The 144,179-nt window shown below is 41.5% G+C and overlaps 3 protein-coding genes and 1 pseudogene across 3 annotated transcripts; 2 read left to right on the top strand and 2 right to left on the bottom strand.

The window, feature by feature from the left end:
* Nucleotides 1–31,339: 31,339 nt before the first annotated feature.
* Nucleotides 31,340–55,527, bottom strand: Tktl1 (transketolase like 1). Its single transcript, XM_052747583.1, is given in 14 exon segments — nt 31,340–31,512; nt 35,036–35,083; nt 35,086–35,154; nt 35,303–35,399; nt 36,394–36,477; nt 38,129–38,259; nt 41,081–41,237; nt 44,172–44,277; nt 44,279–44,334; nt 44,798–44,991; nt 46,493–46,785; nt 48,415–48,512; nt 51,143–51,260; nt 55,394–55,527. Coding segments are annotated over 14 exon segments (1,758 nt in total).
* Nucleotides 55,528–63,171: 7,644 nt separating this feature from the next.
* Tex28 (testis expressed 28) lies at nt 63,172–76,178 on the top strand. The gene is made up of 4 exons (XM_052747571.1): nt 63,172–63,183; nt 64,915–65,597; nt 74,853–74,988; nt 75,822–76,178. The coding sequence occupies exons 1-4, from the start codon at nt 63,172–63,174 to the stop codon at nt 76,176–76,178; spliced, it is 1,188 nt and encodes a 395-aa protein (XP_052603531.1).
* A 440-nt stretch (nt 76,179–76,618) lies between these two features.
* On the bottom strand, nt 76,619–95,663 carry LOC128116380 (medium-wave-sensitive opsin 1). The gene is made up of 6 exons (XM_052747563.1): nt 95,567–95,663; nt 88,236–88,532; nt 85,109–85,277; nt 83,234–83,399; nt 79,433–79,672; nt 76,619–76,729 (listed from the first exon to the last, which is right to left on the bottom strand). Exons 1-6 carry the CDS (start codon nt 95,661–95,663, stop codon nt 76,619–76,621), a joined length of 1,080 nt encoding a protein of 359 aa, XP_052603523.1.
* A 26,770-nt stretch (nt 95,664–122,433) lies between these two features.
* Nucleotides 122,434–123,932, top strand: LOC128117857 (non-POU domain-containing octamer-binding protein-like; annotated as a pseudogene).
* The last annotated feature ends 20,247 nt before the right edge of the window (nt 123,933–144,179 follow it).

The following is a 144,179-nucleotide window of genomic DNA, read 5'->3' as shown; positions in this document are numbered from 1 at the left end:
ATAATTCTCCCTTTTGCTGCTGTACAATACATCACATTTGGATGAACCACAGTTTGTTTGAGCAGTGACCAGTTAAAAGACCAGAGTGTTGGGGGGTATTTGATCATACTGTGCACTCCAAGTTTGCATTTGCATTAATTAAATAAAATTAACCTTGGGTCAGGAGGCTGAGTTAGCAACTAGCTGAAAGGAAAGTAATCTTGGAGCCTCAGAGGGCATCTAGAAGAGATAAAGAGATGTAGTGGAAGTAGTAGGGAGGGGTTTTGAGTGGCACAGGTTTTTCTGTTTTGGAGAAGCAGAAGCTTGGGTCTTAGGAGACACTGGCAAGAATAGGTTAGCTAGTTGTGACCCAACCTCTCCAAGCTAGCAGGTTTTCATTCCAGCCTTTAAATCTCAAGACTTATTTATAAATAGAACGATAGAGATTTAGTTAAAGCTACCTTTATCAACAGTCACAGAGCTTGTGCCTGCGGGAACAGAATTCCTGCCAGTCTGCAGCCTGAGGAAACAGGCCTCTGCCAGAGAACGTAACTTTGGAGTTGCAATTGCTGGCTGAAATAGCAGTATATTAAGGCAGCGCAACTGTGCTAAAGCTAAAACATCACCAGAGTTTTGTTTTTCAAATTTTTGAGACAAGATATCAAGTATCCAAGTCTGTCCTAGAACTCACTATAGAACTGAAGATGGTCTTGAACAACTAATCCTTCTTCATCCATCTCTGGAGTGCTGGGATTTCACGTACTTGCCTAGTCACCATACCCTATTTATGCAGGGCAGAGGTTTGAACTCAGGGCTTCATGCATGCTAGACAAGCACTCTACTAAGCTACATCTGTAACCCTTCATTCCCATCTTTTAAACTATTACACAAAAATCTTTATTTGAACATTTACCTATAGGTTTTTGCAGAATCATATCTCTGCAAATTAAATCTCTTTAAATTAAAGCCTAAGACAGTGGTTGCTATTTCATGTGGGAGTGGATGTGTAAGTCTAATAGAAATTGTCAAGTTGCCTACATAGCAGCATGCATATTTTTAGACCAAATTATTGAAAAGTTTGCCAGACATGGATATTTTAAGCAAGATTGTGTTTTCTCTATCTTCTGTTTTTGCTTGGGATCACCAACATAGTATTCACACAGCTTTAAAGCAACACAGATGCCATTTCATTTTGTTGTGATCCTCCTGTGCAGCAATAAATCACTGGCCTCTTCCATGTCTACAGAAACCACCTAATTTGTTTTCCTCTGGTCTTAAGGTGTTTGGTAGGATACCTGAATTATAATTTACAATCCTCAGTTGATATCCTTTTCACTATTATTTATTATTACAACTTATTTATTACAACTAACAGCCTTGACAGCCTTGAAGGTGTATCTACCTCTCTGGGATAATTAGCTCTAAGCAGAATTAACGGGGGAAATCTGCACATTTAAAATGGGTGTGGTGTTGCATGCCTGTAATTCCAACCCTCAGAATGTAAAGTTGGAGGATCAAAAGTTCAAGGCCAGCCTCGGATACACAGTGAGTTTTAGGCCAGTCTGAGCTCTGAGAGCCTATCTCAAAAACTAAATAATAGGGGCTAGAATGATGGCTTAGGTGGTATATACTGATCTTTCAGGGTACCAGGTCTGGTTCCCAGCACCCATATAGCAGCTCATAACTGCCTGTAACTTGAGTTTCCAGGGAACTGGACTGTTAAGTGTTATATTTCTGAAGGGAAAGGTATACTGGCAGTTGAGAGCCAAGGAATACAACAAAGTCACACTGCACAACAAATCTAACACAAGAAATTTATTGGGAAAGACATAGGAGGGAAGGTGGCTGCCTCTGCTCAGGGGAGAAACAGCAAAGAACTGGCTTTTATGGGGTGTCCTGGGGGGGGGGGGCGTGGGAGCTTTCCAGGGTGGCCTGGGATTGGAGGGATTTTGAGACCTGATTTTGAGGCAAGCTGAAGGATCTTTAGGATTTTGTAGACTGATCTTGTTTTTTTTTTTTTTTTTTTTTTTCTGTAGGGCAGGGCCTGGCGCCTCGAGGGGCTGGAAACAGCTATTAAGGCTGTTAGAGAAGTCTGGGGATGGGGTCCAGCCATTCATGCTTTGAAGGGCTTACATGGACACCCTCTTTTGGTCTCCTGGGCCACCGGAAATGCACATGGTGGTGTAATTACATATATTCGGCCAAAAACACTCATACACATAAAATAAAAATAAATCAAGAAAATTTTAGCTTTATTTATTTTATATGTAATATACAAGCTTGCATGCTTGTATGTGCCCAAGAAGGCCAGAAGAGGTTGGTGGGTCCTCTGGAACTGAAGTTACAATTGGTTGTGAGCCACCATTTGGGTGATGAGATCCAAAGCCTGGTTGCCTGAAAGAGCAATACATGCTCTTAACCACTGGGCTATCTCTCCAGCCACTCCCCCGCCCCAGATAAATAAATCTAAAACATAACAACCCCCCAAACGTAAAAACATTAAGCCAGGTGTGGTAACATATGCCTTTAATCCCAGCACTCATGATGAGGCAATGACAAGCAGATCTGTTTGATTTCCAGGACAGTTTGGTTTACATAGTGAGTTCCAGGCTAACCAGAGTTACATAGTGACACCGTATCTCAAAACAAAAACAATTATACAACAAATAAAAATATACAAGTAAAACAAAACTACATTTGAAATTTTACACAATGTAGAATTACCTCTGGGAGAAAACCCCTACTATTTGACACCATCCCACTCCAAATTTTACCACATTTATCTACAGCCTCACTAACATGGAGGATTGGAGAACAGCTTTATGTGTTTGCCTTCTTCCTGCCTTCCCGCTCCCACTCTCTTTCTTTCCAAAGGTTCTGTGCTTATTCCCTCTGTCCTTAGGTATGTGTATTCTTTTTGGAATTTGGAGATTGACTTTTTTTCTTCCTTGTGTTCATGGTTTTTCTCTGTCCCCAAATGTTAGTGTGCTGTATTCACAACCTGCTCAAGGCTTTTCTCAATCAACAGTTTCTGAATTCTTTCCCCTGGCCTTAATGGCATAATTACTTGAATTTTTGTTGCTGCAGTTGTTTGTAACATGGACCTGGCACATTTGATTGTTCCTATTCTGTGTTATACACTCTTACTGCTTCAGCTCCTGGACTGCCACAAACCACATGACAGTAATTGCTGCCTCAGCAACAGGGGAGAATTTCTCTTGCTGTTGTCCAGTTTTCGAGTTTTACTGTTTTGGAGAATGTAAGATACTACTACAGTTCGTTTGGTTTTGCATTCCTCTTCTCCACACTGAGCATGACCTCCTCCTAAATTTATCTGACCATTTGGGCTTCTGGATCTGAGACCTGCTGCACCCTGAGGAAGTTTGCTGTACACTATGGCTATTCATCCTGGTGTGTAACATTGCTAGTATCTTCTCTTGCTTTGTTTTTCTAGATGAATCTGTAGCATGAATTGTTAGAAGGTCTTATTAATAAAATCAAACCCAGAGCCAGGTATTGGGATGAACGCTGGAAGATCAGAGAAGCAGAACAAGCCACAGCCTCCTCACCTTGCCGGTTCCTCAGCTGATCCTGTTTCCTCAGACTGGAAGTCTCTGAGTCCTCATCCAGAATGAATCTCAGCTGAACTGTGCTGCTCAAAAGCCTAAAAGCTTAACCAACCTCTAGTTCCTGGTCCTCACGCCTCATATACCTTTCTGCTTTCTGCCATCACTTCCTGGGATTAAAGGCGTGAGTCACCATGCCTGGCTGTTTCCAGTGTGGCTTTAAACTCACAGAGATCCAGATGGCTCTCTGCCTCCCAAGTGATAGGATTAAAGGTGTGAGTGCCACCATTTTCTGGCCTCTATGTCTATCTAGTGGCTGTTCTGTTCTCTGACCCCAGGTAAATTTATTAGGGTGCTCGGTATATTGGGGAACACAATATCACCACATGACTCTGCTATTTTTGGCTCCTGAGAAGTTATACAGTCTTATATAGACATTTGCTAAATCATTGTTGTGTGATTTCTGAGTCATGTATCTTATCATAGTGCTACCCACACATTATGACACTGTTCTGTAGCTCGAATTCCAATTGGTCTTAATAATAAACACCCAGAGTCAGATATTGGGGTAAATGCTGAAAGATCAGAGAGACAAAGGAGCAAGCCACAGCCACTTCCTATTTCACCAACTCCTCAGCCTGAAAAGGGGACTGAGCTCCTGTCTCCCTCTGCCTTATGTTTCTTTCTCTGCCCAGCCATGCCACTTCCTGTTTCCTCCTCCCTAGTGTTAGGATTAAAGGCATGTGCCTCCCAAGTACTGGGATCAAAGCATGAGATCCCAAGTGCTGGGATTAAAGGTGTGTACTGCCACTGCCTGACCTCTATGATTAACTAGTGGCTAGCTCTGCCCTCTGATCTCCAGGCAAGCTTCATTTGTTAGAGCACAAACAAAATATCACCACATTATTCTATATTGTTTTTACTTTTTAACATTTATTTTGTATATGAGTGTGGACATGTGTGCCACAGTGTGCATGTGGAGGTCAGAGGACAACCCATGAGAGTTGTTTCTCTCCTTTCACCATCTGGATCCTGAGGATCAAACTCAGCTTTTTGGGATTGGAAGTAAGAGTCTCTACATTTTCTTTTATTATTTTCTGAGTTTTGATTCTGCTTTTCACAATTTTACCTTTTGTTTTTTCATTTATTTATTTTTGAGACAGATCTCACAATGTAGTAAAAGCTATGCTCAAGCTCTCAATCTCTGTGCTTCCACAGTGCGGGGATTACATATGTACACCATCCTATCAGGTTCCGTTTTGGGTTTTTTGTTTATTTTTTGTTTTTTGAGGCAAAGTTTCATGTAACTCAGGCTGGCTTAAAAATAGCTTTGTAGCTGATGCTGACCTTGAATTTCTGATTCTCCTCCCTCCACTTTTCAGGTGATGGGATTATACTCAGCTGTTTCACCATTTTTTTTAATTCAAAAAAGTTTTAAAAGACTTATTTTTAATTATGTATGTGAGTTTGTGTTTCTGCATGTGGGTCTGCATGTGGGCATGCACATATAAGTACAAGTGCTTGTAAGAGGCCAGAAGAGGGCATCAGATTTCCTGGAGCTGGAGTTACAGGAAGTGGTGAGCTACCTGATGTAGATACTGGAAAGTAAATTGGAATCCTCTGGTATGTGCTCTTGACTGCTGAACCATCTCTCCAGGTATCACTATTTTGATTTTATTTCATGTAAAGGAGTTTCCTAGAAGTTACTTGGTACTTTCCAAACACATTGCAGATCACCCATCTCTTTCTTTCCTAGCCTCAGGAAAGCCCTTGGTTATAGGTAGCTGAGCCACAAAGTGGTCTGAATCTTGAATCGTCTCATGAAATAATGGCTTAGAAGAAAACCACTGGTGAATTCTGCCTGTGACTAGATCAATGAAATCACATGGTCCATGGATTTCAGCAGCTGGCCTTAATGAAAATGGCTAATATAGGCTCTCACTTATTTTCCACGAGTCAGTTCCCTTCATTACATTTATTATATACTTCATTCCTACTAAAGAGCTAAAGAGTTGGGGATGAAATCCAGGGCCTCACATGTAGGAGGTAGAAGCTCTGTCATGGACCTACATGCTCAAACTTCTGATTCTTTGTTTTATAAGCCAGGCCCTTCTGTACCAGGCTTTTTCTTTTGGGCCACCAACCAGCTCTCAAATCGTGAAACGGAGACTTCTTAGTTATGAATGCTCCTAGCTTAGGCACCTTTCTGGCTAGCTCTTTTAACCCAAGTTAACCTGTTTCTCTTTATCTACCTTTTGCCTCAGGGATTTTTACCTTTCTTACTTTCTTTCTGTATATCTTACTCTCACTGCTTCTCTATGTCTGGCTGATGGTGGCTGCCTGGTTTCTGGCCCAAGGCATCTTCCTCATTCTCTCCTCTTCCTTCTCTTGTTTCTCTCTTTTTGAGCCCAGATTTCTCCTCCTATTTATTCTCTCTGCCTGGCAGCCTCACCTATCCCTCTCCTGCCTAGCTATTGACCATTCAGCTCTTTATTAGACAAATCAGGTGCCTTAGGCAGGCAAGGAGAAACAGATGCAACAGATCTTTACATAATTAAACACACATCCTTACATCATTAAACAAATGCAGCATAAACAAAAGTAACACACCTTTACACAGTTAAAGTGATATTCTGCAGTATAAACAAATGTAACGATAGTTTAAAATATTCCACAACATCCTTTCCTTCTACTATTGTAGCAGCCATATTCACCCTAACTTTCCACTTATTCATGGGGAAGCTTCCCCACCCACCTTCAGAGAACACTTGCACTGGGATGCACTAGGTATCTTCTCACACCCAGCAGACATGCTGTTCCCTTACCAGATGACCTTACAGATGGTTTCAGTCATCCTTGGGAATTTTCTTTTTTAAGTGATCTTCCCCATCAGCTTGACTAAGGCCATGAGACACCTTTATCTCTTGCCTCTTTGACTGTGACAATGTGAGAAGAGGTGTACTCACAGCATTGCTTTGTTCCTGAAGACCTTGGATGTCGTTCAGGTGGGAAGAGTGTCCTCTTCTACTTCCCCTACTCATGGATTATGCAGAGCACCAGTAGTTAAAGCTTCTTGCCTCTAGGAGGTTGTTTCTGAGGTTGAGATATCATCGAGCTCCTCATTCTAGTATAGTGACTGTGGGTGGGGCTGTCGACCAGGTCTCAGTTGATATTCATGGATTTCAGATGAGGAGAGTAGCAGTAGAAAACTCCACTTACAACTTGTGGTGGTTTGAATGAAAATGGCCCCCATGGGGGTCATATGGAGTGGCACTATTAGAAGTTGTAGCCTTGTTAGAGTAGGTGTAGTCTTGTGTGGGAGTCTTCTGGAGTCCAGCTCCAACCTGTTAAAGGGTTCTTGGGGGGAGGAGAGAGGAATGAGGAAATGATACAAAGATAGAAAGAGACAATAAGAAAGACAGAGACACAGGATAGCTTTGGGAGGGCCCTGGGTCAATACCCAGTCACCTCAAGGGTTATTGTAAAGGGCTTTTTATACAATGCCAAGGGGCAAGGCAAAAGACCTCCCCATTTCAAGATCAAAGCACAACATACAGCCAAGTGTAGACCCTTCAAAACACCTGGTAACCATGCCCATGGTCAAATCACCCCATTATGCAGACCTGCTGGGTAAAGCAAGCCCAGATTCTCTGACCCTGAATAAGGTCTTACTAGGGAGCCCCTGTGGGCCTCCACCGTCTTGTTGAAGGAAGTATGTCACTGGGGTGAGCTTTAAGGTTTCAAATTCTCAAACCAGGCCCAGTGTCTCTTCCTGCTGCCTGCAAATCCAGATGTAGAACTCTGTTACCTCTTCAGCACCATGTCTGCTTGCATGCTGACGTGCTTCCCACCATAACAATAATGGTCTAAACCTCTGAACTGTAAGCCAGCCCCAATTAAATGCTTTCCTTTATAAGAGTTTCTGTGGTCACAATGTCTCTTCACAGCAATAGAAATCCTAACTAAGACTTAACTTTTGTCTAAAGGGACATTTATTGGAAAGATTCAAGGGTGACTCTTAGCTAGGCATGGGAAGGAGAGGAGCCAGTCTTCCTTAGGAGCAGAGCCAGCAGATGTGGGAATAGGATAGAAGCAGAGGCAGATGGATCTCTGAGTTTGAGGCCAGCCTGGTCTACAGAGTGAATTCCAGGACAGCCAGGGTTACACAGAGAAACCCTGTCTCAAACGTGCTTCACCTGAAAAAAAAAAAAGATAGTCCCCTTTCTTCACTGTCTGGGACTGCAAGATTGCTGGGACATGTGCAGGATTCAGGGTTCCCCATGAGTCCCTGTAAGCCTACATACAAATTAACTAAAGACATTCTGCCCTCTGAGCAAAGGAGTCCAGGTGGAGGCATGATTTAGGGTAGAGTTAGAGAGATGGCTCAGTTGTTAAGAGCACTGGCTGCTCTTGTAGAGTACTGAGGTCCAATTCCCAGCACCCACATAGTGGCTCACATTGTAATTTTAGTCCTAGGGGATACAACCTCTCTTCTGGCCTCCACTGGCATCAGGTATGTGTGTGGTGTTTAGATATACACAGGCAAAACACCCACACACATAAAATAAAATGATTTAAAAAAATATTTGGGTTCCCACATTCCCAAGGAAGGTATCCTTGTACAGTGCACAGTGGGATCTGGCCTACAGTGCATTCTCTTTCATCCACAGCAGTGGAAAGAGAAACCTGATCCTGCAAGACTCTAGCCCTACACATGCTTTCATGTGAACTAGGTATGCTTGGAAATGATACACCTCAGAGTCTTATAACTGTGTTAGAGGTCTCACAAAGTACAGATGCTGGGTATCTGAGAATGACTACCCTCAATCCTTGTGTAGTCAGTGTTGGCTCATATGACTAAGAACTCTAGGCTTGGCTGGCTTGGCCTAGCCTGAGCCAAACAGAGTTTGCAACAAGCAGTCAAAAAATTCTATTTGAAGCCTTCACTTTCATATTCATATTCACATTCTTCTCCCTCCCTCTGTATATTGACTTGAAATTCTAATCCCCACTGATAAGAGAGGATGCACTTTAGGCCAGGTTCTTTTGCTTATCAAGGCACAGGAGAGTTTTTTTGTTATTTTTTTTAAATTTATTTTTAATTATGTATATATGTGTGGGTCTGTGAAGGTGTGAGTTTAGGTGCCTGCCAAGGCCATAAAAGTGCATTGGATCCCCTGGAGCTGGAGTTACAAGTTGTTGTGAACTGTCTGATGTGGGTGCTGTGTGGTGATACATTGTTTGTAATCTAGGAAATAAAGCTTGCCTGAAGATCAGAAGACAGAGCCAGCCACAGAGTTAGCCACAGAAACCAGGCAGTGGTGGTACACACCTTTATTCCAGCACTTGGGATCACACATCTTTAATTCCAGCGCTAAGAAAGTTAAAACAGGAAGTGATATGGCTGAGCAGAGAAAGGAATATAAGACGTGAGGAGACAGGAACTCGGTCTCTTTCAGGCTGAGGAGTTGGTGAGGTAAGAGGTGGTGGCTGTGGCTTGCTCTGCTTTTCTGATCTTTCAGATTTCACTCTGATATTTGGCCAATTAGGATTTGTGCAACAGTACTGGGAACTGAACTCAGATCCTCTGGAAGAGCAGCAAGTGCTCTTAACTGTTGAGCCCAAGATTTATTTTCTTTTTAATTATGTGTTTGTGTGTGATTTTGTACATGTGAATGCAGTGTTCTCAGGGGGCAAAGAGGGCATGTGATGACCTGGAGCTAGAGTTACAGGTGTTCTGAACCACTTGATGCAAGTGATTTGAACCAAACTCAGGTCCTGTAGAAGAGGAGCAAGCATTCTTAACCACTGAGCAATTTTTTCATTCAGTAGAGAGTTGTTTAGTTTCCATGAGTTGGTAAGCTTTCTGTTGTTGTTGATAACCAACTTTAATCCATGGTGGTCTGATAGAATGCAAGGAGTTATTTCAGTTTTCTTGTGTCTGTTGAGACTGGTTTTGTGAACAAGTATGTGGTCATTTTTGGATTAAGTTCCATGAGACGCAGAGAAGAAGGTGAATTCTTTTGTGTTTGGGTAAAATGTTCTATAGATATCTGTTATGTCCATTTGGTTTATAATGTCTGTTAGCTCCAGCATTTCTCAGTTTAGTTTTGTCTGGATGACCTGTCCCTTTGTAAGAATAGGGTATTTTTTTTTTTTCGAGACAGGGTTTCTCTGTGTAACAATGGAACTCCCTTTGTAGAACAGGCTGGCCTCGAACTCACTGACATCCACCTGCCTCTACCTCCCAAGTACTGGGATTAAATAAAGGTGTGGGCCACCACCGCCTGGCAAGAGTTGGGTATTGAAGTCTCCCACTATCAGTGGGTGAGGGTCCATTCATGATTTAAGCTGTAGCATTGTTTCTTTTACACAGTTGGGTGACCTTGTGTTTGGGGCATAGGTGTTAAGAATTGAAATGTCATCTTGGCGGATTTTTCCTTCGATTAGTCCATCTCTTTTGATTAATTTTGGTTTGAAGTCTATTTTGTTAGATATTAAAATGGCTACACCTGCTTGCTTCTTAGGTCCATTTGCTTGGAATATCTTTTTCTAATCCTTTTAAGGTAATGCCTATCCTTGATGTTGAGGTGTGCTTCTTGGATATGGCAGAAGGATGGATCCTGTTTTCACATCCATTCTGTTAGCCTGTGTGTTTTTATTGGGGAATTGAGTCCATTGATATTAAGAGATATCAATGTCCAATGATTGTTAATTCCTGTTATTTTGTTGTTGTTTTGTGTGTGTTAGTGATGTGTGTGTGTGTGTGTGTGTGTGTTTCCCTTCTGGTATGAGATTATTTATTTCCTGTGTTTTTATGGGTGTAGTTAACCTCCTTGGGTTGGAGTTTTTTTTCTAGTATCTTCTGTAGTGCTGGATTTGTAGATAGATATTGTTTAAATTTGACTTTGCATTGAAATATCTTATTTTCTCCATCTATGGTAACTGAAAATTTTGCTGGGTATAGTAAAGTGGGTTATCATCTGTGGTCTCTTAGAGTCTGCAGGACATCTGTCCAGGCCCTTCTGGCTTTTAGAGTCTCCATTGAGAAGTTGGGTGTAATTTTAATAGTTCTACTTTTATATGTTATTTTGTCCTTTCCCCTTGCAGTTTTTAATTTTCTTTGTTCTGTATGTTGAAGTGTTTTGAATATTATGTGGCAAGGGAACTTACTTTTCTGGTTCAATCTATTTGGTGTTCTGTAAGTGTCTTAGGGTTTCTATTGCTGCAACAAAACACCATGGCCAAAAAGCAAATTGGAGAGGAAAGATTTTATTCAGCTTACACTTCCACATTGCTGTTCATCACCAAAGGACAGGAACTCAAGCAGGGCAGGATCCTACAGGCAGGAGCTGATGCAGAGGCCATGGAGGGAGATGCTTACTGGCTTTCTTCCTCTGGCTTCCTCAGCCTGCTTTCTTATAGAACCCAGGACCAGCAGCCCAGGGATGGCACCACCCATCATGGGCTGGGCCCTCCCCCATTGGTCACTAATTGAGAAAATGCCTTACAGTTGGATCGAATGGAGGAATTTTCTCAATTGAGGCTCCCTCCTTTCTCTCTGATGACTTTAGCTTGTGTCAAGTTGAGACACAAAATCAGCCAGTACAGTAATCTTTTTTGTACCTTAAAAGCATCTCATTTAGGTTAGGAAAATTTCCTTCTATGATTTTTGTTGAAAATATTTTCTGGGCCTTTGAGCTGGGAACCTTCTTTTTCCTCTATTCCTATTATCCTTAGGTTTTTTTTTTATAGTGTCCCAGATTTTCACGATGTTTTGTGTCAGAAATTTTTTTAGGTTTAACATTTTCTCTGACCAACGTATCCATTTCTTCTATTGTATCTTCAATGCATGAGATTCTCTCTTTCATCTCTTGTGTTCTGTTGGAGAAGTTTGCCTCTGTAGTTACTGTTTGTATTTATAAATTTTTCATTTCCAGAATTCTCTCAGGTTGTTTATTTTATTTTATTTTATTTATTTATTTATTTATTTATTTATTTATTTATTTATTTATTTTGTGTGTGTGTGTGTGTTTTATTGATTCTATTTCCATTTTCAGGTCTTGAACAGTTTTATTCATTTTCTTCAACTGTTTGTTTTTCTTGAAGGGATTTATTAATTTCCTGGAATTGTTTGTGTTTTCCTGGATTTCCTTAAGGGTTTTATTAATTTCCTATTAATTTCCTGGAATTGTTTGTGTTTTCCTGGATTTCCTTAAGGGTTTTATTAATTTCCTATTTAAGGACCTCTATCATCTTTGTATAGTTGGTTTTAAGGTCTTTTTCTTGTGCTTCAGCTGTGTTGGAATATTCAGGTCTTGCTGTGGTAGGATAGCTGGTCTCTGGTGGAGAGATATTGCCTTGGTTGTTATTCTGTTTTTATGCTGGTGTCTAGGCATCTGGGTTTGGGATGATTATAGGTGTAGGTGTTGATTTCTGGGTTTGTTTTTGTTGGGTGGGTGTTTTGTTCCTTGGTTTCTGTTTCCTCTCTGGATTTTCAGTGTGTTGGCTGTGTGTTGCCTCTTTTACTGGTATGCTCAGCTGATGTGTTCACTGGAATGCTTGCTGGTTTTGAAGGCTGTGGGGAAGGGAAGGCCAAGGTGGGGATGGTCTGTTGCAGAGCTAAGGGAGACCCTGAGGGATAGGGTCTGGGAGACAGGGAGTGGGAAGGTCCAATGGCAGCCTACCTGGTCTTCTGGCAGGTGTGGCCTATGGTTGAGCAGGGGTGGGTGGGTGAGGTCTGCCCAAGTTGGGGGCTGGGACACAGTGATGAGGCCGTGGGTGGGGGGGCGCCGCGGGCGCTGGGGAGTGGTCTGTGGTATCCACAGGAGGAATGAACAGGGGGAGGGGAGGCTGTTGTAAATTTGTCACTTTGTCAGCTTTTCAGTGACTTGGTGGCAGCAGCTTATGTCATCACCCACCACTGCCTGGTGTGGCACATTTCCGCTGATTCTTCAGTTACTGTTTCCCACTAGCTTGCTGTATCCTCCATGTGGCTCTGTTGCAGCCTGCTGACCCATGTGGGCATCCTCCTTCTCTCCTGCTTTCTCCTGACTTTCTCTTGCCTTACACTAGACCCACTACACTATCTCTCAGCTCCAGCCTGCAGTTCCACAGCTTCAGCTTCCAGATTCCCCCCTGGAACTTATAGGAGTGCACCCACCCAGTGTTCAGCTTTGTGACCCTTTCTCTCATCCTCCACAGATTCATTTTATTACAACAACTTGGCCTCAGTACAACTCAATGGCCAAAAAATTGCTGAACTTGATTTCCAAATTCTCAGAAATCAGTAATAATTGCTACTGTCACAAACAAATGATCCCCAAATATCCTATATCTAAACTTGCTAAGCTTTACACTTTATATTTCCTAAATCTCTTACCTCTAAGGTTCTACTTTCCCATTCTTAAAAATCTTTTATTTCTATGATTTCTTTGCACTCTGCTTTCAAAAAAAAATCTTAAGATTATGCTATAAACTCTTATCTCAGGATTTGTAATTGCTCATTAGGCATGGTTTAAAATCTATATAATTTGTAGCAAAATTTAGCTTTAAACTTATAACAAAAGGCTTATAATTAAAAATCTATATACGAATATATATGATTCAAGTCTATATGGTTGTATATGTAACTTGAATTTAACTCTTGGATTTAACTCTGCATGTATGTGTGTATTTAACTTGGATTCAACTCTCATTTAATGTGTGTGTGTGTGTGTGTGTGTGTGTGTGTGTGTGTGTGTGTGTGTGTGTGTGTGTATTAGGAAAACAATTTTTTGTTTTGTTTTTTAAAGACAGGGTTTCTCTGTGTAGTTCTGGCTGTCTTGGAACTCACTCTGTAGACCAGGCCGGCCTTGAACTCAGAGACTCATTGGGATATAAGCAGCCACATGGCTGATGACCATCTTTACTAAGGTTAAAGAGTATATGCCATGTGACTTCACCATCTTAAGATGACCTGTAGTTGGTTTTTTTTTTTACTCTTTTTTGGGGCCTGCCAGCCAGTTCCCAAATAAATCACATTTGGAGTCTTATTATTACTTATGAATGCCCAGTTTTAGCTTGGCTTGTTGCTAGCCAGCTTTTCTTAAATTATCCCATCTACCTTTTGCCTGTGGGATTTTATCTTTCTCTATTCTGTATACCTTTCTTTACTTCTTACTCCATGGCTGATTGTGTAGCTGGGTGACTGGCTGCTGGAGTCCTCTCTCCTCCTCTTGCTCCTTCTTCCCCCCAGATTTCTCCTTCTATTTATTCTCCCTGCCTGCCAGCCCCACCTACCCTTTCTCCTGCCTCTCTATTGGCCATTCATCTCTTTATTAGACCATCAGGTATTTTAGACAGGCACAGTAACACAGCTTCACAGAGTTAAACAAATGCAACATAAAAGAATGTAACACATCTTTGCATTATTAAAACAAATATTCCACAGCATAAACAAATGTAACACATCTTAAAATAATATTCTATAGCAATGATCACGTGGTATAAAGCAACAATTGTAAAACTTCTTAGTCCTGATGAGCTCTCTGTTTATTATTGTATCTCCTATTAGACTAAGGAAATAGCAACAAGTCACAGATATTTTGGATTGGTATGGACTTTTGTATATTGATAGAAATTTAAGGTATATATACTGTATATGTGATTCAACTCTGGTTTAGAATATACTGTAGATGACTGTAAATGGATGTTTCCTGTCCTGACCATTTATTCCCAAATAGCCAGCAGCTGCTTCCCAAATAATTGACTCAGAGGCTTATATTAATTATAACTGCTTGGCCAATAGCTCAGGCTTATTACTGACTAGCTCTTACACTTAAATTAACCTGTATTCCTTATTTACGCTCTGCCATGTGGCAGTATCTTTATTAGCATGGCACATTCATCTCCTGTTCTGCTGCAGGCCACAAGAATATGAAATAGAGATTCAGCTGTATATGATGAAACTATACCTAGGAGGATCAAGGAATCCTTCTGGAGGAGAAGTCATATACCAAGGAATATTTGATGTTATTTGACTTTCAATATATCAGCTTTTTCCTGCTATCAATATTTTTGTGCACTCATACTCCTAGGCCATAATGGCAAACAGTATAAGCTTCTCAGACCTACTGCTGATCTGAACTAGGTAACACCCTACAGAGACAATGCCTAGAAGACAGGCAGATGTGTAGATGCATAGCTTATTTCTTGTGCAAATGAAGCTCAGACCATCCCTTTCTCTCATAGGCCTAGAGGCACTGCAGAGATATTGACGCAGGACAAAAGGGGTTTTTGCATAACCAGGTGGAGTGAAGACTGGGCAGAATTCCTGACTCTGGCTTAGGGTGAGAGTGGCTCAGCCAGAGGAGAAAGCAGCAAGTAAAAGTTTTTGCAGATGGTAGGTGGATTTGAGCCAGGTCAAGAGAGCAGGAGAAGAAGGAAAGATGGAGGAGGGAGGAACAGAGGACAAGGATGAGGTCGAGAGCATAAGAGCTTAGTTATTACTAGGACTAGGAGACGATGGGAAAAGAAGGGACAGAGAGGAGCTGAGTGTGAGGATGGAACTGAAGCTATGTAGTAGAATTTTGTCTTAGAGAAATAAAGTGGATGGATGAAAGAGCATGGTGTACATAGATTCTTTTTCCTAAGATTATCCCACACCGGGCGTAGCATCTTCCCTAGAACTCTGAGAGAAATCTCAGGGCAGGCCCCTGGGAAAATTTCGATACTGTTCTCTCTGAGTCTCACTGGCAACTCCTCTGCCTCTACCCTTATGCTTCCCATCATTCTTAGTTTGGTCACTCTGCCTATACTTCCTGCCTAGCTACTGGCTAATTAGTGTTTTATTAAACCATTCAAGTGACAAATTTTTACAGTGTACAAGAGCATTATCCTACAGCACATGACAATGAAAATTTAAGGTTATAAAGGACTATTCAGATTAACAAAAGCTAATTTAAGATGTATGTCTAACTACTTATGTCTTTGCTAATTGTTCAACACCAAGTGGCTAGAAAATTTAGATAAGTAACAACATATGTTTGCTGCATAAGGTATATTTGATAATCAAGATTTATAAACTCCTAAGATCCACGCAGGTTCACAGTAATATTTGTCCTCGCTTCTTTGCCTCTTAAGTTTTAGCTATTCAGATAAACTAAGCCATACAAAAAATTATAATGGCCTATAATGGTGCACAATAAAAGGATCAATAAAGTTGTCAGTCTCTCTGTGGACTGCATCTATGATTAAAAGTTTGATTTTGATACTAGAAGAGCTTCAATTAAAAAATCATTATTTTTAAGGCTAAACCTAACAGGGATGCAATGTAAAGTCTTAGTCTTATAAAAACTACTAACTTACTGTAAACTGTTAAGGATAATTAAGACATGCAAGTTAATGGTCAATCACCTTATAGATGATCAAATTCTTTAATGTGTTCAGAACTATATTTGTAGTCATGCTCAGTACTAATACAGTTAATTACAGGATTAAGATTTATTTAGCCTCCTATGTATGCTTTCAAAGTTAAGCCTAAAGCAAGTAACCAAATCAGGTATTCTTAATAGATAGATGGTCCTCAAACTCTTCAGAGGTCTTCTGAATACGGCATTTAATGTTTCATAGGGGAAAAAAAAGGCTTTTTGAGATAGAGAGAAGTGCCATCTCCTGGCAGCACCCCTAATCTCCTCCAGAGATGGCCACAGAAGAACCTCCACGTGGAGCTTGCTTTAAATGTGGCAAAGCCAGCCACTGGACAGAAAAACTGCCCTTCACCTCAACTGCTGCCAAGACCCTGTCAAAACTCTCGACAAGCAAGACACTGGGGAGTTGATTGCTCCGCTTTGCTTAGACAAGTTAGGCCAGTTGTCCCAAGCTCCTCCTAACACAGGAAAGTCTGTCAGATCTTCTGGGCCTGGTAGCCAAAGACTTATGCTGCCCTGGGACTTCTGCCCCCAACAACGGTGGAGGAGCCTAGGGTGATTGTCCAGGTACCTGGTAAGTGTTGGTTATTTTTTTTTAAAAAACAGATTCAGAAGCTGTTTGGTTTGTACTTCCTGTTTACTTGGGTGAAATACATCCTTCTCAGATCTCTGGTGGTGTTGATGACTAGGCTAGTGATAGCTTTGTCAGTTTAACAGCAGCAACCAAGGTTTCAGCTGCCTCCTCAGTTCTCTTCATCTGTAAAAACCAGGCCACAGGCCTCACTTTCCTAGAGCTACTACTAGACCTAGACACAGTTTACCTTCCTACCAGACTCCAAAATAGATAAACTCACTGTGGTGGTATTTTACTTGTACTGAAATGTGATTTTAATTGTATGTTAATAAATAAAGTTGCCTGGGGGTCAGAACTATTAGAGCCATAGCAAGTGCATGGCGGCGGTGGCGCACGCCTTTAATTTCAATACCATAGAGGACCTGGAGGGCTGTACATTCAGGCAGTGACGAGGCAGTCACGTGTTTGGGTTTACAACCAATGAGAAGGCAGAACAGCTAGACTATATAAAGACATACACACAGGAAGTAGGTCCCTTTTGGAGAGCTCTCTTGACTGAAGAGGATCGCTGAATCAGGAAGGGTGAGGCTCTTAGCTCTGACCTCTTGGCTTTCTTCTCTGAATCGGCTCTGTGTTTCTTATTTAATAAGACGGTTGGTTACATCTACAACTCACAAAACAGATTTCAATGTAACTTTTTACTATTCTTTATTTAAAGGAACTCACTTTACAATGACTGCTCCTATACAATGACTGCTCACTTTACAATGTCACTCAACCACCTATAGCCGGCTTTCTCATCAGACTTTCTTTGGACCACCAGCCCTCAAATAATGACACAAAGGCTTATTATTATTATTTTTTAATTTTTCTTCCTTTTTTATTTAAAACAAAATTTTTTGTTCATTTTACATACCAACCGTAGATCCCCCTCTCATCTCTCCTCCTCCTCCCTCCCAGCCTCCTCCCCACCCCTTGGAGACTTATTATTAATTATGAAAGTTTGGCCTTTAGCTTCAGCTTATTCCCAACTAGCTCTTATAACTTAACCTGTTTCTATTAATTTACATTCTGCCGTGTGGCTTTTTACATCTCCTCCATTCTGTATGTCCTACTCCCTCAGTGTCTTGCTGGTGTCTCCTGCAAGCCTAGTTTCATTCCCCTGAGTTCCTCTCTCTGCCCAGAAGTCCTACTTATTCTCTCCTGCCTAGCTATTGGCCATTAGTCTCTCTCTTTCTCTTTCTTTCTTTCTTTTTTTTTTTTTTTTTGGTTTTTTGAGACAGGGTTTCTCTGTGTATCTTTGCACCTTTCCTGATCTCACTCTATAGACCAGGCTGGCCTCAAATTCACAGAGATCTGCCTGGCTCTGCCTCCCAAGTGCTGGGATTAAAGGCATGTGCCACCACTGCCTGGCCCGGCCACTAGTCTCTTTACTAAACCAATCAGAGGGTGCTTTAACAGAGATACACCTTCACAGTGTACAAAAGGATTACCCCACAACAACCATCTGTGTCTCATGGTGACTAATTGAATAGAAAAAAGGTGTAAAGTTTATATAAAGTCTGAGGATATGAAAGCTTAAGTTGTGAAGATCTAAGCAAATGTTTTAGGTTTTTAAGGTGTTTTAAGGTGTATAGATACAAGTCATAACAGTTGGAGGATGTGAAAGAAGTTGTGATAAAAAAGTGATTTATGGTATATAAAAAGAATGAAAAATGCTTCAGATTTCTTTCCCTCTTTATACTATTGTTATACTAAGACTTCAAAAGTTCAAAGTTTTGACATTAACCAATAGAGTTCTAATAAGCTATTAATCTAGCCCTGGTAAGCAGTGACTATTACTATCACACTCACAAGCTCAAGATTTTAAATTTCCTTTGGTTGTCTTCTAACTATAGACTTAACAGTGTTTCTCATTGTGCTAAAAACATCTGTCTAGTCTATATACATCTATTCTTCTGGATAGGGAAGAAGCCCCTCTTTCATGTCTGTATTCGTACTGAAAAATCAAGATCAAGGGAGCTTTTGTTCTTCTGCTCCCTGAAAGGTTTCTGTCCTCTCTGAGCTCACCTTAAAGAGTGTTCATGCTTTTAACCCAAAGTCATTTCCCAAGCTTCTACTATGATACAAAAGCATGAGTCTACTGCCTTTTCTATAATGTGGATTTCAGTGCAGATTACAAACAATGGTAATGCTAACATATCTAAAACCTCTCTTTGTAAACTTAAAAATTCTTGTAAGCTTCAGGAAATCAACTTGAATCTACCTCTCATGGGTCAAATGGACTCTAGATTAAGTACCCCTGCCAACAGAGAAACTTAACAGCCTATTCCTGAGGGTGGGATCTCTCCCCCTTTCCCTGGTCTTAGGACTCCCATCCCTCAACTACCAGGACAATGGGCCCAAAAGTTTCAAATGTATACCTGGCTGGGCAGAGAAAGGATTCATGTAACATACACCTAAGAAAAAAATTTCTCCCTAAACCTCTTAACTTTATCTTCAGCATCCTGTCAGGTCCAGGTGCCCCCTCAAAATCTGTATCCCAGACAGCTTGAAAGCACCAGGTGGTCCAGCATCACAGACTGCTTCAACTAGGCCTGCACTTTCCTAGCCCCAGATGGTCCCACAGAGCCTGGACAACTAGTAAAACGGCCAGCTCTCCCAGGACTTGGCCAGCATCCCAACTTTCTTAAGCCCCCAAAGATGTCACCTTGAGATAATAGGAAGCAGTATAAAGAGCATGACATCCTCATTCCTGCCTTACCATCACCCCTTCCTATCCCCCCACCTTTTATAATAAACAAAAGGGAGTAATGTAAATTTGGTGTTCCACTAGCCTGCCTTTCAGTGACTCAGTGGCAGCAGCTTATGTCATTACTTGCTGCTGCCAGGTATGTCACTACATATCCCATTTAAAAGGCCCTGGCAATGCCAGATCACTCACTCTGTCTTGTTCAGCCTGTCTCCTAGTCTCTCTGTCTTTCTGTCTCTATATCTCTCCCATCTCCCCACTCCAAGATGGCCTTTCAATCTCCCTCTCCCTGAATAAACCTCTTGCATTAGATATGTTGGGTGGCATGATCTCTTAGCAGTACACCTTGGCCCCAGACCCACCAGGGGTACATTTTCACTGCTTTGTCCTAACAGAGGTTGCAGTTGGTGTTCTGTTGCAGTGCTAGGGACAACCCTGAGGATTAGGTCTAGGGGACCAGAGAGAGTAGGTAGGTGGAGTTTCTCTGTGTCTTGGCAGCTTTTCCCATATAACCACAAAGAGGCTTAATATTAATTATAGATGCCCAGCCAATAGCTCAGGCTTGTTATTAGATAACTTTTACATTTTAAATTAACCCATATGCTGTGGGATGTCTTTCTGTAAGTTGTGAATATGTGTTGCTCCCATTGGTTAATAAATTAAGCTTCACTGGCCTATGGCAGGGCAAAATGGAGCCAGTCAGGAAATCCAAGAGAGAGAGAGGGGGAAGAAAGGTATGGTCGGGAGAGACTGTGAGCTGCTTCCAGGAGAAGCAAGATGTGAGAGAACAGATAATGCCACAAAGCCACATGGCAAAACACAGCTTAATAGGAATGGGTTGAGTTAAGTTGTAAGAGCTAGCTAGCAAGAAACATGAGCCATAGACCAAATAGTTTGTAATTAATATTAAGCCTCTGAGTGATTATTTTATAAGCTGCTGCAGGCCAGGCAGGACACAGAAAAACTTCCACCTACATCTGGCGCCCAACATGGGGCAAGAATTTCCACCTAAAACCTGAGAAAGCTTTATAAAAGGGTTCTAAAAAGGATCCAAGAGCAGCTTCCTAGTTCATATCTCTCATGCGGGTCATGGGACAGAGACCCTATGGCATTCAAGCTTGAGCACAGCATGGTGGATTCCTGCCACAGTAAACAGAGGCATTTCCAACCTCAAAGCACACTGCGTGGTGGATTTAGCTTTTGCTAGTACACACAAAAATGTTTTTGGGCAACATGCTGCTTGATGGAGGCATAGACTCACTGCTTCCCAGAGTTGGCAGTGAGCATGACTCCCAGAGCTGGCAGTAAATGTACCTCTGACATGTTGGGAAGCCAAATGGGTAGAGTCAACAGCCAAAGCCACCGCACAGCTTAGCAGTTTAAAATCTCTCCTGGTCAAAAAAGGATTATAGATATACACTAAGAACAGATTCAGATGGAAAAAACTCTAAACGGGTTATAGTATGTTTAAAAATATACATAGGCTCCTTGATTTGGGGGATGTGGGGATGTGGGGATGTGGGGTGGCTTGGGAGGGAGGGCTGGGAGATGGGAAGAGGGAGGAGGTGGGATCTGTGGGTGGTATGTAGAGTGAGTAGAAAATTTCTTAATAAAGAAAAATAAAAAAATATATACATAGGCTTGGGAGAAAAAAAGAGAAGGTATAGACAGTCATAAAAAAGAAATATATAGTTTTAAAATAGTAAAATAAAGTCCTTAGGGGAGTAAAGTCATATAAAGAAAATGAGCCACGTGAGGATGGAAAATGCACGGAAATCTGGATTATGTATATTATTGTGTTGTCTTTAATTTTTTTGACTGCTATGAGACATTTGATTATAAAAGCAGCTGGATTAAACCAACCTACATATTTTAAAAATACCTTGACTCTAAAATTTAAGTCAAAAGGTGTGCCACTTTGGGAGAGAGGTTATGTTTTTGTTTCCACAGGAAATGAGACACTATGGATTCATTCAAAATTAAAGATTATCAGATTTGATCGAGGAAGACCTCCTGAAATCCTGACTACAGACATAAAAACATAAACCTGAAGAACTGCAAGACATGTGATGTATATTTTACCTCCTCAAACACATAACAAGGAATTATCTTTGGCTGACTTATATACAATGCATAGTCTGTATTTATATTAATGCAGATATGTATGTTACCTTTAAAAGTTTATGTATTTTCAGGATGAGGGGACCAGACACCAATGAAAACAAATGACCCAGATGATCCAGCATCTCAAAATGCCACTGTTGCAGTTTCCTCTGAGTTCTGCATCCAGAAAGGCTTCAAGGCTGCTGGCTGAGATGGTCCAGCCTCACAAACTACTACAGCCAAGACTTGACTATTATCCTGAATTTTCTTTGTGTCCTCATGAGACTACCAGTTCCCCCAATCAGCAGGAAGTAGCCTAGAAAACTATACCTACATTCCCAAAAAATGGATTAGGGTTGTTTACCTTTGTTTAGGGGATTGGTTACAAATTGTTATTGGTCATAGTCAATCCCTTTCTGAAAAAAGAAAGGGGGATATGATATAGAAATGATGGGAAAAGGGGTAGATTATTAAATCTACTTTAATCCAAAAAACAACTATTAATCTTATATATTTTACATTAATATAGATTTTGGTTTATTATTACAAATTTAAGGTCAATTTTGTTATACTGTATGTCTATTTCTACTCTTGTTTAAGGTATTACATTTATGCAACTCATTTAAAATTGAATGTATCATTAAGAAATACAGATTAATAGTCATCTATAATAATCAAAGTTATAGTAATGTTAGTTAAGTTTTTTAGGCATACAAAGATATATTTCAATTAGATAGACAATCTTCAAACACTTCAAAGACCTACAGAATATGGCATTTAAAATGTTTTAAGAACTTAGACTTTTCTGGACAGTGAGATGCTTCTGCTCCTGACAGCACCAATCTACTTCAGAGAAGATGATGGGCATTGAAGAAATTCATTATGGAGTTTGCTTTCTTTGTGGCAAAAGTTAGTCACTGGGCAAAAAAGTGCTCTTGCCTTGACTGCTTGACAGGATGCTGTATAAACTGGCTATGCAAGGACCCATAGGAAGATGACCACTGAACTTTGCCAAAACAAGGTGAGATGGTATTTTCAGGTTCCTGCTTTGCAGAGGAGACTGCCAGACATTCTGCAACACACAGGGAGAAGTGACTGATGAACTTTGCCAATAGGCGAGACAATGCTTCAAATTTCCTGCTTCACTAAAAAGTCTGCCAGAGACTCTAGGCCTGTAGGCTGAAGATGGATGCCCCAATGTTGCAGAAGAATTTTGAGTGACTGTCCGGGCAACCAGATGTCTCTTGTCATTTCTAGAGTTTTGGAAGTTGCTCATAATGCACTTCCTGTTTACTCAGGTAATATTATATCCTTCTGGGGTCTTTGATGGAGTTGAAGACTGGATAGTTATAATTATGGTTTTCCTTAATCATGATGAAGATTAAATTAGATATGAAACTTTAGACTCACAAAAATAGAATGATGATAGAGTATTTTCTTTAATTTTGCTAAGTACAAATAGACTAGATATTGTAACTATAATTCTTGCTTGATAACTGTTTTGCTACATGTAATTTTACTATATTAAAAAATAAAGTATTCCTTTTTGATTAGACAGAAAAGGGGAAGTGCTGTGGGATGTTTTTCTATATGCTGTGAATATGTGTTGCTCCCATTGGTTAATAAATAAAGCTGCATTGGCCTATGGCAGGGCAGGATGGAGCTAGGCAGGAAATCCAAGACACATAGAGAGGGAAGAAAAGTGGGGTTGGGAGAGATCTGCAAGCAGCCAGGAGAAGCAAGATGTGAGAGAACAGGTAATGCTACAAAGCCACATGGCAAAACATAGCTTAATAGGAATGGACTGAGTTAAATTTTAAGAGTTAGCTAGCAAGAAGCCTGAGCCATAGGCCATACAGTTTGTAATTAATATAAGCCTCTGTGTGTTTACTTGGGACCAAGCAGCTGCAGGACCAGGCGGGACACAGGAAAACTTCTGGCTCCACCCATATTTTATCTATGTTCTACCATGTGGCTTGGTACCTTATCTCAGTATGGCATGTTCATGTCCTGCTTCTTTTATATCTCCTGGCGAGTCTTCAGACTCTGTCTTTCTCCTTCCCAGCATCCTCCTAGTCTGGCTCTCCTGTCCAATCTCTTCCTGCCCAGCTATAGGCCAGTCAGCTCTTTATTAACCAATGAGAGTAATACATATTTACAGTGTACAAAGATTGTTCCAAAGCAAGAGAGAGTAGAGAAGGTCTGACTGAGGGCAGCCTACCTTGAGCAACTCTTCAAAATGACATCCCTCCCCCATTTTGTTTTTATAACAAGGTCTTGCTATGTAGCTCTAACTGGCTTGGCGCTTTCTATGTAGCCCAGACTGGCCTCAAACTCATACCAATACTCCTAATTCAGCTTCTCAAGTGTTGGAATTAGAAGTATACACTACCATGCCCAGTTAGTATTTGGGCCTTTATGGTCTTTGGAATAGAAGCTTTTGAACTTATAGCATATTACTTAGTAGGACCAACATCCTCACCTACACCTGGTGATGTTGATGGTTTACCTGCAGGATGAAAATGCAAGATGGGCATAAACTTGGCCTCAGCACAGGTATCTAGGAGGAAGTGGGTCCATTTCAGCTTTGATGTATATCAGTAGGTGAAGAAGCCTCTCTGAGCCCCCAGGAGCTAAGCCTACCTTCCCACAGCTTAGGGAGAAGGCTGGGAAGCCATGGAAAGACAGGAAGTTATGCTACAGGTAAAGTCATTTACTGCTGGAATCCTGGCAGAGCAGGGTCACACACAGGACTCCCAGGGGTGAAACTGAAGGTAGGTCAACAGTCACATACTGACAGCAGTAGAGATTGTCACTATCCCTGAGAATTAGGAGATACGTCAAAGAGGAAGACCAGGGTTGTCATATTTCTGAGAGCATAATTCTCAGAGACCCAGTAATATGATCAGTAGTAATGACTGAATATTTTATATATGCTGGGCTGTTTCAAGTACTTTCCAAGGACCCAATCTGTTTTATCCCCAGCAGCTCCCCAAGATGTTGGTGCTAATGCTACCCCTATTTTCCAGGGGAGGACATGAGGGAAACAGTATGCAGGAGGGTTAAATAGCTTGTTCTGAATTGTGAGTTGGCACATGGTAGAGGCAGAGTGTGACTCAAAGAATCTGGCCTCTAGGGCTGGATCCTGTGCTCTCCTGCCTCTGATTTTCCCCACCTTCCCTCCCTCCCTTTCTCTCTCTCTCTGAGGTTCCTACATGAGCAGGAACTCCTTTTGGGAAGGAGTCACTGAGGAGTCTGGCCATTGCTGTGGGATGTTCTGTATGGCAAATGTGTTGCTAATTAGTCAATAAATAAAACACTGATTGGCCGTTGGCTAGGCAGGAAGTGTAGGCAGGACAAGGAGGAGAATAAAGCTGGGAAGTGGAAGGCTGAGTCAGAGACACTGCCAGCCACCACAATGACAAACAGCATGTGAAGATGCCGGTAAGCCACGAGCCATGTGGCAAGGTATAGATTAATGGAAATGGATTAATTTAAGCTATAAGAACAGTTAGCAAGAAGCCTGCCACGGCCATACAGTTTGTAACCGATATAAGTCTCTGTGTTTACTTGGTTGGGTCTGACGGCTGTGGGACTGGCAGGTGACAGAGATTTGTCCTGACTGTGGGCCAGGCAGGAAAACTCCAGCTACAAATGGCGTCCAACGTGGTGGCAAGAGTTTCCACCTAAAACCTGAGAAAAGATTCTAAAATGGAGCTAAACACAGCTTCCTAATTGTCTCTCTCAAATGAGCGGCAGCTGCCAGTTTGAGCTACTGGTGGGTTCCTGGAGTGTGCGCTCAACCTGCAGTATGGCGGGAATAAGACCTCTGCGAGTGGCACATTAAGTTGCATGGTGGATTTAGACTTTGCTAGTACAAAAGAAAAAAAAAGAGGTTTCTGGGCTACACGCTGCTTGGCTAAAAGCATAGACCCACAATAGCTCCCAGAGCTGGTGGTAAACCACTGCCATGTTGGGAAGCTGAGGTCGGCGGAGCCAGCAGCCACAGCTGCTGCAGTTTAAGGCAATAGATTCACAATAAGACAGATTCAGATGTAATAGTTTACAATGTGTGTAAAAGATACGTAGGCTTGAAAGAGACAAAAAAGATGATATATAGAGTTATAGAAATAAATACATAGTTTTAAAAAATAAAGTCTTTAAAGAGACAGTAAAGGTAGTATAAAAAATAAGCCACGTAAAAATGGATATTACACAGAGAATCTGCATTGTGTTGTCTTTGGGACTTTTAACTGCAGAAAAACATTTGATTGTAAAAGCTGTTGAGTTATGCCAAAATGTATATTTTAAAGATACCTTGACTTCAAAATTTGAATATAAGGATATATTACTTTGGAAAGGAGACTCTGCTTTTGTTCCCACAGAAAGCCAGAGGCTATGGATTTGTTCCAGATTAAGATACATCAGGTTTGACCAGCCAAGACCCCCTGAAAGGTCTCCGATGACACCATGGCCCAGATGATCCAACATCCAGAATGGTTTGAAGGCAACTGGCTCAGACGATACACCCTCATGGACTATTCCATAATCCTAAAATTTTCTTTGTTTCCCCATAAGATACAGCGCCCCCCTCCAGCAGGAAGTAGTAAGAGAAGCTACGCCCAAATTCCCAAATTATATGTAATTTTACTTTGTTAAGATTAAAACCTTCCTTTTTGAAAAAAAAAGGGGGAAGTGCTGTGGGATGTTCTGTATGGCAAATGTGTTGCTAATTAGTCAATAAATAAAACACTGATTGGCCGTTGGCTAGGCAGGAAGTGTAGGCGGGGCAAGGAGGAGAATAAAGCTGGGAAGTGGAAGGCTGAGTCAGAGAGACGCTGCCAGCCGCCACGATGAGAAACAGAATGTGAAGATACCGGTAAGCCACGAGCCATGTGGCAAGGTATAGATTAATGGAAATGGATTAATTTAAGCTATAAGAACAGTTAGCAAGAAGCCTGCCACGGCCATACAGTTTGTAACCGATATAAGTCTCTGTGTTTACTTGGTTGGGTCTGACGGCTGTGGGACTGGCAGGTGACAGAGATTTGTCCTGACTGTGGGCCAGGCAGGAAAACTCCAGCTACAGGCCATCAGATGAGAAATGGAGGAGAGTAAAAAGAGAAGCACCCTTCTCTTTTTGTTTCATCAGGATGAACTTTACAAATCAAAATTGACATTTCTTTTGAGTTCCATGAGCCCAGAGAGCAGTTCTCATTGGTGTTTACAAATTCTGATGTAAAGCCACCCCAACTCCCCTAAAATCTTCAATGGTTTCTGAGGCGCAGCAAAACAAAGATTTATGGGCTGAGCATCTAACTCAGTGTTAGACTGCTTACCTAGCACATGCAAAGCCCTGGATTCCATCCTAGCACTTAAAAAAAAAATTCCAGGCCTGGTTATACATGTCTGTTATCCCAGTATTTGGCAGGCAGAGGCAGGGAGATTGCTGAAAATTGTAGGCCATCTTTATCTACATAGTGAGTTCCAGGTCAGTCAAAGCTATATAGCAAGACCTGGTCTCAAAAAAAATTTTTTTTATGCAGTCCAAGCTGGCCTGAAACTCCTAATTGTCTGGTCTCAGCCTTCAGATTGCTGAAATTACTACCACCCCAATTCTGTACCTGGGTTCTGGCTTTGAATATTTCTTTGGCTAGTTGCTTGTCTTACTCAACTAGTTTGGGAATCACAATTGTTATCATTTCTGGCTTCCTGAATCCTAAAGCCACAAGTTTTTTCACTGGCAGAAAAAGATGGCTACAGTAGTACCAGTAGAATGAAAGTCCCATGGTTTCCCGTGGTAAGACAGGCCACCCCTAGTTTCTTTTTCTGTGGTGCATGTGCTGTGTAGGGAGGGTTCTGTCCCAAGACCCTAATGGCTTTGAAGGTCTGACTGTTGAAAGAACTCCCTGCACTCCGTGGTAAACACATGCTTACCTACCATCTCAATCACTCCACTGTCAAACCCAGCTGCACTGTTTAGCTGTCCGCACCCGGCTCCTGTGTCCCTATGCTTGGTCCTCCCTCCCCTGTTCGTGGCTGCTCAGTTAGCGGTTAGGAACGGTGCCAGGGTAGCTGGGAGCACACAACTGTGAGGTCATGTTGCTAACCCTCGCTGTTAGCCCAGCGCGTCTTCAGGCTCTTGTGGGATGATTGGCTGTGGCCAAGTGAGTGACGGTACAAAACCCAATGACGAAACGCTAGCCCACCTGTGGATTGGAGGGTACTGCGGGCAGGCGCGGGCAGGCCCAACATACCAACGCCAGGCAGAGTCAAATGGTGGGTAGAGGGCGCCCCAGCAAGGAACTGGAGAAAGAAGGGGCAGGTGAACAGACAGGGCTGCAGAGGAGGGGGGCTAGCAAAGGAGAGGAAAAGCAAAAAAGAATCGCCGCTACCCTAATATAGTCAATTTCGGGAGGGTGGCAAGTGTGAGGATCAGCTGAGGAGGTGGGACAACTGGGATATGGCTGGAGCTGAGGGGAAGTAGGAACCCACCAGATAGATGGACATGGAGGGCCTAAATAGAGATGTTTTAGTTTTGTAAAATTTTGGCCACAGCCCCAAAACATACTCTATTGGCAGTTCTGTTATCCCTTTTAGAGATGAAAAAATAGAGACATAAAGGTTACCTAGGCAATCACCTCCCACTAACAGGTCTAGATTTAAAACCAGATAGCTGGCTCCAAACTCCAACGGGTACTTCTTCATGGTAGGGAATTAGAAGATTCAGGGACTGGTTCCAAGTGCAAAGATCCATGACACCTTTCAGAGGGTGTTCATGAGCCTACAAACTACCAGACTGGTGAATTAAGGAATTTTCATCCTCAAATGCTTAGTGCACCAGCCCCCATCACTTGGATATTATATACCTTGGCTACCCAGTGGCAACAACAATCCCTGGCAATGGAACTCATTTTCTTCTCTATGATCATGGCTCTTGAGTCCTTATTACCATATCTGTCCTTTTCTTTCTTTTTGTTTTTTAATTTTGAGACAAGGTCTCACTTATGTTGCCCTATCTGGCCTGAAATTCACTGTGTAGACCAGGCTTGCTTGCCTCTGCTTTCAGAGTATTGGGATTAAAGGAGTGAGCGACCACTTCTGGGTTTTATCTGTCCTTTTCTGCCCAGCATAATCTAGAAGCCAGAATTGAGCCTTTGGGGCTTTTATTTTGCTTCTTGGAATTATACTTCTATTGAGTACATTTGTTGACTCATTTATACTGCCAGTGTAAATGTGCACTGTGAGTTTCAGGCATACTGAATCTAGCACTTCCAGATGAATGCATAGACATTTATACCGTGGCTTTCCTGTATTAATGGCTTCTATATTTGCTTTACAGATTGCTGATCGTCTTCCTATTTTATTTATTCTTTCATAAACTGTGTTTAAGCACACTCATACTACACACAAAGAAGCAAACAGTATTACCATAGAACCCAGCAATTCCAGGCAGTCATACACACGAAGTGAAAATAGTTACCTACACACAAATCTGTATATATGACTCAGAATGTCACTATTCACAATAGCAAAAACGTAAACAAACCAAATGTCCACTCAAAGATTAAATAAAATAGGGTCTATGTAAACAAGAATATTGTGTGACCATAAAAAAGTAATGACCACTTGGGAGAGAGAGACAGGAAGATCAAGTGTTCAAGGTCACCCTGTTACAGAGCAAGTTCAAGGCCAGCCTTGCTTACAAGAGATGACTCCTTTCCCTCAAAAAAGGAATAATATGAACATAGTCTACATAAATGAACCTCAAAAGCATTACACTCAAGACTGGGGAGATAGTTCAGTAGGTCATGCTTGCCTTATGGGAACAAGGACTTGAGTGTGAGTCACCAGAACGCATGTAAAACAAGTCAGGCAAGGTGATTCACCTTGATAATCCCAGCACTGGGAAGGCAGAGACAGGTGGATCCCAGGGGCTCCCTGGCTAGCCAACCTAGCTTAATTGGTGAGTTCCAGGCCAGAAAGGTACATGGCAGGCACCAGAGGATCACCACCAAAGGTTGTCCTTTGGCCTCCATGTGCATGTACATAAATACAAAGAACATTATGCTTTTTGAAAGCCAGACACAAAAAGTTCATATATTCCAATTCTATTTTCACAAAATAATCCCTAAAAGTATAATCCAGACAAAAGCAAATCAGTGATTGCTAAGAGCTGGGAGGGGAAACAGGGTATGGAATTTGGGGGATATCAATGTTGTAAAATTAACTCTGAATACATTAAAAAAAACCTCTGAACTGTATAATTTAAAGGAGAAAATTGTATAATGAGAAAGTGATTACCCTAAGACAGAGAAATAAGTTAAAAATGTTTCAGGAGACAGGTGTTGCATAGTATAGGCTGGCCTCCAACTCGCTACATTGCTGAGGAGGATGACCTTGAACTTCTAATCCTCTTGCCTCCTCTTTCTAAGTGCTAGGATTATACGTGTCACCAGACCCAGAATAAATTGTTTTCTAAAACTACTGTGATTATCACAAAATAATTGAATTTTTTTTAAAGACAGAATCTTAGTATTTAGCCTTGGCTGGCCTGTTGCCTATGATGTAGACCAGGCTGGCCTCCAATTCAAACACTTCCTGCCTTTGCCTCCTAAGTGCTGGGCTTAAAGGCATGTGTCACCATACCCAGTCATTTAAAGATTTTATTTAAAAAAAAATGTCTATGTATGGTATGTCTGTGAATGTATGCTACGTGTGTGAGTGCCCAGAGGCAAGAAGGGGTCAGATTCCCTGGACCTTGGGTTATAGTCAGTTGTGAACCACCTGATGTGGGTGCTAGGAACCAAATCTGGAAGCAAGTACTCTTGACAACTGAGCCATATCTGCAGCCCAATTTTGCAGTCTTTATGAAGACTTTCCTTTTACAGGCCAGGAAACCCAATCAGTCGACTAGGAGTGGGAGTAGAATGAGCAGGCTCTAATGGCACCAAGTCCAGGTTAAATCTACCACACATTGTTGCATAACTCCAGAAGCAATGTAGTCATGTATCCCAAAATTCTCAATGTCCACTTAATGAAAGTAATAAGAAATATGACATATTTGACAAATGCTTTTGAAACTCAGTCCCATTTTCATTTGGTTGACATCTTTCTTACATTCCAGCTGATGGAAGATTTGACTAGGGTAGATTTTCAAGGCTATACTATTTTACAATGAGTGACTTGTTTGTAGCCCATTACACCTTCTAGTCTGGTTGAGATAGAAGGCTCTCCCTTAGGATTATTGCAAGGGGGAACCAAATTGAACAGAAGGCACAAAATGAATAAAGTAGCTGATTTTGAAATGCTTTATTAATATCAAACAGCATAGTGTGGAGATCAAGACTAGTGTCCTTGTGTCTTCACAGAACAGTCATCACAAACAGCACAAGACATCCTAACTGCTTTCATTCTGTTCACCAGCCTGTGAACTGTGGAAGAGATATGAAGGGAAACAGCAGAGAAAATTCAAGAGCACCTGAAGTTACATATTACTCAGGAAGCTGCAGGTAGGAAGGCAGCATACATGGTAACTCAAGTCGAACTGCACTATGGATTTCAGGGGTCTAGTGTTGTGAAAGCTGGGCTGAGGACTCTAATTCAACACATATTTGCTTTACTTATGAGGGAAATACTTTTTAAACTGTCACTTCTACATTGATCCTTAATTCACTTATATGCAGTCTTATGAGAAAGTTCAGTATCAGGTGGTTGTCTTGTTAGCTATTCTGCCATTTTAAATATAACCCATTTTGATGGTTAAAACAATGAATATTCATATATGTAGTCACATATGAAAGGGAAATTAGAATTACTGAATGAGGAATAAAGGTGTTAGCTGGTTTTGCCTTTAAGGAGAACAAAGCACAATCATTTCTAAGTGATGGTTTTGGTACAAGCATAAATACACAGAAAAGAGGCTAGTCTTCTAAGACAAAAACCAACAGCTAATTTAATTCATTAAGATGCATTTCACAGCTACATTGATGTGTCTGGCACTGATTCCAGAAAAATCTAGTGCTTCACTGGATTTCCCATTCTGAGGCAACCTCGTCACTGCCAGCTGATGAACTATGAAGTTAGGCTCCATGGAGACTGCTGCACAGACAGCTTCCCCAATGCCACCTAGGGAAAAAACGGGATATTAACATCTCTTCTGTAAGCCTTAAAAGTCCTGTGATACACTTTTAAATCTGCTGGTTTTCGAGCAAAGTACTTTCATTAGTCTTTGATTCACCCAAATCATCATGCTCCAACTGGCTTAAAGAGTTCTCATTTCTAATCCCACATCTTATAATCATCTCCCTATTCACACACAGCAGGGGGCTAATCTCAACCTGGTCTCCAGTAATTTGGCAGTGGGGGCGGTGGTTGTGGAAACTAGGACTCTTAAAGCTGCCAGGGGTCTGAAAACCACTAAACACAATGAACCATGTCAAAGAGAAGTAACAGGCTGCTAGCTTGATAGGGTGGCCCTTGGCTGGTACAAGCATTTTTCACTGCTATTACCTCTCCCTCTTCATGGGGTAGCCCTTGTGCCTAGAATACAAGTGCAAGTGATGCAGACTATGACAAATGCCCACTTTTCTGCCAGGAGTCAGGTGAATTTTGGTACAAATGTCTGGCAGAAGATGCCAACATGACCAGCTTTCAATAGAATCATGGGGTGCCCAGTCTCTAATTATGTGTACCCTTGGACAGACATGGTCATTGTGGGAAGTGTTGTGTCCTTCATGGGGGCAGGTATTTCTCCCATCTCTACCAGAGGTTCCCACACTTGCATGCTAGATTTGGGAGCCCTTCCAGAGAAATACCCAGTGAGATGTGGTCTTAGGGTCTTGTGTCATAAAAACAGAATGTTGTCTATTTTACCTATTTTCTAGGCCCAAATATAGCCCAAGCCTTAGCTCCCTGAAATACTCTTACTTTTTGCCATTTCCTCTTTTGTTTGCAAGGATCCAGTTGTTTTTGAGACAGGTCTATGTATCCCTATGTATTGGCTGGTTCTGTGTCAATTTGATACAAGCTAGAGTCATCAGAGAGAAGAGTCTCAGTTGAAGAAATGCCTCCATGAGACACAGCTGTAAGGCATTTTTTCAATTTGTGATCAATGCGGGAGGGTACAGCCCATTGTGGGTGGTGCTATTATTCCCTGGGCTGGTGGTCCTGGGTTCTATAGGAAAGCAGGCTGAGCAAGCCATGGGGAGCAAACCAATAAACAGCACCTCTTCATGGCCTCTGCATCAATCAGCTCCTGCCTCCAGGTTCCTGCCCTGTTTGAGTTCCTGTCCTGACTTCCTCCAATGATGGACTATGATCTGGAAGTGTAAACCAAATAAACCCTTTCCTTCCCAACTTGCTTTTTGGTCATGGTTTTTTTTGTCACAGCAACAGAAATCCTAACTAAGACAAATTGGTACCAGCATAGTGGAATATTTCTGTGACAGACTTGACCATGTTTTTGGGAGGACTGTGTGTGGAAGAACTTTGGAACTTTGTGTAGAAGAGGCATTGAGTGTTGAGACCTCAGTAGGATGTTCTGTGGGAGCTTGGAAGATAAGGATGTTGAGAGCAGTTCAGAAGATGGAGGCCTGGCTTGTGAAATTTCAAAGGGAAGATTAAAGACTATCAGGGCTGTTTGTTATTTTGATTTAAAATTCTGTGTTTCTGATTAGCTGGGGCTAAATAATCAGCTGTGATTAACAAGATACCAGAACTATTGAAGTGAAACCTTTATGCTACTGGGACAATCTATGCTGGCTAGTTGGAGCTAAGAAATTAGTGGTGATTAAGAAGAGACCAGCATCACTGAGGTGAAATCTTCTGGGAAGTGTTTCCTGAGAGCACAGAGAACCTGAGTTCCAGAAGAGGCCAAGGTTGTACCTTGTCCTGGCAGCCAGACTTGGTAATGTGTAAGAGCTACCCAGGTGGTACTGGCTTTGAAAGCAGGAAGGGGTGAGTCATGGAGAACAGCTGAGGTTTGGCACTGTGAGAGGCCAGGAGAGGCCATTGGTGAAAGTGTATCCTCAGTGGCAGTTGAAGGCCCAGAATATGCAAGAGGCTGAGGCTTGGCAGCATGAAGAGAACCTATGAGAGGCTATTGGTGAAAAGTGAAGCCCAGTTGCAACAAAGACCCCAGCATTTTAGAGATGCCAGTACCGTGGGGTGATGACCACCAAGAACAGCAGCAGGAGTGGAGTGGAGCCAGCTGGAACCTTAGAAGACAAGCTGTGTGCTACAGAGGGCAGAGCTGGAGAAGTGACCCAAGTCATTTGGAGGAGTCCAGAAGATTGTGAGTGTACCCCAGACATTGGATGGTTGGAATTTGATTTTGCATTGATTTGATTGACACTGTACCTGATTTTTCCCTCTTGAAGTAAGAAAGTGTTTTACTGGAGTCCGCAGTTGAGAGATTTTGAATTTTAAAAGATAGGATATTTTAAAGGGACTACAATTTTAATGTGTGTAAATCTGTAAAATCTGTGAGACTTTTAAAGTTATTTATGTTTTTAATGTGAAATCTTAGGGATGAATAAGAAAGGAAGGATTGTTGCTTAATAGTGATGTGTTTGGGCATCAAGTTGACAAGGGGTCAGTTGTACTGGCTGGTTTTGACACAAGCTAGAATCATTAGAGAGGAAGGAGCCTCAGTTGAGGAATTGCCTCCATGAGATCCAGCTGTAAGGCATTTTCTCAATTAGTGATCAATGGGGGAGGGCCCAGCCCATGGTGGGTGGGGCCATCCCTGGGCTGCTGGTCCTGGGTTCTATAAAAGTAGGATGACACAAACCAGTAAGCAGCTCCCCTTCATGGCTTCTACATCAATCAGCTCTTGCCTCTAATATCCTGCCCTGCTTGAGTTCCTGTCCTGACTTCCTTTGGTGATGAACAGCAATGTCGAAGTGTAAGCTGAATAAACCCTTTCCTCTCCAACTTGCTTTCTGTTCATGGTGTTTCGTTGCAGTAATAGAAATCCTAACTAAGACACTCTAGGTCATCTGGAACATGCTATGTGGGCCCAGACTGCCTCAAGCTCAGAGATCTACCTGCCTTTGTGTTTGACTCAGTGCCATATTAAAGGTGTGTGTAGCAAGCCTGGTTCAAGGAGCTAAGTTTTTGTTTATCAAGACAGGGTTTCTCTGTGTAGCCCTGGCTGTCCTGGAACTTGCTCTGTAGACCAGAGTGGCCTCAAACTCAGAGATCCACCTGCCTCTGCCCCCCAACGGCTAGGATTAAAGGCATATGCCACCACTCTCTGCCAGGAGCTAGTTTTTTTTAAGGGGCAGGGGAATGAACTATTAATTCAATACTCAAAAGAAGCTGTAGAAGTGTTTGTGAATTTTTCCCTGTCTATTGCTCAATTAGCCACCTTAGTGTTGCTACTGACCCACCCTAGTTGACTGGGCTGTATGATAGGGACTCATAAAGTATATACAGACAATGTTCCATGTTCAAGAAACCACTCTGTGTGGCTGAGAGGCCCCCACATGGATGCACTTGTAGAGAGTATAACAAAGGTATATTGAACTATTGTTGGCTATGTAGAGAACATGGTGTATCTCCAGTCAAGCAAAACAAAAACACTTTCTACCAAAAAAAATTCTACCAAAACAAACTTACAAAACCATATCCAATGTATCCAACACACCTTCTGGGTAATGTTCCTCCACGGTGATAATTCGGCCAGATGTGGAAATGCATTGGAAATGATTGTGGCAATGTCCAGAGGTTTAACAGTAAACAAGTCAATGATACGGATAGAGATATCTGGAGAATAGTAATATCAGCTTAGTGTAAGAAGCAAACTCAAAATAAGGGATGTTCAGAGGTTAAAATGAAAAGATCAGTCTGGGTATATCACATAGCTGACATTCTACTTCTTCCCATAACTTCAATGTTTACACAATCAACTGACGTTCTTTAGAGAGCTCATCAGCAGCCACTAGGGCTTCATGCAAAGTGACTCCTGCTGCAATAACTGTGACCTTGTCATTGTCATTGCGTCGGACAACCTGGTATAGCACCAACAAAACAAAATGTGGTTATTGTGGAAAGACACATCTCAAAGACAAATTGCTCCTGACTATCAAATTTATTAGTTAATTCACCTACAAACCAGGTGCAGTGGTACACATCTGAATTCCCAGTCACTCAGGAACCAGAGGCGGGAAGATTTCAAGCTTAAGGACAGCATGAGCAATTTGGTTGAGAACTTACCTTAAAATAAAACTTTAGCCGGGTGGTGATAGCGCATGCCTTTAATCCCAGCACTCAGGAGGCAGAGGCAGGCGAATCTCTATGATTTGAGGTCAGCCTGGTTTACAGAGCGAGATTCAGGACAGGCACCAAAACTACACAGAGAAATCCTGTCTCAAAAACCAAGAAAAAAAATTTTTTTAAGAAAGGGCTGACAACTGTATAGGCTAGAAAGCTTGGCTGGTAAAGGTGCTGGCCACCAAGCCCGATGACCTGAGTTTAATTCATTGGACCCACATAGTGGAAGGAGGAGAACCAATCACACCTCAAGGTTGTCCTCTGACCTCTACACCTGCATGCAGTGGTGCACCTGCCACACACAAACACAATTGATAAGTACAAATGCAAAAAACAAAAAGGCTGGCAATGTACCCAGAGATAGAGCATTTGCCTAGCATGTATAAAGACCCAGTCTCAATTTCTAGCACCATAAAAATCAGACAAACCCTTCTCCTATAAAAGGAATCAACAAAGTTGGGTGTGCTGCCACATATCTATAGTCCCCTGCACATGAGACAGTAAGGTAGAAGGTTTCCAAGTTTGAGGCCAGCCTGGGGTACATAATGAGATACTGTCTCAAAACAAAACAAAAAACTGAACGAAAGAGATTCCATTTGGAAAGAAGTACAGAATCAGGAAAAGATCAAAACAGATTTATTAATGGAAAAGCAACCAGAACATATGCAAGGGTTAGAATGGATTTCTTTATATAATGGATATTGGACAGCACAGGAAAACTTATGCCCTCACCTTGGCCTGTCCAATCTGAAAGGTTTCTTGAGTGGTGTAAATAACTGCAGTTTCTGTTTGGCTGGTACGAATGAAACACATTTCCTGTGCAAACAAGAACTGCAGTTAAAAAACCAAACTGCAACAGATAGAGATCATTAGAGAAAACTACAACCAATCAAAATGCAGAGCTGTGGAGCCTAGTCTCAATGGATACATCTACAAAACACTCTCAAATGTAAGGTTCAGTGAACATTGAGGAAGAGGGGGTGTAAAGACTGTAAGAGCCAGAGGAACAGGGAGTGTACCATGAGACTGTGTCTCCTAGAAATGTCACAAGCTACACTCATAAAATCTTACCAACATGACTGCCAAAACATCAACTGAACAAGGACAACTATAGACGAGCTAACATGGAAGAGGGTAGGGAAGACCAGGATACCTCAACCCTACACAAAGAACTACAGGTAACTAATGAATGCAAAGAGTAGGAGAAATAGTCCTCAGAGAGGAGCACACCAATTGGTTATTCAATACCAAATGGCCAGCTCTGAAAACATAAATGTCCAAGTAACAATATACAGACTGTACAGGTTATATTTAGGAATATATATGGTATACACACACACACACCAACACCACCACCACCACCAACAACAACAAAACAACCACCACCACCAACAACAACAACAACAATTAATGAAAAAAGAGGTCATGAATTTGAAAAAGAGCAAGGAGGGGTATATGGGAGGGTTTGGAAGGAGGAAAAAGAAGAGAAATGTTATATTATAATCCCCAAAATTAGAAAAAAAACATGAAAATTAAGCCAAACCATAAATTCTAAGTAATAAGTCATTAAACAATAGGAAAGAAGAGTGAACAGTTCTTCATACTAACAACAAAATGCAGACTCTGGAGTGAGGAAGAAGCTCAACTGCCAGTGAACAGATTATACTGAGACAGGAATATCTCAAGCAGGACCCTAGTGATATCCTCAGTGATAAATTTTCCATGTTGTCCGATTTTTTGATTTGGGAAGATTTCTAAAATATGCACTGACGTTTCCTGTCCTCATGGAACAAAAAGTCAGGGCAGGGGCACTGACTCATGATGACAAGAAAGCCCAAAACACATTAAAAATTAATTTCACCACAATATAGTTTGTAATGATTCATTCTTAGAAAGACTTTAAATATGTGAATATGAAGTGAGTCAGCCATTTCTAATGAGAAGGTGTAAATATAACTGTATTGTCAACTTGAATGCACACGTTTTCAAGTCCAAGTGCTAGGATTAAAGGTGTGCATCAACACACCTGGCTCCTGTCCAATTTTTATGATTTCTAGAGATCTGAATTCTGGTACTCACACTTCCATTGAGCCATCTCTTTTGCCCTATATAGTAAGTTTTCCATGTTTTACAATTCCAATGCATTCATGTGCACAGTCACCTGTTGTTAGGGTCTCATGCATCCTAGGCTGGCTTAAAACTATCAATATAGCTGAAGGTGACCTTGCAATTTTGACCTTCCTGGTTCCATCTTCTGAATGCTAAGATTTTAGGTGTGTACCACCATGACCAGTTAATATGGTGCAGGGGATCAAACCCAGGGCCTCATACTAGCAATATGCTAGCACCCTCAGTATCTAGCATCACATTTTATATTTTATGATAGGAAAAGAAACAAAACTCTCATCAGTTCAAAACTTGCAGTAGAGTTCAGAACCATTTCTGATTTGGCATCCTTTAAACATACCTTAGTATTGGCTGCCAAATAAACAGCATGCTCTGTGGAGATGGCATCACTTGGATAGAAAACAGTACAGTTGGGAATTGCTCAGAACATGGCCAGATCTTCCAGGGCCATGTGATAGGGATTGTCATCACCTGAGAAAGCCACAGACCAACAAAAACATGAACACAACCCTACCAGGAACCCACTCTCAACTCCTTCCATCGTTCTTGAGAAGCAGCTACTCTTACTGCTCCAGAACACCCTGTATTACAGCAAAGCCCTGCATGGTTCAACACTTGCTGTAATTGACATTAGCTTTTACATAACCATCTTCCTTGAAAGCTCACTAAAATATTCTAGGTTAGGCTATCAAATGATCTTTCAGATCAGTAATCAGTTGGCTGGTCACACAGTATTAGAAGTACTGTTCAAGTTAACCCAGTATTCTTTCTTACCTAAATGTCACTGGCCAGAGTCAGCCCTACCCAGTCTCTGATCCTGTGTCCTTCTCTTCTTTTTTTTTTTTTTAATTTTTTATTTTCACTTTGCAATACAATTCAGTTCTACATATCAGCCACGGATTCCCTTGTTCTCCCCGCTCCGGCCCCCCTCACCTGCCCCCCAGCCCACCCCCCATTTCCGCCTCCTCCAGGGCAAAGCCTCCCCCGTGGACTGAGATCAACCTGGTAGACTCAGTCCAGGTAGGTCCAGTCCCCTCCTCCCAGACCAAGCCAAGTGATCCTGCATAGGCCCCAGGTTTCAAACAGCCAACTCATGCAATGAGCACAGGACCTGGTCCCACTGCCTGGATGCCTCCCAAACAGATCAAGTCAATCAACTGTCTCACCCATTCAGAGGGCCTGATCCAGTTGGTGACCCCTCAGTCATTGGTTCATAGTTCATGTGTTTCCATTCATTTGGCTATTTGTCCCTGTGCTTTATCCAACTTTGGTCTCAACAATTCTCGCTCATATAAACCCTCCTCATTCTCGATAATTGGACTCCCAGAGATCCACCCAGGGCCTAGCCATGGATCTCTGCATCCAGATCCCTCAGTAGTTAGATGGGGTTTCTAGCACGACAATTAGGGTGTTTGGCCATCCTATCACCAGAGTAGGTCAGTTCGGGCTGTATCTCGATCTTTGCCAGCAGTCTGTTGTGGGGGTATCTTTGTGGATTTCTGTGGGCCTCTCTAGCACTTTGCTTCTTCCTATTCTCATGTGGTCTTCATTTACCATGGTCTCCTATTCCTTGTTCTCCCTCTCTGTTGTTGATTCAGCTGGGATCTCCCGCTCCCCCAAGCTCTCTTTGCCTCGACCCTCGCCCTTCACTACCCCTACTCATGTCCAGGCTGTTCATGTAGACCTCTTCCATTTCTCCGTCATTGGGCGATCCCCGTGTCTTTCTTGGGGTCCTGTTTTCCAGGTAGCCTCCCTGGTGATGTGAGTAGCAGTTCAGTCATCCTTGTTCCACATCTAGTATCCTCCTATGAGTGAGTACATACCATGTAACCCAGACTCAGAAAGACAAACATGGTATGTACTCACTCATAAGTGGATAGTAGATGTGGAACAAGGATGACTGGACTGCTACTCACATCACCAGGGAGGCTACCTGGAAAACAGGACCCCAAGAAAGACACGGGGTGTCCTCCTCTTCTTAAGAGCATCCCAAGGCTTTGTATTTCTGGCTCTATTCTACTTCTCACTCTCAAGAAATCAGATTTTTCTAGATTGAAGTATCTTATTCATTTTGGCAGGCCTTTCAAGTACCGGATAACATACTTTTGGGATACCCTCAGATGCTGCTGTGACTAAGTATGCCCTTGGGTATGTGGGATTAGTGTACAGAAATCACAATGTACATACAGAGAGGGAGCCTACTTCTTCCTGGGAAAAGGAGTGTCCTGTGTACACTGTTGCTTAGGACAATTGTCTAACTTCAGAAGCCCAGATCCTCTCTACATTAGATCCATTTGTCTCTGTAGCTGTCCTGATTTTCAAATTCTTACTGAACCCAGTTTTGGTTAAAGATTTGGGGGCACTTTCTCAGCTGCTATCCCTGTCCATGCTAAAGTGCTGGTATGCTTCACTTGCCTTGTCTCTCAGCTATACTTGCTCCCTGGACTACCATCTGTGCCTCGCTTCATATTCACTTAGCTATCTTCACACCCAGCTCTAGCCAGAGCTGCTTTCTATAGTTTAGTTCTGCCAAGGAGTCACTTTATGGTTCCTGAGTGCACATCTAGCAGCAGATGTAAGTTGTCACAACTATCTAGACGACTTATTCCACAAATTTACTCATCTTTCCCATGCAATTTCTATAATTCATGAGCAGGAGTCCCTGACATTGTCAACTAAGAAACTCCTGGATACTTGCTTTTTTGCTTTTTATATAATTCCAGATCCTTCCATTAGTCAGCAACATTTATTCTTTTCTTTACTCTCTCAGGGCCACCTTTGGTTTTCTACCCTCTTGCTGGTTCCCATCTTACTTCAATCCTATCTTAGATTTTCCTGTTTCCAGCAATCCCTGGCAGGTTACTGATATTAGAATGAAGTTTTCATTACCATAATTTCCTGCATCATATTCCTCAAAGTTTCCCATTGCACAAAGCAAAAATGTGGAACAGCAATCCTTGCTCTACTTCTACCTAAATGTGTGTTCAGCTGTTCACAGCTGCTTATTCCAATTAGCTGTGACCACACAGAGCACAGAAAACAATTCTGGGATGTGTGTGTTGTCCTTATTCCAGATTTAGTATACTGCAAATCTCAGAAAGGCCTGCAGAAAGTATTCCTCAATGACTGAATGGGTACTTTACAGTAATGTGTCTCATCTGGATTGGTATCCAGAGTACCTGAAACATCTAAAACACAATAAAGATTTTCAAAAATAAATCCCTTTTGTGAACAGTAAGAAAATACAAAGTCTAAACAAAGCTATCAACATGACGATATTCAGAATGCATACCAATAGATACCCCACAATGGGAACCAATAAGGTTGATGTTCTTTTGAGAGATGGCTCCCATGTGTATCTGATCAAATGCTTGGGTGAAAAAGGCAGCGAAGGTGCAAACAAAAGCAATGGTCCGGTCACGGGTGGTACAGCCCAGAGCCACATTCACCTAAAACACAAAGAACAGGAAGCAGAACATCCCTGGATTTGGCTTCATCCCCTCCCCCGTTAAACCACAGAGACTACATGATGTAACTCCTACTCTGCACATGGTTAACTATTCTGCAGTCCTAGCATGCCTCTTTTCTATGCTCTTCCTTGGATCTCTTTTACCCACCTCAGGTGGTATACTTAACCTCACACCTCCTAGAGACCAAGTTAAGAAATGGAGCATCTATCCATCTGCCTATCCACTCCCTGCCCTCCACCCTGAGCCATCAGCTTGCTCCTCCCTGTGGATGGTTTGTCCACTGCTCATCCTGGATCCCAACCTTTTTCTTACTAGAATTCTACCACTCCTTCCCTTTCAATCAGTTTCTCACTTTCTCTTAAATCATCTGTTATCATTTAATTATGTGTCAATATCTTCCATCTCTGCTTTCCCATTCCACCTTACCCTTCCTTCCAAAAACTGCCCTCATTGGTTCTACTTCACAGAAAATTTGTTGAAAAAGTCATTTAGTCATTATCTCCACTTTCTCATTTTCTACTTTCTCCTTAGCCTACTTCATCTAGGCCTCCATTCCCATGAAGAACCCTAAAGTTAAAAATTTTCCAAGTGGTCTCTTTACCTTGAGTGGCATAACAATTGACCTCTCACTAGTATTCAGAACAAATTACCTCTCTTTGTTACAAGGACCATCCATCATGCTTCAGATTTCTGTGGTGTGGTAATAGGACCAGTCCTGCTGCCTCATGAAGGTGGCTAGAGTGTGCAAACCTCTTGTTCATGGATGGGCATATAGGGTGAGTTCTCAGAGCTCTGTGTTCATTCTTCCTCTTTGGGCCATTGATTCTAGGAGACTGGTCTAAACCTGCTCTGTTGTGCACAATTTAAAAAAAATCTCTCTCTCTCCCCTCCTCTTACCCTCTATGGTGTCAGTGTGTTTGGGTGCCCATGGAGGCCAGAAGAGACCATAGGATCCCCTGGAGCTGAAGTTACAGGCTGTTGCCCAGCATTGTGTTGGAAAGCAAACTTGGATCTTTTGCCTGAGCCATCTCTCCAGCCCCTGATATGCACATTATTAATGACCTCCACTTTATATTGTTATTCTTTACATCTCCCTTGGCACTTCAGACTCATATACTTTAGGCAGGTTTGAACTAGGACATGACCTCTGGGAGCAAACAAGAACTTCCAAGGGGGTGGTGATGGTTGTGGCTGGTTCCAAAATCAAGATACTTAAATGTTAATTGATTTGGCTTTACATTTATCTGCCAGAGAAAAGGCCCATGGCCTTTTTCCCCACTGTCTTTTTACCAACTATCTTCCAGCTAACAAACTGTTAAAAGACATGCTTACACCTACATTAATTTTATATTGGGTGGCATTCTGGAATATAAAATCTTCAGATCAAATAATAAACAAACTGAAATAATCATGCTGAGCCAGGCAATGTGGCTGGGAGGCAGAGGCATGAAGATCAAAAATGTATGGTTCATTTTCAGCTGAATAGTTGGAGGCCTACCAAAGTGAGGCCCAGAATACATGGCTCTTGACTGAAGTAATCAATGAAGCAATCATACCAGCAAGCTTTTCGATAGGAAGGTCAATTTACAAAAATAAGGATTGCACTTCTTTTTTCTAAATAAAAAGAGCTGCTGTGGATGTAGCTTAGTGGTAGAGCACTTGCCTTGCTTATGCAAGGCCCTGGGTTCAATTCATAACACCACAATAAAACCAAAATGAAAAGACCCAAGAATGAATATTGTGATGACCTATTATGTAACAGGTATGCTTAAATTCCAGTACTGGTGGGTTAGAGAAGTGCTATAAAAGAACAATGGGGCCAGCAGAGTACAGTACCCCTGGAGAGCTGGCTGGGAATGCCCATCTAAACAGGGATAATGCTTGACTCCAGCCAGTAGGCATTGTGAGGGAATGCCAACCCACTTGGCAGTTATTTCTACTTTTCAAGAGAATGTAGAAATTTGGATTCTACATAAAAATCTGATTTTTAAATGCTGGCAATTCATCTTTTTAAAATATCAGACTACTTGTTTCAAAATACATTCACATGAGCTCTGCTAGTCCAGTTCCCTGTCCAGAAAAGTACTCTTCAGGGTTATTTTAGCCTCTGCAATGTAAAGGCAGGAGAGAGTTGTCATCCTCTATGTGGGCAGGTCTTGGTTTTAGAGTTCTAAGGGTTTCCTGACATGAACTCCTTTCTCTTGAGAATGGTGCAGGTACTCTCTGCATATTATCACTCTGGGCAGCAACAGAGGTACAGATTTGCCTTGGGTACTAGCTTTTTTTTCAAGACAGGGTTTCTTTGTGTAGCTTTGGAGCCTGTCCTGGAACTCGCTCTGTAGACCAGGCTGGCCTCGAACTCACAGAGATCCGCCTGCCTCTGCCTCCAGAGTGCTGGGATTAAAGGCGTGCACCACTACCACTGCCCGGCCCAGGTACTAGCTTTAACTATTAGTATTCTTTCTTTTTAATTCTTTGACAATTTTTAACTATTGATATTTTTTTAATTAAAAGAAATTGTTTGTGACAGGGTTTCACTATGTAGCTCTGGCTGGCAAAGAACTCACTATATAGATGAGACTGACCTCAAACTCACAGATATCTGGTAGTTCCTCAATCTGTTTGTCCCTGGGTGGCTGTAAGTTGCCTAGTTACAGGCTAGATGGGACAGAAAGGGCTACTAGGGAGCTTAGGACATTTCAGACCTAGAACTCTCAGCCTGCTTTCAATCTGTATGGGTGGGATGCCCAGAGGGTGTTGGGCAGTTTACACCCTGTCTAGCAGACAGAGAAACCACCTCTCTGACTTTAGGTGACTACTTACCTCTTGTTTCTCTGGAATGCTTCTGTAGAAGGCCTTTCATAGTCTACTGATAGTTAGAGAAGACTTGAGAGACCTGCATGATACACTCACCATGTTTTGTTCAGCACTATAACACTGGATGAATCTCTCTGGGTGTTCTTTCTTGACTATGTCAAAAAAGTTGGAGTTCTTGGTGTCACCATCCAGCACAATAACTGTCATTTTCATGGCCCAATTTAGCCAGAGCCAAACCACATGCTTTTTGAGTAGACACCTAGAACAAAAAGTCAAGTGGTAAGAGTTTCTTGGGAGTACACTTAGAAAGGAGTTACTACTTTATAGGTTTATAAATTGTTATCTTTGATAAATTTTTGATTTACCAACAGAATCACATATATGGTGGTTTACATCTGTAACTCCAGAACTCAAGAAGGATAATGAGTTCAAGTCTAGCCTGGGCTGTAGTGAGATCCTATTTTAAAAAGCAAATAAATAAAACTTTCCTCAAACCAACCAACCCACCCACCCAAAACAAGAAGAAATTTCAGAGTTAATATAGAGGAGACAAAAATGATCTTTACTGCTTAGAATCATCAATAAAATTCCATTATTGCCTACCAACTGGTTCATCCACAGAGTTCAGGATAAATGAAGACTCCTGTGTATTAAGGAATATTTTTTAAAAACCATAATGATGATGTACATGACTTTAGTTAATATTATACATTTTTGCCTACCATGTCATCAGCTATGTAAACAGGGGGTGAGGTCATATTTATATCCATGATGTTGATTTGAGGTAAGTCCTCAATAGGAGCTGGTGGTACAAGAATCCTGTTGGTCTGTATCTGGCTCTCAATTAATTTGATAATTGCATCTGCTCTTTCTTTTGGCATTGGCCTTCCATACCAACTTTCTGCATCCTCAATATCTACAACAAAACAAAGGATATTCACTCCAGGTGCTTAATGAGTACCTTCCAGATCATCTGAAAGTCACTTTGAGAGAAAAGATATCTGAATAGTAATCATTGGAATAAGGACTGGACATAGGGGTCTTGGGATAGAACTGCAGTAAGAGCAGCCTAAGAAAGGTCCTGAGGCTTTTAAGGGAGGCACTGACACATGCTGGTGAAAGGAGGGTTTTATGAAGGAAACAAGGCTGAAAAGACAGACCAAGCAGAGTGACAATTATGTATATGAGTTTTTACCTGAAGTAAGATTGGAAACCATGAAAGGTTTGGAAGGGGAGTGAATGATCAGATGTGCTATAGAAAGATTACTGTTGTAGTACTGTGCTTGCCAAAGAGTGATCAGGAAGCACATAGACTCTTCATGAAGCTGCTGTAGTTCTACAAAGGTAATCAGGAAGCACATAGACTCTTCATGAAGCTGCTGTAGTTCTACAAAGGTAATGGGGACTTAGTGACAGTAAGGTACTAGAGAGAAAGAGGAGGGAATGCATCTGAGATACACTCTAGTGACTGGGTATGTAAGGAAGGTAAGGGAGAGGTGAAAGCAAGGAAAAATTTCAGGTTCTGGCAGCAGCTCATTGGTAAAGTTGTCATTTGCCAAATTGGTAGAATCAGAAATAAGGCTGTATTTTTTTGGGAGGAGTCACAGATCAGTGTTATTCTAAATTGTCTATATTATTTAAAAAAATGAATCATATCTTCTTCAACTACTTAAACTTGAGAAACTAAATTTGAGATAGACAACTCCAGAGGATAATCTTGAAATGTACAAAGAATTACATCTTGTATTAAGTCTCATTTCCCCCCTAGTTTTAACTCTTTATGTGGTGGATTAACTGAATAAAAAATATAATAATGAAAGTAAAAAACCCTTAGTGAAGCTCCACTACTTCAGCATGGCCATACTAACTGTATAGAAGTTCAGTGAGATATATAGAGTTTGGGACTAGGAAAGTGTTTGAGTGGCTTCCTTAAAGTAGCTGATGTTTTTATTTGTGAATTAATTAGAATAAAATTTTATTAAAAAAATAAGTCTATCACTAGCCCCAGTTCCCAAGCTTCTGTTTTCTATGTGTTCTTCCAGATGATCTGGGTCTAGACAAATGTATATGGATATACCACCTTACTCATGGGCTTGCCCCCTACATATAGCATATTTTCTGACTACTAATCACAATAGATCCTTCCCTGTTAGCAAACTATTCCCACTGGTGAACTGTTCCACTAGCCATTCTCTACAAGGGCAAAAAACCTTTGTTTACTTGGTAGAAGTTTGGCCTTCCCCTCCTATCCTAACCAGACATATTAGCTAGTGAGGTCAAGAGAGAGAAACAGCCTCGCATGTTACCAGCATTAACACTGTTCACTAAGGAAAACCATCAGCCCAGTCAGTGCTTCCTTCTGTCTGTTCTGCTCCATGGACAAATGTTTTGAATACTCATAGGAAGTAAACACGTACTTGGCATGCCTCGGGCCCTGAAGATCTTGGCAATCACAGCAGTGAGCTTGCCTCTCACTTGAGCTGCCTGTGAGAACACATGGCATAGGGTCTCAACATTATGGCCATCTACCACGTAAGTATTCCACCTGTCATGGAGGAGGTTAGATTACAACGAAGAAGGATGTCCAATGCGGTTCATATCAAATATTGCCACGAGATTGTCCAGATTGTAATAGGATGCAAAGGCTAATGCCTCCCAGACAGAGCCTTCTGTGGACTCCCCATCACCCAGAAGACAGAACACCCGATAGCTAGAAACAAATCAAGATTCAATTAGGACCCTGCTGGGGCTCACTTGGGCCACCCAAGCAAATCAATTTCAGGGAGATTAAAAAAAGGAGGAGGAGGGGGGAGGAAGAGGAGAAGGAGGAAGAAGAGGAGGAGGAGGAGCAGAAGAAGAGGGGAGAGAGGGAGGGAGGGAGACGGAGAGGGAGGGAGGGAGAGAGAGAGAGAGACAGACAGACAGACAGACAGACACACACACACACACACACACACACACACACACACACACACACACACTGAGACTCTGGGAGCTGCTTCAGACTTCAGAAGGTCCTTAAGGCTATTTTCTTCATCAAATCTTCACAAGCTTAGCAGCTGAGGAAATGAAGTCTGAGCCTCATGAGACAGACTTTACTTTGACTAGTGGTCTCATTATAGCTCTAAGACTATTTTTAGTTGTTTCTGCTCCCTCTCCTGGTTTGTCAGCAAGCAAGAGGGAATGAGAAAGCAGGTCCCTGAAACATGTAAATAAGGTACCCCCCCCACCCCCGCACACGCGCGTGCGCGCGAAAGCTCAATTTTTTTAAAGCATTGGTGCCTTTTATTTCTGACCTTAAAATTTATTTACAAATCATCATAGTAATGGAAATATCCTACCTAGGGAGCTATGCTCCACCATAAACAATACACTCCTCTGCAGCAGAGACATGAACCATTTATACCAATAAAATGCACCCTAGACCTCATGAAAGTACTGTGGGTTTAAGAAAAGTTGTTTTTTTTTAAAATGTTTTATTTATTTTATGTGTATGAGTGTTTTGCCTGTGTGTATGCCTAAGAAAATGTCAGATCCCGTGGAACTGGAGTTACAGACAGTTGTGAACTGCCTGTAGATGCTGGGAATCCAATCTGGGTCTTCTGGAAGAGCAACCAGTGCTCTTAATTGCTGAGTCACCTATCTCCCTAACCCTTAAGAAAAGTTATTAAACTCAAGGTTATCACTAAGAAAGGCAATCATGGGTGAAAACTTACAGCAGTGAGAAATGTGTGAGTAAACTTTGAGAAATGGAACAAGCAAGCTGATGGAGGGGTGGAGGAAACACAACTAAGTACTTCCAAAGGGATTCTCTGAGTTGGAACAAGGCCTCCTAGGAGCTCGGTAGCTATCTCCCGAGATCATATGAAAGATAAGCTCACACTCTGGAGAAACTAAACCAAAAGAGCTCTAGATTCAGGCTCACCACATGCAGCAGAGCTGCAGGAAATCCCAGGTCTAAACCAGGCATTTCATTTGTAGTACTGCTCATTATAAGCAGCAGATAAGCACAGATCCAAGAAAGAGATTGTAAACCAACCCAGTAAAGGACATGTGTTACTAATATTTGCGGGCTCCTAATGCAAAGTACATGTTGTTCATTCCACAGTGAAACTTTGCAGGACAGAAAACATGAAGCTGTCTCAGAAAATATTAGTGTTCTAATACTCTACTCACCACTTAGATCCAACCAGAGATGCTAGAACAGATCTACAAATGGAATTTATTTACTGCTTCAATACTTTGCAACCAGAACTTTCAAAACTATCATTGTCTTCTCAAACTAATGAGGCAAAGTGCAGGGGTGGGGCAGTGAAATAGATTTTGGTAAGTGCTTTACCTGGCTTGGTCAAAGTACTTGCCAGTATATGCCATCCCACAGGCAGCCCCTAGTCCTTGCCCAGGCCATCCTGTTGCCACATTAACAAATGGTAGTCCCTGTAAGAGAAAAGAGACCCAGTGAATATACGAACATCTACAGAACATGGGCTTCAGGCAGATTTCTAGTACTGAGTGCAGGCTACTCCTGTTGACCCATTGGAATTACCCCTCCCACCCCACTGGATGAAATCATCTTTGCCTCATCTACAAAGTCTCAGATCAAGGTCATAAGATGACCATGGGTCAAGCCTGGGGCCCACCCTAAATTGGAAACTGGGTGACAAAGACAAGGAAGATACCCATTGCCACAGAATCCACAGCATAGTGATGGCAACTGGAGCTTGTAGAACACAGAGAAAGGAACCTAAGTGCAAAATAGAAAATGTAAAGCATTTTCATAGTCTTTGGTTCAGCTGTGCACAAGTCAGATGTTAAATCTTTTGGAGAATATGGGTTCTCAAAGAACTATAAATACAAAAGTGTTTGAGTATTCTAGGCAGTGCCAATGCTTGTGATTAACTTTCTGTCACTCTACCTCCCCTTGGCTAATATCCATTAGTCTGTATACAGGTTACTAGTATTCCATGGAGAGAATGTGCTCCCCTACAGGATGAAAAGCCATGGCAAAATGCTGCTGCTTTGGTGGGAGACACCTTGCTCCTGAGCTTTCAGACACACTAAATTTATTCATTGTCACTATCCACCAAAGACAGTAGCAGATGTGAAGTGGTGTGAACCTGAGCCTAGGAGACAAGCTGTGTGAGCTGCAGATGCCAGAATTGGGAAGGTGGAGCTACCCAAGTCCTTTGGAGCCCAGAGGATTATATTATGAGTGACTCTGAGATAATGGACATTGAGCTACAGGATTTGATTTATACTGCTGGATTTTGGGTTTTGCTTTAACTGTTTCTATGCCCTGGTTCTCCCTTTTGGAAGAAGAAAGTATGTAACTTATTTTTTTTTATTTTGTAGGATCTCAGCTAAGATACTTTGCTCTTTTAAAGAGACATTGAACTTGTAAAGCATTGGAATTCTTAAAGAATAGGTGACTTTTAACGTGGTACTGCATTTTATAATATGACATTAACATGAAATCTAGGGGATAGACAAGAAAGGAAAGTTATGGTTTAACAGTGACATGTTTGTGTCAAGTTGACAAGAGATGGAGTATGGTGGTTAGTTTTTATTGTCAACTTGATACAACTTAGAGTCATCGAAGAAGGAACCTCAATTGAAGAATTGCCTCAATAAGATTGACCCATTTCTATGTCTGATACAGACTGTCTTAATTGATGGTTGATTTTGGAAAGCCCAGCTGCACCCCACTATTGGCAGCACCATCCCTAGGCAAGGGGATCTAGATTGTGTATATGAAAGCTAGCTGTGTATGAGTCAGAGAGGAAAGCAAGCCAGTAAAGTATCTTGAGTTTCTGTCTTCTCTAAATGATAGGCTGTGACCTAGAAGTTTAAGTCAAATAAATCCTTTCCCCTCAAGTTGTTTTTGGTCAAAGTGTTTCATTAGCAACAGAAAAAAAAACACCTAGAGTAACAAGCCCTGGCTCCCAGATGTCTTACATGCCCTTGGAGCACAGACCTACATCTCTGCGTTCTCCTAACTGTGAAGCAGAAGGCAAATAAGTCTTAGGACTTCATCTTTTGGTGTGGAGTCAGAGCCTCCACTTAGGAGTAGGAGACTATTGAGATTGTGGGTGGGGTGCCAGCAAGAAGCATGACATGGCACAAGGGTCCAGAAAAGGTTTCTTACCCCACATTTCTTTTAGATAGGCTGTTTTTGTAGCCCAGTCTGGCCTGGAGCTATGTAGCTTAGGCTGGCCTCAAACTTGGTAATTCTCCTGTCTCAGCTGCCTAAGTGTATAGATTACAAGTATGTGTCATCATACCCAGATAGGGTTTTCTTTTTCTTATAAACTATTATGCATTGAGGGATACAACTCAGTGGTGGCAACTAGAATAAAGGTATGTACACTCAGGGGAAGAATTAGCTTCCAGGCAGTACTTATCTTTGTTCCAGCACCAAGTATGTTTCAAGAAATTGCTCATACAAAGATCTTTTGGCTACTTCCCAGGCTTACTTAGCTGGGAAAAACAAAACAAAAAAACAACAATAAAAAAGAAAACTGGTAAAACTAAAAGCCCTTCAGTTTTCAGTTGATGCTTCTTCCAAGTCATCATCAGTTTTCTGCAGGTTCAGCAAGGCAGATTCACTGAAGTCACCTGCCTCTCAAAGCAGCACAGAGGATGGGAAAAGTATGATCTATGGGGACTTCAGTGGAGTGAGGTGGAATGAGGCAAGAGTACCAATGATGGCCAGCTGCCACATTTCATCTTTCCTGCTATACATATCATATGCCTCCAAGTGGACCTCACTAGAACAACTTTGAATAAAAAAAGTACCAAATGGCCCATTTTAAGGGCCCATTTCAAAAGGCACCTATTGACATATGGTGTCTTTAAAGCGCAGTTTAAGAAGTAAGCATCAAGCAAGGTACACACCTATAATTCCAGAATTCAGAAGTTGGAGGTAGGAAGATAAGGAGTTCATGGTCAGCTTGGGCTACATGGTGAGTTGGAGGCTAGCTTGAGCTACACAAACCCGTCTCAAAACAAAACAACAAAAACCATCCCCCTGCAAAACAACAAGCAGCAGTATTCCCCTGTCATTATACCTTTGAAAGGATGAATCTGTCGTTGTCTGGGTTTTCTGGGTCTGCCTGTTTATATCTCATTGTGTAGAAGAACAGCACAGACATGATCTCAGCAGCACTGCTGCATGGTGTGAGATGTCTGAAAGGCAGACACAATACAAGTCGTTTCTCACAGGCAAATGGTTCTCAGTGGGCACCTTGTACTTCTATGTATAGCAGTAGTATATTGTGTCTTTGAACTAGAAGCAGCAGTCATTTCCCCCGGCCTGACTGAATTCAGCCAAGGGTCAGGGTGCTGGGCCATGGCCTCCTATGCTTGAGGCACTAAAGGCCATTTGAGAGGTCAGCAACCTCCCAAGCCCTCTTTCTCTCTGCACAGTGACATGCACTGGGCTTAGTTCAATTTGTTACTGACTTGAGCATTCTTTTACTCATATGCTATCATCTGTAGAACTTCTACATCCTTCATCAACATGCTTCGCTCTATCAGAACCATCACATAGATTCCATTCTACTACCTAAAATGAATTTTTAAAAAAGATTTATTTATTTATGTACTTTATGTATATGGGTGTTTTGTCTGTATGTACATTTCCACACCAGAAGAGGGCATCAGATCTCATGGGATTACAGTTAGATGGTTGTGAGCCACCATTTAGGTGCTAGGGATTGAATTCAGGACCTCTGGAAGAGCAGCCAGTGCTCTTAACCACTGAGCCATCTCTCCAGCCCCTAAAATGAATTTCTTATAGGGGAGAGAGAACAGGACAGGGGACAAAACTTATTTCCTGCAAATATTTCCCAGCTATTCATTTGACAGATCATTAATATTCATCTTGATAAGGAACTCAAAAATTTAATATTAAAGTGCGCAAATAATCTAAATAGATTTTTCAGAGAAAGAAGTGTGAATGGCTAACAAGTATATAAAAAATATTTCCAGAGGCACATGCAGGTGGATCTCTGTGAGTTTGAGGCCAGTCTGGTCTATAGAGTGAGTTCCAGGACAGCCAAGGTTATGCAGAGAAACCCTGTCTCAAAAAAAAAAATAGCATCATTAATTACCAAGAAAATATAAATATAAACTACAATAAGGGCCAGACATGGTGGCTGATGCCTGTAATCCCAGGATTCAAGTGGCTGAGGCTGGAAGCCAGCTTAGTGGTAGAATATTGTCTAGTGCGTGGGTGATCAAGTTCTATCTCCAGCATCACAAAATCAAACAAACAAACAAACAACAAAGATGAAATATCATCTTACCCCAGCCAAAAAAACTACTGTAAGAAACAAATAAAGCAGGGACTTGGGAGCTACTTCCATCAGCAAAGTGTTTGCCAATCACCAGAACACATGCTTAAAAAACAAACAAACAAACAACAACAACAAAATCAAAACCAAACAAACAAAAAACCTGGAGAAACTTCTGCACTATCTAATCATCTATCTACTTTAAGGTAAGATAGGCAAGCTGGGTGGTAGTGGTACATACCTTTATCCCAGCACTTGGGAGGCAGAGGCAGGTGAAAAAGAAAAGAAAAAAAAGGTAAGGTATACTTGTAATAAACATTTTTTTAAATGATTTCCCCAGAACTAACTCTGTAGACCAGGCTGGCCTCCAACTCAGAGATCCACCTGCCTCTGCCCCCCAAGTGATGGGATTAAAGGTGTTTGCTACTATGCCTGGCTAATATTTGTCTTCTTAAATCCTTCTCTGTATTTGATAAAATAAAAGACATAAATAAACATATTTGCTTCATTAAAAAAAGCCTGGTGTAATACCCTATAATTGTAACCTCAGCCGGTGGTGGTGGTGGTGGTGGTGGTGGTGGTGGTGGTGGTGGTGGTGGTGGTGGTAGACTTGGCATAACATTAAGATGACAATGTGACTGTACTTAAGACCCATAAAACAAAAATGTAAAACAAAACAAAATCTTGTGTCTTTTCCCCCTCATGAGGCAGGGTTTCCCTGTGTAGCCCTGGCTGTCCTGGAACTCACTATGTAGACCAGGCTGGCCTCGAACTCAGAAATCCACCTGCATGCCCCCTGAGCGCTAGGATTAGAGGCATGTGTCACCACCACCCAACCAAAATCTAGTGTCTTAAAATGCAACAAAATTGTCCTCTTAATGTCATGGTTTAGGTTTCAGGACAAATTATGTTTGCAGTGCTGGGGATGGAACCTAGGGCCTTGCACATACTAGGCAAATAGTCTACTACTGAGCTGTGCTCCGAACTCCAGGGAAGGATGAAAAAAAAATACATGCAAAGTACTTTGTGTAACAGAGTTACAAGGACATGAAATTATAAACCAGCAGAAAAACAGAAAACATTCAACATAGTTGTGGAAATTAAATAATGAACTCTTATACAAACCAAAGGAAAAATATTACAAGGAAAATTAGAAACAGATGCATGAAAATAAAAACAAAAATCTAAAACTTATGCAGCAAAAGCAGTGTAAAGAAAAAAGTAAAGCTAAAACTCATTTTTTAACAATTTCTAATCAACGACCTTAACTTTCCTACTTAAAGAACTACAAAATAACTAAACCAAAAGCCTTTAAGAGAAGGAAGAATAATAAAGATCATAGCAGATATAAAAAATAGTGCAGCAAAAGAGGTAAAAATCTACAAAACTAAACTTGGTTCTTTTTTGTGCAGTGCTAATGATCAAGCCCAGGGCATGATAGGCAAGTATTTTGCACTGAAGTACAACCCACAGGACCCAAAGTTGGTTCTTGCAAAATATTAATAAAGCTTTAGCTAGATAGGCAAAACTGTGAAAAGACTGAAATAACTCAGAAAATGAAGATGAGGCTATTCTTGTCACCCCTAAAGAAATGAAAAAGAATTTTTTATAATAATGTGGATAATTGTATCCTAAAAAAACTTGTTAATCAAAATAACTGAAAAAAAAATGTAGAAAGAGAAAATCTAACAGGACCTAGTTAGTATTAGGAAGTCTGAATAGACATACAATTAGTAGTTTAGTTAGTAGTTTAGTCATTGAAAAACTGTGGACAAGATGGGTGTAGTGGTGCATAGTTTTAATCCCAGCACTCAGGAGGCAGAGGTAGGTGAATCTTTGTGAGTTCAAGGTCAGCTTGGTCTATACTTCGAATTCCAGGACAGCCAGGGTTATGTAGAGAGACACTTATCCCCAAAAAACCAAAAGACCAAACCTCCAAACAAACAAGCCTCAAAAAGAGAGGGACTGGAGAGATGGCTCAGAGGTTAGGAGCACTGGCTGCTCTTCCAAAGGTCCTGAGTTCAATTCCCAGCAATCACATGGTGGTTCACAACATCTATAATATGACCTGATGCCCTCTTCTGGTGGGCAGGCATACATGCAGGCACAGTACACATAATAAATTAATCTTTAAAAAAAACGGGCAGGCGGGGGTTGCGCACGCCTTTAATCCCAGAACTCGGGAGACAGAGGCAGGCGGATCTCTGTGAGTTTTCTACAGAGTGAGTTCCAGGACAGCCAAGGCTACATAGAAAAACCCTGTCTCGAAAAACTAGGGGGGCGGGAAGAACAGAGAGAATATGAATGAATTGTGGACTAGCAGCATTATAGGTCTTAACTCCAAATACTGGGAAAGCAGGAGAATCCCTTGTATCCACGTCAGGGCCAGCCTGGGCCACACAGACAACAAAAAAACTATAGACCCCTATCCTTCATCGATATCGGTGCAAAATTACCTTCAACAAATAACAAATATCAACAAATTCACTAACCATTTTTTTTTTTTTTACAAGCCGTCAAGTACTTTTTGGGAAACCACACATTTTATGCACTGCCTCTCACATTTCCTCCTCTCTTTCCCACTCCACCTCCTGGAGTACTACCCTTCTGGTGTGCTCTCCACAGAACGTGGTTCGTTTTTCACCCTAAAGTCCTGAGTAAGGGTCCGCTCAATCACGACCCCCCCCCCCATTCCATTGCAACTTACACACAAAACTCCATTCCTCCCTAAAATGCCAAACTAGAACTAGCCTGATAAATACCAGAGAACACTGCTCGCTCACTCGACTAGGTTCTAGATTTCTCCTTACTAAGGGAGGTTTTGTGGGCTTCCAGAACCTTGGTCACAAAGTAGTCAGGGGAGTGCCTCTGCCGCCAGGGCTGAAGACTATACTTCATGGGAATCTAAAGGCGGTGGGTGGTCCCAGAAGGCAGAAAATGGAGGATAACGGCAGGTTCCATTCGCCTCACAACTTCAGTAAGGACTGAAGAACCGCATGGTAAGGCCCTCCCAGGCAGCCTTACCTAGTGGTTGAGGTGCTTGTGGCCCTGATGGAACGGATTCGCAGGCGGTTGGCCATGTCCCGCAACACCTGCAACGTTTTCTCATCTGGTCCAGCGTTGCCGGCCATCCCACCGCTTGCCTCAGCTTCTGACATGTTACCAGAGCGTCATGCTCCGCAGCACTAAATGGCTGCCTCAGCCTGCGACTCAGTTAAAAGGACCGGGGTGCTCCGCCCTGGCATGAACTGATCCCTCCGCACATATTCCACGGGCTTATAACTCAACTCTGCCCACAAGTTATAAGTCTATCCTAGTTATATGTCTATCTCGCCATACACACACACACACACACACACACACACACACACACACACACACACACACACACACACACACACACATATATATATCCCTCCACCACGCATGTATTCTTTTGTTGTTGCACATATAGTCTTCCACTGCATTGCACGTGTAGTCCACCGTTTTTGCACGTGCATCACTTCGCCACATGTATCCTTTCGCTTTCCACAGATGTGTAGGCTTTTCATTATACGTTTACCCCTTCACTACACGACTATGTGCTGCTTCTGTGTGGCCATTTCAAAAGAATTTTGAACATCTGTAACTTGCATTTTCAGTTCTATACAGACTAATTCTATTTCTTTATATTTTTCTTTGTGTTATCAATTCCTCAAAGGGACTACCTCCATGTTCAGGTACAATTTTCCTTTGGGGGCGATGAAAAAAGTTCTGTAATTAGAGGGTAGTCGTGTGTGACTGGAGATGTAAAGAACATAGTGAACGTTGTGAAACTGAAGCTTGCAATTGAAAATAGCTGTAATTGTGAAGTTGATATTCACAATTTATTACCATATTAAAAAGTACACCTCAGAATTCCAACGTTTTTGGATGGTTACCCCTCACATGCAGCAGCCCAACCTCCTGAGGAGAGCTGGCCTTCTTGAGACTTTAAGACACTTTTGAGCTATTTTCCTTTCTAGAACTTTCTGTCCAACAAGCCCGGAGTGACTGTAGTCCAAAGCTGGCCTGTAACTTGACTGCGGAGCCTGACTTGGGTGAGTTTCCGTTATAGTAGAATGTATACACTTTTTCTTTAAACGTTTGGGCTGTATCTTCCCATAAAGATGACACTGTTCATCTCAGAGACTTGGGATAACCTTTCACACCAGCACAGCACCCAGTGCTGTGCCGAGATTCAATAACATGGGATTCCAAATGCAGTATCTTGACACAAAAGTTAGGAGTTCCTGTGTAAATTGTCACCTGAGTGCCACTGGACTTTGCTGTTCTTGCTAGGTTAAAAGGTTCCTGCATTTAAATTTTCAGTAGATGCTGCCTGATTTAGCATAGTAAAAATCTGAACTGATCCTATTTGCAGAGTATCTGAGTATTCCTTTCCTTACATTCTCATAACTAATGGATATTATTAGCACTTTTAATTTTTGGCAATCTGATGGATAAGTGAATGGTATTTAATTAATGCTTTGATTTACAAATTACTAATCACTTTTTAAAGTATTTTTAAAATGTTTACATTTTTATGTGTATGAATGTTTTGCCTGCATGTATATGTGCACCATGTATATGCCTGGTGCCTGAAGAAGTCAGTTTTGGATCCCCTGAAACAGAAATTATGAATGGTTGGGAATCCAACCAAGGTCCTCTGTAAGAGGAGCAAGTGCTCTTAACCACTGAGCAATTTTTCCAGTCCCCTTCCTACCCTTTTTTTTTTGTAAAATATTTGTTGCTCATTGGAAGTTCAGCCTATCTGAAGTATGTGATACTATCTTTTGATATTTTATTTTAGTAAGGTTGTTCTTTGATTACTAATTTGTATGATTTCCTTAAATATGATGCTAATTAGCCCTTTATTACATATATTTAGTCTTTGTCCCTTAATCTATATCTGTTTTTAGTTTTTAATGGTAAGGTAGATATTTTATTTTTTTAAAAAGGTGAAACAAAACCTAAATTGTATGTTCCTTTTTTTTTCTTTCCATACAGTAGGTTATAAAAGTTTTTAAGGTAATAAAATATGTAAATCTTTTTTCATGGCATTTAGGCCTGAGCATTGCTTAGAAAGGTCTTTTCTATTAAAAGATTGTAAAAATATTTATTACATACTTTCATTTTTCTTTAATTATCCATTTAATTAATTTATTTTATGTGTATGAGAGTTTTGCCTGCACGTATGTGTGTGCTCCACATACATGCCTAGTGCCCGATGAGATCAGAATAAGGGATCAGATCCCCTGGAACTGGAGTTACAGATGGCTGTGAGCTACCATGTCGGTGTTGAGAACTGAACCCAGGTCCTCTGTAAGAGCAAGCAACAAATGCTTTTAACTGCTAATTGTCCCTCCAACCCTCCTTTTTAAAGAGATACTTTTAATACTTTTATGGTTGTGTTTCTTATGTTTAGTTCTTTATTCTGTCTAGATTATATTATTGTACATAAAGTAAAGAAGCACTCTATTTTTTGAATAGTCTAAGACCCTAATTCAATATTTTTTTCCTAAATTTTCCTAGCTACTTTGCATTTTCTCTTTTAAACTTTGAAGTCAGTTAATTTAAGACTCACAAGATATTCTCACTTGGCTTTTTTGTTCATTTGGTTGGCTTTCTTCCTTCCTTCCTTTTTTCCTTCCTTCCTTTCCTTTCTTTCTTTCTTTCTTTCTTTCTTTCTTTCTTTCTTTCTTTCTTTTTTTGAGATAGGGTTTCATTGTGTGGCCCAGGCTGACCTTGAATTCTTTCTGCTGCCTCCCAAGTAATGGGATTGCAGGCATGTGCCACCATACGTGATACCATTTGATTTTTAACTGTCATTTCAAGGAATGTAGAAATTAGTATATATATATATATATATATATATATATATATATATATATATATATATGACTGGGATATTTATAATATTAAGTAATCTCCCCAAGATCATGATATATAGCTATTTATAATTACATTTAATTAACATCCTATTTTATATTTTCTTTTTTGTGGTGATGGAGATCAAACATTAGTCCCCATAAATCCCAGTAAGCCCTCTATTACTGAGATAAATTCCCATCTCTTAAAAAAATCGTTTTTAGTGTGTATGCATGTGTGTGTGTGTGTGTGTGTGTGTGTGTGTGTGTGTGTGTGTGTGTGTGTAGGTAGGTAGGAGGACAACTTTGTGGAATTGGCTCTCTTCTGCCTTTTTGCTGGTTTAGGGGATTGAACTCACATCTGTAGGCTTGCATGGAAGGCACCTTTACCCACTGAGCCATTTTTATGGCTCCTCTTGTGGATTTTTTTTTTAAAGACTTGGTATCAGTAGCCTAGGCTGGCTTGGAACTGGAGATTTTCATGTCTCAGTTTCCCAAATGCTAGGGTTACAGGTGCCACTAGGCCATGCTTTCTTGTTTATATTTTTATTTACACAGATTTACTGTTATTATTATTATTATTTTTGTTATTTGGTGTTTTGAGACAGGGTTTTTCTGTGTAGCCCTGGCTGTCCTGGAGCTCCTCTGTAGGCCAGGCTGGCCTTGAACTCAGAGATTCACCTTCCTCTGCCTCCTGAGTGCTGAGATTAAAGGCGTGCACCACTACCACCTGGCTTACACTTTTTTTATTATTATTATTATTACTATTATTATTATTACTTTTTTTGGTTTTTAGAGACAGGGTTTCTCTGTGTAGTTTTGGTGCTTGTCCTGGATTTCACTCTGTAGACCAGGCTGGCCTCAAATTCACAGAGATCTGCCTGTCTCTGCCTCCCAAGTGTTGGGATTAAAGGTGTGTGCCACCACTGCCCGGCTATTATTACTATTATTACTATGTGTATAGAGTGTGTGTGTGTGTGTGTGTGTGTGTGTGTGTGTGTGTGTGTGTGTGTGTGAGTGTGTGCATGTGTGGGTGTGAGAGGACAATTTTCAATAGCTGGTTCTTTCTACTATAAGTTCTGAGGATCCAAGTTAGGTTGTCTGGCTTTGAAGCAAGAACTTTTACCCACCAAGGCATCTCTGCCAACCCTTACACTAATTTTTTTTGTTTTTACTTTCCTTCCTAATGATTTATTTATTTTTATTTCATGTGCATTGGTGTTTTGCCTGAATGTATGAGGGTGTTGGATCCCCTGGAACTGGAGTTTCAGATGGTTGTGAGCTGCCATGTGGGTGCTGGGAATTGAACTCAGGACCTCTGGAAGAACAGCCAGTGCTTTTAACCACTGAGCCATCCCTCCAGCCTCCTTTCTTTGCTTTTTAAATAGCAGAAGCAGGGACAGTTTATTAAGAGTAAGTATACTTCCAAGGGAGAGGAAGCAGGCCAGAGCAAAGAAACTTTCATTCCTTTTCTTTTTTGTTTTATTTTGCTTTGTGTTTTGTTATTTTGTTTGTTTACATTTAGATTGAACTTTTCTTCTGTTGATTTGAGACAGGGTCTAATGTGGCACAGGTGGCCTCAAGCTGGCTGAGGAGGAGGTTGAGCTTGAAGTTTGCTCCTCCAGCTTCCTGTTTTTGGAGATGCTGGGATTAAAGGCCTGTGTACCTCCATCACCTCATTTTAAGCAATGCTGGGATCTAACCCAGGGCCTTTGGTGTGCTAGATGGGCCCTCTGAACAACATCCCCAGCACTTTTTTAGTTACTTATTTGTGTGTGTGTGTGTGTGTGTGTGTGTGTGTGTGTGTGTGTGTGTGTGGTGTAGTATGTGTGGTGTATATACATATGTGTGCGCACACAGCAGTGCACACATGCAAAGACCATAGGAGGATGTCAAGTTTCCTGTTCTATCACTCTCTACCTTATTCTTTGATACCAGGTCTTTCACTGAACCTACACTGGTGGCCAGTAAGCCCAAGCAATCCTCCTGTTTCCACTCTTCCACAGCACTGGGGTTACAGGTACAAGTGTGGCTATTCCCAGTTTTTTACATAGGCACCGTGATCTGAAATCAGGTTCTCATGCTTTTGTAATTATCCACTGAACCATCTCTCCAGTCCCTTTGATTTTTTTTACACCAACAATTTCCCTTTAGTTTTGAGTTTTATATTGTGTCTATAAAATTCCCCCAGAAAAAGTTATAAACAAATTTTTATCCTCCATATATACAACTTGCTCCTTGAGAAATTATTTAGTTCCTTCATTTGTCAAAGGTATACATGAACTATTTTAAGCATAGGTCAACAAAGTTTTCTATAAATGGTCAGATAGCATTTGTAGAAAATTTAGGAGCCTTAGGTGGTAGGGAAGTTCTTAAATGTGGCTCTGGGCAAATAATTTTTTTTATGAATGCCGATGTTTCTTTCTTGATTTTCTTTTCTTTGTATAGTCCTGGCCATCCTGGACCTAGCTCTGTAGACCAGACTGGCCTCAAACTCAGATTTGCCTGCCTCTGCCTCATGAGTGCTGGGATTAAAATCATGTGCTACCACTGCTCAGTTTGAATACTAAGGTTTTAATCTTGTGTAATTTTTATGTTCTGAATGGTCCAACTTTTTTCAAATATTTAAAAGGTATAAATGTATAAGAGCTAGTCAGTAATAAGCCTGAACTAATGGCCAAGCAGTTATAATTTTTAAAAAAGGTATAATATAAGCCTGGAATGGTGGTTCATGCCTTTAATCCCAGCATATGGGAGGCAGAGGCAGGCAGATCTCTGTAAATTCAAGGCCAGCCTGGACTACATAGAGAGTTCTATGACTACATAGAAAGATCCTATCTCAAAAGAAAAAAGATATAAATGTTTGCATGCCATTCAAAATCACGTAGTGGACCTATAGGTTAGATTTTGTCAATTCTTGGTGCTAGAGTTAAATATTTCTACTAAGCTTAGCAACTTTATTTTTTAATTAAAGGAAGATAAAATTTAACAAAAAATTAGCAACACCCAGACTCCAACTACACACTGTCCATTCTCCAGAATCAAACAATTTTTTAACACTTTTGCTGTTTCACCTGGCATTTGCCTTCAGTTACCTAAACAATTTGATTACATAATCCAGTTCAATTGTCTTTTTGTATTTTAGGAACTGTTGTTGACTTCTTATAGGAAAGATGATGATGTAACTCTTTCACTTGCCTCCTCTCTAGACAACACACACTTCATATTTGGCCTTCCTTCCTGCACAGTGCACACTGATGATTTCAGGTGCATCATTTCTTGGGGTTTACATGGTCAAATCCTCAAATCCAAGGGAATATTAGTCACAAATGAATAATTAGTGTCATTTATTTATTTATCTTGTCTAACATTTTCTTTTCCTTAGAGTCAATATTTGTACTCCCTTCTGCTTGTTCTCTATTACCTGTATCGAGTTCAGCACTTCTACCAACTATATATGTAAAAATTGTCTACCCATGTGTTAAAAGATATCTGGCATTCTACTCACTTGATTCCCAGTAGCTCTCTGAAGGAACTTTGTGTGTATGTATGTGTGCAGGCTAGAAGTAGATGTTAGAATGTCTTCCTCTATCTCCACCTTACATTTTTATAACTTTTATTTAATATTTATTTTATGTATATGCATGTTTTGCCTGCCTGTATGTATGTGCACCATATGCATGCCTGGTACCAGAGGAAGGCTGAAGAATGCGTCAGATCCCCTGGAACTAGAGTTATGGATATTTGTAAGCCACCATGTGGGTGCTAGGAACCGAACTCTGGTCCTCTGAAAGAGCAACAAATGCTTTTAAACATTGAACCATCTCTCTAGCCCCACCAACCTTCCCTTCCCTTCCCTTCCCTTCCCTTCCCTTCCCTTCCCTTCCCTTCCCTTCCCTTCCCTTCCCTTCCCTTCCCTTCCCTTCCCTTCCCTTCCCTTCCCTTCCCTTCCCTTCCTTTCCTTTCCTTTCCTTTTTCCTTTCCTTTCCTCTCCTCTCCTCTCCTCTCCTTTCCTTCTTCCTTTCGTCTTGCCTTGCCTTTCTTTTCTTTTCCTTTCTTTTCTTTTCTTTTTTTTTTTTTTTTGAGACAAGGTCTTTCACTGAACTCACCAATTCCAGTGAGCCACTGGTATTCTCCTGTTTCCAACCCCCAGCACTAGGGTTACAGATGTTGGGAGATCCAAACTCAGGCCCTCAATTTACCCACTGAGCCATCTCCCCAACCCCAAACGAGCCTTTATTTTACTTTCCCGGCCTGCTGCCCAGTCATGAGCACAGGCTTTCCTTTTGTCATCTGGGAAACAGAAAATGATGTTTGCTTCTCCACTTCCTCTTTCCCCCTTGCCGTCCCTCCACCCAGTACCCTGTTTCCTAAGTCCCTTGTTCATTGTGGTGGTCCTCTATATGTGTCATAAAAAATCTGAAGAAAGATTATAGAGAAAGTAAACTATTTGAGTTCTTTCATGTCTGAAAATGTTTCACTGTACATTCACAGTTAGGATTGGGAATGTGAGCAGCAAGTTTTACCTCATATGAGGCTCTGAGTTCAATCCCTAGAATGAGAAAGGGTAGGAAGGAAAGCAGAGGTAGGGGGAGACAACAGAAAAGGAGGCAAAGGAAAAGGGAAGGGAGAAAAGGAAGGAAAAGGGAAAAGAAGAGTCCTTAACTTAGACAATGGCTTTGTTATAAAGTAAATTCTAGGTTGGAAATCATTTATCTTTCAAGCTTTGAAGGCATTTCTTCATTTCCTTCTAGTTGTGCTGAGAAGTCTGAAGACATTCTAACTTCCAGTTCTTTGAATCTGACTTGATTTTTTTTCTCCAACAGTATATCTTTTATGGTATTGAAGATACTATTCAGCCATATTCTTGATTTTATTGATGCTATTGAGAAATCAGATTGCAGTCTGAAAGTCATGGTTTTAAAGGTAATATGTTTTTTCCTCTCTAGCTTTAATATCTTGTCTCTTGATACAGATTAACTTCTGAGTTTGTTTGTTTTTTCTTCTTGGAATTTATTAAGCTTCTTAATGTGTGGATTTGTGACCTTCATTAGTTCTAAAAAGTTCTTATGGATTATCTCTTTAAATATTTATCCTATCTTCTCACTCTGGTACAGTGAGAAGATTTTTGTTAGAACTCCTCATCCTGTCTTCTGTTTCTACTTTGAAAAGTTTCTATTTCTTTATACCTCTGTGCTGGATTTCAGATACTTTTTTTCAGCTCTGTTTTACTATTTACTAGCTTTATCTAATCATATAAAATCTGCTACTACATCCATCTATTGAACACTTAAAACATTTTTAAAATTGTAGAATCTGGAATATGCTCATAATGGTGCAGGAACTATAAACATATATCTTAAGAAATAATGATAAGTAACTGCTATTCCAGACCAAGCACCACAGTCTCTACCTCCCTTACAGTCACAACCCCCTTCAGGGAAATCTTCCTCCTGATGCTTATACTACACATGACTAGGCTTTGCCTTTATAGTTTGCCACCCATGTAGACATCCCTATACAATATTACTGCATTTTGCGTGCTCTTAAAATTTATCCAAACAAAAACCAGGTACAATGTGAAGTTTTCTGTTCAACATTATGCTTGTAAGATTCCTTCATATTTCTTAAGGATGTAGTTTATTTCCTTTGTGTAGTGCTCTCATTTGACTCCCTGCCTACTTTGTCTCATTAATGCTCAGGAAATAATGTGTGGGACAAATGATTTCATGAATGGATAAACCTGTTAGCATAGAAATTTCTCTACCTATCATCTCCCCAGAAGTAGCAACACAGTATCCGCTTCCATCAGACACTGGATGAGAGTTCTATCATGACAGCCAGGGTGTTCGGCCATCCGATCACCAGAGTAGGTCAGCTCAGGCACTCTCTTGACCATTGCCAGTAGTCTATAGTGGAGGTATCTTTGTGGATTTCTGGGGGCCTCTCTAGCACTCTGCTTCTTCCTATTCTCCTGGGGTCTTCATTTACCATGGTGTCTCCCTCTCCGTTCTCCCTCTCTGTTCTTGATCCAGTTGGAACCTCCTGCTCCCCTAAGTTCTCTTTCCCTCAACCCTTGCCCTCCATTACCCCTCCACCCCCAGTTTGCTCATGTAGATCTCATCATCCATTTCTCTGTCATTGGGCGATCCCTGTGTCTTTTTTAGGGTCCTCTTTACTAGGTAGCCTCTCTGGAGCTGTGGGTTGCAGTCTGGTTATCCTTTGCTTTATATCTAGTATCCACTTGTGAGTGAGTACATACCATATTTGTCTTTCACAGGAAGCCATATAGATTAATGGGAATAAGTTTACTGCTACTTTGTAAGAATAGCCCCTAATAAGTGAGAGACATAACTGATAATTCTTGGAAGAAATAATAAGTTCAAGGCCAGGTGAAGCAGATGTAGAGGGCAGATTATACCCATCTGAGATTTGTAGTAGGGTACCAGCAAGGAGTTAGGTGTTGAAAAGTAAGGAGTTAGGGGCCTAGAAAATGAACTCCACCTCCCCACAGTCTATGTTGGGCCTATCTTGAATATACAAACCTTGTACACATCACTGTCTATGCACACATGTATTTTTCTGAAGTGAATTCATACATCATCTATTTGAAGCTCACAGAGCACCTGTTGCATGTTTTGTTGTTTCCCAATGCAGGTGGAAAGCACCAAGAGCTCAAGTGCAACCCTCCCCACCAACGTGCCCTCCTACAGGTCCCTGTCCTCTCGTGAGGATTGCCCTAGCAGTCACACTAGCTTCTCAGATGGTGAGCTTGCCCGGAACGTGAGGGAAGGTGTCAAACATCGAATCTTCTACCTCTCAGAGCAGCTGAGAGTGGAGAAGGCCAGTAGGGATGAGAATACCATGAGCTACCTCAAGCTGGTATCCAAAGCTGACCGACACCAGGCCTCACATATCCGACAGGCCTTTGAGAGGGTGAACCAGCGCACCTCTGCCACTATTGCTCACATAGAACGAAAGCTCTATCAGTGTCACCTGCAGCTGAAGGAGCTGGAAGAGGGCTGCAGCCCTACAAGCTCAGTGATGAAAGTGGGCAGTGGCATGGACAGCCATAAGCCAGGTGGGGAAGATAGCCTGCCCATCAACATAGCTAGGCCCTACACTCTGGAAGGTCACTTGTCAGTCTTGCAACAGAGGAAATTCTCAGACAAAAAGTATGTGGCCCAGCAACAAAAGCTGCTGTTGCAGAAGATGAAGGAAGAACTGACAGAAGCCAAGAAGGTTCATGCTGGCCTTCAGGTCTCCCATCAAAGCCTCAAGGAAAGACATGTGACTGATGTGCGGGAGATACTAGAGTCCCTCCAGGAAAAGAAAACCAGGTGAGGAAAGCTCCTTTTTACACCCTGGCTCCCAAGACAAGAAGCAGTCAAGAGATAATTTGAGATCCACCTATGAAGGGTTGAGAAGGAACCAGGAACAGAGTCAGAGTGAGGGCAGGTGAGAAGAGCAGGTCTGTGCTTCTCTTTGGTGGCTGTTACCTCCAGTGGAATGAGTGGTTTTTTTCCTGCTACCTCACACCAACCTTTACCCCTTTGCTGGTTAAATAGGCTGTAGCAATGGAACAATAGAGGCGTCCAGGTGCAATGGGAGCCTGGCAGACTGCTAGCATTAGAAAGGTAATGTCCCCTAGGTCCCATTTGCTAGGAAAGTTTGTCTGGACTCAAGTCCAAACTGGAGTACAATATCAAGCACTGGATGTATTGGATATTCAGTTTGAAAGTGACTACCTTTTGTGAGTGCTTTCTCTTCAGTATGCTGTGGCTTGAATTCATTTTTTCCTCCAAGACAAAACAGGGGTCCAACAACTTAAAAAGAGGCAAGCTAGGCATTCACTGTGTAGTGATTTCAAGGCCAGCCTTCAATACACAGTTAGACCCTATCTCAAAACAACAGCAAACAACAAAACATAAATCTAGTCTCTCAATGGATCCATTCCACTCCTGTTGCACTCCTTCTCTGGTTCCCTACCATGCTTGGGTACCTTGATCACTCTCATGTCACAGTCAGCATAGTCAATGATAAATTAATACAAATACACTCAACAGCCTAGGAAGAGAAGGAGGGGTTGCTTCAGTAATCCAAGAGTCTTATCATATTCATGGAAATAAGGACGCTACAGTCATTTTAGTACCTATATATACAAGGAAGAAAACGCAAATGGGAACCATTGTCTTGGGTTTTCCCAGGGATTCCTAGGATCATTCATGCATTTTAAGAATCTGTAAGGAGACATTAGTGAGCATCATAAAGAAGCCCATCATTAAGTAAGCTAGCCACTGAGAAATACAGGTTTCATTACTATTATTATTTTCATTGTGTATATTCATAGACAATTTTGTTTCTACTTTCATTTCACATATACATGCATGATTTTATGCATTTTTATGTTTTTTTTTATTTTTATTTTCTTTGGCTTTTTGAGACAGGGTTTCTCTGTGTAGCCCTGGCTGTCCTAGAACTTGATCTGTAGACCAGGCTGACCTTGAACTCACAGAGATCCATCTGCCTCTGCCTCCCAAGTGCTGGGATTAAAGTTGTGCACCACCACCACCGCCCGGAGTATATTGCAGATATTAATCATCTGTCAGATGTATAGCTAACAAAGATCTCCCATTCTATAGGCTATCTCTTCATTCAATTACTCTTTCATTTTTTATGTCTTATTTAAATTTATTCTGATTATGAGATTATATTCTGAAAATAATTACCTAACAATTTTTTGTAGTTTTTTTATTAAGAAATTTTCTATTCATTTTACATGTCAACCACAGATTCCCCTGTCCTCCCTCCTCCGGCCCCCCAGCATTGCCCCCCAACCCACCCTCCTTTCCTGCCTCCTCCAAGGCAAGGTCTCCCATGGGGAGTCAGCAGAGCCGTGCACATTCAGTTGAGGCAGGAAGACACAATTACTCTTTCTTTTGCTGTATAGAAGCTTTTTAATTTTAAGAAGTCCCATTTGTCAGTTGTTTACATTGTTTATTATTTACAGAGTTATTATGGTCTTATTCAGAAAAACTTTCACTATGCCTATATCGTAAAGCATTTTCTTTACCCTTTCCTTTTGTAGTTTCAAGTCTTACATTGTGATTTTTGATCCATTTGAGATTGATTTTTTTAACTGGGTGAGAGATAAGAACCTAGTTTCATTATTCTAATTTTCACAACACCATTTGTTGAAGAGGCTCTTTTTCTCTAACATATATATATATATATTTTCATTTTTGTCAAAAATCAGATGTCTATAACTGCATGTGTTTTTATCTGGGTCTTTTATCCTATTCCATTGATCTACATATCTGTTCTGTGTGGGTACCATGCTGTTTTTTTTTTTTTACTATAGCTCTGTAGTGCATGAATTATAATCAAGTGTGGTCCTTCGACATTATTCTTTTTGATCAAGATTGCTTTGGCTATGTGGGGTCTTTCATACTTTCATATAAATGATGACATTGTTTATTTTATGAGCTAGCAAGATGGCTCAGTGGGTAAAGTACTGTTCAAGTATGAAGGCCTAAGTTCAGACCCTCAGCACCCAGATAAAAATCTGGGAATGGTGGTGCACTCCTGTAACCCCAGTATTGGAGGAACAGAGATAGAAAAATCACTAGGGATTGGTGGCCAGGTAGTGTTACAAAATCAATGAGTTCGAGGTTCAGTGACAGATCCTGTGTTCTAATTTATTTTCTGTTGATATATATAAAAAAAACTCCATCAGGAAAAAACAAAACCAAAAACAATAAAACAAAAATCAAAACAAACAAACAAACAAACAAAAAACCCTGAAAAAAATCCACTCTGACCAAAACTACCCTAGAGGAAGAAAGAATTTATTTGGCTTACATTTCCAGGTCACACACAGTCTGTCATTGAGGAAAGTCAGGGCAGGAACTCAAACAGGAGTTTAACGCAGAAACCATGAAAGAAGGTTGCTCACTGGCTTGCTTGAAAAATTATGCTCCACTAGTTTTCTTTTTCTTTAAAAAATTTTTATGTGTATGGATGTTTTGCCTGCATGTATGTCTGTGCACCACATATATACAGTGGGCATGGAGGCTAGAAGAGGGCATCAGATCCCCTGGAACTAGGTTGTTAACCACCATGTGGGTACTGGCAGTCTGGACATGGGTCCTCTGGAAGAGCAGCCAGTGCTCTTAACAATTGAAGCAGCCCCTACTAAGATTTTTTAAGTTGAAAGTCCTGTAACATTTAACAAAGTTAAATCTGTACTCAAAAGGAGCTATTGTAATTTTTTTTTACTGACAGGATTTCATGTATCTAAGACTGGCCCCAAACTTGTTATGTAGCTGAAGATGATCTTGAGTTCCTGATCCTCCACCACTACCTCTTAACTGCTGAGATTACACTACATGCAGCTACAGCTACTGAAATGTTTTTCATTGTAGTTGTTTTACCCCTTCTAATTTTGTTTTAAGGTATCTGTTAAGAGTGGTCCTAAGCCAGGTGTGGTTGAACACATCTGTAATCCTAAAACTCAGGTACAAGCAAGATAATCACTATGACTTTGAGACCAGCTGGGCAACTCAAAATGAAACAAAACAAAAACAAGAGTGGACATAAGCTAAAATAGTCACTCTCTAGGAGATGTTAGAGTTCTTGTGTCAGGGAATTCCTAAGGAGAAGATGAAACTAAAATTTAGCAGGAAGCAGAAGAGATTGATTACTCATAGGTGAGGAGTACTGACTGGAAGTAGCAGGGAGCCAGCCCCTGACCCTTAGACCTCTCTGGCACTGTAAAATGATTGGTACTACACATGGCCTCTACATACCAGATGACAATAGTACCCTGCCTACCTTTGGTTTCCTTTTGTTGCCATCACTCCAACTTGGTGGCTTGAAATAACCTGAATTTATTCTCTCACAGTTTTAGAGGCTAGACGTCTAAAACTAGTTTTACTAGGCAAGGTTGCACCGTCTTCTCTGGCTCCTGATGGCTGCTACATACCTTAATTTGTGGCCACATCTTCAAGACTGGAATCTTCAAATGACTCTTCATTTCTCTATTTTTCCTCTCCACTCCTCTGCCCTCCTCTGCTCTCTTTTCATTTCCTGTTCCCTTGTTTTGACTTTTTGACATGGTCTCACATCTCTCAGACTGGCCTTGAACTTGCTATGTAGCTGAGGATGACCCTGAACTTCTGGTCCTCCTGCCTCCACCTGCTAATTTTGGGGGTAGAGGAGCATACCACTACACATGGCCCTTCAAAGTTCTTGTTTCTTTGTCTTCACAAAGCCTTCTCTATGTGTGTTTAATCTCTATCTGCCTAAGACTGAATAAGGACTAGAGGTATAGCTTTATGGTAAAGCACTTGCCTATCACATATAATCCATGGGCTCCATCGCCAGCACTACACACAAAGAAAAATAATACTTGTGATCACATTAGGGCCCACCAGCATAATTTCCATATTTCAATATCCTTAACTATATCATTTCTAGAAAGACTCTTTTGGGAATTAAGACATGGCTATCTTTTAGGGAACCATTTTTAGCCTACCAGTTCTCCTCAGTTTGTAACAAGTAAAGATGTCTCCAGACATTTCCAAATATTGCATGGGGAACAAATTGCCCCTGAGAATCATTATTCTAAGTACATGAGAACAGTGGGTGTAATTTAACATTTCTATCTCTAGTTATTGGTGATGTTGAGCCCTTTTCATCTGCTTATGGCTATTTGTATACCTTTCTTTATCAAATTCTATTTAAGCCCTTGGCTTGTTTTCAGACTGTATAGTTTTGTCTTTCTTTTGTTGCATTATAAGAGTTCTTCATATCTTTTTTTTAAAATACTAATCCTGTCAGATAGGTGATTTGAGATCCCCAATCACTCAGGAGAGAATCCTGGATTTAGATCAGGTCTAGCATCCTCTCTGCTAGCGCTGAATAGCTTTAGTCAAAGATTAAAATAGCAATACTCATACTCATTTCCAAGCCTGTGAAGTTGAATTAATTCGGTAATTCCACTGTCATTGGGCCTGTTGTGAGAATCAACTTGGTCAATGTTTGGGTTCAGATCCCAAGTGAATGCTCACAAACTGGAATTAATAGTCTCTGCTTTCTCTTTGCAAACTAAGCTCTTGCAAGATTGTAGAAAAATCAGCAGAATATCCCAGTGTGAAGATCTGGCCAGGCTGATGGCCTGACCTTGCCTTCTTATTTCCTTCAGGCAATGTCTCCTGGATTCCTCATGCTGTCTCCTCTCCACCAGCAACACATTGCCCACACTACTCCCATGATTCTGGCTCTCTGTTGTATTTTAGCATATTTTCTGTGTTGAGAACATCATTCTTGCTTTATATTTCTAGCTGCCATCATCTGATGGCACTCATGAACATTTTTCATGGTCCATCTTGCACAAGAGTTCCTACCAGAGTGAAAATGCCCTGAAGTGAATATTCTATGTTTCTGTGCTTTTTCCCCTTCTACATTCCAGGACTTTGGAAGTTTCCAATCTCTAAGTCCTCTGTCCCAGGAATATTCTGGTATGGTTTCCTTTGAGACAAGGTTCAGAAATCAAAAGTTATGTATAACAGAGCCTTTTTTGTCGCTAAGATCACTTTGCCCCAGTGATACAATATAGGGCTGACTTCTCAAGCAATCTGCTTAGGCTTCTATTGTGTTCACAGACTATGTTGGTCAGAGGGCTGAAGAGTTGTCATTTCTTTTTATTTATTTATTTTTATTATAAATTATTTATTTTACATCCCAACTGCAGCTACCCCTCTCTCCTCTCCTTCCACTCCATCCTCCTTCCTCCGTTCCATGTCCCCACCCCTCCTCCGTAATCTCTCAGAAAGGGGCAGGCCTCCCATGGGCTTCAGCAAAGTGTGGCATGTTAGGCTGCCATAAGACCAAGCACCTCCCCTTCTCTGGGAAGGGGAAATAGAGGAGATCCCCTGGTTGGACTGGGGGTGGGTGGGCATGGGAACTTGAGGGATCGGGTTGGGGAGTGGTCAGAGGGGGACAGTGCTGAGAGAGATGACTGGAAAGGGGGGCTTTATGGAGTCGGGTAGAAGAATTGTCATTTCTGTTGTATTTCATTTCATTCAAGTAGGAGCCTCGGGCTTCTGCATCTTGCCAGCCAGAGATAGAATATTTTTTAAAAGATTTACTTAATTTTATTTTATGTGTATGAATGTTTTGCCTGCATGTGTATACGTATACTGAATGTGTGCCTGGTACCTGTGGAGGCCAGAAAAGAGGGTATAGCCCCTGGAACTAGAGTTGTAGACAGTTGTGAGTTGCCATGTGGATGCTGGGAACAGAATCCAGGTCCTCTGCAAAAGCAGCAAGTACTCTTAACCACTGAGCCATTTCTTCAGCTCCTCTATGTGTTTTCTTTGAACGGTTTTTGGGTTTCAGGTCTTATATTAAGGTCTTTGATTTATTTTGAGTTTTTCTTACTTTATTTACTACTGTCATATTGTGTGTAATGGGGGGCACATGTGAGGAGTTCAGAAGACAGCTCTATGGACTCAATTTTCTCCCTTCACCTCTGTGTGGGTCCTCAGATTGATCAAGATCATCCCATCACTTAAACCAATTGTTTGTTAAAAATAACAGTGAAGAGTACAACAGTGTGGGTAAGAGGCACTATTTTCTTTAGCTCTCTATAATCCACAATCATTCTCCATGAATTGTCTGGCTTCCTCATCCTGGAGTGCTGCCAAGGGGTTGATTTACTAGTTACTTATTCTGTTGTGGTGATTAAAAAATTGTAAACACACATTTCCTGTCCTGACCATCCAGTCCCAAATAACCGACTTAGAGGCTGAAAATGAATTATAAATGCTCAGCTGATAGCTCAGGCTTGTTACTAGCTAACTCTTACACTTAAATTAACCTATTTCTATAAATCGATGTATTGCCATGTGGCTCGTGGCTTTACCTGTCCTCTAGCATGTCTTGCTAACTGGGCGGCTGGCTGGCATCTCTCCTGACTCTGCCCTCCTTCTTCCCATTATTCTCAGTTTGGCTTTCCCATCTAACTTCCTGTCCAGCTACTGGCCTGTCAGTTTTTTATTAACCAATGAGAGCAATATATATTCATAGTGTACAGAAGGATTATTCCACAGCAAAAAATCCTGACAAACTCAAGGGAGAAAGAGCTTATTTTAGCTCACAGTTTGAGGGTAAAGTTCATCATTTTGGGAAACTCATGGCAGAAGGAGCTTAAGGTCACCCACAGTCAGGAGGCAAAGAATGATGAATGTGCATGCTCAGTTCTCTTTCTTCCTTTAATAGTTGTTGTTACATTTATTTGTTTCTGCATGTATATAGGCATATGTGGAAGTCATAGGAAAACTTTCAGGAATCACTTCTGTCCTACCATGAGGAATCGAACTTGGGTGGTCAAACTTGGTAGCAATTGTCTTTACCTGCAGAGTAATTTTCTTTCTAAAGGATATCTTTGCTGGGCATAGAATTCTGGATTAGCATTTATTTCTTTGAAATACTATGTATTTGGAAAACAATCAATTCTGGCTTCTCTTATTTGTGTTGAAAAGGCTGTGTTAATACCACTAAATGAGAGTAAAGACCATTGACAAAAATTTTTGGTCAAATTAAACAACCTTTATTTTCTGTTAGACAGGGCTATTTTCCTAAAGCAACGTTTAAGAGAATAGCATTGAACATAGGAGAAAATGGGGCTTATAAGTTCACAAACTTTAAGGCTAGGGAGTTTCCAAAGGTTTTTGGTCACAGGAACTTGTCAGAACATCTCAAAATTATTTGGCAGAACGTCTTACCAGGGAAGAATTCAGAGTATGGTCAGGGTATAGGGTGTGGAACATGTCAAGTTCCAGAAAATGGGTCAAGACAGGGTCAAACTTAAGTTTTACAGAAAACAGGGATGAACTTATTTTGACCTTGTAATAACATGGCTTCTAATCTTAAGATAGAGCCAGGCTGGTCCACCAGCTGCTGCTGTTTTGATGATGATGCTTTAAATATGATTATTTTTATTTTCCTCTGGCTCTTTTTTTTGAGTTTATAGGGTTTTGTTTGGAGATACGGTTTCTCTTTGTAGCCTTGACTATCTTGGAACTTGCTCTGTTTTGGTGTTCAAAGGTTTCGCTGTGATGATGCTGTGTGTAATTTTACTCGCTTTCAGCCCTGCTTTTTAAATGCTGTTCTTTCTGTGAATCCCTTGGTTTTATTCTTGTTCTTTTGCTGATTTCTCCTACTTTATATGACACACTTTACAAGTGGGAATGTGTCACCCAAGTTCTGCAGCTCATTCTTCCTCACACTGCCTCAAGATGTTGCTAGCTTTGCTTCATGAAACTCTGGATTTATCAAAGAAAGCACAGTAGGCACCAGTTGATGATTGGAACATCTAAGACTGTAATGAGGGTGGAGAGAGAATGGAGCAGGTTGAATTGATTAATCTGCTGCCAGTTGACATGGAACCCCTTTATGGGGTAAATAGAGGTAGCACAGTCTGGCAGGGGTATTATTCAGAGCCAGATGGGACTGAAAGGGCAAGAATCCCATTAGACAATTTGGACTCTCAGGCCCCAGTGGCTTTGACCTCTACTCCATTCCAGTCAGCTAGTTGCTCCACTGTCTAATCTCCATTTTTATCGTCCTTGAAAAAATAAAGCCTATTACCAGTCATTCCTTGTCACCCTGATTCTCAGCCCCTGGCATCCACTCATCTGTTCGTGTTTATGGACATTGCATACAAATGGAATTTTACTCAGTGTGGTCTTTTGTAACTTTCCATGCTCTATAATAGAGACACATTTATGGAGTAACTACGGCAACCTTAATACTGCTCCTGGGAATGTTTGGGGGATTTGATAGCATGTACAGATAGCTTAAATTTTCTTTTCGGGGCGGTGGTGGTGCACACCTTTAATCCCAGCACTTGGGAGGCAGAGGCAGGCAGATCTCTGTGAGTTCGAGGCCAGCCTGGTCTACAAAGCAAGTTCCAGGAAAGGCGCAAAGCTACACAGAGAAAACCTGTCTCGAAAAACCAAAAAAAAAAAAAAAAAAAAAAAAGAAAGAAAGAAAAGAAAAAAAATGGGTTGGGGATTTAGCTCAGTGGTAGAGCGCTTGCCTAGCAAGCACAAGGCCCTGTGTTCGGTCCTCAGCTCCAAAAAAACATAAATAAATAAATAAATAAATAAATAAATAAATAAATTTTCTTTTCACCGGGCAGTGGTGGCACATGCCTTTTGATCTCAGCACTCAGGAAGCAGAGGCAGGTGGATCTCTGTGAGTTTGAGGCCAGCCTGGTCTACAGAGTGAGATCCAGGACAGGCACCAAAACAACACAGAGAAACCCTGTCTCGAAAAACCAAAAAAAAAAATTCTTTTCTACACTTTTTAGTCTATGGCACATTTGGTAAGACTTTTACTAGACAGTAATTGTAAATAATGTCTATCAGTGTAAGTATTCCCAAGCAGAGGTAGAGGAGGCAGCCATATTTGACTAAATTCTAGTGGGAGGCGTGGTGGGGGTAGGGGTAGTAAATCTAGCTGCAAGGTGCTAGCATGAGCTCTGAGTAAGCTACAGAGGGAATATTACTTTCCTTCTTGCTTTCTAGACAATCACTGATGGAAGAACAGGTGAATGATCACTTGCAGAGATACCTGGATGAGATTTGCCACCTCAAACAGCATTTGGCATACACTGAAGAGAAAATGGCCTATTTGTCCTATGAAAAAGCCAAGGAAATATGGGTGAGGGCCTCAGGGAGAAAGGGCTGGGCGGGGGGTGATGAGTGAATCTATCTGTATGCTCCCAAGCCAAGGCAAGAGAAGATCTTGTAGCTGTGACTACCTGGTGGTGCTTTAGAACCAACAGTGTTTACCTTGCATGTCTGTGTAAGCTCCACTCCTTACCAAGCTGCTTTGTGAACTTTGGACTGTGCTTCTCATCTTGTCAGGGCAATCACTGAGCCATAGCCTAGAGTCTGTGAGCTACAGATCAGGGAGGGGTAAAGCCTGACAAGCCCAAGGGATGCTGAGGTGTTTGCATTGCTAGTAGAGGGAAAGCTTCTGGGAACCCTTTCTTTGGGTCTACCTTCCTGCCCCTTAGTCCTTGCCACACTCATAGCTCCTACTCCTGTCCCTGATTATCCCTTTCCCACCTAGGTCCTCAGTTTCAGCAGTAGATAAGGACCAGGACCCATTAGCCCAGCACTGCACAACAACTGTCTTGTCTCCACTGTGCATGTCCTAGAAGTTCTCCCTTTCTCTCCTAAGAGATTCAACTCATCAGGTGTGATGGCACAGGCCTTTAATCCCAGGACTTGGGAGGAAGAGGCAAGCAGATCTCTAAGTTTGAGAACAGCCCTGTCTTCTATATAGCAAGTTTCAGGTCAGCTGGAACTATACAGTGAGATCTTGTCTCAAATAAACAAACACATAAATAAATAAATAAATAAATAAATAAAACTTTTTTTTTTATTTCAACAGTATTTCTTGAACACCCCTAAGCAAATAAATTACTAAATTAGATAAACACATTTCTGTTCTGACATCTGGTGAGTATATGTGTTTGTTACCTACAGGATGTAATGGAGACTTTCAAGAGCAGAATAGCCAAGCTAGAAACTCTACAGCAAGCTACCCAACTGGAGATGATGGCCAGCATCAGAACCCGTCCCAAGGACTTTTTGTTCAGATTCATAAGCCTGCTTCTTACACTGACCACTATCCTCTTGGTCTTGGTCTCTACCTTGTGTTCTTGCCCCTTGCCCCTGCTCAACTCACGCCTGCGCACATTCACCATATTTGTGTTGATTGGCCTTGGAATTTTGGCCTGGCAGAAGCGGCATATCATCTCCATCATGGACTGGCAGGCCTGGGTTCCCTTTAAATGGAGACCAGACTTCAAGGATGCTAAGCCTCTATTAGATGGACACTGAAGGGCAAGTCGTCTCAACCATCTGAATTTGTTCATGACTTCCCTCTTTCCAGATGTTGAGGACATCCAGTAAGCCTTCCCTAGAGAGCTACTTTGTTGTCCTCATTTTCTTAATTCTGTAACCACCAGCCCAGTGAGATATATGCAGATGCCAACTTGCCTTCTCCTTCCAATTTTCCATGATCTTTTCATAATATCTATAGACATGGGGATTGGATTAAAAATGAAAGAAACCATATGTTCTGGTCTCTTTGTCTACATTGTACTCTCTCCAGGCCCAGTGCCTGAACACCCAGTAGCTTAGATAACCCCAAATTGTAGTAGTCATCTCTGGAACTTTGATTGGGCAAGGGGAAATTATGTTTATTTCATAATGATGGAGGAGAAAGGAGGTAAGACATGGCTAAAGCTTTAGTGGATGGGACAGGTTGGAGGCAGACCTCATGCAGGTGACACCGAAGAGACAGACAAGACTTCTGTTTTGGAGGTCCTGGAAAGTTCAGAGATATCATCAACTTTGTTTCCAAAGAGCTGTAAGATGCAGTTTCGAAACTAGAAGGACAGAAAACATTATTCAGCAAAGCAGAAACAGCTAGTGCACTGTGCTAAAGGTGAGGCTTGGGGTATTTGGTACTGTCACTTTGTGGATGTACACCTTCCCTTCTCCCATTTGGAATACTATGAGTGGGATGACTTTTACATCATATTCTTTACACATATGGATAGAGGAGGACTGAATCATCTAATTTAGTGGTTAATGGTGATTCTAGTTGAATTGTGACTGCTCCTAAAAAATGCCAAATCCTAATTACTGGAACCTATGACTGTACCTTTTTTGGAACTGGAGTCTTTGCACATGTATGTTACAATGAGGTCATACTGGATTAGCATTGTCACTAGTCCAGTGACCAGTGTTCTTGTGAGAAGAGGAAGATTTAGATAATATTTAGCATCCAGAGAAATGACTATGTGAAGAATAATATTGGGACAGCATGTTTGTGAGTAGTAGGACAAGGGAAGCTAGGAGAGAGAGATAAGACTGATACTGTCTCAGCACCTCCAGAAGGAACAATAATAATGCTGATACCTAGACCTCAGATTTCTGGCCTCTGGAACTGTGAGAAACTTGATTCCTATTTTCTTGTTTTGTTTGCTTGTTTGTTGCTGAGCTAGGAACTTAGCCTAAAGCTTTGTGTATGTTAGGCAAGTACTCTGTCACTGAACTACAGTTGTGTGGTTTTAAGCCACAAAGCTTGTGGAATTTATTGTGGTAGCCTCAGGATACTTAGGCAGTGACCAAAACCAATGCCATCTAAAGGAGCTCAACTACAAAGCTTTGAGAACCCAAAGTAGAAGTGTCACTAATTTCAGCTCTATTTATGACTATCTCCATTCCCTCTCACATTAAAACTCTCAAAATGGGGGCTGGAGAGATGGCTCAGAGGTTAAGAGCACTGACTACATTTCCAGAGGTCCTGAGTTCAATTCCCAGCAACCACATGGTGGCTCACAACCATCTGTAATGAGATCTGGTGCCCTCTTCTGTATACATAATAAATAAATAAATTTAAAAAAAACTCTCAAAATGAAAATACTTAAGTGTTGACATTGATAACATTAGAGATGGGCTAAATAACAACATGAACTTGGCTGAAAAACTGGCAGATAAGGCAAGAAATTCATTCAACATCTACTTACTGAGTTTTCACTTTATGCCTGACTCTGTTCTGGAGGGAGATAGCAGTGAACAAGAATGAAATCCCCTGTTCCAATTTATGGTGATATTTTATTTGTATTGAAATGTGATTTTATTTGTGTGTTAATAAATAAAGTTGCCTGGGGATCAGAGCTAATAGCAAGCCATAGCAGAAGCTGGGCAGTGGTGGTGCACCTTTAATCCCAGCTCTTGGGAGGCAGAGCTAGGCGGATATCTGTGTGTTCAAGGATACAGCCAGCATGGAGACACATGCCTTTAATCTCAATACCAACCATAGAAGACCTGGAGGTCTGTACAGATGGGCAGTGACCAGGAGGTCATGTGGTTGGGTTTACAACCAATGAGAAGGCAGAACAGAAAGTCTATATAAAGACAAACACATAGGAAGTAGCTCTTTTGGCTGAAGAGGATAGCTGCAACAGTGAAGGGTAAGGCTTTTAGCTCTGACCTCTTGGGCTTTCATCTTTGCATTGGCTCTGTGTTTCTTATTTAATAAGACGGTTACTTCTACATCAATTTTCTTGGAATAAAGCAGAAGGAGTGAAAGTAAAATTTGCACACCTGGCCACCTTTGTTTCCTGTCTTTCACAAGGATCTCTTTCTAGAATTGCTTTCAGTTTTTGGCAGAGGAGATCTGGGGTGGGACACTTGCCTGGCATGCACCAGACCTTGTGTTCCATCCCAAGCACCAGAGGAAGGAAGACAATAGAGGAAAGTGGAGTCAATTGGAAGGACTCACAGAGTCTGATGAAATGAGAGGCCCCAGGGAACACTTCTGATTACTAATAACTCACACAGTAGATACCCCTTAATGAAGTGCATGTGATGGATTCAAGGAAGAGGAAAGCAAATGGCACTCAGAAGGTGATGAACCTCTTAAGGTTCACCTATAACCTACCAGGATGGTCTAAGAGTCATGAGCAACTTGTGTCAAAGTCCACATGATATGTGGATATGTGGATATGATAGTTAAGGATAGTTGCCATCAGATAAGACTTTGGACAAAGCCATAGCATGCTCTCTCTGAACTAATTCATGAGCTCATAAAAGCTCTTGATCTCTTATCTAGTATAGCTAAGAAAGGTTAAACTTATAAGGAGGCAAAAATCCCAAAGTCAAGGTTTGAAAATGGGAAAATTTTGAGTTGAATCTGTAAACACAAGAGGAGCAGAACTAGCTAGTGTCATTGCGTGCTCACTGAGTGCTTAGTACATCTGGATTATAACAGCACCCTTTGAAGATTCCTGTCCATAGTTGTGGGGTCATCAGAAGGGAAGAACTTGCAGTGCACTGCACTTTCTTAAGTACCAGACTCAGGTGGAGACGGTGCAAGGATAACAGAGCTCATGGTTGAGAGGAGGTCTGGAGAGGGTGGATCACATGCAAAGCCTTCTCACACTCGTTTTCTTGGAGGCATATCATCAGTCCCCACCCCCAGGTTCTCCATAAAGCTTTCTCATTGATGGCTTGATTCCAGGTAAAAACCTTCACTGAGTTATGGGCCATTTTGAATTTGATCTGCTCATGCTCTTGCTTACCTGCCGGTTCATAAAGACATAGATAATGGGGTTATAGATAGTGGCACTTTTGGCAAAGTAGGATGGTATGGAGGCCACAAGAGGGTGGAAGGCATAGCCAGGGTGGGCAGTAGCAAAGCATGCAAAGAAAGTATAGGGTCCCCAGCAGAGGCAATATGCAAAGACCATCACCACCACCATTCGTGTCACCTCCCTCTCGGCCTTCTGGGTGGACTCAGATTCTTTCTGTTGCTTTGCCACCTAGAGAAGACAAGAACAGTGAGTGGAAAAGTCAGTTAGGTCTCTATATATAGAGGGACTATTGGTGTTGCTCAGGCACTAAGTCAGGATACTAACAAGAAGAGGGATACCTAGGGATCTATGGGGAGTAAGAAATAGTCCACCTAGTATCCCAATCCTGCTTCCCACCCTCAGTCAGAGGATGACTTGACTTGGGAGCCAGAGTGATCCTGGAGCTTTGTAGGAGTTCCTGTAGGCCTTGAGGTAACAAGTGCCTGGCCTGGCCAAGGTCAACCCTCAGACCAGACTTTTGAAGCTGTTGCCTGTAGTTTCATAGAAGTTTGCAAAAGAGAACTAAGGAGACTGAGTTTAGCCTTTATATGATCCCTTCGAAGAAGATCTAGTCTTGTGCTCAGATTTGAGTCTGGAGTCTTGAACTGAGCCCTAGAAGTCAAGTTCGCTTTGACTAAACCAGGCCTGGCAGGGTGCCCAGTGGCAATGCAAGAGCCATATACACACTTCACCCAGGCTTTCTAAAGGATAGAGGTCAGCCATTATCTGCCATGAAAGGTTAGCTGTAAAAGGAACCATGAGGGCTAGAATCTGGTGAGAGCTGAAACAGCAGTGATGGGTTTTACTAGCCAAGAGCTAATACTGCTAAAGCTTGAAGGAAACCCTGTGGGAGCTAGCTAAATTGATTCTGATATGAGACCACCAACCCAGGGACCAAATTGCAGCCTTCATTACAAGACACTAAAGTGAGTGGAGCCTCCTGGTGGAGCTCATGGTCTTTTCCAGAAAGAGCTTATAAATACCCATTCATGCAGGGGTGAGCACAAAGCAGCTTCATATAGGAAAAGTACCACCTGGAGGGACTTTCTGTTACACAAAGTCCCAGCAATGAACAAATGGAACACAAAGTAAATGGTAGGAGAGTTGTTGGACAAAAAGACAATTTATGCTGGAGAGGGAGACCAGTAGAGGAGCACAGAGCTCTTAGCATACAGTACCCAGCTCACACATCCCCTTACTATCATTTTTTTTGCAGGATAATCCCCAGTGGTAGCCTGGCCTGGGTAGGGATGTTGATGGGTTAGGGACTGCTGACAGAATTGGCTTCCTAAGATGGAACACCAGACACAGGACAGTGGAGAGCAGGTCTGAGGGCAAATAGCACCCTTGAGTCTACTTCTTGGTCATCCTCAAGAGCCCCATTGTGGTGGTTTGAATGAGAGTGCCCTCCATAGGCTCATATATTTGAATGTTTGGTCCCTAGTTGGTGGAAATGTTTTGGAAGGATTAGGAGGTTTGGCCTTGTTGAAGGAGATGTATCATTAGGAGTGAGCTTTGAGGTTTCAAAAGACCATGCCAGGGTCAGGCTATCTCTCTCTGCCTCCAACTTACAGATCAGGATGTAAGCTCTCAGATACTGCTCCAGCACCATGCCTGCTTGCCTGCTGCCATGCTCCCCACCACAATGTTCATGGACTCACCCTCTGAAACTATAAGCATCCCCTAATTAAATGCTTTCTTTTATAGGTTGCCTTGGTCATGATGTCTCTTCACAGCAATAGAACAGTAACTAAGACTCCTGTGAAGGGAATACAGGTACTCTGTTGGTTATGCCCTGTAGGAGGATTGTTCTGGGCCAGGGGAAAGGCACAGTTATGCTCCCTTACTGGGTCCTCTAGGAATGGGCAGGCAGTGACTTTCCATCCCATAGGAGTGAGAACAAGGAAGGTTGAGACTGCAAGAACTTCATTCATGTATATCAGTCTTGTTGTGTCTGGATGACACTGTATCCTTGGAGCTGTTTACCACCTCTAGATTTTACAATCTTTCTGACTCCTTTTCTGCACAGATCCTTGAGCCTTGAGGACTGGGGTTTGATAAAGACATCCCATTTAGGGCTGTGACAGTACACACAAGACCTGCACAAATTTAAACCATATAAAATTCTAGCACAGAGGTAGAAGTCCCACCCCTAACCAAGAAGCTATTTGCAATTGATACACGCTAGAAAAGGGAAAATCAGTTTTCTCCAATGGAATGTCACTAGGTATATCTACCACACTCCAGGAAGCTACTCCATACCCAGGAGTAGCTTCTAACATAAAATAGACTCCATGTTTTTGTTGTTATTGCTTGTTTGCTTGCTTGTTGTTGGTTTTTTGTGTGTACATTTTTGTTTTGCTTTGATATTTTTGTCTTAATGATTTTTGTTAATTTGTTTTGACTGTTGGTTTTTTTTTATGAGAGGGATAGAAGGAGAGAGAGAGGGAGGGAGAGAGAGAGAGTTTGCGTGAAGTTGGGTGGGGGAGGATTTGAGAGGATTTAGGAGAGGGAAAGAATATGATCAAAATATATTGTACATGTTTGACTGGCTTTTGTTACCCTATTCCTCATACTGGGTTGCATTGCCCAGCCTTAACACAAGGGGAGGTACTTAGTCTTACAGAAACCTGATATGCCATGTTTTGTTGATATCCATAGAAGGCCTGCCCCTTTCTGAACAGAAACAGAGGGGAAGTAGATTGGGGCTGGTGGTGGGAGGTGGGGAGAGGGAATGGGAGGAGAGGAGGGATATAAAATAAATGAATAAAATTAATTAATTTTAAAAAGAACCTCAAATTTATCTCCCAAAGGAACATCCTGCTTCACACTACTCAATGTTTTATTTCGTTTTTTGAGGTAGGGTCTCATAGAGATCAGGCTAGCCTTGAATTTGCTATGTAGCAGAAGATGGCTTTGAATTTTTAATCCTCCTGCTTTCACTTCCTGAGTGCTGGAATTACAGGAACGTGCCACCACTCCCAGTTTATTTGGTGCTTAGGATGGAACTCAGAACTTCAATACATGACATCTCCTGTCCCATACCATTGGGTCTTAATATTTTCTTATAGGTATAGTGTGGTGGTTTGAACAAGAATGTTCCCCCATAGACTCATGTATTTGAATGCTTAGCCACCAGGAAGTGGCACTATTTGAGAAGGATTAGGAGAGGTGGCCTTGTTGGAGTAGGTATGGCCTTGTTGAAGGAAGTGTGTCGCTGGGGGTGGGCTTTGAGGTTTCAAAAGCCCACACCAGGCCAGCATTTCTCTCTCTGCCTGAAGATCAGGATATAGCTCTTAGCTACTGCTCCAGCACCATGCCTGTCTGATTCCCATCATAATGATAATGGACTAAGCCTTTGAAACTGTAAGAAAGCCCTCAATTAAATGCTTTCTTTTATAAGAAGAGTTGCCTTGGCCATGGTATCTCTTCACAGCAATAGAACAGTGACTAAGACACCTGGGGATTGAAAAACAGTTTAAGGCAGGAGTGATGGTATACACTCGGAAGGCAGAGGCAAGTAGATCTCTGTGAGTTTGAATGTAGTCTGATCTACATAGCAAGTTTCAGGCCAGCCAGGTCTCCATAGTGAGATTTTTTTTCTCCAGAAAAAGTAGTTTAAGAGACTCAGGTGTACTGATAGATTTCTGATCAGAGCAGTGTGGAGGTAGGAGAGTTACCAGGTGTGCCTCTGAGCTTGCCTAGACATCTTGCTAGTTTGGGATGAAGGCAGGAGGGTGAAAGGCTTACTGCTCGGATGGCCAGCCACACTTGGAGGTAGCAGACCACGATGATGCTGAGTGGGAAGATGCAGCATGTGATCATGAGGACCATCATATAAGACTGAACCCCAGGGTACGAGGTGCCACTGAACACATCTGGGCCACAGGATGTCTTCAGGCCATAAGGCCAGTACCTAAAGAGAAGGGCCAGCAGTCCATTCTGATTCAAGCTAGGGCAACCTGGAACCTGCCCAATCAACCAGGGCACACCCCTGACTTGAGTCAGAAGGTTTTTAAATGGAGAAGAAATTAACCAATGAGAAGTTAACAGGTCAATAGCATTTCATATCTACACAGTGTAGTACTTCCAGAATATTCTTATCACCTTAAAATTCTTTAGTAAGATTTTAATAAATACTTTTCCATTATATGCTTCATATCATTTCTCTTCTCTTTGTAGCAAGGTATGCATAATATAAAATTTGCCATTATGACATTGAAGACTTTCCCAAGGTTATGCAATTATCATCATTACCTGGTTCTAGGCTATTTTCATAAGACAGCGAAGAGGCCTCCTCTTCCTCTTACTTTTTAAGAACACCTATGAATATCTGAATTTTTTTCTGAGGCCATTGTGCCAGGGCTGTAATGAATGGACATGCTCCCTGGGTAACCATGGAGATGAAATTAGATCATCCAGTCTGGGCCTTCACCAGGACTAGCACTAGAAAATTCTCAGTTTCTGGCAGTCATTGTGGTTCTAGAGAAAGACAAGCTTTTTACAAGTCTTATTTTATAGAATGATGGAAGCTTCCCAAAGAAAGAACATTCCCTGTCCAAATGTCACAAGAACACATGTGGTGATATTGTGTTTCCCAAAATATTGTGCACCCTAATGAACTTATCTGGGGTCAGAGAACAGGACAGCCACTAGATAGACATAGAGGCCAGAAAATGGTGGCACTCACACCTTTAATCCTATCACTTGGGAGGCAGACATCCATCTGGATCTCTTTGAGTTCAAGGCCACATTGGAAACAGCCAGGCATGGTGACTCATGCCTTTAATCCCAGGAAGTGAGCCTTTAATCCCAGGAAGTGATGGCAGAAAGCAGAAAAGTATATAAGGCGTGAGGACCAGAAACTAGAAGCATTTGGCTGGTTTCGGCTAAGATTCATTCTGGATGAGGACACAGAGGCTTCCAGTCTGAGGAAACAGGATCAGCTGAGGAACTGGCAAAGGTGAGGTAGCTGTGGCTTGTTCTGCTTCTCTGATCTTCCAGCATTCACCCCAATAACTGGCTCCAGGTTTGTTCTTATTAATAAGAACTTTTTAAGATTCCTGCTACAAACACACACTCAAGATTGTTGTTTACTACAGTGCAATCAATTGTCCATGTCTCATTCCTCCCAACCAAACATCTGAGCCATTGCCTCATCAGTTTTGAGTATTTTCCCCAAAGAATGAGCCTGGCCAGGATATAGATGACCTGGTGTACCTTCCAAAAAACCTCTGAAGGTGGTAGGGTAAAATGTATGAGAAAGGCCTGGCACAGAGCTTGGAAGAGGGCCCTGAAGTCTAAAATGTACCCTGTGTTCACTTACACTAGGTTGGGCATTTTGGATTTTCCTAGTGTTCTTGTGAGCTTCTTATACTTAAGAAAAACATTTACATAGTCTAGGGAGTGGGCCATAGGGCCCATTTTGATACCATAGGCAAATATTCATACATTCATGTGCATGCTGCACTGAGAGCCCAGGGAGAGTTTTCTCCCTCCTTCTTATAAGCAGGGAGCCATGCAGGCCCAGGAACCAGAAGTGAATTGATATTCCTGGAGATCACAGTCTGACCTTCCCCACTTGGCCCTACAGAGGCTACTTTCCTAGCATCATTACACCCTTACCTGCTCCAACCAAAGATTGGTGGGGCTGTCCACACACCAGCCCAGACCCAGGAGAAGATGATTCCCACAGTGGCCAGCTTAGCATCAAATCTCATATTGCCAAAGGGTTTGCAGACAACTAGCCACCTCTCCCAGGAAATAATGGCCAGGGACCAGAGGCCTGTGATGCCTATGGGGAAGAAGAGATAGACCGGGGCTTTGAGTCAGAACAAAGGATTATTCACACTACTTCCTCCTACTAGCCAACAGTTTTCAAGACTCCCTCATAGTTATCACACCAAATCCTCTGAAATGTTTTCAGGTTCAGAGTGCAGTGGACTTTTTGGTGAATGGACTTTTTTTCAATCCATTTTTATGACATGTGTGTCTCACCTTTTCTCATCTCCTTCAGGCTCTTCTGCTTTGCTTCCAAGCTAAATCCAATGACATGCCTTCTTCCCCTCTATCTTCCTACTCCCTTTCTTGTCTTCCTTCTAACCACAATTGCTTCTGCTCTGGAGCAGGATGTCCTAGCTCTCAGTTTAGTCGCTGAGTCATAGAATCTTGAGGCTGGTACCTTAGAGCTTTCATAGCTCTCTCTACTCAACCTCAGCCTGCACACCCCATCACCAAAAAGAAGGCAAAAAAAATACTCTGGTAGCTGATGGCTTTGTACTTATGTGTCCACTGGGGCCCTTCAAGGGCTTTTTGTCCTCTTGGCCTCTGGTAATTTCTTCCTCTGATGCCATTGATGGAGTTCCTGGAAGTCCATATCCATATGGGCATGACCACACTGAGGTGTCATTGTTTCAAAGAAACAGAACATATGATCTGTATCCTTTCTGCTTGTTTGCTGTTCTTTTAAGTGTTTGGGGACAGCTCAGAGTCTCTCCAATTGTTTGTAAGGTGACACAAGTTCCCACTCCTTATGCCCAAAGGTATGCACACAGGCCTCAGGCACCCATGAACCAGGATGGGGAAAAGTATTTATTGTTCATTCATCTAACCTCTAAAGGACACTCTATATTCCTTCTAATATGAAACAGGCAATATTAGAACACTCCTAGTTCGGTCAGCTAGAGAAAGGACAGATGTTCTCAGATCACTCTACTGAGGTGGCAGACTATAAAATGTCATTCCTGTTCATTGTCACTTCACTGAATTTTTATTGGTACTCAGATCATATCCTTGTTTGAAATACTTTAGTATAGAACACTGTTGCTAATGTTTTTAGTGCATAATTTTAAAAGATGTATTTATTTTTATTTTGTGTGTATGGGTAAACAAAGAACACTCTGAGTAGGACAAAAGCAAGCCTAGCAGAAGCAGAGCCAGACATGAGGATGCCACTTGGGAAAGGCCATGTAACCACCAAGGTGCACATCTCTAACTGAAAGTGCTTGGGCCTGGGAGATAGACTTTCTTAACTTGATCTTTCCTGATTAATCTACCCTATAGATTTGGATATTGTCCAGTACTCCCTCTGGTCTGAACTTAATCTGCCCAGTGGGTGAGGGGCAAGGAGAGACCAAGAGCTGGGGAAGCTACTGGTAGATATCTGCTGGGTACACAGCTAGGCAAGTGGGGTTCCAACCAGGTCTATTTGTGGGTCTCCCACCCCAAGTCCAGACCTCTCAAAGTCTCTTTTTATACACATGGCATTTAAACCCTCCCTTGTCATATATGCTCATCAGAGCCTGTCTTCCAGACTAGCTACTATTGGGCTCTCCTTAACCATTTAGAGATAAGGTAAGAGAGGGGTAATGGAGATACTGTATTGTCACCATCTAGTTACTGGGCCCTTTCCAGCACAAAGCCTACCACATTGGTACTTCTTAGCCACCACATTTTAGAGTGTGTATGTGTGTGCAGCCATGGGGTGTATATGGAGGTTAGAGGACAACTTTCAGGAGTTTCTCTTTTTCTACCATATGGGTCTTAGGAATTAAACACACCTCATCAGGCTAGGCATCTTTACCCATCAGCCTTTAGCTGCCTAACCTAAGCAAATCATAGCCAAGAGGTCTTAGTGATGGTTGTAAAGAAAGGTGTCTAGATCCAGTCAATATCTCAAAAGCTCTGATGTCTTTCTCTGGGAACAGTTCACACAGTGTCATTAACCAGCCTTAGAAACACACATATCCCTGATTTGGGTAGGAGTACATCCAAGGTGCCCAGAGCCTACCCTTCATATGGTTCTGGAATTCTCTGATTCGTGATCTATCTCTTCCCACATGAGCTCCACAGTCCAAAACTGGGTACATATAGCTAGAGCCTGTCTCAATGTTGGACTCAAGCAAACACTTGAAAATGCATGCTCAGAGAGGATGCCTGAACTGGCCATCTATTGTAATCAGATTGATAACTACCCTAATTGTCATCACAAAGCCTTTATCCAGTAACTGATGGAAGCAGATGCAGAGATCCACAGCCAAGCACTGGGCTGAGCTCTGGGAGTCCTCCTGAAGAAAGGGAGGAGGGATTGTACAAGCCAGGGGGTGTCAAGGTCATGATGGAGGAACCCACAGAGACAGCTGGCCTGAGCTCATAGGAGCACGTGGACTCTGGACCAACAGTTAGGGAGCCTGCATGGGACTGACTTAGGCCCTCTGCATGTGTGTGACAGTTGTGTAGCTTGATCTGTTTGCAAAGCTCCTAGCAGTGAGATTAGGACGTGTCTCTGGTGCTTAGCTGCCTTTTGGGAACATGTTCCCCATGCCCAGTCTTTATATAGGGAGAGGAGCTCGGTCCTTCCTCCTTCCTCAATTTGATGTGCCATGTTTTGTTCAAGTCCATTGGAGGCCTGCCCCTTTCTGAATGGAGACAGAGGAGGAGTAGGTGGATGGGGAAGGGGTAGATGGGAGTTGGGGCGGGGGTGGTCGTAAAGGAATGGGAGGAGAAGAGGGAGGGGAAACTGTGATCAGTATGTAAAATAAAGGAAAAAAGTTAATAAAAAAAAAGAAAATGTGTGCTCAGATGTAAGTCTTCAGAATTTTGTAAGCCTGTCCTTCAACCCCTGTGCTGACTGTGATCCAGCTTTTACCACGAGTATCTCCCTTCATACTCATATATACACACCATGTGTGAACCTCAGGGTTTGCAGTATGGTTTTCTTTAGGCACACCGGGTTGTGTCTCCTTCAGCTTACCACACAGGGAGACAATGTAGCCTTCCACCACACACAGAGGGTGGCCCAGCACGAAGTAGCCATAGATTTGATTCACAACACTGATAGTGCTGGCGATGGCGGTCTCTGCTAGGTCAGCAGCTGCCAAATTCACCAGAATCCAGTTCAGAGGATGGCGCAGCTTCTTGAACCTCATGGTGGCTGCCAGCACAAGTCCATTAGTGAAGACAGATGCAATGACCACAAAGATCATCCAGGTGCTGGTGAGGTGGTACACCCACCTGGGAGCAATGTGATAATTGGGGCCTTCAAAGGGACCTGGAGGCAAGAGGTACAGAATAGAGGAGGAGCTGCACAAAGCTTTACACAGCTGCACTAGCATCTTGATCCCACTTTTCCTTGCTCTAAATGAGCCCTGCACATGAAGCTATTAGGGTGAGCCCTAATTCAGTAGGACTGGTTTCCTTATAAAAAGGGGACATTTACTACTACTGTTTTTGCCAGAATAATTGCACAGGGTCACAAGCCCCAATCTTTCCTACTGTATAATAAGGCTTCACAGCACTAAGAAAGTACACACAATGAGGCCTATGCTTGCAAGAATTCTATAGTCTATGCATTGCAAAAAAAACAACAACAAAAAACAAAAAACAAATAACAAACAAACAAAAACCACAGCCCCCTCCCAAAACCAGCACAAAATAGCTCAAGAAAAACAGGGCTGTCCTGGCTGTGCTAGGAGGGACAGGTAAATTTAATCCCCAGCACAACTGTACTCTGTGATACCTCTGCTTCACTCTGTGTACTGGCCTATTTGTTTCTAATAGGAAACCCTGCACAGATTCCCAGGAACTCCCAATATGAGATGTAGGAACAGGACATTGACAACCCAAGACTCATAGAGTCTGTCTCTATGCAGAAGGGAATAGTGTGAAGCAATAGGGCTCTTTTTCTTCCTTCCTTCCCTCCTTCCTTCCTTCTTTCCTTCCTTCCTTCCTTCCTTCCTTTCTTTTTTTTTTTTGACAGGGTTTCTCTTCGTAACAGCTCTGGCTGTCCTGGAATTTGCTCCGTAGACCAGGCTAGGCTGGCCTCGTACTCACAGAGATCAGCCTGCCTCTGCTTCCCGAGTGCTGGGATTAAAGGTGTGTGCTACCACCACCCAGCACAATGGGGCCTTTTAAAAGACCCCAGAACAGAGAACCCTCAGACTGTCAATGTATCACCCCTGAGAAAGCACAGCAGGTGAACTGGAGCAGAGCAGGGGGAACTGGTGGTATTTGGAACCTCTAGTTTATAGACAAGCAAAGAGGTTAGAGCAATTGAATGTCACAGATTCTAAGCCAGCACCCTTTCCAGATGATAGACTCCAAACCAGGCAGAGCACTGACAAAGGTGGGTAAGGACTAGCCAGGCCCAGGCAGCAGTCAAGGAGGGGGACCAGAGCCTCTAGCAATGACACCAGAGCAGCCTGTCCTTCCTGCCTGAAAGTAGTAGAACAGGATTCATAAAGAGATTAGCAAGAGAAAGGTAGCAAAAGTGAACTCCCAGGCAAAAAGTTTGTAAGGAAAACAGGGAAGGAAACAATTGAGTTGGATGGGGTCAGGAAAGCTGGACTTCTTCAAATCTATCTTGTATTCTAGATTTTCCTTTGGAACATTATTATTATTATTATTATTATTATTATTATTATTATTATATTATTATATTGTTTTGGTTTTTTGAGACAGGATCTATAGAGCCCTGGATGGTGATGGAACTTTCTACATAGACCAGGCTGGCCTCACACTCACAGATCTGCCTACCTCTGTCTCCTGATTGCTGGGATTAAAGGTGTGGGCCACCATGCTTGCCACCTTTGGAACCTTATAACCAACATATTGCATAATTATAAAAATATATTTGAGACAGAGTTTGTCTATGTAGACCTGGCTGGTCTGGAACTTGCTATGTATACCAAGCTGGCCTTGAATTTATCCTGCCTCTGCATCCTGTGTATTGGGATTACAAGCATAGTGGCTTATGTCTGATCTAAAATTTAAACTTAAAATGTAATATCTGATTGCCAGATGTGGTGGTGTATATCTGTCATTAAAAAAAAAAGGTAACCCCTGGTTATCAAAACCAAAACAAATGAGCCTAAATGCACACATCCAGTCAATAGCGTAACTCCAGAGAGAGGGATTGAAAGTACAGTGTCTCAGCTACACAACCCAATGACATACATCCTCAGTGTGAAAGGACATGTACAAATGTTAGGTCTTTAGTAATCTTATTTAAGTTTTTAAAAATTTTTGTCATTTATTTTATGTGTGTAGGTGTTTTGCCTGCATGTATTCTGTGCACCATGCTAATGTAATGCCCACAGAAGCAGGAAGAGGATCCCCTGGAAATGGATTTCACAGATGGTTGTGAGTCATTATGTGGGTCCTGGGAATCAAACCTGGTACCTCTAGAAGAGCAAACAGTTAAGGCATCTATCCAGTCTCCTAAAAACTTATTATCACTTTTTTTTATATGTATGGGTGTTTTGCCTGCATGCATGTCTATGCACTATGTGAGAGGCCAGAAGAGGTTATCAGGTATCAGATCTCCTGGAATTGGAGTTACAGATTTTTTTGTTTGTTTGTTTTTGTTTTTTCAAGACAGAGTTTCTCTGTATAACAGCCCTAGCTGTCCTGGAACTCACTCTGTAGACCAGGCTGGCCTCAAACTCACAGAGATCCACCTGTCTCTGCCTCCCAATTATAGATGGTTTTAAGCTGCCATAGGAATCAAATCCAGATCCTCTGGAGGAGCAGTCAGTGCTTTTAACTGTTGAGTTGTCACTCCAGACCCTAGTCATCTTTTTGGGTGGTGGTGGGGGGAAGCAAGTATCATATAGTTCAGGTTGGCCTCTGACTTGCTTATTTAGCTGAAGATAGCTTTGAACACATGATTATCCTGCCTCTACCTCCCAATTTCTGGGGTTCCAGATAGGTACCACCATACCGAACATTGATATTATTGTTTATAGTAGTGTTTGTATCACTCTTTTGAGATGGGGTGTGTGTGTGTGTGTGTGTGTGTGTGTGTGTGTGTGTGTGTGTGTGTGTGTGTATGTGTGTTCTGACATAGAGAAAATGAATAATTATATGACATTAAGTTCTAATTCCTGGATAACAAGATTCTTATTGGGAGGAAAAGGAAAGAGATGTAATACCTATGGTGTTCACTGGTGAACCAAATCACTATTGGAGAATGGAGACAAAAGAAAAGAGAACTGGGCATGGTGGTGCATTCTCATAATCTCAGCACTCAGGAGGCAGTGGCAGGAGGACTTTCCATGAATTTGAGGCCCATCTGGTCTACATAGTGAATTCTAGGTCTTCAGGCCTACATAGGGAGACTTTGCCTAAAAAATGAAGGGGAAAGAATTGAGTATACATCCTACTTTTCACACATGCTGCACTTTGGAGAGTCCAGTGGTGGAAACTGAGGCATGATTCCCTTTATTAAAGTAATCAAGCTAGGAAGGGAAGTCAGGGAAGAGCAGTTTGGCATTCCAATTGCTTAGCACATCTGGACATTGCACTTCAGCAACTTGTGATTCCCCAAGAAAAGAGATGCTTCTGAAAGCTGTCTTCACTGAGACACAAAACACCAGCTGGATACTGGTCTAGCCACTGAGGGAAAACTAATTAAGAGCTTTAGCTTTGGTGGCTCTTAGTTAACTTCAAGATTGCTAATTCTTCTTTTCTAAGGTTTATTTTTATTATTTTTAATTATGTATAGATGTGTGTGTCTGCATGTAGGTATGTGCATGTGAGTGTAGTTGCCCTCAGAGGACAAAGGTGTCAGATCCCCTGGACCCGGAGTTATAGACTCCAACTGTGAGACATCTGTTGTGGATGCTGGGATTTGAATTTGAGTCCTCTGGAAGAGCAGTAAGTGCTCTCAATCACTGAGCCACCTCTCCAGCCCAAAGATCACTAATTCTGAAGATCATACAGCTGGGCCATACACCATTCATATCCTGCTAGCTTTGATGTAGAGAATAACTTTGAGGTGTGAGTTGTGGTAACAGTAGCTTACATTACTCTTCAGGGACCTGAAGGCTGCTTTTACTGAAAGCACCAAAAGCACTGTGTCTTTACTTGGGCCTGCAGGTGTCTAACAGGGTGACTGGGATGGGATGACAAGGCTTGGTCCATCTGTCTTCCTCCTTGGTGCCTTGATCTTTGAGTTAGATTTTACTTAGCTCTGTGTATAGACTTGCTGATAACTGAAAACAAAACCCAGGACCACCCTGATCCACACTCATCCAGTGTCTTCTCCCTCCTAGAAGCTTCAGACACCAACCAACCATCATGACTAGAGGCACCAGGCCAGGAAAGAAGTATAAAAGAGGCAGCACCTGGATTTCTAGGAGTAGTCAATGTCTTGTATGAAAAATAGAACATCTTTTGAGACCACAGCTATAGCCAGAAGAAAATCCCCAGGCCACTCTAGCAAACAAAGAAAAGTTTGCTTCTCTCCCTTGGTCTGGAAAGCAGCCTTTCTGCTCAAGTTGTGAGTTTTCTGCTTGAACTGATGCCCCAATAAAGTTTTACATGGAAGCTCCTAACCCAGGGCTTGCTCTCACTTCTATTACTTCTGCCAAAGGATTCTGCCTCTGGTACCAGTCAGACCTTCAGATCTGTTTTGTTTATCTACAAACAATAAAAGAATAATGAATACACTCAAAGGAGCATGTTAAATAATCATATTATAGGCTAGTCACCAGCAATATTTGAAGTGAGGAAAAGTTCATGGAAAATGGTTATTTTCTTTAAAAAAAAAGTGCAAGGAAAATGAAAAATGTAGCAATTGGGTAAGGGAAGTAGCTAATGGTAGAGTGCTTGCTTGGCATGCATGAGGGTCTGAGTTTGATCTAGTAATCAACACGAATATGTACACTTTATTTGAGCCTTGATTCAATTCAACTTAAAAAAAAAAGTATAATGCTTTTTTTTCTAGGCATAGTAGTGCATGCCTGTAATCCCAGGACTCTGGAAGCTGAGGCAGGGGATGGTGAGTTCAAAGCCACCCTGGGATATAAAGTTCCAGTGGGTAAAGGCACTTGCCCCAAACCTGACAATCTGAATTTGGTCCTTGGAACATATAAGGTTGAAGAAGAGCACTCACTCTCACAAGTTCTGACCTCTGTGTGTATGTTGTGGTATGTGCCCTCTCAAAAAATAACTAAATTTAAATGTAAAATAAAACAAAAACATGGTCTTTTTGAGACAAGGTCTTGAGAGCTATATAGCATTGGCTGGCCTGGAACTTGCTATGTAGATCAGACTGGCCCAAACTCATAGAGATCCACCTGCCTCCACCTCACAAGGGCTAGGACTAAAGGTGTGCACCATTACTACTACCTGACTTACATTTTTGACACAGGGTTTCATGTGTGGCAGAGTGACCTCAAACTCCATATGTATCAGAGGATGACCTTGAACTTTTGATCCTTCAGCCTCTACATCCTAGGCACTGGATTTACAAGCATCTGCCACCATGACCAGTTGAAAGTAAGATATTGCCAACATCAACTAAGATAGTGTATAATATTCTGGAAACATTGCTAAACTTTTGATATTAGGATGGCATCATAGTTATGTTTTGTAGAGTCCTTTCATCTCAGAGATACATTCAAAGTACATACAAAAGAAAGGATATGATGTGTTAGATTCATGTCTAAGAATCAGGAGGAGCCAGTAGGTAAAGGTGCTTTCTGCCAAGCCCGACAAACTGAGATTGATCCTAGTCCCTGTGGTAATATATTGTGTACCCTAATAAATTTTGACTGAAGATCAAAGAACAGAACAAACCACTAAATTAGACATAGAGGTCAGGCAGTGGTGGCACACAGCTTTAATCCTATCACTTGGGAGGCAAAGATCCATCTGGATCTCTGTGAGTTCAAGGTCACACTGGGATACAATGAGATTGATCCAGTATAGGAGAGAAACAGAGCCAGGCATTGGTGGCACACACACCTTTAATCCCAGGAAGTAATATGGTAGGGCAGAGAAAGGTATATAAGGTGTGAGGAAACAGGAACTCACTCTCTTCAGGCTGAGGATTTCATAGAGGTAAGAACTAGTGGCTGGCTGATCTTTCAGCTTTCACCCTGATATCTGGCTATGGGATTTTTTTTTTATTAAAAGATCATCTAAGATTTGAACAACAAGTCCCCACATGGTGGAAAGACAGAACTGACTGCCCCAACTTATCCCCAGACCTCTACACACATGTCCCCAAGTTGTCCTCTGATCTCCACATGCAACTCCTCTCTTTCCCTCTCTCTCTCTCTCTTTCTTTTCCCCTTCTCAATAAATAAATAAACAAGCAAATAAATAAAAAATACAAAATTAAAATAAAAATAATCAGGAAGAAAGAGATTGGAAGGGTCACAGACAAAATAAGATAAAAACGCATGGAAGCTGAATGACAAGGGCCTGAGTTCATGATACTCTCCCTATTACTTTGATGTATACTTGAAGCTTTGCACAAAACAAAGCCTCTGACATCAGAAAACAGGGGTGTTGTGCCATAATGAAGCCTAGAACCACAACAACCCTGTGGAGGTGAAATACAGAAAGCTAGCTAGTCTGGCCTAAAGTCCCTGTTCCTACAGTGGTGGCCCTGGCAACCCCAGAGCAAGGTGTTGCCAACCCAGGGTTCTAGGGAAGCTTTAAGGAGAGACCTGGTGCTAGACTGGGGCCTGCCTTCAGTCATTTGATAGTCCCACATGCAAAGCTTTTTGCATACATAGCTTCTAAAGGCAGAACTCAGGCTGCCCTGATAAGACCTCAGTTCCTAGGACTGCTCAAGACAGAAAGACCATTTGTTAGCTCTCCTCCTCAGAAGTGAACAGCTTTGGTGATGTGCCTTAGGCCCTGGGTTGGACAATATAACTGTAACAAGGTCTTCTAACCTAGTCATTTGTCTTCTGCTGTAGCTTCCCCAGCTTCCCTCTCTGGGGTCAGGCACACTCAGAGGCCTGCCAAACTTTCCCATTTCCTTCAGTGGATCTATGTTCTTCAGACCATCTCTTCAGCCTCTTTGTGGCTTTAGAGGATAAAAACACAGATCCTGTTCTTCCTCAAGGAGGAAGATCTTATGAACCCTTCCAAGGACACAGATTTCCAGAGGCTAGGAGGAGTGTGTGTGGTTTTAGGATGACTATGCTTTTAGCTGCCCACTATGACATCATCATTAAAGCTAAGGGAGATATGGTTACGTAGAAGAGAGAAATTGAGGGTGGCTGGTAGCTTTTAGCATAGCCACCTTGGTTTGGTAACTGAACCTCCAGGGCACCTGTTGCTCACCTCTGGTGCTGTTGCTGTTGGTGTAGGTGAAGATGCTTGCGTGGGTGCTATCCTCATAGTGGTCCAGTATCTCTCCTCCTGTAAGCCTTTGGGTCATGGCTATGGAAAACACTGTCCTTGGAACCTGCCAGAGTTGGCACATTGCCTGTGGGGTTACAGAACTTTATATCAGCCTGCAGGATCAGCCCAGGCCTCCTTACCTTAAGGGCTCCCAAACACTTCACCATCTGATCTCTTAATTCGGCCCAGGACTTAGATCACCCCCTCCTACCCTCACTTCCCTGTTCCTGAGTTCAACCCACAGGGGTGGCTCAGGGCCATTTGCCCACAGTGGAACCTGCATAATACACACCTCCACCCCTTCCACCTCTGACTTGCAGTAGAGCTTGTGGGAGTCACTGTAGCCCTTGCTTGTGATTACGTGTCTTCCATTTCTTTCTACTGCTGTAGGTCAGACAGGCCCTAGGGTGGGATTTGTAGACCAGAGTGTTGAGTAGCAAAGCAGCTCAAAGTTCCAGTCTACCTCCCTTTTCTGGCTTTGCTGAAAGCCCCTGGAAACCTTTCAGGCAGAGATCTGGAACAGGACTGTGTTGCTGGACAGTTTTTTTTTTTAATTGGGCCTTGTGCCACAGTTTGTGTTAGCAGGACTGCTCCGTGGGAAAGAGAATAGGCACTGACTGTGGATCTCTCTTTCAGTTTCAGCCCTCTTCCTCCACCTCTACCAGCTGCAGCTCTTACAATCACCAGGGGCCTATGTAGGTCTTCCCAAAAGCTTGGCACAGCACTGGAAAGTGCCTACGTGGTACCTTTATCTTGTCTGTTCAAGTGCACAACGTGTCCTTGGATTATACCTGATTGCTACCTGCTTCTTGACAGTGTCTAGACAGGGTGCCTCACTGTCCTCCTTTACTCACAGCAGTGTGGCTGCTGGCTCCACAATTAGCAGGAGCCACTAATTCCTTGAACATGGCCAGTTCCAAGCAAAGACTCCTGATTTCCTGCTATGGCCCCCTCAGGAAACACATCCACTCTTAAGGGTTCTACCAGCTCCTTTCTACTTGGTCCTGAAATCCAGCTGCCTTTGGGTTGGCTTCTTGAGTTCAGTAAAGTCACATGGGCTGATGGAATTAATGTCTCCAACTTCTGTGCTATATCATTCTTCAGTACTCCTGGCTTCAAGCTTAAGGCTAGAGCCAGGTAGAACCTTAATTACCCATCCCAAGAATGGCTCTTGGAATTAATTGATGCACTCTGTGTCAGGACCAAGCTAGGGGCTCTGTGTGGAACTTAATCTTGGTCACAGCCTTGCCCAGCTGCAGTCTAGAAACAGTATGTCTGCACAAAACTCACACATGTATGTTCATAGCAGCACTCTCCAGATGAGATTCAAAGAGAGAAACAACTCAAAAGTCTATGAAAAATGAGTAAATGAGTCAAGTGTGGTCTATTCACATAAAGGAATATCATTCATCCATCACAAGGAATGAAGTGGTTTTTGTGCTACAAAGTGAATGAATCTTGAAATAGTACGCTAAACAAAAGAAGGCAGACACAAAAAGCCACATAGATTCTAGGATGGCAAATAAAATGAGAAGGCAAATCCACTGAAACAGAAAATAGGTAAGTTATTGCCAGGTTATGGGAGGAAGAGAAATGGAAGTAATTCTTTTTTTTAAACACTTAATCTTTATTTCTAAATTCCTTGGGAGGGGGTTAAAATTGATGATATCTTTTCAATTGAAGGGCATTTGTGATACAGGATTTTGAAAAACATTCACTTATATTATTGACAAATTTATTAGGAAGCCCTGAATGTATGTGCCAAGTTATAACCACTTAAGAGGTTCATGGAAAGTTACCTTAACTGCTCTGCATGTTTTGATTTTGGTTAGTCATGATAAATCTTTTATTAAGAATTTAAAAAGTTTTTAGTAGTATGTATTGATTTTCATATTAAAGGAGTTAGCTATACTAGTTCCACATGGGCACTGCTCAAATGCAACCTCCTTTGTCCACCCCTCTCCTTTAAAGATTTATATTTTAATTTTCCCCCAAATACTATTTTTATTAATTGTTTGGGAATTCCATACAATGTGCTCCATCACACCCAATTCCCATTCCTCTCAGGTCCACCCTCCCACCCTTGCACCCCCCACGCACAAAAATACCCCCACCAAGTCCAATTTGTGTTGCCCATATACTCACTGGAGCATAGTCAAACTCTCAGTGGCCAGCCCCTTATAGAAAACTAAGTCCCCTCTGTCTCCCCAACCCCTGCCAGAAGCCATCAGCTGTGAAGAGCTACACATCAGCATCTTTATCACAGTTTTTAATAGTTCGCTTCAATGGCTTCTGTCTGTATTGTTTCTCTTTTTGTTTTTTTAGGAGAGGATAGGTTGTCACAGAAGCCTTCAGTGTCTCTCATTCTCACTTATGAGTCTGTACTCATTAGAACCACTGCAAAAGAAGCTTCCTTGCCCATAGCAGCCAGCAGCAGCACAGATCATGGAAATCAACATGGCCTCCAGCAGCAGCACGGGACCATAGAGGTTAACATGGCCTCCAGCGGCAGCCTGAATTACAGACATCAACATGGTTTCAAGTGAAAGCACGGATCACTGATCACGGACCCAGGTTCCATACCAAGCACCCACATCATGGCACAGAACTGTTTGTAACTCTACTTCCAGGGGATTCAATGCCCTTTTCTGGCCTCTGTGGGCTCTGTATGCATGTGGTGCACAGACGCTTGCAAGCAAAACACTCATACACATGAAATAAAAATAATTTTTAAAAAATGTTAAATTACATTTATTTGTTTATGTGTAGGGAGGGTACATGCCATGGCATGTGTGTGGAGGACAAGAGGACAACTTGTGGGAGTCAGTTCTCTCCTTCTACCATGTGTATCTCAGGGATAGTTAGGCTTTGTGACCTGAGATCCATGTGGATATACACAGTCTGTGCTGCTGCCTGACGCCTTGCTGATGTCCCAAGGATTTGCTGCCTCAGGGCACCATGCTGATGTGAGTGGCATGTGTAACCACCTGAGGCCATGTTGAGGTATGTGGCCAGTGCAGCCGTTGAGGGCCATGATGTGGGTCAGTGATCTTGATAAGGTGTGGTTGTGGGAGAGCTAGTCCCACTCCATTTGAGCAGAGATCTCCTTAGCTGATGGCTTCTGGTGGGGAAGCAGATGAAGAAAGACTCATCCTCCCTTGGGGGGCTGGCCACTAGTATTTTGACCATGCTCCAGTGAATAAATGGACAACACAAAATGGACTTGTTTTTTTGTTTTGTTTTGTTTGGGGGGGAAGGTCACAAGGGAGGGGGAAGACATGGGAAGACTAGAAAGTGAGCGCAATCAGGGAGCATGATGTGAGATTCCCAAATAACCAATAAATTTTTTTTAAAAGGGAGGAAATTCTGATACATGCAGCAACATGAATGGCCCTGAGGACATGAAGCCCTGTGAAATGAAACAGCCACAAAAAGACAAATACACGAATTCTAGGAGGTCCCTAGAGTAGTCAGATTTATAGCAGGTAGGCTGGTGATTGGTAGGAGCTAGGGGACAGGGCAGTTGAGAGTTGGTGTTTCATGAGTGCAGCCTTTTAGTTGTCTGGAGTTGGAGGTACTGACATCTGCCCACCAAGAGTCATGCTTGGTCTCATTGGACTTTCCATTCGAAAATGGCTAGAATGGTAGACTTTTTATGTGTTTTATTACTATTTTAGAGATGTCAAAGGCAAAGGTCGAATAATTCTTTGTATTGTAGCTGGTCTTCTAGATGGAGCTGAGAGCTGAATAAAGATGAGAGACATCCAGTAGAAGCATTGATAAAGTCAGTCTTGTGGAGCCACTTAGGAATGATTAAAAAATAACAATGACAATGGCCATCCAACTCTCCAACTCAGAGAGCATGCTAGATGCTACCACATAGCTCTCTCATCTTATCTTTCAATTGATTGTTCCTTTAGGTTAGGACCCAGCAATATCCCCCTGAAGGTCGACCTTCTGGAAACTTGTGAATTTGTGGTCCCTGATCTGTGGCCTCCTCTCTGGATCACACCAGGCAGTTGTGTGTGGCTGCCCTGAGGTTTCATAAGCTTTGGTTGAGTTTCTCCCAGGACCCCTCAAATTGAATCTCCATTCTGGCTGTGAACATCCAGGGCTGCCATATTGTTGGGAAGTGGCTGGTTCAGGGGGTCTTTGTCCTCTAGCTAAATCAACTGTTGGTTGTTACCTATAAAGTCTCTGACCTGCTGGATGGAATTAAAAACTGAATGAAAATGGCAGGAAGCCCTCCTTGTGAAGATGAAGTGCTATATAAATGTAGAGGAGTTTGGTGTTTGGAAGAGATTCTAACCTTGCTTGAGATCCAGAGCAAGCCCTCTTCTTGCCCTGCCTGCTCTTGTCTGATATTACACAGATGACATCTCACAGTAGTGCCCTCAAATTCTGTGGAAGGAGTTTAGAGGTGGGAGGGGAAGAGGAGGTAGAGTAAGGCAGTGAGTTCTAAGTCTTAGGGTTCTTGCACGATAGGGTGCTAATTGATGATTAGGGCTAAGAGAAGATCAGGTCTCAATTTAGCTTAAAGCTGATTACTGCCTTAGAAAGTCCCCAAACATGTGCAAGAGCATGTGAGCTCCCTAGCTCTAGTGAAAGCTCCCTGGGGCTCCATCAAAAGAGTGTATGGAAGGAGAGGGGCCTTGGAAAGAGAGATCAAGGGCAAAGGTGGGGAGAAAATGGGAGTATAGAGGAACAGAGTAATGGTGGAGACGGAATGAGAAAGCACTTGAGTGTCATCATCCTCTGCTCTGCCCCACCCCAGCATCATCTGCCACCCTTGTGCCAGCTGGTGTCCTGGAAGCCTAGAAGATTAAATGTCACACTTGTCTTTAATCTACTTCTAAATGACTCTACAAATGAGAGCTTATTAGGAGTTCTGGGGACTGCCTGTCACCTCCATTCAGCTCTCAGCTCCATCTAGTAGGTCAGGGACTTTATCAGCAACAGCCAGTGGCTGAATTTGCTAGAGAATAAGGAACCATTTGGTAATTTCCTTTGACATTTTCAAAATTGTGGCAAAATATATACAAAATGTTAGCTGCTGTGCTCATTGTTTTTCCTTTTTTGTGGGAAAAAATAATTGCAATTTTTTGAAAAATTCTTCTTTCATACATTACATCTAACCACAGTTTCCCCTCCCTCTACTCCTCCCAGCCCCCCCCCCCCTTCACCTCTCCTCTGTCCCAGATCCACTCCTCCTCTACTTCCCTTCAGAAAAGAGCAGGGTACTAGTTCCATAACTCTACCATTCTGTGAAATGAGGGTTACCAACAAGGAATCTGACTGGTACACTGGCAACAGTGTAAGAGTGAGAAACATTGAGTGCTAATTAATCTCTCCCAAGGAGATGTCATAGATTTGAGCCCTTATGGCTTTCTTCGAGGAAAATATTCTCACTTGGAGTTAAGATAGAAGAGGTATAGTTTGAATGAAACGTATAGTTTGAATGGAACTGTAGAAATCAGTGCTTCTGTTAATGAACCTATCCAATGGCATGGAGTTGGAATGTCAAATCCTCTCCTGCAATTTGGCAATTCAACCAGACTAACTTGTGGAAATTGGCAAGTGCCTTCTACCCTCTTAAGGCATGGGAAGGAAAATTAAACATTAAGGATGATTAGTACACTCGGTCTTTTAGGCTAAATCAAAGCCATCCTTTTATGGCATGTGTACCATTGCCTTATTTTCTACTAAAGAGGTCTGTACAATGGCACCCTAATGATTACAGCATTGCTTGTGAAGGCTATCACTTCATACCTGTGTTAATTCTAGTATGTCTTTAAACTTAACCTCTTAAAGCTTGTACATTCTTAGAGCAAAGCCAGCAATCTGGATACCGGTGAGGTTACTTAGGCCATGGCAAGACTCTCCTGTGATGATCCTGGTACAGAAGCTCACTGAAAGAATATTAAAAAGGACACATCGAATGCTCAGACTGGTTATTGCAGTTATTATTGGAATTATTGCATTGACAGATACTGCTGCAACAGCTGGAGTGGCACTTCAGAAAGAAATTCAAACTGCTGAGTTCATCAGAGACTGACATAAACACTCTAACAAACTTTGGACTGAACAAAATAGGATAAATAAGGAGATAGTTAATGAGTTAGCTGATTTAAAACAAACATTGTTGAGAGATAAGTTAGAAATATTAAAGGAGCAGATAAAATTAAAATGCGAATGGAACATTACATCTTATTGTATTACACCTTTAAAATGTAATGAAAGCAAGTATGACTGGGAAAGGATTAAGATGCATTTAATGGGTCACCCTAATTCTTTTCAAATGTTTTATGACTTACAACAGGAAATTAAGGAAACCTTTGCAAAAAAAGTTACCTGATAAGACAGGAACAGATATATCATGAAAGGCCTTGCAGATACTATAACCTCACTTAACCCTATGAATCACTTCAGTAGATTTATTATTTTAGCATATGTTACTCTTGTGCTAGCAATAGTAACCTTACTGGCTTTAAAAATGTGTTTTGGTTTACTTACATAAGATTGTAAAACAGAAAGAGAGGGAAAAAGCTGTATATGCTGTGAGGCTGCATAACCTCCAAAATAATTAATTCTTGTATAAAAGAAAGGGGGATCTGATGGGAGAATTCCCACTGAGCTACACCTGGACCTAGCCTTAATCCACCTTTTGTTTCTCCATTACCTTTTCTTTCCCTTGTTGTCCTCTATGTGAATTTTGTCTGAGAGTTTCCCAAGGGTACAAAGCCTATGCAAAACTTGGTTGGGAAAATCCAGCACACTGTGATGTTCCTTAATCAAGAATTTGCATTTGGCATTGTCCCTTTGGAAGCCTAGTCAGGATGTTTTGGGAATATGGAGATCAACTTGCTAAAAGTGTAAATTTGGAGAACAATAAAAATACCCTTGGCTAAGGGAAGGTGTTTCAGTCCTTTGAGAGGCTGATTCCTCCAGAAGCTGGAAGGTTAAAGACATCCTTTAGTGCACTGTGTCTTTTTCCCACGAACCTGTGTGAACACACACCCATTCTACAACACTTGGCGCCCACTTGAGGCTTGAAGAAGAACAGCGGATCCCAACACTTTGAAGGACTGGAAGAAATTTTGCTCTCAGGGTAAGAGGACTCCAGGATTGGCACGGTCATGGGAAACTTCCCATCTCAGGAGCAATGGTATATGCAGTTATTAAAATGCCTGTTAAAAGAACGGAGTGAAAATGAAGGAAAAACAGCTTACAGAGCTTTTGGTATTAATTAAACAGCATTGCCATTGGTTTCAGGCAACTCCTCATGTGCAGTTGAAACTGATGGTATGGAAACAAGTGTTGAGAGATTTGAGGAGAGCTCATCAGAGAAGAGAGCCCATACCGTTAAAAATTTGGTCTTTCTGTAATTTAATTTCAAATGCTCTAGAGCAGAGTGAGGAAAAGGCTGAAAGCTGGTTCTGAAGTAGAACAGGAAAGTAAAAGGAAAGACACTCAGCCTAGAAATTGTCAGTCAGCAGAGGAGAATATTCCTTCACAGATAGATAGGAATGCTGTTTCAGAGGACAGTAAAAGTGAGGAAAGCCAGGACACTGGAGATGACTCTCTTCCTTCTTCATCAGATGAAACAGATTTAGAAATAAGAAAGGCTGAAAGGTTAACTGCACATTAAAAATACAAGAGCTGCTGAGACAAAAAAGGAAACTTCCCAAAAGGGAAAAGGGAAAGAAAGGAGATAAAAAAGGAAATCTTCCCAGTAGTAAGAAGGGAAGGAGAAAGAATTAAGAAGGAAAATTTTCCAATAGAAAATGGGGAAAGAAAAAGAATTTTCTTGATAAAAGGGAAATGCTTAATTTAGCTATCTAAATATATCCCTATATGATCTTGAAAACATACCTAACATATCTACAAATTTGATTGTTATAAATGACTAACTACTAACTTGTGTTTCTTGATTATCCTAAATAGTTTATAATGATAGTTTTAAAAAACTAGAATTTTACCTTACATTTTAAAATGAACTGCATAGGTACAATACCTTAAACAAGAGTAGAAACATATATACAGTGTAAGAAAAATAACCTTATATTTATACCAATATACTATATTCCCCTAAATGATAACAAACATTGATAACCCTCCAAATAGCCAAAAGCCTCCCACACCCCTCTTGGGAATGTGGGCAGTGTGTTCTGACTGCTTCCTGTTGTCTGTGGGTGAAAACATCTTTAAGGGTTGCTGAAAAAGAATTGAGATAATGGCCAAGTCCTGGGAAGACTAGCTATAACCTTTGTTGATAGATATCACCTGTTAATGTTCAGGAGGTCTCCCTTGATCAAACCTGATCCATATTAACATGGAATGAATCTACAGCCTCTTATTTCCAGTGGAAACAAAAGCAAAATCTCTTCTCCAAAGCATTTTTTACTTCCATTTGACAAATACAATTTTGACTTCTTTTTTAAAGTTAAGATAGCCCTTAAAGTATCTAGGTTTGTTCAATTCTACAGCCCTGCTCACAATCCCATGTCTCCCAGCAGCTGTCTCTTGCCCATCATCCATCAAAAAATTCAAAACCAACACAATAACATACAGGATGCAGACTCCCTGTGTATTTCCCACCTCTACATGGCTTATTTTTTTATCATTTCACTTCTCTCTTTAAAGACTATTATTTTTAAACTATTTCTTTCTATGACTGTCCACACCCGTTTTCTTTCTTTCTTAAGTCCATGCACATTGTAAAACACACTGGAACCTATTTACAGGTTTTTCTGTCTGGATCTCTTTTACTGCATATTTTTTTAGGCTTTTTTGTCTGCATGAACAAAAAACTGCTAAGCACTGAGGCTAGGACCTCTGCTTGGCTTTGGTGGCTGGCTCGACCCACTTCTCGGGTCAGGAAAGCCAAGCTTAAAGCTCATGGCCCGGTTGGAGGTTCCTGACCGAGAACTGAATTAAACCTTCCTAGAGCTCTAGAATTCTGATGATTGTTTTGTGGCAAGCGTTTTTTTTACTTAGAACAGAAAAAGGTAGTTTCTCCCCCTGTCAGTTGATCAACTCAGCACCCAAGGGATACCCATTGAAGATGCCATCTTGGGCCCAACCTAAGGGGAAGGAATTCTGTCCTTAGAGGATGTCTCCTTGGTAGTTCCCTGAAGTTATGTTGTTTGGGAAGATGCTTCAGTTGAGAGAGAGGCTTTGTTTTTCTGTTGGGTTCAGTGCTTGAGGTAGTTGGACTGATTAAGACCCATGAAACAGGAGACTGCAAAACCATCAACAATAAAACACATCAGCCAGGGTAGAAGAAAGATTGCCTTATCTTTCTATGCCTTCAGAGAAAATTATGTTACAAAATCATTGTTAAAAGAAGACATGATGCCAGACGGTGGTAGTGCACATGCCTTTAATCCCAGAACTTGAGAGGCAGAGCCAGGAGGATCTCTGTGAGTTCAAGGCCAGCCTGGTCTACAGAGTGAGTTCCAGGACAGGCACCAAAACAACACAGAGAAACTCTGTCTCGAAAAACCAAAAAAGAAAGAAAGAAAGAAAGAAAGAAAGAAAGAAAGAAAGAAAGAAAGAAAGAAAGTCATGATCAGAGAGTATGCAGTTAAAATGGAGGTAGATACTGGACATAAGACAAGAAGAAAATATAATAACAACAGTAATAGCATTTTGTGGGCTTTTGCTATTTTTTAATGGATTTGTCAAGTTCCTAATTTGTGCAGTTTATTGTGATTTATTTTTTCTAAGTAAACATACATGTTTGCAACTAATTTTGTGTCCTTTTTTCCAAAGAAGGACCTATAACTGTATAGACTTTGGTTCCTATACAGTGTGAATATTCCTTCCTGTGTACATGGTAACTTAGATATTGAAAAAGTTTAAAGAAGTTAATTTTGTGGATATAAGCCATGTTTTGGTGCACAAAATTAACTTCTTTTTTTTAAAGATTTATTTATTTATTATGTATACAGTGTTCTGTCTGCATGTATGCTTGCACACCAGAAGAGGGCGCCAGATCTCATTACAGATGGTTGTGAGCCACCATGTGGTGGCTGGGAGTTGAACTCAGGACCTCTGGAAGAGCAGCCAAGTGCTCTTAACCTCTGAGCCACTTCTCCAGCCCCCAAAATTAACTTCTAAATGCTTCAAAAAGAAGAGAGAAAGTTTATCAAATTGTAGAAGTTTTTGTAGCTTAAGTTTTCCTGCCTGGCCCACAGTCAGGGCAAATCTCTCTCACCTGCCAGTCCCACAGCCGTCAGACCCGACCAAGTAAACACAGAGACTTGTATTGGTTTCAAACTGTATGGCCATGGCAGGCTTCTTGCTAACTGTTCTTTCAGCTTAAATTAATCCATTTTTATAAATCTATACCTTGCCACATGGCTCGTGGCTTACCGGCATCTTCACATGCTGTTTCTCATCGTGGCGGCTGGCAGTGTCTCTCTGACTCAGCCTTCCACTTCCCAGCTTTATTCTCCTCCTTGTCCCGCCTACACTTCCTGCCTAGCCAATGGCCAATCAGTGTTTTAATTATTGACTAATCAGCAACACATTTGACATACAGAACATCCCACAGCACTTCCCCCTTTTTTTTTCAAAAAGGAAGGTTTTAACCTTAACAAAGTAAAATTACATATAATTTGGGAATTTGGATGTAGCTTCTCTTACTACTTCCTGCTGGAGGGGGACGCTGTATCTTATGGGGAAACAAAGAAAATTTTAGGATTATGGAATAGTCCATGAGGCTGTATCGTCTGAGCCAGTTGCCTTGAAACCATTCTGGATGTTGGATCATCTGGGCCATGGTGTCATCGGAGACCTTTCAGGGGGTCTTGGCTGGTCAAACCTGATGTATCTTAATCTTGAACAAATCCATAGCCTCTGGCTTTCTGTGGAAACAAAAGCAGAGTCTCCTTTCCAAAGTAACATATCCTTATATCCAAATTTTGAAGTCAAGGTACCTTTAAAATATACATTTTGGCATAACTCAACAGCTTTTACAATCAAATATTTTTCTGCAGTTAAAAGTCCCAAAGACAACACAATGCAGATTCTCTGTGTAATATCCATTTTTATGTGGCTTATTTTTTATACTACCTTTACTGTCTCTTTAAAGACTTTATTTTTTAAAACTATGTATTTATTTCTATAACTCTATATATCATCTTTTTTGTCTCTTTCAAGCCTACGTATCTTTTACACACATTGTAAACTATTACATCTGAATCTGTCTTATTGTGAATCTATTGCCTTAAACTGCAGCAGCTGTGGCTGCTGGATCCACCCACCTCAGCTTCCCAACATGGCCATGGTTTACCGCCAGCTCTGGGAGCTATCGGGGGTCTATGCTTTTAGCCAAGCAGCGTGTAGCCCAGAAACCTCCCCTTTTGCTCTGCACCAGGAAAGGCTAAATCCACCATGCAGCTCAAAGTGCCACTTGCAAAGGCCTCATTCCCGCCATAGGCAGGTCGAGCACGCACGCTAGGAACCCACCAGTAGCTCAAACCAGCAGCTGCCGCTCATTTGAAAGAGACAATTAGGAACTGTTTTTAGCTCCGTTTTAGAATCTTTTCTCAGGTTTTTAGGTGGAAACTCTTGCCACCACGTTGGACGCCATTTGTAGCTTAAGTTTTCCTGCCTGGCCCACAGTCAGGGCAAATCTCTCTCACCTGCCAGTCCCACAGCCGTCAGACCCGACCAAGTAAACACAGAGACTTGTATTGGTTTCAAACTGTATGGCCATGGCAGGCTTCTTGCTAACTGTTCTTTCAGCTTAAATTAATCCATTTTTATAAATCTATACCTTGCCACATGGCTCGTGGCTTACCGGCATCTTCACATGCTGTTTCTCATCGTGGCAGCTGGCAGTGTCTCTCTGACTCAGCCTTCCACTTCCCAGCTTTATTCTCCTCCTTGTCCCGCCTACACTTCCTGCCTAGCCAATGGCCAATCAGTGTTTTAATTATTGACTAATCAGCAACACATTTGACATACAGAACATCCCACAGCAAGTTTTGGTTATTACACTCTAGTAAGTAAAATTAAAATATTTATAAGTAAGCATACAAAACCAGATATAAGCCAGGTATGGTGGCTTACACTTATAATTCAATTGAGACTGGAGGATTGCCATGAGTTCTAGGGCAGCCTGAGCTACAGAATGAGACCATATCCCAAACAACAACAGAAACAAATGTCCAGCTATACTAATAAAGTCCAAACAGTATCCCTGTTTCATATGCACAACGTTTCCATAGGAACTGAGACGAAATGGATTTTTTCTTTTGTTGCTCTATTGTCCTGTTCCCAGAAACAGGACTTTGTGTGTGTGTGTGTGCATACATGTATGTGTGTGTAGGTGTGTTCATATGTGTGGAGGTCAGAGGTCATCCCTCAGGTATCATTCTTCAGGTGCCATTCACCTTCTTCTTCTCCTTCTCCTTCTCCTTCTCCTTCTTCTTCTTTTTAATGACAGGGTCTCTTGTTGGCCTGGGACTTTCCAAATAGGTTAGACTGGCTGGCCAGTTTGCTCCAGAGATCTACCTGTCTCTTTTTCCCCAGCACTGGAATTTCAAATACAAGTAGCCACACTTGACTGTTATTAACTGGGTTCTGGTGATCAAACTCAGGTCTTTATTCTTTCAGACAAGCACTTTACTAACTAAGCCCCCCAGAAATAGGGCTTTTGCTCTGTACCTTGAAAGAGAAGGGGAACTAACCAAAAATTTCAGAGGACCAGAAAGACAAGTGGCTCTCAGACTTCTATAGACAAAGAACATAGAAGTTAGCTCAATGGCTGAGACCAAGACTCTTTCCCACCTTCATTAGCAGCAGCAGTCTTCCTAGGGAAGAGAGTGGGAGACTGAAACCCCTCAGTGCGCCCTGCAGAAAATTCCCATGCCAGGGTTCTGCTTAGGTAGCGTCTAGCCTGAGGCCAGTGACTTTAGGGAAAACCTCTAACATGTGTAGGCTGTGATTTGAGCCAAGGAGACACTGAGTATGTGCCCAAGTGCAGTGAAGCAGCCAGCTGGTTGAAGGTACAGTTCCCAGGCTTCAGAGGGAAAGGAGCATGTAGGTGGATGCTTTAATAGACTCAACAAGTTAGTTACCCACAGGCTAAAACTCTGTTAGTCAGCCAAATGTGGCAAGCACCTATAGTCCCAAATATTTGGGTGGCTGAGGCAGAGGCTTGCTTGAGCTCAGGAATTCAAGATTATCATGAGCAACATAGTGAGATCTTGCCTCAATGCAACAAAAATCTACTCTTTATTTATGAGTTGTGTGGGTTAAACCTGAATCACACTGACCCAGATACATCTCCAAGAAACACCAGATATGGGAATCTTTCTTCTTTTCTTTGTCATTTGTCTTTCTTCTGTTCTTTGTTTCTTCTCCTTTTCCTACCTTCCTTCCTTCCCTCCCTTCCTTCTATAGCCCAGACTGGCCTGGAACTCTTCCTTTTCCTGCCTTAGCCTCCTGAGTGTTGGGATTATAGGTATGTGACACCATGTCTGAAAGGTATAGGAAACTTAATTTGAAGTAATGGATTAAAGCCGGGTGATCATGGTGCACACCTTTAATCCCAGCACTTGGGAGGCAGAGCCAGGTGGATCGCTGTGAGTTTGAGGCCAGTCTGGTCTACACAGAGAGAGATCCAGGACAGGCACCAAAAGTACAGAGAAACCCTGTCTCGAAAAAAACCAAAAAAGAAAAAAAGAAAAGAAAAAGAAATAATGATTAACATAATTATGAGCATCTGTCAGAAATAACAGAAGCCAGGTGTTGTGTATATATCATGACAATCCGGTGTTTTCTTATAATGAAGTTCTGCTTAATTTTGGAGGAAATGTGTTTTGTCTTGTTTAGAATGAAGTGCATGGAATCTTTGTGTCACTTTTAATTATTTTGAAATTTTAATTTTATTTTATGTGTGTGGGTGTTTTTCCTGCATGTATGTATGTGTATCATATGTGTGCAGTGCTTACAGAGGCCAGAAAAAGGTATTGGCTCCTTTGGAACTGGAGTTACAGGCAAATGGGAGCCATCATGTAGGTGCTGGGAATTGACCTAGGTCCATCTAGAAGAGAAGCCAGTGCTCTTGACCACTGAGCCATCTCTCTAGCCCTTTCCTGGCAGTTTAAATTCTATTTACAAATTTCATTAACAGGAAGGAGAAAAACCAAGGTAAACCACATGACAAATAGGAAGGGACAAATAACCTGAAACTGGAATGAAGGGAGGGGGTAGTTGTTTCATTTTTGTTTTTGCTTTTAGATAACATTTCATGTAACCTAGCTGGCCTTAAACCTTCTCCATAGCTGAGGAAAACCTTGGACTTTGGATCTTCTGCTTCTACCTCCTGAGTACTAGCATTACAGGTGTGCACCACCACAGCTGGTTTTATGGGCTGCTGGAGACTGAACCCTAACTACATGAGGGCTAGATAAGCATTCTATCAACTGGGCTAGATCCCCAGACCTCAAGATTTTAAAACAATGGATGTGTTATGTCCAAGTTGCGAGTTCGGCTCCCCCACCACAAGACCACCAAGGAGCCAATTTCTGATGCAAAAACAAAGGTTTCTTCATTCAAGCCAAGTCTTGGCAGAGACTTCATCCGACACTTACAGTGAGTGAAGGAAGAAGCTCCGAGCATTCATTACAAGGGGTTTATATAGGAAAAATTTACGTGCAGTGGGTTACACATCTTAGTGTCTTAGGATTGGATGAGGGTGTAGCAGGAATCTTAAAAAGGTCTTATTAATAAAAACAAACCTGGAGTCAGATATTGGGGTGAATGCTGGAAGATCAGAGAAGCAGAACAAGCCACAGCCACCTCATCTTGCCAATTCCTCAGCTGATCCCGTTTCCTCAGACTGGAAGCCTCTGTGTCCTCATATCGGAATGGCTCTCAGCTGAACTGCTGCTAGAAGCTTAAAAGCTTAACCAGCCAAATGCTTTTAGTTTCTGGTCCTCATGCCTTATATACCTTTCTGCTATCTGCTATCACTCCCTGGGATTAAAGGCTTGCTTCTTGGGATTAAAGGCGTGTGTCACCATGCCTGGCTGTTTCCAATGTGGCCTTGAACTCACAGAGATCCAGAGGGATTTCTACCTCTGGAATGCTAGGATTAAACATGTGAGTGCCACCATTTTCTAGCCTTTGTATCTAGTGGCTGCTCCGTCTCTGACCCCAGATAAGTTTATTAGGGTGCACAATATTTTGGGGAACACAATACCACCACAGTAAAGCTAGAAACGAGTTCCATAAGTGTGGGAATGTTTCCATAATTAGGAGCATGCAAACAGCCCCACATCTGCTGTCTATCACAGATTTGTTGGAATTTTCTAGATTTTTTCATAAACATAGTCATATAGTAGATACCCCTCTTCTGTCTGGCATCTTTACTAATTTTGCTCACGACTATTTTGATATCCTTTTTGAGATTGTTGCATGTATGTTGCCTGTATATTACCCTCTTTTTGAGGCAGAAAAGAAAAACAAGAAAAAATAAGTAGACTTTGTGAAGAAATGAAGCCCTGGCTGCATAGCAAGACCCTGTCTTAGAAAACAAGAGGAAAAGAAAGCAAAGAAAAGAGAAGGGAAGGAAAGGGAAGGGTGGGGAGTCGAGGAGAAAGGAAAGGAAGGGAAGGAGAGGGAAGAAAAGCAGAAGGAAAAGTGGCCAGGTGTGATGGCACACACCTGTAAGCTTGGCACTTGGGAAACAGAGATAAGAGAATCAGGAATTGAAGGTCAGCATAAAACCCTGTCTCAAAAAATAAAGGAGATGCTGGGGAGATGGCTCAGTGAGTGAAAACATTTGCTTTACAAGCAAGAGGGTCTTAGTACAAATCCCAGCACCCACATACAAAGCTAAGCATGGTTGCATGTGTCTGTAACCTCAGTATTGGAGGATGGAGCCAGGGGGATGCTGAGACTCCTCTGATGAACTGGCCTAGCTGAGCTTCAAATTCAGTGAAAGACCATGAATTAAAGGAATAAGGCAAAAGACAATAAAGATACCCAGTGCCCTATTCTGGCCTCTGCCTGTGTACACACCTGCAGACTCACACATATGCACCACCAACACACACATATACCACACACACACACACACACCACCACCACCACCACCACCACCACCACCACACTACACCATACTGCAAAAGAGAGAGAGGAAGAGAAGAGAAGAGGGAGGAAGGGAAGGGAAGGGAGGGAAGGGAAGGGAAAGGCAAGAAGAGGAGAGGAAAGGAGAGTTTGTGGAGAATTCAGTATCAAGAATTACCAGTCAAGAATGCTGCAGGACTTTTCTTTGTGAGATGGCACTTCAGGTATGGCCAACACTTCTTCTCAAAAAGTACTCCTATTTTCATGTCCTTTTTGGTGTGTGTGTGTGTGTGTGTGTGTGTGTGTGTGTGTGTGTGTGTGTGTGTGTTCATGTTTGTGTGTGCACGCATGGCCTGCTGAGTTTAATTTAATTAGAGTTGCTTGCATGAGCATGGGTGGGATGTTTTTTAGGAGCATGGCTACACTACTGAATAAAACGATTTCCCCAGCAACCATTAACTGCCAATAGCTCCTCAGAGAGAGGTGGGGCCTCATGAGCCCCTTCCCCCTCCATGTTGGAATACTGAGAAGTCCATCTTGTGCAGGTCTTGTACAAGTAACCACAACTGCTGTAAGTTCATGAATGCAATGGCCATGCCATGTCCAGAAGACAGCATTTCACAGTTACAACACTCTTCCTTATCCTCTGGTTCTGGCTCTTACATTCTTTCTGCCCTTCTGTGGTTTTTCCTGAGCCTTGTGGGGCAGGGGGGTGGGGTGGAGGGGGGAACATAGATGTCCTGTTTAGGGCTAAGAACTCAACTGTTATTTATTCTCAACACTTTAACCATTTATGAGCCTCTACATTAACTTTCACCTCCTACAAATTGGAATCTTTCTTGGATCAAAGCTGAGAGTAGCACTAATCTATGAGCATAAACATAAGTATTTAGAAGACAGAAATTTGACATAGGCTTTTCATCAGATTTACCATTCCAGGAATGAATTCCCTTCTTGATCAAGCCTCAATCTAATCAGAAAGTGGTTGGTTATCACATAATAGGCAAGCTAATATTGCATCAGTAAGCATCTTGCCTGGCAATGGTATTGTAGCTCATAGAGTTCACAGCTGGGCAAGACTGTTCTTGATGACTTCCCCCACTTTCAGCAAGCATCTTAGCATCTTCTTGTATTATGAACTCTAGGCAGCAGATTAGGAAGTTTCCAGCTTTATTTTTCTGTGTGTTGCAACTGAAGTATGTGGTATCATCAATATTCTTCTCCCTCTTTTCTTTCTCCCTCCCCCCTCTCTCTTTAGTTCTTTCCTTTCCTTTCCTTTTTTTGTGTTTTTTGAGACAGGGTTTCTCTGTGTAACTTTGGAGTCTGTCCTGGAACTCACTCTGTAGACCAGGCTGGCCTTGAACTCACAGAGATCTGTCTGCCTCTGCCTCCCGAGTGCTGGGATTAAAGGTGTTCGCCACCACCGCCCGGCTATCTTTCCTTTTTTTGGAGACAACTTCTTGCCATATATGCCTAGACTGACCTCGAACTCATTTTATGGCTCAGGATGTTGTGGAATATTATTTTAACTATGTAAAGATGTGTTACATTTGTTTACACTGCAGAATATTACTTTAACTGTGTAAAGGTGTGTTATATTTGTTTATGCTGTTAGGAAGACCAGCTCCCACTTTTTCCCCCAGAGTACTCTTGAGGAGGGAGAAGGGAGAAATATTTAGATAGAAATATAGAGGAGGTAGCTAGAACATAGGACACCCTCAGGAAGGCCTGGGTCAAAACACACCAGCCCCTTCTGTCTCTACTAAAGGGCTTTTAAAGGAATGCCAAGGGGTGGAGCAAAAGACCTCCCCGCAGCACAGCCAAGTGCAGACCATCCCCAAACCTGGTAACCACACACGTGGTCAAACCATCCTCTAATGCAGCCCTGCTGTGTAAAACAAGCTCCGATCTCACTAGAAAACCTTTGTAGGCTCCCACAATGCTGCATTTGTTTAAATTTTTTGGAGGGTGGAGATATCTTTTTTAATTGTATAATTTGATTTAATTTTACATATCAGCCACTGATTCCTCTGTCCTCCCTCCTCACACCCCCCCCCAGCTTTCCCCCCAGCCCACCCCCCATTCCCATCTCCTTCAGGGCAAGGATTCCCCTGGGGATTCAGCTCAACCTGGTAGATTCAGTCCAGGCAGGTCCAGTCCCCTCCTCCCAGGCTGAGCAAAGTGTCCCTGCATAGGCCCCAGGTTCCAAACAGCCAGCTCATGCACTGCCTGGATGCCTCCAGAGGGCCTGATCCAGTTGGGGACTCCTCAGCTATTGGTTCACAGTTCATGTGTTTCCACTACTTTGGCTATTTGTCCCTGTGCTTTTTCCAATCTTGGTCTCAACAATTCTCGCTCATACAATTCCTCCTCTTTCTCGCCGATTGGATTCCTGGAGCTCCACCTGGGGCCTGGCCTTGGATCTCTGCATCTGCTTCCATCAGTCATTGGATGAGATTTCTAGCACAACAGTTAGGGTGTTTGGCTAAACTATCACCAGAGTAGGTTAGTTTGGGCTTTCTCTCGACCATTGCCAGTAGTCTATTGTGGAGGTACCTTTGTGGATTTCTGGGGACCTCTCTAGCACTTTGCTTCTTCCTATTCCCATGGGGTCTTCATTTATCATGGTCTCTTTTTCCTTGTTCTCCCACTCTGTTCTTCATCCAGCTGGGATCTCCCGCTCCCCTAAGCTCTCTTTCCCTAGACACTTGCCTTTCATTATCCACCCCCCCTCATGTCCAGTTTGCTCATGTAGATCTCATCCATTTCTCTGTCATTGGGCGATCCCTGTGTCTTTCTTAGGGTCCTGTTTTCTAGGTAGCCTCCCTGGAGTTGTGAGTAGCAGTCTAGTCATCTTTGTTTTACATCTAGTATCCTCCTATGAGTGAGTACATACCATGTTTGTCTTTCTGAGTCTGAGTTACCTCACTCAGGATGATTTTTTCTAGATCCACCCATTTGCCTACAAACCTCATGACGTCATTGTTTTTCTCTGCTGAGTAGTACTCCGTTGTGTATATGTACCACATTTTATTTATCCATTCTTCAGTTGAAGGGCATCTAGGCTGTTTCCAGGTTCTGGCTATTACAAACAATGCTGCTATGAACATAGCTGAGCATGTGCCTTTGTGGTATAATTGAGCATTTCTTGGGTATATGCCCAAGAGTGGTATAGCTGGGTCTTGGGGGAGATTGATTCCCAATTTTCTAAGAAAGCACCATATTGATTTCCAAAGTGGTTGTACAAGCTTGCATTCCCACCATCAGTGGAGGAGAGTTCCCCTTGCTCCACATCCTCTCCAACATAAGCTGTCTTCAGTGTTTTTGATCTTAGCCATTCTGACGGGTATAAGGTGGTATCTCAGAGTTGTTTTGCTTTGCATTTCCCTGATGATTAGGGATATTGAGCAATTCCTTAAATGTCTTTCAGCCATTTGAGCTTCCTCTGTTGAGAATTCTCTGTTTAGCTCTATAGCCTATTTCTTAATTGGACTGTTGGGCATTTTGATGTCTAATTTCTTGAGTTCTTTATATATTCTGGAGATCAACCCTCTGTCAGATGTGGGGTTGGTGAAGATCTTTTCCCATTCTGTAGGCTGTCACTTTGTCTTGTTGACCGTGTCCTTTGCTCTACAAAAGCTTCTCAGTTTCAAGAGGTCCCATTGATTGATTGTTTCTCTCAGTGTCTGTGCTACTGGTGTTATATTTAGGAAGTGATCTCCTATGCCAATGCATTCAAGACTGCTTCCTACTTTCTCTTCTATCAGGCTCAGAGTAACTGGATTTATGTTGAGGTCTTTGATCCACTTGGACGTTTTTGTGCATGGTGACAGATATGGATCTTTGTAGCCTCCTACATGTTGACATCCAATTATGCCAGCACCATTTGTTGAAGATGCTTTCTTTTTTCCATTGTACAGTTTTGGCTTTTTTGTCAAAAATTGTATGTTCATAGGTATGCAGATTAATGTCAGGGTCTTCAATTCGATTCCATTGGTCCACATGACAGTTTTTATGCCAGTACCAAGCTGTTTTTATTACTGTAGCTCTATAGTAGAGCTTGAGGTCAGGGATCGTGATGCCTCCAGAGGTTATTTTATTGTACAGGATTGTTTTGACTATCCTGGGTTTTTTGTTTTTCCATATGAAGCTGAGTATTATTCTTTCCAGGTCTGTGAAGAATTGTGTTGGTATTTTGATGGGGATTGCATTGAATCTATAGATTGCTTTTGGTAAGATTGCCATTTTTACTGTTAATCCTGCCTATCCATGAGCATGGGAGATCTTTCCATTTTCTGACATCTTCTTCAATTTCTTTTTTCAGGGACTTAAAGTTCTTGTCATATAGGTCCTTCACTTGCTTAGTTAGAGTTACCCCAAGGTATTTTATATCATTTGTGGCTATTGTAAAGGGTGATGTATCTCTGATTTCCTTCTCAGCCTGTTTGTCATTTGTATATAGGAGGGCTACTGATTTTTTGAGTTGATCTTGTATCCTGCTATATTGCTGAAGGTGTTTTTAAGCTGTATCAGTTCCTTGGTCGAATTTTTGGGGTCACTCATGTATATTATCATGTCATCTGCAAATAGCGAAAGCTTGACTTCTTCCTTTCCAAATTGTATCCCCTTAATCTCCTTATGTTGTCTTATTGCTCTGGCTAGAACTTCAAGTACTATATTGAATAAGTATGGGGAGAGGGGACAGCCTTGTCTTGTTCCTGATTTTAGTGGAATCGCTTTGAGTTTCTCTCCATTTAATTTGATGTTGGCTGTTGGCTTGCTGTAAATTGCCTTTATTATGTTTAGGTATGTTCCCTGTATTCCTGATCTCTCCAAAACCTTTATCATGAAGGGGTGTTGGATTTTGTCAAATGCCTTTTCAGCATCTAGTGAGATGATCATGTGGTTTTTTTCTTTCAGTTTGTTTATATGGTGTATTACATTGATGGACTTTGGTATGTTGAACCACTCTTGCATCCCTGGATCTCTTGCATCAAGCCTACTTGATCATGGTGGATAATTGTTTTGATGTGTTCTTGGATTTGGTTTGCCAGTATTTTATTGAGTATTTTTGCATCAATGTTCATGAGGGAGATCGGTCTGTAGTTCTCTTTCTTTGTTGCAACTTTGTTTGGTTTAGGAATCAGGGTAATTGTAGCCTCAAAGAAGGAGTTTGGTAATGTTCCTTCTGTTTCTATTGTGTGGAAAAATTTAAAGTGTATTGATATTAACTCTTCTTTGAAGATCTGGTAGAATTCTGCACCGAAACCATCTGGTCCTGGGCTTTTTTTGGTTGGGAGACTTTTAATGACTGATTCTATTTCCTTAGGGGTTATTGGCCTATTTAAATAGTTTATCTGGTCTTGATTTAACTTAGGTATGTGGTATCTATCCAGAAAATTATCCATTGCTTTTAGATTTTCTAGTTTTGTGGAGTAGAGGTTTTTGAAGTATGACCTGATGATTCTCTGGATTTCCTCATTGTCTGTTGTCATGTCTCTCTTTTCATTTCTGATTTTGTTAATTTGGATGCTCTCTCTCTGTCTTTTGGTTAGTTTGGATAAGGGTTTGTCTATCTTGTTGATTTTATCACAGAACCAACTCTTTGTTTCATTGATTCTTTGTATTGTTCTCTTTGTTTCTATTTTATTGATTTCAGCTCTCAATTTGATTATTTTCTGGCGTCTATTCCTCCTGGGTGAGTTTGCTTCTTCTTCTTCTTCTTCTAGAGCTTTCAGGTGTGCTGTTAAGTCACTAGTGTGAGATTTCTCCAACTTCTTTATGTGGGCATTTAGTGCTATGAATTTCCCTCTTAGCACTGCTTTCATAGTGTCCCTTAATTTTAGGTATGTGGTATATTCATTTTCATTGATCTTTAGGAAGTCTTTAATTTCTTTTTTTATTTCTTCCTTAACCCATTGGTGATTCAGTTGAGTATTATTCAGTTTCCATGAGATTGTAGGCTTTCTGTAGTTTTTGTTGTTGTTGAAATCTAACTTTAAGCCATGGTGGTCTGATAGAATGCAGGAGGTTATTCCAATTATTTTGTATCTGTTGAGATTTGATTTGTGTCCAAGTATATGGTCGATTTTAGAGAAGGTTCCATGGGGTGCTGAGAAAAAGGTATATTCTTTTTTGTTAGGATGGAATGTTCTGTAGATATCGATTAAGTCCATTTGAGTCATAACATCAGTTAAGTCCTTTATTTCTCTGTTAAGTTTCAATTTGGCTGATCTGTCCAGTGGTGAAAGTGGGGTGTTGAAGTCTCCCACTATTAATGTGTGGGGTTTTATATGTGATTTAAGCTTTAGTAATATTTCTTTTACTTATGTGGGTGCCCTTGTTTTTGGGGTATAAATGTTCAGAATTGAAACTTCATCTTGGTGGATCTTTCCTGTGATAAGTATGTAATGCCCTTCTTGATCTCTTTTGATTGATTTTAGTTTGAAGTTTATTTTGCTGGATATTAGGATGGCTTGACCCACTTGCTTCTTAAGACCATTTGATTGGAAAGTCTTTTCCCAGCCTTTTATTCTTAGGTAGTGTCTGTCTTTGAATTTGAGGTGTGTAGCAGGAATCTTAACAGGTCTTATTAATAAAAAACAAACTTGAAGCCAGGTATTGGGGTGAATGCTGGAAGATCAGAGAAGCAGAACAAGCCACAGCTTCCTCACCTCGACAGTTCCTCAGCTGATCCTGTTTCCTCAGACTGGAAGCCTCTGAGTCCTCATCCAGAATGGGTCGCAGCTGAACTGTTGCTCAAAAGCCTGAAAGCTTAACCAGCCAAATGCTTCTAGTTTCTGGCCTCCACGCCTTATATATCTTTCTGCCTTCTGCCATCACTCCCTGGGATTAAAGGCTCACTTCTTGGGATTGAAGGTGTGTGTCACTATGCCTGGCTGTTTCCAATGTGGCCTTGAACTCACAGAGATCCAGAGGGATTTCTGCCTCTTGAATGCTAGGATTAAAGGCGTGTGCTACCACTGCCTATCCTTTATGTTTAATATTGTGGCTGTCCTATTCTCTGACCCCAGATAAGTTTATTAGGGTGCACAATATTTTGGGGAGCACAATACCAACACAGAGGTGTGTTTCTTGTATACAGCAGAAAGATGGGTCCTGCTTTCTTATCCATTCTGTTAGCCTGTGTCTTTTTATAGGTGAATTAAGTCCATTGATATTAAGGGATATTAATGACCAGTGATTGTTCATTCCTGTTATTTTTTTTTTTTTGGTGGTAGTGTGTGTGTGTGTACTTCTCTTCTTTGGGGTTTACTGCTGTGGTGTTATCTGTTGCCTGTGTTTTCGAGGATGTATCTGACTTCCTTAGGTTGGAATTTTCCTTCTAATGCTTTCTGTAGGGCTGGGTTTGTGGATAAGTATTATTTAAATCTGGCTTTGTCTTGGAATGTCTTGTTCACTCCATCTATGATGATTGAAAGTTTTGCTGGGTATATTAGTCTAGGCTGGCATCCATGGTCTCTTAGTGTATGCATTACATCTGTCCATGTCCTTCTGGCTTTCAAAGTCTCCATTGAGAAATCGGGTGTTATTCTGATGGGTTTGCCTTTATAAGTCACTTGGCCTTTTTCCTTTGCTGCTCTTAATATTCTTTCTTTATTCTGTAGGTTGAGTTGTTTAATTATTATGTGGCGAGGGGACTTTTTTGGGGGGTCTAGTCTGTTTGGTGTTCTATAGGCTTCTTGTATCTTCACAGGTATTTCCTTCTTTAAGTTGGGAAAGTTTTCTTCTATGATCTTGTTGAATATATTTTCTATGCCTTTGAGTTGGTATTCTTCTCCTTCCTCTATCCCTATTATTCATAGGTTTGGTCTTTTCATGGTGTCCCAAATTTCCTGGACATTTTGGGTCATGACTTTGTTGGCTTTAGTGTTTTCTTTGACTGAGGAATCTATTTCTTCTACTGTATTTTCAACGCCAGAGATTCTGTCTTCCATCTCTTGCATTCTGTTGGTTATGCTTGCATCTGTAGTTCCTGTTCACTTACTCAGATTTTCTATTTCCAACATTCCCTCTGTTTGTGTCTTCTTCATTTTTTCTATTTCCCTTTTAGGGTCTTGAACTGTTTCCTTCACCTGTTTAATTGTTTTTTCATGGTTTTCTTTCAGGGATTTATTGTTTTCTTCTGCTTTATTTGTCTTTTCCTCTAGTTTTTTTTTTTTTTTTTGGTTTTTCGAGACAGGGTTTCTCTGTGTAGCTTTGCGCCTTTCCTGGAGCTCACTTGGTAGCCCAGGCTGGCCTCGAACTCACAGAGATCCACCTGGCTCTGCCTCCCAAGTGCTGGGATTAAAGGCGTGCGCCACCAACGCCCGACTTCCTCTAGTTTTTTAATAGTGTTCTTCCCATTTTTTATTTGTCTTTTCCTCCATTTCATTTTTGATTTCTTCTTTAAAGGTCTCTAGCATCTTCATGATGGTATTCTTAAGGTTGCTTTCTTCTGCTTCTTCCATTTTGTGATGTTCAGATCTTGCTGTTGGAGGAGGGCTAGGTTCTGGTGATGCTGTATTGCTCTTTATTTTGTTGTATTACTTCTGCCTTGATGTCTGCCCATTTCCTTGTGGATTTGTTCTTGATCTTATCAGCCAGCGTGCTTGGTCCAGACAGAGCTGACAGATTCAGGAAGCCTCTCTCTCTTGTCCAGATGGGGACTCTGGGCAGAATGGGAGCTCTGGTCCAGATGGGAGGTCCGGGGCAGGTTGGGAGCTGGGGGCTGGTCTCTAAATCTCAGGAAGAGGCTGGGGTCTCGGGTGGATGGGTGTGGGGGCAGGGCGTGGAGATTGCAGGGTATGCCGGGGGGTCTAGGAGAAGGGCAACCTTCCTGCTGGGGCCCGCCCGATGGCCAGAAACTGGGGCTAAGTTGGGCAGGTGTTCTCCGAAATGGCTAGTGCCCAGGGATGGGACCTAGGGGCAGGCCTTTCTGGGTATGACCCCAGGCACACACCTCTGGTCCGGATCGGCCACTTGGATTTTTAATGTAAGTGCTAGAGACTGAGACCTGAACTCAAGTCCTCATGTTTGCACTGAGCTATCTCTTTAGTTCCTAGTAAGATTTTAAAAAAGATTTATGTATTTATGTATTTTATGTTATATGAGTGCTCTGGCTGCATGTACATCTGCACACCAAAAGAGGACATCAGATCCCATTATAGATGTTTTGAGCCACCATGTGGGTGCTAGGAATAGAACTCAGGACCTCTGGAAGAGCAGCCAGTGCTCTTAAAAACTGAGACATCTCTCCAGCCTGAGATTTTTTAAAACAACTTTATGAAGAACTGTGAGTAAACTTGAAAACAAAAGTAAAATGATAGAAAAATACAGCTTGTCAAACTAACTATAGAAATAAAATTCTAGATAGAGTCTCATAACCTTAAAGAAAGTATGTTTAATACCCTCCCTCCAAAAACAATCAAATAGGGCTGGAGAGATGGCTCAGCGGTTAAGAGCACTGGCTGTTCTTCCAGAGGTCCTGAGTTCAATTCCCAGCAACCACATGGTGGCTCACAACCATCTGTAATGAGATCTGGTGCCCTCTTCTGGCCTGCAGGCGTACACGCAGGCAGAACATTGTATACATAATTAATAAATAAATCTTTAAAAAAAAAAAAAAAAAAAAAACAATCAAATAAAAATAAAACAGGCTAAATGCTTTACCAGATGAATTCTACCAAATGTTTAATGGGTTAGCAGATTGAATCATACATGGAAAAGTAAGAACTTTGGTCATATTTATTTTATTAGAATAAAATAGCTAATATAATAATAAACAGAAATATATGACATAAGTTATGAGAATAAATGTGAGAATTTATTTTCTGGATAAACTGAATCCAGAAGTATATGATTATATATCATTGACAATTTATTTTTAGGTGTGTGTGTGTTTGTGTATGTGTGTGTGTGTGTGTGTGTGTGTGTGTGTGTGTGTGTGAGAGAGAGAGAGAGAGAGAGAGAGAGAGAGAGAGAGAGAGAGAGAGAGAATGTGTGTGTGTGCAGGTGCCTGCAGAGGCCAGAAGATGGCATCAGACCTCTGGAGCCGAGTTACAAACAATTATAAGCCACTGAACATGAGTGCTAGGATCCAAACTTGGGTCCTCTGCAAGAGAAACAAGCACTCTTAAGTGCTGAGCCCTCTCTCAAACCCCACCAAGTTGAGCTTTATTCTAAGAAAACAAATATGCTTTAAAATTAGAAACCAATTACAATTTTAAGAAGAAATCATGTGATTATCCTAATACATGCAGGAAAAGGCATTTGATAAAATTCAACACCTACTTAAGATTTTAAAAATGAACTATGAACCAATAGCTGAGGAGCCTCCAACTGGATAAGGCCCTCTGGATAAGTGAGACAGTTGATCAGCTTGAACTGTTTGGGAGGCCCCCAGGCAGTGGGACCGGGATCTGTCCTTGGTGCATGAGCTGGCTGTTTGGAACCTGGGGCCTATGCTGGAACACTTTGTTCAGCCTGGGAGCAGTGGACTGGACCTGCCTGGACTGAATCTACCAGGTTGAGCTGAATCCCCAGGGGAGTCCTTGCCCTGGAGGAGATGGGAATGGGGGGTGGGCTGGGGGGGAAGGCGGGGGGGTGGGCGGCGGTGGGAGGAGGGAGGACAGGGGAATCAGTGGCTGATATGTAAAATTAAATCAAATTATAAAATAATAAAAAAGTTCCATAAGGAATGATAACTAGAGCTCGGGATGGTGGAGGCTGTGCAGCGTCACTTTTACTATGAGCAAAGAACTGTGTGCAGAGGAAGTGGAGGTTAGAGAAGAGCAGGAGATAGACACTTTGCTGTGTTCAAATTAAGTCAAGGGTTCAAAACTGCAGAGCAATAAAAGCTTTAACTTGGAGAAGCAGAACCATACTCCAAGGAAGCATCATCAACATCACCACAAGAAGCAGCAACAGCAGCAGCAGCCACCCTACCAATACCTGCAAATGGACAGCAGGCCAGCAGACAGAATGAAATCTTAACTATTGACCTGAAGAATTTTAGGAAATCAGGAAAGACCTTTACCTAGAGTAGCCGTCTCTTTGTGGACAATCTTCCCCTGATGTCACTGAGGAGGAAATGAGGAAACTTTCTGAGAACTATAAGAAAGCAGGCAAAGTTTTCGCTCTTAAGGATAAAGGCTTTGTCTTTTTTTTTTTTTAAGAATTTATTTATTATCTATACAGTGTTCTGCCTGCATGCCAGAAGAGGGGACCAGATCTCATTATAGATGGTTGTGAGCTACCATGTGGTTGCTGGGAATTGAACTCAGGACCTCTGGAAGAGCAGTCTTTTCTGTGTTTGGCCAGGTGGAGAGGGCTGTGGTAATTGTGGATGACTGAGGAAAGCCCTCAGGGAAAAGTACTGTTGAGGTCTCAGGGAATCCAGCTACTCAGAAACCTCTGGACAGATGCACTGAAGGCTCATTCTTGCTAAACACATTTCCTCGGCCTGTGATTGTGGAGCCTGTGGACCACTTAGATGATGAAGAGGAACTTGCAGAGAAGCTGCTGATAAAAACGAACAAACAAAAACAAACAAACATAAAACCAACCCCCCCCAGCAATTTCACAAGGAGCAAGAACAGCCACCCAGATTTGCACAGCCAGTGTCACCCACTAGAAGACACTCATTGAGATGGAAGAGCAACAGCAGGATCAACTGCACCCAAATATCAGGGAGGCTCGTGAGAAGCTGAAGATGGAGATGGAGGCAGCATGCCTTGTGCACCAGGTTATGCTAATGAGGCAGGATTTGATGAGGTGTCAAGAAGAGCTTCAGAGAATGGAGGAACTGCATAACCAAGAGGTTCAGCAACAAAGAGGTTCAGGCAGGAAGATGAGCGCAGGCACCTTGAAGAAGAAATGCTGCAGCAACAAGAAGAAATGATGCAACGACAGCAGGAAGGATTCAAGGGAACCTTCCCTGATTTGAGGGAACAAGAGATACGGATGGACCAAATGGCTTTGGGAGGTGTTATGGGCTTAAACAATAGAGGCACCATGCCTACTGCTCCTGAGCCAACTGGTATCCCAACTCTTCCAGGACTTGACACTATGATGCCAGATGGAGGCCTGGGATTGACCCCACCAAAAACTGAATGGTTTGGCCAAGCTGCTACAAATCAAAGGAATTAGTGGAACTCCTCCTGCATTCAACTGTCCAGCTCCTGGAGCTGAATTTGCTTCAAATAAATGCCACTGATACTAAATAAAGTTGCAGTGTCTAGTTTCCCACAATCCTTAAAAGAAGGGTCCTTTTTGGACTAGCCAGAATTCTACCCTGGAAAAGTGTTAGGAATTCTTCCCAATAGATAAGTCTTCCTTGCCTGTACTATTCTAGGGAGTATGCTTGGAGCCAGAGGCCAAGGGAGGGGTGGTATTTAACAAATCAAAGTCTGTGGTATATTGCTTTATCAAGTCTGTCTGGTGCATTCTCTGAAACCTCTTGAGCCAGCTCCTGACATTTTAATCATTATGAATGCCATTGTCTTCCATGCTTCTACTAGTATGCCCCATTAAGTAGTGCTTAAAGTATTCCACTGCTTTCCTAACTCAAAGTACCAAAGTCTAAATTACTCCAAACAAAAGCAAGGTCAGGCCTATCACAGCAATACCCCATTACCTTGGTACCAACTTCTGTCTTAGTTAGGGTTTCTACTGCTGTGAAGAGACATCATGACCACAGCAACTCTTATAAAGAAAATATCTAATTGAGGGTGGCTCACTTACAGTTTCAGAGGTTCAGTCCATTATGATCATGGCAACGGGGAGGGCCATGAGATGTGGCCTGGGGATCAGGGTCTGGGGAGTGGAGCAGTTCAGTTGGGAGGCAGGTCACTCACCTGTTCTTTCAACTGGTGTGGATTGTGCCTGGACCTAGAAGTCTGCCAGAGTTGTGGGGAAGGGATGGCTGTGGGGAAGATGATGAGGTGGGAGGGGTTAGAGAGTAGAGTGGGTCTTGGGGGAACAGAATCCAGGGGGTGAGGGCAGTAGAGTAGGCAGGTGGGTCACTGTTGAGGATTGCATCAGAGCAGTGGAATTCCACCCAGAGTTGGGGGCAGGGCCCAGCAGTGGTGCTGGTGCAGAGATGGGAGGGAGAGGGCCAAAGGATATGCCCTGGAGATCAAGGTTTGGGGAGTAGGGCAGCTCAGCTGGGAGGCAGGTCACTCACCTGTTCTTCAAACTGGTGTGGACTGTACCTGGGCTTATGGAGTCTGATGGAGTTATTGGAGTTTTTCATTTTAATATATCTCTTTTTTAAAAAAAATCTTGGGTTAATGTTGGGGGGATATTTGATCACACTGTGAGCCCCGAGTTTGCATTTGCATTGATTACATAAAATTAACCTTGGGTCAGGAGGCTGAGTGTAGCATGAATTGTTAGAAGGTCTTATTAATAAAATCAAACCTGGAGCCAGGTATTGGGGTGAATGCTGGAAGATCAGAGAAGCAGAACAAGCCACAGCCACCTCACCTTGCCAGTTCCTCAGCTGATCCCGTTTCCTCAGACTGAAAGGCTCTGAGTCCTCATCCAGAATGGGTCTCAGCTGAGTCGCTGCTCAAAAGCCTAAAAACTTAACCAGCTCTAGTTCTTGGTTTTCATGCCTTATATACCTTTCTGCTTTCTGCCATCACTTCCTGGGATTAAAGGCTCTTGTTACCATGCCTAACTGTTTCCAGTGTGACTTTGAACTCACAGAGATCCAGATGGATCTCTGCCTCTTGAATGCTAGGATTAAAGTTGTGAGTGCCACCATTTTCTGGCCTCTATATCTGTCTAGTGGCTGTTCTGTTCTCTGACCCCAGATAAATTTATTAGGGTGCATGATATATTGGGGAATACAATATCACCACATTTCCCCTTTTTGTCTAAAATTAAAAAAGCTTAACTAATACAAGAAAAAACTGTATCCAATAAGTATATACAATATATACAGTCAAGAATTACATTAACTATGTCTAGTCCATTTACATTTGACAGATTCAGACAAAAAACTCCGTTAATATATAACAACGTCCAGTCCAGTAACATTTGATAAACTCAGAAAAAAATTTCATTACTTATCCTATTTAAAACAAGTAGTTCCTTTTTATCTTATCATATCCATATTCTCTCTTTTTTCTTTTCATAATAGATTCAATAATCTACCTTTTGTCATTTTTATATATTCCCCTTTTTCTTTTTAGAGTAGATTCAATGATCTACCCATTTATCCTATTTTTTTTTATCTTTTTTCTCAGAGTAGAGTCAATGATCTACCTCAAATCTATATTCTCTTTTTTCTTTTTTTAACAAATACTCTGAATCTGATCTCCTCATTCAGCTTTTTCCCTGACCATTAGCAATTAACAACTTGTAACCAACCATCGTAAACAATGACAATATCCATAACTCATTAAACCACCCAAAAAACACCCACCCCACCTCTTGGGAATATTGGCATAGTTTTCTTAAAATTACTTCCTGCTTTCTGGGGGTGAAGACATCTTTAGGGGACACCGAAAAGAAAATTTTTGGGTTAGTTTTCAAGTCCTGGGAGAGGTAGCTGTATCATTTGTTGTCCAGTCTCTGCATAATGGGAAGATGTAGGGCTTGTCTCAAGTCCTTGCTCGAGTTGTCTGTGAATCTGGATCATCTCAGCAAGCCATCTTCAAATTGTCCTGAACAGTTTGTAGTCCAAAGTCGATTTTTCCATGGTGTTAATCAGCTTAATGGCTTTACCATAGTTCATGTGGAATCATCTTTGTGGGGGCCCGTCATCCTTTTGAAGATTTCAAAGTTGCTGTTAGGTGTGGTCATGGTTCCCTGCAGAATTTGTGTGTGTGTGTGTGTGTGTGTGTGTGTGTGTGTGTGTGTGTGTGTGTCTTCACTGTGGTTTGGAGCAATCACAGTCTGATAAATGTGTCTCTCAGAACCATGAGTGTTCTTCCCTAGAAGAGAAAATCTTCACAGCAATTTCTCCCCACCATTTGTCTTGCCAAACTTTTCCAAACTGACCTTTGCTGATGCTTTCTTGTAACATGATGGTACTGGTAATTCTTCTCTGAACAAGCAGCAGTAAATCCTTCATCCCAGGTAGCAGCATCACCGCAGTCACCAACATGATGAAAAGCAGCCAGCAACTCAGAGCAGCATCTGATGCCTCCATGGTCCCACCATCACCTTTTGTGGCCAGGTCCAGCCCTGGTCACAGCTTCTCCTCAGCAAGGCTCTTAGGCCGGCCTCAAACTCGGGACCCTCCTGCCTCTGCCTCCTTCAGCAAATCCAACTAGTGCGCCACCACAACCGGCAACGTGTAGCTCAGGTCTGAGCTGGGGCCCACAAGGCCACAGGCAAGTGGCTTTTTTGAGAATTCATACCACAAACGTTGGGTGCCAGATGTAGCACGAATTGTTAGAAGGTCTTATTAATAAATAAAATCAAACCCTGAGCCAGGTATTGGGTTAATGCTGGAAGATCAGAGGAGCAGAACAAGCCACAGCCTCCTTACCTTACCAGTTCCTCAGCTGATCCTGTTTCCTCAGACTGGAAGCCTCTCAGTCCTCATCCAAATGGATCTCAGCTGAACTGTTGCTCAAAAGCCTAAAAGCTTAACCAGCTCTAGTTCTTGGTTTTCACACCTTATACACTTTTTTGCTTTCTGCCATCACTTCCTGGGATTAAAGACATGAGTCACCATGCCTGGCTGTTTCCAGTGTGGCTTTGAACTCACAGAGATCCAGATGGATCTCTGCCTCTGGAATGCTAGGATTAAAGGTGTGAGTGCCACCATTTTCTAGCCTCTGTATCTGTCTAGTGGCTGTTCTGTTCTCTGACCCCAGATAAGTTTATTAGGGTGCACAATATATTGGGGAATACAATACCACCACAGCTGAGTTAGCAACTAGTTGACAGAAAGCAATCATAGAACATCAGAGAACATCTGGAAGACATAGAGAGACACAGGAAGTAGTAGGGAGGTATTTGGAGTGGCTGGTACAGCCTTTTCTGGTTTGGCAGAGTGGAAGCACAGGTCTTTTGGAGACAAAAGCAAGGAGAGGTTTATGGTGATATTTTATTTGTATTAAAATATTATTTGTATGTTAATAAATAAAGTTGCCCGGGGGTCAGAGCTATTAGCAAGCCATAGGAAAGCAGGGCAGTGGTAGCGTATGCTTGTAATTCCAGCACTTGGTAGGCAGAGCTGGGTAAGTCTCTGTGTGTTCAGGGATACAGCCATTATTGGATACACATGCCTTTAATCTTAATACCAATCATGGAAAACCTGGAGGCCTATACAGACAGGCTGTGAGGAGGCGGTCATGTGGTTGGGTTTACAACCAATGAGAAGGCAGGACAGGAACTCTATATAAAGACTTTAACACAGGGGTAGCTCTGGTTCGGAGAGGTAGGACCACCGCAGGAGGAAGGGTAAGGTTTTAGCTCTTAGCTCTGACCTCTTGGCTTTCTTCTTTGCATTGGTTCTGTGTTTATTATTTAATAAGAAGGTTGGATACATCTACATTTGGCGCCCAACGTGACAAGAATTCATTAAAAACCGCTTGGCTTGGCTTGGCGGCAGGTCCGGTTTCCAGCCTGGGCGGCCCGGCTGCCTAGCTTGGGCCCAGGCCTGACTGACCCGCAGCTGGAGCTACTTGCAACTGCTACAAACAACTCAGACCTGCCCTGCTGAACAGGGCCCCTGCCTGTAAAGCCAAGGCTTGACTCAGCTCAAGCGGCTACACTTTCTCTCTCTCTCTCTCTCTCTCTCTCTCTCTCTCTCTCTTGCTGGATTCACACCTCGAACACCAGGTGGCTGTGAAATTCCCTGGGATTCTACTGTTCTACCCAGACTTGGTAAGTCAATTAACATATCTATTTAAAAGAGAATTTTTTTCTACATTAAAAAAAAATGGGCTTTATGTGTACATTGGAAGAAAATTGGGCTTTGTTTGAAATTTTAGGCACTCTGACAATGGAACAACTATATGAAAAGATTAATATTGATCGAATTATTCAGTTTATTACTTTTCTTATCCTCATTTTACTATTTAAAAAGATCGTCAACTTAAGTGCCAGGATAACAGTCTTAGAAAAACTTGTTAAACCGGTAAAAATGAATTATAGAGAAATTCAAATTCAGACAGAAGAAATAAATAGTGAAGTTGTTTCAAAATTAGATCATAAGGTTACAGAAAGAAAGCCAGTTTTCACACAATCACCCTTAATTTATCCAGTAGCCGTACAGCAGCTACCTGATGAAGAGAATGAACAAAATACTTGGGTTCCAGTTGAAATGTTAGACTTACGAAGATTTAAGGAGGCAATAGCATCTTATGGCATGCACTCCCCATATGTAAAGCAAATGTTAAACACCTGGTCAACTTGTAATAGGATTATACCAAAGGACTGGCGGGAATTGGCACAGGCTGTTCTTGAACCCGGACAAAATCTCCAGTGGAAAATGTGGTTCAGTAATGAGGCTAAACATATAGAAAGACAATGGAGGGATAGCGGAATACAAGTCTGCCAGGATCAGCTTATTGGCGAAGGCCAATATGCTTCAGTACAAACACAATGTTCATATGATGTCCAAACCCTACTTCTATGTAAAACGGCAGCTTTGAATGCATGGGACAGAGTTGAAGAACCAGGAAAAAAAACTGAGTCATTTACAAAGGTTATACAGGGCCCCAAAGAATCTTTCACAGATTTCTTACAAAGATTGACTTCAGCAGTACAAAAAATGGTCCCGAATTCAGAGGCTAGTCAGATAATAATTGAATCTTTAGCCTTTGAGAATGCAAATGCAGCGTGCAAAAGAATAATTAGGCCGTTAAAGGCAAGATCTGCACCTTTGGAAGATTGGATTAGAGATACAGTTAATGTAGAGGCTTATGACCATGATGATATGTGGGTAGGAAAAGCAATTTCAAAAGGTTTGAGCAATGTTAGATGTTTTGGATGTGGAAAGCAAGGACATTTGAAAAGGGATTGTAAACAGGTCATTCCTAGAAATAATGTTTATTCAAGGAACACTGGCAACAGAATGCCCCTTCCTTCTGGAGTATGCAGAAGGTGTGGTAAGGGAAAACACTGGACCAACGAATGTAGATCAACAAGGGACAGACAGGGTAACCCTCTGCCTCGAGCTTCGGGAAACTCCCAGAGGGGCCTCAGGCAGGCCCCCACAGTAAATCCAGTTCAAACCTTTCCTGCAGTTGTAGAGGAAACCCCTACTCAAAGCAACTAAATAACCAAATGTCTCTTGGAATAAATCATGTTAGTCGAGATGATGAAACAGAGAAAATAGGAAATACAGGAAAAAACATAAAGAAAATTTTTTGGCAAACTTCTATTAATGAACAAAGACCAAAACTAACAATAAAAATAAATGGTGTTTTGTTGTCTGGTCTGGTAGACACAGGTGCTGACATTACCATAATTGCACCAGAATTTTGGCATCCAACTTGGCCTCTTCAGGAGGTAAACATTCAACTCTTAGGAATTGGGACATTATCTAGAGTGAAACAAAGTGTAAGATGGCTTGAATGTATAGGTCCAGAAGGACAGAAAGGAAAATTAAAACCATATATGGCTAACATAGCTATGAACCTGTGGGGTCGAGACTTGTTACAACAATGGAATACTCAGATTAATATCCCTCCAATCTCAGAAACAAATCATAAATTAGTACATGTTTCTGAGAGAAATATTAAAAGATATTATTCTAATGAGTGCTCACCAGCCATCCATGTCATACAAGAACAGGGCACAACAACTGATAATCTTCCAAAAACATTAACAGCTCTACCTTTAAAATGGTCAACAGACAAGCCTGTATGGGTTCACCAATGGCCTTTAACAACAGAGAAACTCCAGGCTTTACAAGAGCTGGTGGAAGAACAGTTAAATGCTCATCATATTGAAGAATCAACCAGCCCTTGGAATTCTCCTGTATTTGTTATAAAAAAAAAATCTGGTAAATGGAGAATGGTAACAGACCTTAGAGCAATTAACAAAGTAATTCAGCCAATGGGCTCTTTACAATCTGGAATTCCTTTACCTACTCTGTTACCAAAAGGCTGGCCTCTCATAGTTATTGATTTAAAAGACTGTTTCTTTTCAATACCCTTACAAGAAAAAGACAGAGAAAGATTTGCTTTCACAGTGCCTACTTATAATAATTCTCAACCGGTTAAAAGATTTCAATGGAGGGTTCTCCCACAGGGAATGTTGAATAGCCCAACTTTGTGCCAATATTTTGTAAAACAGCCATTAGAAGTGGTACGTAAAAAATTTCCTAAATCTATAATTTATCATTATATGGATGACATTTTATTAGCTGATTCAAATGCAGATACTTTAGAAAGAATGTTTGAAAAAGTAAAGAAAATTTTGCCTTGCTGGGGATTACAAATTGCTTTAGAAAAGGTACAAAGAGGAGATTCTATTAATTATTTAGGATATAAAATAGAACTTCAAAAAATTAGACCTCAAAAAGTGCAAATTAGGAGAGATCGACTACAGACTCTTAATGACTTTCAAAGATTATTTGGAGACATTTCTCATCTAAGAACTATTGTTGGGGTAAAAAATGATGAACTGAATAATTTGTTTAAAACTTTAGAAGGTGATAAGGACTTAAATAGTCCAAGAGAATTATCACCTGAAGCTGAGAAAGAATTGGCCTTGGTAGAAAAGAAAGTACATGAAGGGCACGTAGATCGTATTAATCCAAAGCTGGATTGCATTTTGGTTATTTTACCTTCTAGGCATTCCCCAACAGGATTATTAATGCAAAGGGAAGATATTATATTGGAATGGATATTTTTACCAAATAAACCAAATAAAAAATTAAAAACTTATGTGGAAAAAATCTCTGACTTGATTTGGAAAGGAAAATTGAGACTTCGTCAATTAGCAGGAATAGACCCAGCAGAAATTGTCGTACCTTTAACTAAGGAGGACATTGAAAAATTATGGATAGAAAATGAAGCTTGGCAAAAAGCTTGTAGTAATTTTTTGGGAGAAATTAACAGCAAATATCCCAAAAGCAATAGAATTGATCTTATAAAGAGAGCTGATTGGATCTTGCCTCGAATTGTGAGGAAAAAACCCATATCTGGAGTTTGTACATTTTATACAGATGCCAACAAACAAGGAAAGGCAGGTTACAAATCAGAAAATTTAAGTAAAGTGGTTCAAAGTCCTTATAATTCAGTTCAAAAATCAGAATTGTATGCTATTCTGTTGGTATTAATGGATTTTTCAGAACCTCTCAATATAGTAACTGACTCTCAGTATGCTGAAAGAGTAGTATTACATATTGAGACTGCAGAATTTATCCATGATGCTTCAGAATTAACTTCATTATTTATTCAATTACAAGATACAATCAGAAAAAGGAGTCATCCTTTATATATAACTCACATCCGATCCCATACTGGTCTGCCAGGCCCTCTAGCACAAGGCAATGATGAGATTGATAAATTATTGATAGGAAATGTGCTGGAGGCCTCAGAATTTCATAAAAAACATCATGTAAATAGTAAAGGTTTAAAAAAGGATTTTTCCATAACCTGGCAACAAGCCAAAGAAATAGTAAAGAAATGTCCTACTTGTTCCTTCTACAATCAAACACCATTACCAGCAGGATGTAACCCAAAGGGTACTCAGAGGAATGAAATCTGGCAGATGGACGTGTTTCACTTTGCAGAATTTGGAAAACTGAAATATGTACACCACACTATAGATACTTATTCAGGATTTCAATGGGCAACTGCTTTGAGTTCTGAAAAAGCTGATTCTGTAATCACTCATTTGCTAGAAGTTATGGCCATTATGGGTATACCTGCACAAATCAAAACTGATAATGCTCCATCATATGTCTCTGTTAAAATGAAACAGTTTTTTGCTTATTATAATATAAACCATGTTACAAGTATACCACATAATCCTACAGGTCAAGCAGTTATAGAAAGATCAAACAGAACTCTAAAGGATATGCTAAATAAACAAAAAGGAGTAACAAAAACCCCCAGAAATAGATTACATAATGCTCTATTAACTTTGAATTTTCTCAATGCCAATGAGAAAGGAACAACAGCTGCAGAGAGACATTGGATAATAGAAAAAACTACAGAATTAAATCAACCTATATACTTTAAGGATGTGCTGACCTCAGAATGGAAACCAGGGTATGTGTTACGTTGGGGACGAGGTTTTGCTTTTATTTCTACAGGAGAAGATAAGCTGTGGGTACCATCAAAATTGATAAAGGTTCGATTTGAACAAGAGAGACCTCTTAATTAGAGGAGATGATAGTTCATCAACTATCGTAAACATCCAATTTAAACTAACTTACACCAGTAACACATGCCTTTTCATTTAATCAGATAACTTGTCAAAAAGGAACATCCCCAAAAAACCTTGGGGAAAGGTTTTTGTTTTTGTCTTTTAGGAGAATGAAGGTTAAGGAATTTGAAGAACACTGGACAAATGAGACAACTGAAGAAAAGGAACAAATCATCTATCCTAAGAAACAGAGTGAAATGGCGTATGGGTATGTTATCTAAAAAAATTTTATGTCTTCCTAAATGTTTGTTTCTGCTTTTCTTTAAAGATTTAACACTATTTAACTTCTAATAGTCCCAGTTCAATTAAAATTTAAAGCTGACTTTGGAGTTGGAGAATGGCTCTCTCCTTCTTTAAACTCAAGCATGTTGTTAAAAGGAAAATGCAAACTCCCTGTATCATGCCAGAAGAAAAGAGCCATCTTCTGCTATGGGACAGGAGAAAAGTCAAATTAATTAAGGGACTATTCTATTACGAATCTCAACTCTTTGATTCTATTCTGATTCTTTAAACTTTTCTTAAAGTATGAATTTTATATCAAAATTTACAAGATCAATATATATAATATATAGATATATATACATTTTAAACTTTGTTAAGATATAAATGGTCATATAGAGTACTAACTAATTCTAAAAAGTCGCATATATAGTCTTTGTGTTCGAATCTCTTGTCAGTTTTTTGCAGGAAATCACGGTTAGGCCTAACATCAACTGAAGTCTCCAGGAAGAAGATGGGGCCCCACAACAACAACAATTCCATGTGGACAATAATAACATCACTAAGCTGACAAACATCATCTACAGATCAGCTTTGAACTACAAAGTGCTCAGAGCAATTTTGAGAAGAGCTAGCTGAGATGATCCAGTCTCAAAGACTACTTGAATAAGGATTTGAGATAAACCCTGAACTTTGGCATTATACACAGACTGGATAACGAAGGATATATTTACCTTTCCTAGAATTTGACAATTAACCTAAAATTTTTCTTTCAGGATAAAGATACCTTCGCCCATACCCAGCAGGAAGCAATTTCAAGAATACGACACCCACATTCCCAAAGAGGTGGTGTGGGGCGGTTGGTTTTTTTTGGTCTTTTAATGGGTTTTGGGTCTGGGATAATTTTCATTGATTGGGGGGTTGGTTACAAGTTGTTGTCAAGGGTTAGGAAAAAGGCTAAGCAAGGAGATTAGATTTAAGGTTCTTATTAAAAAAAAAAGAAAGAAAGAAAGAAAGAAAAGAAAAATATAAATACTTTACATTGGATTGGATTGTTTTATATTGTATGCAAATTATATATATTGAAATTGATATTGTTAGAAAATGTTATATATATTTTTCTAATTGTACCGTTCATCTAACAATGTAATGCAATTTTCTGATCCTTGAATGTTATTACCAACTATTAGGATATAAAGAAATGAAAGTTAGTAGTTAGATATTATAATAAAACTTGTAGCTATATTAGGTATGTTTTCAAGATTGAGTAGATATATTTTAGATAGACAGGTTATCTTCAAACCCTTCAGAGATCTACAGAATATGGCATTTAAAATGTTTTAATAACTTAGAAAATTTTTCTTTTTTGTTATGACTACGAGACATGTCGGCTCCTGGCAGTACCAATCTACTTCAGAGAAAATATGGGCATTGAAGAAACTGTATATGGAGTTAGCTTTCATTGTGGCAAAAGTTAGCCACTGGACAACAAAGTATCCTCGAATCAACAGGACAAAATGAACAGACAGGACATGAAACAAAGGACTACTGATTCTTGCCAAAACAAGTGTGGTTATGGCTTTATCAAAAGGCATCTTCAGAGGCCAGGACAATATGGCACCATCCCTGAAGTGGCCTTCGCAATTCGGAAAAGGTACAGTGCCCTTTTCTTCGAAGGCAGCTGAACAGGCAGTGGGCCGATGGCCTCTGATGTGCAATGGAACAGCAGCTGAAACAGTTATTCTTGACGAGTAACTAAGCTCACGCCTCTCAATAGTAGACTGGCATTTGATGGAGGGATATGGAGAAGAATGGGATGCTGAGATGAAGCCATATATACACAGCCAAGAAGAATGGACAGCTGAATTAAAAAACCATCAACAATTTCCAGAATTTAAAATCCTGAATCATGACATGACACTAGTGGAATTCAGGTGTTTCTGGTACATGGACTACTCTCACTCAATGTGAGGTTGAACTGTTGACCTTGTGTACATCCTACTTCACAAATAAGTCTGTCAGATATGCTAAGCCTATAGGCTGAAGATGATGCCCCAGCACTTCGGAGAAACCTCAGGTGACTGTCCAGGCAGCTGGCTGTTTCTGTCAACTCACAAATTTTTTGGAAGTTGCTTATGTGCACTTCCTGTTTTTATTTTTGTTAGCTAATATTATTTCCTTCTTGGGTCTCTGAGGGATTTGAAGATTAGTTAGTTATAGTTGAAGGTTAGTTAGTTATAGTTGAAGATTAATTAGGATACATTTTGGACTTACCAAAATAGGATAGATAATGAAATTATTTTCTCTGAATTTGTCAAATACAAATGGACTAGACATTGTTTAGGTATTTATTACTTGTATATATTGTATATAGTTATTGTCCTTTTGTATATAGTTTTTCTTATATTAGTTATAAGCTTTTTCTTTTTTTTCCTTTTTATTAAAATAGAAAAGGGGAAATATGGTGATATTTTATTTGTATTAAAATATTATTTGTATGTTAATAAATAAAGTTGCCCGGGGGTCAGAGCTATTAGCAAGCCATAGGAAAGCAGGGCAGTGGTAGCGTACGCTTGTAATTCCAGCACTTGGTAGGCAGAGCTGGGTAAGTCTCTGTGTGTTCAGGGATACAGCCATTATTGGATACACATGCCTTTAATCTTAATACCAATCATGGAAAACCTGGAGGCCTATACAGACAGGCTGTGAGGAGGCGGTCATGTGGTTGGGTTTACAACCAATGAGAAGGCAGGACAGGAACTCTATATAAAGACTTTAACACAGGGGTAGCTCTGGTTCGGAGAGGTAGGACCACCGCAGGAGGAAGGGTAAGGTTTTAGCTCTTAGCTCTGACCTCTTGGCTTTCTTCTTTGCATTGGTTCCGTGTTTATTATTTAATAAGAAGGTTGGATACATCTACAGAGGTTAGCTAGTTATGACCCAGTCTCTCTGAGCTAGCAGGTTTTTACTCCAGCCTTTGAGTCTTGAGTCTTAATTATAAATAGAACAATAGAGATTTAGTTAAAGCTATCTTTAGTGGCAGCGATAGACTTGATACCTGGGGGAATAGAATTCCCACCAGGCTGCGCAGCCTTAGTGGCCAGGCCACTGCTAGAGAAGCAGGCTGGTAACTGCAAAGTCACAATTGTTGGCTGACATAGTAGTAGATTAAGGCACAGCCACTGTTCCCAAGTCAAAAGAACAGGTTAACTTGTCTCCATCTTTTTCTTGGGTAAGGGCTACCCAAGAACAAATGACCTTTTGTATCTATGATGTTGCTGTTCACAGCTTTTCTTGATAAGTCTAGTACAATCATAGAAACAGGGTTGCTGTGTGTTGAGGGTCTGACAGTAGCTCTTAGCCTTGCCTATCTTAAGTAGTTACACTGCATTTTTTATTGGTGTACTATGTTTAATTTGTTCTTGATAACTTCAATTTGAAATTTTTCTGAGAAATGGAGCAGTAATGCAGCATTACCTTATAAAATACATTAAAAGCCTTTAAAAAAAGAACTATAACTTCCTTAATCTGAGCAAAGATATCTATAAAACTGTAGAGCAAACATATTTAATTGATGGCAAACCAAGAAACAGAGCAAGATCTATGGTGCATTATCATTCACATAAAATAAAATACATTTCCCTACTATAATTTCATCAGTGGCCCTTCACTGTGAGGAGAAATGGCCATTAATCTAAGTTTAGTATAGTATTAGGGTGCAGGTACGTAAACTTATCTAGTAATAAAATGTTGCCAAATGTAATGGGAGGGTTAAAGTCTAGAAATAAATTTATTAAAAAGTGTAAATAACTGGACCTCTGAGACAGTTCAGCAGGTAAAAGCCTTTGCTGCCAGGCCTGACAACCTGACTGATGGCTAGGCCCCACATCATGGCAGAAGAGAACTAATTCTCAGAGGTTGTCCTCTAATCTCCGTCCTCACACTGTGCCATCTGAATGCTTGTTTACATACACACACAATGATGAATATGGGTAATAAAATGTTTAAAGAAATGTAAAAACGTATATAACATTTTACTGAAGTTAAAAGATGTGAAAAAAAAACCCATCAACTACCATATTCCTGGAATGGAAGATTCAACATAAAAATGTCAATCTTTATAAATTAATCTAAGATCTTTGAGCCGTTCACAGTAGCTCATCCCTTTCATCCCAGCAATTGGGAGGCAGAGGCAGGCGGATATCTGAGTTCCAGGGCTACACAGAGAAATCTTGTCTTGAAAAACCAAAACCAACCAACCAAATAAATAAATCCAAGAGTTTTTATGGACTGTAATAAGTTAATCCTGCATTGAGAAGAGTAATATGGGAAAGAAGCCAAGACATTTTTTGAAATCCCACGAAGAGAATCTTTTGTTTTGGTTTGGTTTGGTTTTTGGTTTTTTGAGACAGGTTTTCTCCATGTACCCTGGCTGTCCTGGAACTTGCTCTGTAGACCAGGCTGGCCTTGAACTCACAGAGATTCGCCTGCCTCTGCTCCCTGAGTGCCTGGCAAAGAGAATCTTAAGTTCCTTTAATTAGATTTAAAAAAAGACTTGAATGACACAGTTCGTGTTTTCACTAAAAGTAGAAAAACATACTGTACCAAAAGTATTTTACTAGAACAATAATGAGCCATTTTTAAAATGGGACTGTAGCATTTAAAAATAATATCCCTTTAAAATGGGGAGATAAAGTTTGAGGATAAAGCACAATGGTAGAACACTTGTCTACCTGGATTCAATTGCTATCATAAAAAATGGGGGAAATTAAAGCCAGGAAAACATACTACAACACACCCATTAGCAAAACCTCAACAAACTGAAGGATTTTAACAATATGGAAGCTAGAGAACATCTACTCTGTCTAAAAATTTGTGGGAGTGATAGAAAACATATTTTAGAAGAATAAATCCAAAATTACAAAGGAAAAATGAGAAAGGTGACACAGTCCAAAATATTGATGGTAATATCTCAGGTGATGCCACAAAAGTATAAACACAACTTTGCTGTGGGATGGTCTGTATGTCAAATGTATTGCTGATTGGTCAATGAATAAATCACTGATTGGCAGTGGCCAGGCAGGAAGTATAGGTGGGACTAACAGAGAGGAGAATAGAGAGAACAGGAAGCTGGGTGAGGGAGACACTGCCAGCCGCCATCAGGACAAGGAAGATGTAAAGTACCGGTAAGCCACGAGCCATGTGGCAAGGTATAGATTAATGGAAATGGATTAATTTAAGCTGTAAGAACAGTTAGCAAGAAGCCTGCCATGGCCATACAGTTTGTAATCAATATGAGTCTCTGTGTTTACTTGGTCGGGTCTGACGGCTGTGGGACTGGCAGGTGAGAGAGATTTGTCCTGACTGTGGGCCAGTCAGGAAAGCTCAAGCTACACAACTTTGCTCCAGATACTTATGGAATATCTCCTAAAGCTATTCATGCACCAGACACACCAAAATAACCACAGAAGATGGAAGTGTTGCTCAGTGGTATAGTGCTTACCTAGCATGTACAAAGCCCTGAGACAATACCTAACTCTACATAAACCTAGCCTGGTGGTGCACATTTATATTGCCAGCACTCAGGAGGTAAAGGCAAGAAGATCAGAAGTGCAAGCATGAGAACCTGATTTCAATCTTCAGAAGCCACATAAAAACTCTAGGCATGGAGGCATGTATTTGCAATTGCAGTATTGGTGTAACAGGCTTTCTCAGACTGCCAACCCCCAAATCATGACATGGAGATTTATTAGTTATGAATGCTCAACCTTATCTTATGGTTGTTTATTGCTAGTTCTTATAACTTATATTAACCTGCTTCTCTTCATCTACATTTTGCCTCAAGGCTTTTTACCTTTCTTTCGTTCTGTATGTCCTACTTTTCCTGTTTCTTCCATTTCTGGCTGGCTGGTGGCTGCCTGGCTGGCTCCCAAGCATCTCCCTCTCTTTCTCCCTTGTTCTTTCCTCTCTCTCATTCTCTTCTCCCATTTATTCTCTCTGCCTTCCAGCCCTGCCTATTCCTCTACTGCCTAGCTATTGGTCGTTCAGCTTTTTATTAGACCAATCAGGTGCCTTAGGCAGACAAGGTAAAACAAATGCAACACATCTTTACATAATTAAACACAGCATAAACTAATGCAACACATCTTTTCCTAGTTAAACAATTGTAGCATAAACAAATGTAACACACTTTTACACAGTTAAAGTAACATTTCACAACATACTAGGGAGGCAGAGACAAGCAGAATCCTGGAGCTGGCTGGCTAGCTTAGCCTACTTGGTAAGTTTCAGCCAGTGATGGGCACAATCTCCAAAAAGTGATGGATGTAGAGGGCATGAGGTCTTTGTGCTCACAGACAAGCAATATGGGAACCAGGAATGTTAAGCACACAGGCTTGTCTCTTGAACAGAATGGATGTGTATATCTGTTTCCAACCAGAAGGCTGGGAGTGGGTGTTGTTAACAGCCTGGTGATCTGTGTTGTCTGCAAGGCCAAGCCACACCCAGATCTCCCAGATTATTATGTTCAACACTCCCTCCCTAGACCTTCATCTATGGTGATATTTTATTTGTACTGAAATGTGATTTTATTTGTATGTTAATAAATAAAGTTGCCTGGGGGTCAGAGCTAATAGCAAGCCATAGCAGAAGCTGGGCGGTGGTGGTGCACCTTTAATCCCAGCTCTTGGGAGGCAGAGCTAGGCGGATCTCTGTGTGTTCAAGGATACAGCCAGCATGGAGACACACACCTTTAATCTCAATATCAACCATAGAAGACCTGGAGGTCTGTACAGACAGGCAGTGATGAGGAGGTCATGTGGTTGGGTTTACAACCAATGAGAAAGCAGAATAGAAAGTCTATAAAAAAGACAAACAGACAGGAAGTAGCTCTCTTGCTGAAGAGCACAGCAGCAGCAGTGAAGGGTAAGGTTATTAGCTCTTAGCTCTGACCTCTTGGGCTTTCATCTCCGAATTGGCTCTGTGTTTCTTATTTAACAAGACCATTCATCTACATTTATCTTTAGTTTGGTTTCTCAGTCAATAGAACCCATCCTTAGGGGAGATGTCCTATGTACGTTATATCTTGGTGGCCTCTACACTATCTGTATGACTGAGGCCACACCAGATCCTAGGTCCTTAAGTTATAGAACCCATCTTCATGGTAGAGGTCACATGTACATTGCAAGAGAGTTTCTATGTAGTTAGCCCTTAACCTTTATTATGTACATGGGATTGAGATAATTGTTACCAGGAAACTTTTTCACAAAATTGTACTGTACTTAAATATGTCTAAAATAAACTCCCTAGAGCAAGGTATAGTGGCACATGCCTTTTGAACCCAGCACTCAGGAGGCAGATGAATCTCTGAGTCTGAGGCCAGCCTGGTCTACACAGAGAGTTTCAGGAAAACACCAAAAAAATTAAATAAAATAACAACCAAAAAAGAAAAAAACAAAAAACAAAAAAACCTAAAACCAACCAACCAACCTACTAAACAAATAAACCTGCCTGAGGTCAGACTCTAAAAGTTTGAACCAAAACAGGCTAACTAAATCTTGTTGAAATGGATTTCCTTCTTACTTCTTGTAGTTTGATTCACTGCTAGCAGTAGAGCTTGTAGGGAACTCACAGATGGATCGTGAGGAGGAACACTGGAGATTGTCTCCTGTCTCCACATACACATGTATACATGCATCCATATCCACATGCATGCCTGCATACACACACACACACACACACACACACACACACACACACACACACACACACACATCTCTTTGGACCAGCTCCCAAATAATGACATGGAGACTTCTTATTAATCATGAAAGCTTGGCCTTAGCTTAGGCTTGTTGTCAACTAGCTCTTAAAACTTAAATTAACCCATTTATATTAATCTATGTTCCACCACATGGCTCGTTATCTCTCCTCAGTACAGTATGTCTGACTTCCTCTGCATCTAAGCTGGCGAAATCCCCTGCCTCTCAGATTCCTTCCCAGAGCTCCTATCTCTGCCTGGAAACCCCACCTATCTTCTCCTGTCTAGTTATTGGCCATTCAGCTCTTTATTAAACCAACCAGAAGGAGCCTTAGGCAGATGAGGGACACTTCGCAGGTTTAATAGCAGAGTCTGAATCTACAGTTATAGAAAAAAAAATGAAATAAAGCAGGACTAGACACACAGGGATTCAGCGAAAGCCCTGGTGCAGGATGATGGTTTTCAGTTGGAACTCCCCTCTCCCCCAGCAGACTGGAGCTGGCACAAACCTACTGAGAAAACATCTGACTGTTCTATGAAGAAACTGACATTTGCAGAGAGCCAAGGCTTTCAGCATGAATGCTGACAACTTGTGAATAATTTCTTCTTCATTCTAGCCTGTAGGGTCTAAGATCTCCACTCCTCCATGCCCCTGCCCTATACAGAAGCCATTTGGATTAGGAAAACAGATATATTTCTCCAACAGAATATTAAATCCACAATAGCTTTTGAACCCTTCTTTATTAATTATAAATAATTACTAAGTAAAATCAAAAATTGAGAGAAAGAGCTGGGTGTGGTGGCTCACACCTGTAATCCTTGCACTCAAGAGGCTGAGAGTCAGGAGGGTCACCACAAATTTAAGGCCAACCTAGGCTACATAGAGAGTTCCAGGTCAGCCAGAGGTATAGTGTTAGACCCTGTCCTCTCAAACACGAAAAAGAAAAAGAAATTAGAAGAAAGCCTTCAAAACACACACACACACACACACACACAAAAAAAAAAAAAATCAAGGTCTTGTCTAAAATTAACAAAACACTTGCTTTAATGGCCAATACTGAAAAAAAAAAAAGGATTTCGAATCTCAGGAAATATAAGGTGAAATAATATGAAAAAGATTAAATTTAATTAGTATATTCAGAGAACTAAGAGAAAATATTGTATCCATAAATAGGAATAGAACATTATATAAAAGAGCAATCAGAGACAAAAAGGAATTCTTAGAAATTAAAACTTGAAGCTGGATGTTATGGTGCACACCTTTAATCCCAGCACTCAGGAGGCAGAGGCAGGTGGATCTCTGTGAGTTCAAGGCCATCTTGGTCTACAAATCGAGTTCCTAGACATCCAGGGCTATTACACAGACAAACCCCATTTAAAAAACAAAACAAAACAAACAACAGCAAAAACAAAAGAGGAATTAAACTTTGATTATTTAGCTGGAGATGTAATTCAATGGTAGAGCACTTGCTTAGTCTGCACAAGTTCCCAGATTCAATCTCTAGCACAACAAAAAGTTAAGATTATTTAAGTTTAAATTCCCATATGAATATTAAGGAGAAAGATTCTAGATGTTTCTCAGAAAACAATGAAACAGCAAAGACAAAACTATGATGGAAATAAAATTTTAAAAAAAGAGTGAGAAAAATGTGAACTTTGAGGGGTGTTCTAGGAAGTCCAGTGCCTAACAAAACTTTGAAAACTAAAAATTGAGAAAAAAGAACAGTTGTGAGAATAGCACCAGACTTCCTAAGAACACTGGGTGACAAAAGATAAGAGGGCAACAAGAAAACAGAAAAGCCATTGTTAGGGACTGTAACACGAATTGCTAATTGGTCTTTAAATAAAAAACCCGGTACCAGATATTGGGGTGAAAGCTGAAAGATCAGAGAAGCAGAGCAAGCCACAGCCACCACCTCTTACCTCACCAACTCCTCTGCCCATATGCCTCTAGCCAAATGAGCTTCCTTGGCCGAAAAGGCTTTAGTTCCTGTTTCTTCATACCTTATACACCTTTCTCTGCCCAGCCATCACTTCCTGGGATTAAAGGCATGTGGTTCCCAGTACTGGGATTAAAGTGTGTGCCACTCCTGCCTGGCTCTGTTTCTCTCCTAGACTGAGTCAATCCCATGTAGTCCAGTGTGTCTTTGAACTCACAGAGATCCAGATCCAGACGGATCTCTGCCTCTCGAGTGCTAGGATTAAATGTGTGTGCCACCTCTGATTGGCCTCTATGTTTAATATAGTAGCTTGTACTGTTCTCTGATCTTTAGGCACATTTTATTAGGGTCCACAATATATCACCACAAAGGACCCCTTTCTGATGTAGGAGGCTATTTTTCAATGAAACCTTGCTTGCCAAAAAAATTCTAAAGGAAAATAATTGTCAGTAATAGCATCATGTACAAGCCAAAATAACCACCAAGTATGACAATGAAATAAAGAGTTGTAGAGATATATGAGTTAATAAAATTTCTCTCTCAAATACATTTTCATAGGAAGCTACTTAAGGATGTTCTGAAGCAAGAGAAAGTTGTAAGCCAAGAAGGAAGTGTTGGGATCCACAAGATAGTGAATCTATGCCAGGAAAGCAGTCACAGATGATCCCAGGGACACCAACTGGGCAGAAGTCCTGGAAGTGGAGAATAGCAAGCTCTGAGAAAGAGTAGTCCAAGAATTAAAAACAAATTATCTATATGTTTGTGAATTCAATATGTTAAAACGTGTTATTAGGAGTTTGAAGAAGCTGGATGTGGGTTGGGGATGCAGTTTGGTTAGTAGACTACTTGCCTAACATACAAAAAAAACTTGAGATTGATCCCCAGCACCACATGAACTGGAGGTGATAGTACATTCCTGAACAATACAGCACTAGGGATGTGAAAGTAGGAGGATCAGAAGTTCAAGGTCATCCTCAGCTATACATCAAATTCTAAGTCAGCCTGGAATACAACAGACCCTGTCTCCAAAACACCCTAACAGAAGAAGGAGAAAGAAAGATAATAAACTGTACAAGAAACAGAAAAGAAATTGTAATTAGAAGCATCAACAAAAAAGAGCTGTATAAAAAATTATGATCCATTGGAGCCCCAGGGACTGGCCAGCTGCCTCTTCCCCCACCCCTCACCAAGAAAACAG

The sequence above is a fragment of the Peromyscus californicus genome, unplaced genomic scaffold, assembly GCF_007827085.1.
Source record: "Peromyscus californicus insignis strain IS unplaced genomic scaffold, ASM782708v3 Scaffold_10__1_contigs__length_136768540, whole genome shotgun sequence".
NCBI classification, from domain to species: Eukaryota; Metazoa; Chordata; class Mammalia; order Rodentia; family Cricetidae; genus Peromyscus; species Peromyscus californicus.
This window is presented reverse-complemented; position numbering and strand designations above follow the sequence as displayed.

Coding starts and splice junctions, on each gene's coding strand:
- Tex28 (XM_052747571.1), top strand. Junction 65,598..74,852: donor CTCCAGGAAAAGAAAACCAG/GTGAGGAAAGCT, acceptor CTTGCTTTCTAG/ACAATCACTGATGGAAGAAC. Junction 74,989..75,821: donor AAAAAGCCAAGGAAATATGG/GTGAGGGCCTCA, acceptor TGTTACCTACAG/GATGTAATGGAGACTTTCAA.
- LOC128116380 (XM_052747563.1), bottom strand. CDS start 95,663: ATGACCCAAAGGCTTACAGGAGGAGAGATACTGGACCACTATGAGGAT. Junction 88,533..95,566: donor CAACAGCAACAGCACCAGAG/GTGAGCAACAGG, acceptor TCTTGCCTCCAG/GTCCCTTTGAAGGCCCCAAT. Junction 83,400..85,108: donor CCAATCTTTGGTTGGAGCAG/GTAAGGGTGTAA, acceptor CCTTCTCTTTAG/GTACTGGCCTTATGGCCTGA.